The sequence below is a fragment of the Sciurus vulgaris genome, assembly GCF_902686455.1.
Source record: "Sciurus vulgaris genome assembly, chromosome: 15".
Lineage (NCBI taxonomy): Eukaryota > Metazoa > Chordata > Mammalia > Rodentia > Sciuridae > Sciurus > Sciurus vulgaris.
Window position 1 is genome coordinate 24,374,530 of NC_136476.1, and position 144,179 is coordinate 24,518,708.

At 37.4% G+C, this 144,179-nt stretch overlaps 3 pseudogenes across 3 annotated transcripts; 2 read left to right on the forward strand and 1 right to left on the reverse strand.

Annotated features, from left to right (window-relative positions):
- Window positions 1–51,429: 51,429 nt before the first annotated feature.
- On the reverse strand, window positions 51,430–52,050 carry LOC306644872 (transformer-2 protein homolog beta-like; annotated as a pseudogene). The gene has a single exon. The product of its transcript is annotated as a transformer-2 protein homolog beta-like (transcript).
- A 19,826-nt stretch (window positions 52,051–71,876) lies between these two features.
- LOC306644804 (stathmin-like) lies at window positions 71,877–72,402 on the forward strand (annotated as a pseudogene). The gene has a single exon. The product of its transcript is annotated as a stathmin-like (transcript).
- Window positions 72,403–83,131: 10,729 nt separating this feature from the next.
- On the forward strand, window positions 83,132–103,180 carry LOC306644873 (trafficking kinesin-binding protein 2-like; annotated as a pseudogene). Its single transcript has 3 exons — window positions 83,132–83,182; window positions 100,597–101,759; window positions 102,614–103,180. The product of its transcript is annotated as a trafficking kinesin-binding protein 2-like (transcript).
- The last annotated feature ends 40,999 nt before the right edge of the window (window positions 103,181–144,179 follow it).

Below are 144,179 nucleotides of genomic sequence, written 5' to 3' on the forward strand. Positions count from 1 at the left end.
ACTGACAGTGCTGGAACCTTCTAACTTCCACCACATTCTTTGTGGCCGGCAGTCACCCTCCACCCAGGGCAAAAGGGACTGGAATGCAAGGCAGAGGCCTGGTTTTCTTTGGCCTGGTTACAGCCCAGGCAGTTTTTCTGGGATTCCCCTGTCCCTCACCAGTTTAGGGCTAGTGTCCTTGATCACAGTGAGATGATCTGGGCCTCCTTGGGGCCAGGCTGAGAAACAGTGCTGGAAGTGTTATCATTGGGTTTAAAAGATTGAAATATATTTTTAACCCTTTCTGCTGGTGTCCTGCTGTCCTTGCACACCAGAGACAGTGCCTTTTGGCAACTTCAACTTAGTTCCTGACAGTTCAGTGTAGTTTTTTTAAGGAGGCTGTAAAGAGACTTAGTTAATTCCTTATACGCTGGGATCCAAGGCCTAAAGTATCCAGTTATCCTAGGAAGTCTCTGTAATAGCCTTGATATTTCTCCTCTGTGGTAGCACATAAAGGATGTCATCTATATATTGGGGAATGATTACAAATGTTTTATCTCTGAATTTTGTTAGGTCCTTCACTAGGGTTTGTCTGAACAGGTGAGGACTACCTTCAAATCCCTGAGGCAACACTGCCCAAGTTAGGTGTTACAAAGTCTGAAACATTTTTCTCTGACCCCTGCCAAGTTTGGCTGGGGTTTTGAGTTTTCTCTTCCTGGGTAGATAATTCTCTCCATGCTCTTTGTGGACATGCACTTATTTGAGCATAAGTTTGTAAATTGTAAGTCAATTGTTGTCTCAAATCAACAAATTGTCTTGATCCAGTAAGCATATCCAAGGTAATCTTAACTCCATTCAATCTATTAATTTCCACCTGATCTGAACAATGCTCTATCCAATTGGATTTCCATGTGAAATACTCGCCTTCAGAAAGGCAAGAGCTAGCTAACAGGAGCCAATCATTAGGTGGTAGGGCCTTATTTCATATTGATTGTAAGAGACTTAGTATGAATGGTGTGTTTGTTCCAAACATAGAGCTTGCAGATTTTAACTCCCTTAATGTTGTAAAAGGAATAGACACATGAGTTCCTTTTGGTCTCTCAGATCTTTGAGAATCATTTTGCTCAAAAATGGGTTATAACCCAAAATTTGCAATTCCTTCTCTGCTGTCCTAAAAGCAGTAGGAATTCTTGGTCTTATGACTCCCCTAGGGACAAGATGAGGCGCTGGAGCAGGACATTTCAAATGTAAATTACAGTTATCCCATGCTAGCTCATCCTCCTCTACATCTGAATAACTTCCAGTCCTCTGAATAGAAACATTGCCCCTACACTTCAGTATCTCTTTGTCCATTGGGAACTGTTCAAGGCTAACTACTAAAAACTTTTAAAATATGATCCCAGAAGACAAAGAGGTCTTGGGATGAATATTTCTGACTTTTAGATTTAAGGTTCTTAATAGCATTTCTAAGTCTGGTGATTAAATCTCCCAAAGCCCATAAATCAACATCTTGGTCCAAATAGAAGCAAATTTCTATTATAGTTCAAACTAAATTCCTATAGCCTGCCATTGGGCTTCCAAACCCCATGCTCTTTCTCCTCTCATCAAGAGGTTTGGTCCTGAGGGGCTCTGCCTGAGCAGGGAGTAGTCATGATCTGTAGGTTTCCATCCTTCCCTGCAGGGAGCAGAAACCATGCTCTTTCTGGAGGACTGGAAGTTATGACAGGAACACACATATTTAAACTAGGAAACTCACCAAGAAATTTCCCCTTCTTATTTTCTTTGAATTCCTGATTAAAATAATTTCTTCTCAGGATTCTAAACTTTTGCACCTATCTAAGCCAAGTTAGGTCTCAGTCTCATACAGTCACAGAGATGCAGGCAGACCTGCATGATCAAGTCTGCAGTATTTAAAGTGATCAGGTCTCCATTTACATTTCAAGGACTGTAAGAGTTGTGTTCTTTCCACTGAGTTTTCACTCTGGTTAAGTATTTAATATAACTGAATAGATTTATTTTTATTTCTTTCTCTGTAGAAAGCAAATTCCTCAGGCTTAATGTCACACAATTAAATTTTCTTTCCTTTCTTACTACTAAACTTATTCACCTTTGCAGGCTTCTGACTAGAAAGGGGTCAACACCTTTCTTCTTTCTTCTAAAATCCTCTCAAATAGTCGCTGTTCAGACACCGAGTGTGGGGGTCCTCTCTGCCACATACCACATGGATGAGAAAAGGGTTAACTGTTGGAGGATGATGTTGAATGTATATCACTCAATTACCCAAAAAACTTATCTACTTAATAAACACACAAGTCAATACTCTTTTTAAATGAGAGGGGAAATGATGGGTCTGGCCATACCAACTCTGACCTCTTACAACAACAACTCACCCAACACTCTTTTATTTATAATACATAGGTAAAGGGAGCAAGAGCTGGAGGAGCTTCTTTTGTGATGAACAGGATAGGGTGGAGTTAGGGGAGCCATTCTCTTAAGGGGGGAATTTCCAGAAGGAGACAGAAAACCACTCCCATGCAGCACCGCATGATTCCCAGCAGTTTCTAGAAGCAAGGCATCTGCGTCTCATGGTTTAACCTAGTCTGATTCTGCTAAATAAGGATGTCTTCCCATAGGGGTATAAGATTTCATCTATTTTAATGGAGAATCCATGTGCTGCTCAGAAGAAAGTGTATTCAGTCATTGATGTATGAAATATTCTATATATGACTGTTAAGTATAAATTATTAATTTTTCTTTTTAGTTCTATAGCTTATTTAGTTTTTGTTTGGAGAACCTATCCAGTGGTGAGAGAAGTATGTTAAAGTCAACCAATATTATTGTGTTATGATCTATTTGATTCTTGAAATCTAGAAGGTTTTGTTGGATGTATGTAGATGTTCCATTGTTTGGGGCATAAATATTTATGATTATTATATCTTGTTGATGTATAATTCCCTTAAACAGTAAAAAATATCATTCTTTATCCCTTCAGATCACCTTTAGCTTGAAGTGCACTTTGATAAAAGAATGAAAACCCCTGCTTGTATATAAGCTCCATGTGAAAGATAAGTTGTTTCCATCCTTTTACCTTCAGTCTATGGATGTCTTTGCCTATGAGGTGAGTCTCTTGGAGACAGCATACTGTTGGGTGTTGTTTTCTAATCTAATCTTCCAGTCTATGTTCTTCTGATTGATGATTTGGGACCATTCACATCTAATATTATTATTGAGAAATAATATTTTTCTCTGTAATTTTGATATATTTCTATTTTTTAATTTAAATTAGTTTCTCCTTTGATTGACTATTCTTGTATTTCTCTCTTGACTGGTTTTCACTTTTATTTTTTATTTCTTCTTCAGGATATATTTTATTGAGTATGTTTCGTAGAGTAGGATTTCTAGTTGTGAATTCTTTTAACTTTTGTTTATCATGGAAGGTTTTTTTTAACCCCGACTCAGATGCTTAATCTTGTGGGGTCTAGTATTCTTGGTTGTCATCCATTTTTTTTAGTCCTTCATATATATATAATTCCAAGTTCTCCTTGCTTTGGGGGTCTGGATTGAGAAATCATCTGTGGTTTCCCTCCAAATAAGACTAGTCATTTTTTCTCTGGCAGGTTTTAAAATTCTATCCTTATTCTGTATATTTTTATAATAATGTGTGTTGGTGTGAGTCTTTTGTAATTTTATATATTTGTGGTAGCTCAACCATCTCGTATTTGATTTTCCTTTTCATACTTCGGGTTTGTGAAATTTTCTGATATTATATCATTGAAAATATTGTGCATTCCTTTTGTTTGTGTCTTTGAGCTTTCATTTATCCTGATAAATCATTTTTCCTATTTTTTTTTTAATTATGATGTCTTAATTTTGTTCTTTTCATGTTTTTTTCTTGGAAATTTTGTTCATGGTGTCTTAACCTGTTTTCTTCATGGTCAACTTTATTTTCCAGAATATATGTTTTGTCTTCTTTGCCTGGAACTCTGTCTTCCACGTGGTCTAGTCTATTGTTGATGCTTTCCATTAAGTTTGAAATTTGGTCTATTGATTCCTTCATTTTCAGGATTTCTACTTTGTTTTCTTTCAGAATCTCTCTTTATTGAAATAATTATCTTTCACTTCCTATATTTTCTCTCTGATTACACTCCTTATATCATCATTTCCCTTGCAAATTAGTTTAACTATGTACATTCTACACTCCTTCTCTGACATTTCTTCCACTGTGGTGTCCATGGATTCTGATATTGAAGTATCTCGGTTTGTTTGGGGTGATTTTTTACCTTGCTTTTTCATGTTGTTTGTATGTCTACTCATCTAACAGTATGGGTCTAAGGTAGTAGAGTTTCTGCCCTGTGGACTTGCAGTATACCTTAAGGTTTTCAGTACCTCACCATTTAGTATGAGGAAAATAACAATGTATGCAAATAATATACAGCAATAAACCAAATAGTTCCTGCTACAATGTCTACAATGTTAATTGTAACAATAAACATAAATGGTATGATCAGTTATTGTCTACAACAATAATAGTAAGTTTGCAATTTCAAATGGTGGACAGGTAGAGAACAGATAGTATATAGGATGTAATGATTATGAAGGAGAAGGAGAGAAGATAGAAGTAAGAATTAAAGGAAGTATGAAAGGGAGAATGATAGAGATTTTCTGTAAGCAGAAAAAAGAAAGATAAATGTATAAAGTAAAAATTTTCAAAAATAAAGATAAAATAATAAAAAATAAAACTGAAATATATTAATCAAACATCTTATTCCTCAAAATACTGATGATGAAAAATACATGGTTTCAAAAATTCTAGAAATGAGACAAAACAAATATGAATGTGTATAAATGTCTGTGAACAATTAAGGTCACACTTAAACACAACAGAAAAAAGATATCAATAAAAAAGAATTTTTTTCAATGGAGTTCATAAGATTCTCAGCTTCCCATCTCAGAAGTGTTATATGGGGTCATCTGGAGTGTGATGCTTGCTCCACCCTCAGAGTGGGGTTGCTAGAGTGAGAGAGGTAATCCTGTAGGTGAAATTCCTAGAGGTGGGGTTTAGTCTTAGGTTGGCAGCAAGATGTTCACTGAATGCCAGTTGCTTTGAATATTTCAAATGGGCACACCTCCAGGGCCAAGCAATTACCAGTCCAGACTTCATCCCAGGGATCTACCCTGTGTTCTACTCATGTGGTGAGTCAATTCTTAGTCCACCAAGTCACCTGCAGATATCATTTATCCTGGTCTTGGGTTCAGTCTCCAAACTCAATCTCTCCCATCCCTGCCCTTTTGAATTTTAGGCCAGGGGGCATCTTTTGCAGCCCATCCTGCAAGGAGCCAGATTGGAGGGGTAACTTCAGAGCCTGGTGGATTTCCAGACAAGTAATCCCCTCTGTAAACCCTTCTCCACTGTTGTTTTTCTCCTGGTCACTTAGACACAGTGTGGACTTTTCAAGCCTGTATTTTGGGTCAAACTCATTCTTGCCAGGAATCAGCTGTCCAGCTGTTGGCCCTTGTGCAGTAGTTATAAATGGTTTCTTGTTCTATCCTCCACTCACAGCCAGGAGAGATGCAGCTGTTTTTTTTTTTTTTTTTTCTGCAAAAGAATGTAAAATGCCTTTCAGCTTATACAGGCATTGTCTTTGATCTCTAAATTCTCTATATCCAGACAAGCCTAAGGCCTCATAAAAATTCAGTTCCTTTAATTCATTTATCCCTCCACTTTTTTTTTTGTGGAGGAAGCTCTCTGGGTTGTGCCTCCAGTTGCAACTGCACTTGTGGTACTGGGGACTTCTTACTTATTTTATTATATCCAACCTATTGAGTCCTTGATCTGCTTTGATTATCTCATGTTAAATTCCAGTAAAATTTCCCCCTTTTTCTTGTTCACCCATCTTGCTGAGAAGCTGCCTATCTTCTTTTTGGTTTTATGCCTTGGAGAAACCAGAAAAGCAAAACTCTCTATCATATTGAAAACAGGGGTAGTTTTTAAAAGTAAGATATCAGAACCAAGAGTGTTCAATTTCAGACCAGTGCTTCAATATTTCCCAAGTCACAGGGTATTCATAAACCAGAGGCTACTGTAAAACTGTCAAGGACACTTTCCAGAGATACATGTTATTCTGTTTTGTCTAATATTTATGCTAAATTCTGAAAGCCAACATAAATTACTACTGTTTTTCACTAAATATAATTTGCATAGGTTTTTTTTCATAGAAAATCTGTCATGTACACAATAACATTTCATAAGATATCAGCATATCCTACATATAAGTGATCCCTATTATAGTCATGGTGAAGCCAGTATATTTACTTCCATCCTACAGGTCTAAAATCCTGATCTTTAAATAATTTTCTTATGTTGTTCATCAGTTTCAATTATTTTGGCAACAATTAGAACTGTGAGGGGACAGATAGATGAGAATGGTGGTAATATGAGATTAATAAAATAATTCTATAAAATGAGCACATTGTACTGACCTCCCCCATGATTTCTTTGCCAGAAAGTAACCAGCCTCCACTTCTTCCTATCAATGACTTGTTAAAATCTGTGATCATGTCTCTGGGTACTCTGGATTACTAACTATTTAACTTCATATCCCTGACCTTAGGAAAGTACATGGAGAAGAAAGAGAAGGCAAAATTTAAAAGAAGCATTTTGAAAAAGAATAGGATATGACCCCTCACATAGACACCCAGCTCTTTGGCCCCTACTCTTTGGAGAAATCTGTTGCTATAACTTTCTGAAATAAACATTACTTTATCCACTTGCCTCAGAATTTCTTGGGTTTTTAATTTTCAACACTGTAGAACAAGAATCCATTCCTGATCTCCAAGACCAGTCAGGTGGGGGCTCTCCTGGGAATATCACCAAGGTAAGTTCCCCTGCACCTTATGTCTTTCTGAGGTTCATCTTTTTCTTTAATTTTGAAGGATAATTTGGATACTCAGCAATCATTTGAACGCAATCAGTATAGACTGCCAAACTTAAAACTGGGTCAAAAAGTTTCATGGTTTTTATGGTTCCCAATAATTGACCCTGTGGGTTAGGCAAGAAGGGCTCTGCAAAGGTCATTTCCTGCTCTCCAATCCTGGGTCTGAGCTTGTATGGAGCTAGGAAATAGTTTGTGCCTTATTCTAGTCTGCCTTTGTATGTGAGGAGTTGAGCAAAGGAGGGAAGTAATTTCAGGATTCTGGTCAGAGCCCTCCCCAGTGAATCTCAATGGCTTCTCCCCCTACCTTCTTTCCTGACAGCACTCTGGGCATCCTATGGTGATTGGTGAATTAGGCAATGCTATGCAAATGCCCATTAACACATACACCAATCTATGAGTTGACCACATTTTCTTCCCTCTGTTTCTATCTCCTGAGCACACCCCTTCTCTCCTCAATCAGCTTCTAACCACTGAGAGAAAGACATATTACATGAAATGATTCTAAAGGAATGGCATGTTTCTTTTAATTGACCTCCTCCTTAAAATTCCTTCGGGAAAAGGACATTAAGCATTCAACAACCACTAGATGTCCTCTTTGCCCTCTGGAGATTCCTTTGGCCCACAGCATGTGTAAACTGTTTATTACAGCCTTTACCCCAAATAACTCTGGTCTTGTACATACTTCTCAGACCTTACTTAATAGAGGGAGATCTGGGGCATCATTTTTGGAAATTTGATAGTGGCAGAGGGAAATCAGTAATCATCACTGAGTCTGAATTCTTGGGTCTTTGGTGTGTGGCAAATAGAGACTTTGCATTCTTGCTGGTGATGCAGCAATAAATTCAGCAGAAAATGGGACGCGAGAGATGGGTTTGTTGACCACCAGAAGCTCAGAGAAGTCCCTAGCAAAATGGGGAGTTTCTCTAGTGTGGGTGCCTGAGTTCTATTTTCTCATATACAGATGACAGCTTTGATTAAAACAGTTATGCCAGGTTCACCACTAGACTGCATATTATAAAAGTGAAGCAAGATTAACCCACAGATGCTCAAGAAAAAGTGCTTCATTTTCTTCTTCTGCCAAGTATGGCCTCAATACAGTCTCCAAGAGAAAATCATAGCCCTCAGAGGGAAATATCAATTTTAATACTATTTTGCAGCTTAGCTTGTTTTGGTAAAGGAAGGAAAATATTCTGAGGTTCCCTGTCTATGGGCAGTACTAAGAGGAAAAAACACAAAATATAAATTAGATTCAACTACGATCCTTCATTTTGAGTGAGGCCTAGTACCTCCCTCCAAAAGAATTATTAACTAAAGTTAGGTTTGTATAGACAGGAAAAGAAGGCATATAGGGATCTCAAGCTCTTTCAGGGTAATAAATCACACAGGGTAGGTAATCCAGAGGCTTGCACTTTTTTCATGGCAACCCATGATGGAGGAGAAAAATTATGCCAATGCAGGTAAGGCAATAGTTAAATTCATAAGTCACGGCAGGAGGGGCAAAAACTGCTGACCACTAGAGGTTCCAGGCTCAAGCAAAGAGTTTCCTCTCCTCAGGAGCCCATGTTCTGTTGTCTTTCATTCATTTTAATTTTTGTTCAGAGGGGGGCCTCATCCTCAAAATCATAATGGGGAAGACCAAATGGAAGTTTTAAAAAATCACATATAATTTTCTGCGTCCAAACCTGGTCTGATTCCTGACTGTAATAAAGGAAAAATAGTCTCCAGAGGAAACATAAAGAAAAACCCCACACCTTACAAGACTGGTTTTACCAAAGCTAGGAAAAATAAGTGGTCAAACATTCCCTATTGTATAAGGTTTTACCTCTGAAGGTTAAAAACCCAAAATTTATTTCTCTTGGTGTTGAAAGCGCAAGGGTTTCTTAAAACTCTAGTTAACTCTTATCAATCAAGATAATTTCCTATGTGTATTAAGTTCTATTATTTAGGGGAACTGGTCTTAAAGAAATTAGGGTTTGTACAACTCTGGTTAAATAAACAACTATTATTGACTTCTTTGTATCTCAGATGTATTCATGTCACCCCAGTATACAAGTCTTTAGAATATAAATTTTTGGGTGTTTCAAGATGGCGGCCTAGAGGGTGGCTGCATTTCATGTTGCTCCAGGACTCAGGAGTCAAAAGAGGAGATATTGAGAGACTTGGGACCAACTCAAAGCAGCCGGGTGAGTCTCTCCCATTGGGGAGGCGTCCTGGATGCGGTGGTAGCCCCAGAACGCAGGGAACTTTGTGAAGTAGAGCTGCTCTGTGAGACGCCCCTCCCCACCCCCCGCTGGAGCAGTGAACTCAGACAACTGGGAGCATCGGAGAGGAGGCCGCTCAGCACAGCGCTGGGACTCGGAGCAATCACTGGGGCTCCGGCGGCTTCCCAGGGGAGGAGCGGTGAGGAGAGCTGCTTGGACTCAGAGCGACCACTTCTGAACACTCCTGCCCTGAGGAGGAGGAGGAGGAGTGTGGCCGCTTGGATTCGGAGTAACTACATCAGAGTTACATGCGGTTGCCAGAGGAGAAGTGGCGCGGCGAGCTGTTTGGACCCAGACCACTTCTGAACACCGGGGCCTGCCCAGAGGAGTAGGAGGAGGAGGAGCGCAGCCGCTTGGATTTGAAGTGACTGCACCAGAGCTACAGGTGGTTGCCAGAGGAGAAGCAGCGCAGCGAGCTGTTTGGACTCAGACCACTTCTGAACACCGGGGCCTGCCGTGAGGAGTAGGAGGAGGAGGAGGAGGAGCGCGGCGGGTCGTTAGGACTCGCAGTGACTGCATTAGAGCTCCAGGTGGCTGTTCAGAGGAGGAGGCGAGTGGTGAGTTGTTTGGACTTAAAGCGACCGCTCCTGAACACAGGGGGGCTGCCAGGAGGAGGAGCGTGATGGGTCGCTTGGTCTTGAGTGGCCACACCAGAGATCCGGGCGGCTGCCCAGAGGAGACATGCAGGGGATCACGTGGATTCAGAGCCACTCAGAGCAACTGCTCCTGAACACCCGGGGGGGTTACCTGGAGGAGGAGGAGGAACGGGGAGGGTCACTTCGACTCGGAGTGATTGCCCAGGGCTACGGGTGGTTGGTGGGAGGAGAAGGCACACAGTGAGTTGCTCGGACTCCTAGTGACTGCACTGGAACACTGGGCGGCTGTCTGGAGGAAGAGGCGTGCGGCGGGTCTCTGGGACGCAGAGCGATTGTACGGGGCCCCAGGTGGCTGCTCAGAGGAGGGGCCGCATAGCCAGGTGATTAGGTGCAGAACAGGGTCCCAGGATCTAGGAGGCTTCTTGGTGGAAGAGCCACACAGAGACACGCTTAGGCGGAGCGAAGGTTCGAGGCCTGCGGGCAGATTCTCTGAGGAGGGGCAGCCTAAGGAGAGTCATCTGTGAAGGGTGAGGCTCCCAGGCCCAGGAGGTAGGGCAGGGCCCCTGGGAACGTTACAGAGGAAGGCAGCGCAGCCCAGGCAGTAGCTGTAAATTGAGGGGAACCTCTAGGAGGGGAATACACCAGCGAGACCACCCCACCGGGTGAGTCTTCCCTGGCGGGTAAGGTTTTCCCACAAGGACGGTAAAACCAGAGACTCAGGCCCAAACAGGCCTTGCCTCAGCCCGCAGCCTAGTCCCACTTTAGATGACCATTGGTCAACAAGTGGAGGCACCTCTGCCCACTAGCAGGGATTATACCCCACCCGAAGGCCACCACTCCTAGAGAGGCAGCTTCTTTTTGGTGCACCACATTATCAACTTCCTCCAAGACTTCAGCCTACTGAAGGCTAAGAGGGGATATATACAGAAATCTTCAAGGACATTGTAAGTCAATAGAGGAAATCTGCAATATCTCAACGGTCCACTGATACCTGAACAATATGAGAAAACAAGGAAAGAAAATGCCGCAAACAAATCTAGATGTTACATCAATAAAACCCAATGACAGCATGGGAGAAGAAATGACAGAAAAGGAGTTCAGAATGTACATAATTAAAATGATCAGGGAAGCAAATGATGAGATGAAAGAGCAAATGCATGCACTGAATGATGAGATGAAAGTGCAAAGGCACGCACTGAATGATGAGATGAAAGAGCAAATGCAGGCATTGAATGATCGCACCAATCGACAGTTAAAAGAGCAAATACAGGAAGCAAAAGATCATTTCAATAAAGAGTTAGAGATATTGAAAAAAAAACCAAACAGAAATTCTTGACATGAAGGAAACAAAAACCATATTAAGAACTCCATAGAAAGCATATCCAGTAGGATAGAACACCTGGAAGACAGAACCTCAGACATTGAAGACAAAATATTTAACCTTGAAAACAAAGTTGAACAAACAGAGAAGATGGTAAGAAATCATGAACAGAATCTACAAGAACTATGGGATATCATGAAAAGACCAAATTTAAGAATTATTGGGATTGAGGAAGGCCAGAGAAACAAACCAAAGGAATGAACAATCTATTCAATGAAATAATATCAGAAAATTTCCCAAATCTGAAGAATGAAATGGAAAATCAAGTTCAAGAGGCTTATAGGACTCCAAATACACAAAATTACAACAGACCCACACCAAGGCACATTATAATGAAAATACCTAACGTACAAAATAAAGACAGAATTTTAAAGGCTGTGAGAGAAAAGAACCAAATTACATTCAGGGGGAAACCAATACAGATATTAGCAGATTTTTCAATCCAGACCCTAAAAGCTAGAAGGGCCTGGAACAACATTTTTCAAGTCCTGAAAGAAAATGGATGCCAACTGAGAATCTTATACCCAGCAAAACTTACCTTCAAATTTGATGATGAAATAAAATCCTTCCATGATAAACAAAAGCTAAAAGAATTTACAAAAAGAAAGCCAGCATTACAGAACATTCTCAGCAAAATATTCCATGAGGAAGAGATGAAAAACAAAGAAGCAAATCCGCAAAGGGAGAAATTATCCTAAAGGAATTGTCAAATAAAGGAGGAACCAAGTTGTGTCAAATAAATAAATAAATAAAATTTTAAAATGAACCATATGACTGGGAAACCAAATCATATCTCAATAATAACCCTGAATGTTAATGGCCTGAATTCATCAATCAAAAGACATAGACTGGTAGATTGGATTAAAAAGAAGGATCCAACAATATGTTGCCTACAAGAGACTCACCTCATAGAAAAAGATACCCATAGACTAAAGGTGAAAGGATGGGGAAAAAGATACCATGCACATGGACTCAGCAAAAAAGCTGGAGTATCCATCCTCATTTCAGATAATGTGGACTTCAAGCCAAAGTTAGTCAGAAGGGATAAAGAAGGTCATTTCATATTGCTTAAGGGAAGCATAAATCAGCAAGATATAACAATCATAAACATCTATGTCCCAAACAGTGGCTCATCCATGTACGTCAAACAAATCCTTCTCAATTTCAGAAACCAAATAGACTATAACACAATAATACTAGGTGATTTTAACACGCCTCTCTCACCACTGGACAGATCTTCCAGACAAAAATTGAACAAAGAAATCATAGATCTCAATAACACAATCAATAATTTAGAGTTAACGGACATTCATAGAATATACCATCCAACCAAGAGCGAATACACTTTCTTCTCAGCAGCACATGGATCCTTCTCTAAAATAGACCATATATTATGCCACAAAGCTAATGTTAGCAAATACAAGAAGATAGAGACACTACCATGTATTCTATCAGATCACAATGGATTGAAGTTAGAAATAAATAAAAGAGTAAAATACAGAAACTACTCCAACATCTGGAGATTAAACAATATGCTATTATATGATGAATGGATAACAGAAGATATTAGGAAGGAAATCAAAAAATTCTTAGAGGTAAATGAGAACAAAGAAACATCATAGCAAAATCTCTGGGACACTATGAAAGCAGTACTTAGAGGGAAATTTATTTCATGGAGCGCATTTAATAAAAGAAGTAAAACTCAACAAATAAATGACCTAACACTACAGCTCAAAGCCCTAGAAAAAGAAGAACAGACCAGCACCAAAAGTAGTAGAAGACAGGAAATAGTTAAACTCAGAGCTGAAATCAATGAAATTGAAACAAAAGAAACAATACAAAAAATTGACAAAATAAATAGCTGGTTCATCGGAAAAATAAACAAAATTGATAAACCTTTAGCCACACTGACAAAGAGAAGATGAGTGAAAACCCAAATCACTAAAATTAGGAATGAACAGGGAAATATCACAACAGACAGGATTGAAATACAAAACATAATTAGAAGCTATTTTGAAAATCTATACTCCAACAAAATAGAAAATTTCAAAGACATCAACAGGTTTCTAGAGACATACGAATTGCCTAAACTGAATGAGGAGGACATACACAATTTAAATAGACCAATTTCAAGTACTGAAATAGAAGATGTCATCAAAAGCCTACCAACAAAGAAAAGTCCGGGACCAGATGGGTTCGCAGCCGAGTTCTACAAAACCTTTAAAGAAGAACTCATTCCAATACTTCTCAAGGTATTCCATAAAATAGAAGAGGAGGGAACCCTCCCAAACTCATTCTATGAAGCCAATATCACACTGATAGCAAAACCAAACAGAGACTCATCAAGCAAAGAAAATTTCAGACCAATATCCTTAATGAACCTTGACGCAAAAATTCTCAACAAAATTTTAGCAAATCGCATACAAAAACATATTAAAAAGATAGTGCACCATGATCAAGTGGGTTTCATCCCAGGGATGCAAGGTTGGTTCAACATCTGGAAATCAATAAATGTAATTCACCATATCAATAGACTTAAAGTCAAGAATCACATGATTATTTCAATAGATGCAGAAAAAGCGTTTGATAAAATACAGCACCCCTTCATGATCGAAACACTAGAAAAAATAGGGATAGTGGGAACATTCCTTAACATTGTAAAGGCCATTTATGCTAAGCCCATGGCTAATATAATTCTAAATGGTGAAAAACTGAAAGCATTCTCCCTAAAAACTGGAACAAGGCAGGGATGCCCTCTTTCACCACTTCTATTCAACATCGTTCTTGAGACTCTAGCCAGAGCAATTAGACAAACCAAAGAAATTAAAGGGATATGAATTGGAAAGGAAGAACTCAAACTATCCCTGTTTGCTGATGACATGATTATATATTTAGAGGAACCTGGAAATTCCACCAGAAAACTCTTAGAACTCATAAGTGAATTCAGTAAAGTAGCAGGTTACAAGATCAATGCTCATAAATCCAACGCGTTTTTATACATAAGTGATGAATCTTCAGAAAGAGAAATTAGGAAAACTATCCCATTCACAATAGCCTCAAAAAAATAAAATACTTGGGAATCAATCTCACAAAAGAGGTGAAAGACCTCTACAATGAGAACTACAAAACACTAAAGAAAGAAATTAAAGAACACCTTAGAAGATGGAAAGATCTTCCATGTTCTTGGATAGGAAGAATTAATATTGTCAAAATGGCCATACTACCTAAAGTGCTATACAAATTCAATGCAATTCCAATTAAAATCCCAATGACATACCTTACAGAAATAGAGGAAGCAATTATGAAATTCATCTGGAAGAATAAGAAACCCAGAATAGCTAACGCAATCCTTAGCCGGAAGAGTGAAACAGGGGGCATTGCAATACCAGATCTTCAACTCTACTACAAAGCAATAGTAACAAAAACGGCATGGTATTGGTACCAAAATAGAAAGGTAGAACAATGGTACCGAATAGAGTACACAGACACAAACCCAAATAAATACAATTTTCTCATACTAGACAAAGGGGCCAAAAATATGCAATGGAGAAAAGATAGCCTCTTCAACAAATGGTGCTGGGAGAATTGGAAATCCATATGCAACAGAATGAAACTAAATCCATAAATCTCACCATGCACGAAACTAAACTCAAAATGGATTAAGGTCCTTGGAATCAGAGCAGAGACCCTGCAGATTGTAGAAGAAAAAGTAGGTCCAGATCTTCAACATGTCGGCCTAGGACCAGACTTCCTCAACAGGACTCCCATAGCACAAGAAATAAAAGCTAGAATCAACCACTGGGATAGATTCAAACTAAAAAGCTTTCTCTCGGCAAAGGAAACTATCAGTAATGCGAAGAAAGAGCCTACAGAGTGGGAGAATATCTTTACCAATCATACTTCAGATAGAGCACTAATCTCCAGAATCTATAAAGAACTCAAAAAACTTTACTCCAAGAATACAAATAATCCAGTCGACAAATGGGCTAAGGAAATGTATAGACACTTCACAGAAGAAGATCTAGAAGCAATCAACAAACATATGGAAAAATGTTCAACATCTCTAGTAATAAGAGAAATGCAAATCAAAACCACCCTCAGATTCCATCTCACCCCAATTAGAATGGCGATTATCAAGAATACAAGCAACAACAGGTGTTGGCGAGGATGTGGGGAGAAAGGTACACTCATACATTGCTGGTGGGACTGCAAATTAGTGCAGCCACTCTGGAAAGCAGTGTGGAGATTCCTTAGAAAACTTGGAATGGAACCACCACTTGACCCAGCTATCCCACTCCTTGGCCTATACCCAAAGGACTTAAAATCAGCATACTACAGAGATACAGCCACATCAATGTTCATAGCTGCTCAATTCACAATAGCCAGACTGTGGAACCAACCTAGATGTCCTTCAATTGATGAATGGATAAAGAAACTGTGGTATATATATACAATGGCATATTATTCAGCCATAAAGAATGATAAAATTATGGCATTTGCAGGCAAATGGATGAAATTGGAGAATATCATGCTAAGTGAGATAAGCCAATGTCAAAAAACTAAAGGACGAATGATCGCTGATAAGCGGATGATGACACACGATGGGGGGTGGGAGGGGTTAGGGTTAGAGTTAGGGTTAGCGAGGGGGGCAACAATGGAGGAAGGAAGGACTGTATGGAGGAAAAGAGGAGTGGGAGGGGTGGCTGGAGGGGAAAAATAACAGAATGAATCAAACAACATTGCCCTATGTAAATTTATGATTACACAAGTGGTACACCTTTACTCCGTGTACAAACAGAGAAACAACATGTATCCCATTTGTTTACAATAAAAAAAGAAAAAAATATAAAAAAATAAAAAAGAATGACTGCAACTGATTAAAATACATCAAGAGTTTACAGTCATAGTATACAAATAAAAATCATTTTGTTAAATATATAAATTGCTCTGGTATCAGTTCACTATTATGAAAATGGCTAAATTAACAGAATGAATCAAACAACATTACTGTATGTAAATTTATGATTACAGAAATGGTATGCCTTTACGCCATGCACAAACAGAGAATCAATATGTATCCCATTTGTTTACAATAAAAAATACATTATTGAAAAAAAAAGAATATAAATTTTTGGAGGGCATTTTACCAAGCTGGTATTCTTCAGACTAAAGTTTTCTGTAGCAGCAATCTCTTTCAGACTTATATAAAAATGACACATTTAGTTGGGAATTCATTTATATCATAATATTTTGTACTAGGGTAAAATTATCCTATCATCAATAAGTTGTGTGTAACATTTTGTGCTATTATTTATACTGAAATGTGAACATAAAAGTATTTTCGGAAAGTAATGAGCAAAGTCCAATATATTTAAAGGTTGATAATGTGGGACACGAATTCATTTTGCCACTTCCCCCTGCAGAAAATGAAAGCTACTCTTAAAAAGTTAAGATGTTTTAGCTTTTTTGATTCATGTTTCAGATGTAATGTTGTATTATGTTAACTGATTTCCATTAGGTTCAGAAAACAGTGTATTAAATTTTTATGAAATAATGTACAAGAAAAGGGCACAGTTTTATAAACAAAACAAAACAAAACATGTTACCTAAATTGTCAAAAGGCCCCTCACCTGGTTAAGATTCTGCTTCTCAACTTGTTCCATATTAGGATGAGTCCCAAGTAGACTAGAATTGAGTTAACTTAAAATTAGGTTCAAAAAACATATTTTTTTGTTATGCAGATTACTATGATCTTAATATAAACAGGGAATAATAATATATAATTAATAATTAATAAAAGTTGGGATTATAAAAATTTGTTTCCTAGTTCATAGGTATTATAATAAACCAAACAAATATGTCTTTTCTCTTGCTAATTTAATTTTGTATTTTCCTTAAAAAATTTATGTGTTGTCTGAGTGCTTCAGAGAAGTACAATTTCTACTAGAACAATCTTAGTTAATTTGAGATAACAGACAATCACCTATAGGATAGAGAGTTTATAAGGCTTACTTCCAGTACTAATGTTGGTGTCAATTAAATGGAAGGGGTAAGTCCATAAAATTATACACAGTGTTTTAGTCAGCTTTATCACCACAGTGATTAAGTACCTTACCAGAAAAAATGTAAAGGGGGAAAGGTTTATTTGGGGGATCATAGTTTCAGAAGTCTCAATCCATAGACATCAGGCTCCATTCCTCAAAGTTCAAGGTGAGTTGAACATCATGACAGAAGAGTGTGACAGAGGAAAGTGGCTTACATGGTGGTCAGGAAGCAGAGAAAGAGGTCTCTACTTGCCAGATACAAATATATAACCCTGGAGTCATGCCCCTCCAGCTACATCCTACCACTTCAGTTACCACTCAGGTAATCCATTTCAGGGGATTAATTCACTGATAAGGTTAGGATTCTAACCCAATCACTTCTCCTCCAAACCTTCTTGCATTGTCTCACATGTGAGCTTTTGGGGGACGTCACATCTAAAATGTAACAGACATTAAAATTAGAACTCAGTACTCCTATTTTAAGACTAGTGAAACTGGCCTGCTCAATGTTTAAAACCAAAAATTGGAGATGAAAGTTAAGAAAATAAAAGATCCAAGAAGAAAATAGTCAATATTTGTCTCTTGCCCTCTGAAGTCAACTTGAACCCAGGAAGCACAGGGAGTTCTCTAAGGGCTTTGCAACTTGAGCCACATGACCTTTAATCAGGGGGATCAATGGGACCCTAAAAACAGGAAGCCAACCAGTGCACATGCTGCAAAGAGGAGGGTTGTTGGAGAGGGATATATCCTTAATGCTTCCAAGGGAAGCCACAGGTTCTCACTAAGATCTTTATCTATCCTGGAAGATGGCACTAGGGAAGCTAAGAGGCTTCTGCAATATTCCCAAGAGTCACCCCCTGAGAAACCTAAGGTGACTTAATTTTGAATAGGAACAAGGTCAATTTGACCAACTTGGTCTTATGCACCTGACACCGGACTTATAACCAAAGCAGTGCCCTACCTGGACATTTAAATGGAAAGAAAATGGTTCTTAAGATGTAAACTCGTGTCATGCCCTTCAAAGTAAGTAAAGCTGGAGGATATAAAGGAAGGGTTCTTAGGAGTGCCTGATAACTATTAAAAGAGACTGTAAAAAAAAAAAAAAAAAAAAAAAACTTGCTTTTTATAGTCAATTTGAGACCTGAAAATCTTTCTAAAATCCTACATAGGCAGGCTTGATCTGTGTTTTCTAATACAATTATCTATCTCTAAGTGACATAAATAAAGGGATCTCTACTAACATAAAGGTAATGCAATAGAGAGGTATTTTATAAAAATCAGATGATATTATATATCTTAACTACAGCTCAAGGGGACATCTGTAACATGAAAACTAACTATGCATGTATTTCTAACAACTTTGCTAATGTTTCTAAAGACTTAACTGGCCTCCTTTCACAAATTAGGGGTATGTGGTTCCCACATAGAGCTTTAATGTGTTACCCACTTTCATGGTTTTTAGAGACTAGTCAACAATACTGATTTTTTACATACTAATTATTTACAAAATATAATGCTTTTCTGTCACATTTATTTTGTCTTGGCATGATCCCTGCCCTGTTTACACCATATTCAGTCACCCACCAACTGCCAACATAGACCACTGTATTCCCCTGATCTAAATATCCTTAACTCTCCTGGGTCCTTCTGATGGAGAACAAGGACTTTGGTTTCCTTCCCTTAAATGTCACCTTTTTTTCACTGAAAGTACCCAGAATGAGTTGACATCCCCTAAAATAATTTAAGGACCCAAAGTCCTTGATGGGGAATTATAAGGGGATAGATAGACAAGAATGGTGGGAACAAGTTTAAGAGAATGAATGATTCAAAAAATGAGCCCACTCTGCTAAACAACCCCTATGCATTCTTTGTCAGAAAGTCAACTGCCTACACCTCTGCCTGACCTGTGTGGACAAGATATGTCACATTTCTCAGAAAATTGAGGCAGGGGATGCTGGTCAGGCAGCCAGTGTTGGTAGTGAATGATGGGTGTCAAGAGAGGATGATGACTTATTATCACTGGTAATCAAACAGAGAGGAAAATGGGTAGTTAACCCCTTTGATTGTGCTCGTGGGCACTCTGGATTGCGAACAAAAGAGCAAGACACACTTTCTCCTGCAGGTACCCAGCTCTGAGTTTTGTTCTCTTTGAAGTCTGTCATTATCACTTTCTTAGATAAAACTTGATTTCTACCCTTGCCTTTGCATTTTTTGGGTGTTTAATCTTCAACACCTGGGAACAATGACCCATTCCTGTCCTCTATGTCTGATATCAGAATGATAATATGATGATGTATTTACTATATGAATAAAATCTAGTGTTGTAGCATGAGTTCATAATTAATACTTTTCTGATAAAGCAATATCCTTGTCCTATTATATTAATGGTATGATTATATCAATTGCTTTTCAGTTTTCTCAACTTAGTGATGCTTATAATATCTTAATCATATGAGCCAATATAAACACAGTATATACTTCCTAACATCAGATACTATTAAGTTGATAAAATAGTTTTAGTGACTTGCCAGTTAAGATCAGTTGAAAATGAAATAAAAAACCATGAATTGTTCACCTTAATCAAAGTTCTCTCTCTTTTTTTTTTCCTGGTGCTATTCATATTGCCTTTGCCCTGAACAAAAACAAAGAAAGAAAGAATACTAGACATGAAATTTATTTAATTTGAATATTTCTCTCCAAGGGAACTCAATTATTTTTAAGTATGTCTTTCATGCTGCTAAGAGACTCAACACACTGTTAAGCAACCTAAATGAATAATTCCCAGAGATAGTTTCTGTATGTACCAAGTATAAATTAACAAGTGCTGTCACTGGCATGCAAGAAATATACAACTCCTTCTCTTTAATAAATCAAACCACGTACTAACTTTATGCACTGCAAGAAAAATGTTTGTAAGGCATTTAGATGGAGTTCCAATTATTAGCTCTGCCTGAAATCTAATGCATAACACCATACTATCAAGCCAGCAGGTTTCAAACCTTTGTTGGTACAAACCATCATCCAGGATTGCCTGCTGGTGACAAAAATTCAAAGGTTGTCTTCCTCAAAGTGGACAGGAAAAAAAAAAAGTGTCCAAAATTGGTTCTTATTGCCTACGACACTATAATTGTTCCATTCTGAAGTCCCTCAAATGACAGACCACACTCACACTCTATCTCAAGATATGCATTATTGAAGGGAAACTGATGCCTGATAATGAATGACAAGACCCTTTTCCCCTTGCAAAAAATAAAATCCTACTTTTATTTGGAATTAAGGGTGTTTACTAGTGTCTTAGAGTACCTCAAATGACAACAAGTCCTCCAGTTTTCCGGAGGGAACAAAGATAATCTGCCTAGATTCTGAACACAAACAAAAGAGGCCTATAAATATGTGTGCCTATTTGCATTCCAAGGACACTCTATGATTTGTTTGTTATCTAGTGTGCCATGACCAAGAAAGTTGTGCGGTTTGAAAATGATAAAACATGTTTCCTCCCACACAAGATACATAGAATACAGGAAAATTATTGTAGAACATGCATGGACAACATACTCTCTCTGGATTATAGGCTTCTGCTTTTCTTCACTTCTGTGTTGTGTGTGGTTGTGTGCATGGGTTCTGCATCTCTAAAGATAAATAAAACAATCCCAATGTCAAACATTCCTGCAATAAGTAAGAAAAAAAATCAAACAATGGTCCGGAAAATCAATGGAAATAAAGAATAGAGGATGATTACAATCTCTTCTCTCAGTGTGAGGAGACTGGCATTCTGTGCTCCCCCAAGACTTTCCAAGCAGCACTAGGAATCCCTGCTTATTGTTCTCTTCAGGCTCTCTGGAGGGCAGATGTAATAATGACCTTTCAGTTTCCTCTCCGCTAATTTTTTATCTTCTGCAAGAATGAACAGGAAAGGGCACTGTTACATTTAGACATATTATGGAAACCTAAAGTGATGTTACAAGGAATTTTCTTTTCACAGTACTTGGTTTAATTGTCATTCCTTTTCTATTCTTCGTGAAAAAGCAGTCCATTCCCATATCACGATATTATGGATGGATATACCAGGAACAGTTACTACTCTTGTAATGCTTTACAGAAGAAATATACAGAACAGTGAGTTTGTGGGAAGCCAGTTTATGCAGCAAGAGTGAACTGAGATAAACTGCCAGTGAGTTGACAAGGCAGGTTTTCATGTGTTTTGTTCCACTCTGCTTCCTAAGATGAGACTTGCTTCTGTTTGAAATTAGAAAACAATCACCAAATAGGTCACAAATATTTCAGTAACCACTACAATACTTCTAGAGGAAGAAATGAATGAATAAGGAAGAAGGCACTTGAAGCTCTAAAACACAGAAAGAGCAAAAGATCAATGGTAGGATGCAGGGTTGTGAGGTGAGTGAGGAGAGGTGGTGAGAGAGAACAAAAGCTGAGGAAGTAATTTACCAGTGGAGGTGGGTGGGGAAGGGGTGGACCTGGGAACTTTGACTCATTTCCTGAGCCACAGCTCAAAGAATATAATAAACTGGTTGAGCCAGGGAGAGAAAGCAGCCTGAATCCCAGGAAGACACACAGGCTCTAGTCCATAGAGGACTCCCCTGCAGTCCCCACAGTAGGGCTGAAAAGCCAAGGAGTGGCAGCCAGGCCCAGGATGGCAAGCTTGTTCTTATCCTACATTCTAGGAGTCTGGTTGCTGCTGAACCAATTCCTCAGTGAGACCATTGCAGATCACTGAAATATCTGTCCAGAAGCATTTTTAAAAATGATATCATCAATCAAATTGAAGAGCAATGCAAGGCAATGGGGCAGAGAGACTCACATATGCATGCAAGAAGGACCACTGTCAGGTGAGAGTTCCCAGTCTTCCCTCTGTCTTTCCACACTGAGCATTAGAGTTTCTCCAGTTGCAGATGGACTGAACTTTTACCTAGGGGCACTGCTGGAATTCTCATTGACTGTGCTCAGCCCCACTAGCAAGGGCAGATTCCTCAAAGTGTGGACTTTTCTTCTTAGAGGGAGAGAAGGCTGAGAGAATGGCTTTTATATTCTTTGGCACACCAGAGGCACTGTGTGCATTTACACCTGGCAGCCAGGGTGACAGGGTGTGGAAAAAACAGTCCCCATAGGAGGAGAAGCTTCCCATAGACCAAAGGTAGGAGGGTCACACTCAGGTCTATTTTGATGTTCCAATATATAAAGGGAACCATGCTTTTGCTTCTTAATAGGAAAAACCTTGCCATTTGCCTGACTCTACTGGACATGAATAAATTTTCACATCACTCTTTCTCTGCTCTTTCAACCTCACAGAAATTCCTGTAATCTTTAGCCACAGAGATTTGTTATGTAATCATGATATGCAGTCTCAATTATAATGTCTTTGAAATCCAAGTCAATCACCAGTGATTATTAAAATCATGAGCAATAGTTCTTGGTGTGTTGCTCACATATTCACTTTTCTGAAAGAGGCAGTCTCTCAAGGATTATCACTTGGGTCAACATACAATACTTTTTGGGAAAGTCATCTTCATGTCTCTTCCTTTGGTAATGTTATAACAATATCGACTATATTTAATTCTACAGATTTCAAAATGATTAAAGTGTTTATGAGATAGGCAGTACTATGACTCACTCTGACACTGTCTAATTCCAGGAGGAAGAAGGCAATAAAATTGTTTTATGGACAATATCAACATAGACAATTTGAACATGAAACAACAGGCCTCCCAATTTTCTGCTTGTGTAAAAATGTACACAATTTGTCTTACCGACTTGTTCTTTGCCAACCATCAGAGTGTACACTAAATCTGACATTTGGATCTTTCCTTTTTTTTTTTTCTTTTTTCTTTTTGTAATTGTGATTTAACCCAGGGGTGCTTAACCACTATTCAACATTCCCATTATTTGGATTTTTATGCCCAAAGGTATTTGACTCTTTTCATAGTAGGATTCTTTCATTTTTGAAAGTAAGCCTACTATACTTTGAATTAATAAAGACTTGGTCCTGAGACATCTTTTCTGTGTGCAACAGGTATGACTTTATCATCACAGTCTCTCCCAGAAAAAAGAAAACAAAGAAATTCCACATTTAGCTCTGTCATAAACCCTGGACACTAGCACTAAAGTATCAAGAATCTCAGGGCCCTCAGTGTACAGTGGTTTGTGCTACAACACCCTTCGTGCTACTCTGCATGTCCCCTAACCTCAGTGCTTGGCTCTCTTCCTTGATACAGGAGAATTTTGCCAAAAGTGGATTTCTATTCTCTATGGTACCACCACTAGGCAGTGAATGGCAAAAGCCAGGAATAGAGCATTATACAAAGGTAGAGACACTGGTAGAGAGATAGAAGAAAAATCAATTTCTTTATTCTACTTTTATCTTTTTTCCTTTGTATTTTACCTTGTGATGGATATTTGTGTGAACTCTTGGCCAAATATGCATTTACAAATAAGGGGAAGAGCAGGTTGAATAAGACTCTCTTTGAGGCTTCTGACACTTGACACATTTAGGCTAATGATTGGCATATACATAAAAGACGCACAGGTGTCTATTGTGGAGGGATGTATGAAGAACAGAAGCAATTGAAATACTCTCCTGTCCCTCATACATTGATAGTGGAATAGGTTCTGTGAACAATGATTGGGCAGTATATTTTCAACAAGATAGCACACAATAGGGGATCTTTCAAAATATTGATGCTGGCTGGACTCCAGAGACACTCTGATTTAGTTGCTTCATTATGCAATTTAAGAATTGAAAATTTTCTTAAAACCTTTCAAAGGTATTCAAATGTGCTGTAGTGCTGGAGAATTACTGGCCAGAGATTGCTGCTTTAGTTGAGTGAGGGGAGTATGGATTGATCTGAAGTACAGGTCATAATATTGATTGAGGAATAAAGTCCAAATTATTAAAGAGAATCCCCTGGAAATTTATCTTTTCATCATATATAGTTGTAGACAAAAAATACAGTGAAGGGTCGAACAAACTGATACATTCATATCATGGAGTAAATTCAATCAAGTATTGGTACACACAGCAAATTGTGAAATCTCCAAAGTTTTAGACAGAATGAAAAAAGTCAATACTTAAAAGTTATGTTCTATAACCTTTATAAAGCTTTTTTGAAATGATAGAATTAGAGAAATGGGGAAGTGCTTTGTCAAGGGTTATGGGCAGGAGAAATCCTGAGGGAGCACAGAGGGTGGACCATGAAGATTCTTGTGCCATGGAAATGTTATTCTGTCTTGATTCTTATTTATATTATTGTCCATAACCTAGTTGTGGTATGTACCATTCTTTTCCAAGGTGTGACTATTGGGAGACCCTATTCAGGGAAGCCTATGATTTCTTGCATTTTTTCTCACTTCCTATTTGTGCATCTACAGTATCCCAAAAATTAAAAGTTATTTCAAATATTTTCTAAAAACTCTAAGACTTATAAGGAGTTTATGTGAACTGTTTACTACGGTTAGATATAAAGGGAAGAGTACATAAAAGATAGGAGTTGGAAAGATATCAGTTGTAAAATAAAAGTTTGTAAAATTTGCTCTTTCAAGTAACTAATTCATCTTACTGTATGCCTAAAACTCTTATGAGAAATTAATAAATGAAAGCTCCGTTTATTTTGTATATAAAATGGACTGATAATGTCACTTACAACAATGGAGGATTAGGAACAAACCAAAAGGGCCTACCTAAACACTTCTATTCAACCTCATAGGCTAAGTGCTAACTAGAGAAATAAAGAGATGGGGAAAATGTATGAAAATAGAAATTGAGGTCTAAAATATTCTCTGCCTGCAGATAATGTGATCTTACCTGTAGAAGAACCTAAAGATTGGAAATCAACTCTTGGTTCTCAGAAACAATTTCAATAAAGAGAATAAAAATACAAAAATTGATTGCAAGGAACATCAAGTCAAAATTGGAGTGACAGTATTGTATTTTCAATACTGTCTGAAATAATTTCAAAATTTGCAATATCCTTAAGGAGGTACATAGAAGATATTGTTGGAATATATTAAAAAGACTAATTAATGGAAACAACTGTCATTATATTCATTGGAGTTTCTTGGATTGTCAGAATAATTAATATTGTTATGTTGTCAAACTACTAAAAGGGGTATACAGAATCGATGCCGTTCCTATAAAAAAATCCTTATGTCTTTTTATGCAATGTGGTTTTGACAGAAAAATCCTTTCCAATGTTAGTACGGAAATTCAAGGGCCCCCAAACAGTCAAAAGACTCTTGAAAAGGAAGAACTAGGTGGGAGAACTGAACTTGCTGATTTCAAAACCTTCTACAAAGCTTCTGTAGACAAAAATGTCAGGTACAATATATCCTTGACAGAGTAGTGTCTCACCTTGTTTTCATTTTTATTTATTTATTTTAAAATTTTTATTTAGCTTTTAATTTTTTTACAGACTGCATTTTGATTCAGTGTACACAAATGGGGTACTTAATTTTGTTTCTATGGTTGTACACAATGTAGATTCATAGCATTCGTGTAATCATACATGTACATAGGGTAATGATGTCTGTCTCATTCCACCATTTTTCATACCCTCTCCCTCTCATTTTCTTCTACATATTCTAAAGTTCCCCCATTATTCTTTCATTCCCCACCCCCATCCCCATTATATATCATTCTCCACTTATCAGGAAAACATTCGGCCTTTGGTTTTTTGGGCTTATTTCACTTAGCATGATATTCTCCAATTCTATCCATTTATTTGCAAATGCCATAATATTATTCTTCTTTATGGCTGAATAGTATTCCTTTGTGTCACCTTGTTTTCTTATCTTTTATTTTGCTTTCTTTTCCCTTTCTTCATTTCTCACCTTGTCTTTTTTCTTTTCTTTCAGCACATAAAGGGTAGAAGAGATAATGAGTGTGTTCTTTTTACTCTCCTGGGCCATTTCTGTCTTGGTTTCTCCTCAACATCTCTTATGGGTAGAATTGTGTCCCTAAGTAGATAGAGTGAAATGGTAAACACCAGTACTGCACAGTGTAACATGTGTGGATCAGTGTCATTGTACATGGGCTTAGTTAAAATGATGTCACACTAGAGCTAAGTGCTTCCTACATTCAATAGATTGGGTGTTAGAAATCCAGCAGGACTCACAAAGATGGTGTGAGATGGAAGAGCAGAGAACACCATGTGTCAAGGGGCAGCACAAGAGCCACAGCCGCAACAAAAGAATCCTCAGACCGAACTGGAAGTTAAGAAGAAGGGAGAATACTTCCCCAAAGGATTCAACAAGATGGTGATGCTGACAACTCATATATTTCAATTTTAACATCCAGAGAGATGAAAGAACAGATTTCTCCTGCTTTAAGCAACCCTGCTTGGGTGCATGGATCCACAATCCCTTGAAAATGTAAATGAGGGCCTTAAAACTCCTTTAGGTGTTTATAGGGCTCTCATTTCAGTTGTCATAGTGATATATAAGGAATAACAGAGCAGAGAATAAAGATGATTTCCATCTCCTAATCACCTCCTGGAACCAAAGATAAGGGGAAAATTTAAGTGTAAAAGTTACCAAAGAGAGATGTAATAAATTTTAAAATCAGCAGATAGTAGATGAATGTTGAGAAGATGAATGGACATGGAATGGGGAGAAAATTTTTTTTTTTTTTTTTTTTTTTTTTTTTTTTTTTAGGGTTAGCAGCAACAGCCCAGAGTCCAGCTTATAGAGAAACTAGAATTTTGCATCTTATTAACACACCACAAGAAGGCCATGGCACAAAAAGCATTTGGTTGTGTGCTGTAAATGTCTTTTGGTTTTATAGAGCCAAAAAAACATTTTTGCAGAATAATGGCAAATGGGAAGCGGGCACCGTGCACCTGTTGCTCACCTCCATTAGACAGAACTGCTCTCCAGCATGCATTTGAAAAGCCTCGACCATGTCACAGCCACACGCCAGGCCACCCTGCATTGCAGACCCTCATCATAGACACACAGCAGTCAGGTCCTCTGAACAGATTTTTGGGGATTCCCCTCAAGGGCATCTTCTGACAGACATCTCCCCTTTTCCTTCAGATCAGTCATGAACATGGCTGTAAATGCAGATGCTTCCAAGATGAGTTCTTGGTTTCTTTTTCATTTCTATAAAGAATAGGGAGGAAAAATGAGAGAAGGTATTCTCAAATCCCTTTTTCACCAGTACCCATCTCCGGAGGACAGGGCCTGGCCCTGGGAGGGACTGAAGGTCAGCAAGGGTCCACTTTCCCACATTCTGTCATCTGCTGCCTCTTGTGCAGGTGTGTGTATTTTAGCTGGAGGTGTCCAGGCATGGAAATCGCTCTCCCTGTGCCCACATATTATCAGTATTTTTTAACATGTCACTATCCAAGCAGGTAATGCATTTGCAGAGACAGTGATCTTTCTTCGGGGGATTACGATGATTTGTGTTCTCTGTCTAAATTCCAGCATAAATTTCAGAGCCAGCGAGGCATTGGCTTGTGGCAAGGGCTGAGTTCTGAGATGTGGCAGCTATTTGCAAACCTCCAGCTCACAGACATTTGTCCTGATTAGGGAAAGAATTTGAAATTCTTCCTTGTGCCGCACCTTTATTTATTTATTTATTTATTTATTTTCAAATTGCACTTCCAGAGGGTCACCTTTATAGCTGGGTTCAGGTCTTGAGTTATGTTTACAGGGCTGGTCCCAAACGAAACCTTTAAGCAAGTCAATTGCCACAACTCCTGGCTCTGCTGAACTTAGCAGTGTGACCTGGGTCAAGTTGCTTCACTCCCTGGGCTTTTATTTCCTCATCAGCAAATTTAAAATTGCAATCCTTTCTTCATAGGGTTAATGTGAGGCTAAACTAAGAGAGAATAAATGAGAATTCCTCCCAAGGTAGCAGGAAAACTGGAGGTGAAATCCACACTACGGTCCCCAGGGTATTTCCAGAATTACATGCACACATCAGCCTCGGAGGGTGATCACGCCGTGGTTGGGCAGTCCTTCATTAAGCCCCCATTCTCTCAAGATTGCTCTAACATTCTCCACAGTGTCTCTAAACAAGATAAATAAGTCATCCTGCCATGTGTGTTAGCTTGCTAGGACAGCCATAATGAAGTACCACAGCCTGGTTGGCATAAACAACAGAAATCTTATTTTCTCACATTTCTGAAGGCTGGGGAATTCAAGATCAAGGTGCTGGCAGGGTTGGTTCTTCTGAGGCCTCTTTGCTCAGCTGGTAGATAACCACTCTCTTCCTGTGTCTTCACATAATCTTCTTCCTTCTGTACCCACCTGCATCCTAATCTATTCCTATAAGAAGAAATTAGACCATATTTTCCAATACCAGGAACCCCATAGTACCTGCTGAAAGCACCCAGAAACCACTCTGGATGCAGGAACTCATGCAAGAGATTTTATGAAGCAGACAGGTAGAGTGTCTCCCGGCAGGGTGTGTGTGTGTGTGTGTGTGTGTGTGTGTGTGAGAGAGAGAGAGAGAGAGGGAAACAAGAATGAGGAAGAGAGAGTGAAAGCGAGGAGGAGTGGGGAGAAAGATTTGAAGCAGGGTGTAAAGAGATTTGGAGCAAAATTACTTGTAGGAGACTGGAAACAAGGGACTAGAATTTCTTAAGATACAAGTAATACCAAGAGATATAAGAAGCTTGGTGGAACCAGGTGGGAAAAGCGGCATGAAATCAAGCATGGGCACATAGACACAGGTGGTGGATAAGCAAGGGCAGCAACAGTCCCAAGGAAAAGTGTGAAAGGCCCAGAGCAGGAGAGGTAAGATTCAGGATGACCAACCTGTTCCTGTCCCCCTGCAAGTCATCTGGTTGCTACTGAGTCAACTGTCCAGAGAAAACTTCACCAAATGAATAAATTCCAAGACACCATGGTGATCTTTGCATGCAGAGCCTGCAAACAGAATCTCCAAAGTCCAAGAGAGCCAGTCAAGAGCCTCTGGGACACTCAGAAAGGAGAGGTCCTGTTCACTCCCTTTCTGCACTTTTCATTGGCTGTCTTCAGAATACTGACCAATCAAAATGGACAGCGAGGCAAGTTCTTATTGGCTGCATGTGCTGAGACTACTCTGTTGTAGTCGATGTCTAACACCTGAGCTTTTGTGCTTCAGTTTGCTTGTATTCACATGGTTTCACTGGGAATCTCACCAGTAGGAGTGAAACGTATGGGAAGAAAAGTGCTGTTTCCTCACCTGGCACCCAGCATGATGGAGCGGGTAGAGGAGGAAGCCACCGAGGAGGTGAGGCAATGGGGGAAGTTTGGCAATAGGTGGAGCTCAATTCCACACCACGGAGGAAGACTGGGCAGGTCAAATACTACACCAGCTGGGAACTGGGTACCCGGAAGAACCATGTTCAATTGAGAGGAAAGGGATATTTAAATGATATTGTGAGCAGGTTATCAAACCTGTTTGTACCCAAATGTGCTCTGAGACCTCCTGTCAATCTTCTAGAATGAGTGACAGGAAAGCCTTTCCATTATTTGCATTTAATTTAACCTGGTCAAGAAACTGACTTGTAGCCTATCATATGCTGCTTGCCTCCAAAGTCTTCATATTTGGTTTTGTAGTTCCATTGAGAAAATGGATGAATGAGAAACAAGAGTGGTCAGTGGCTAAAGAGAGCATTGAAAGGAACCAGAGAGAACAAAGTTTGCCGTTGTCACCATCCTAGCTGAAGATTAAATAACACTTTCATGTTTTTGAATCTGAATTGGAGTAGTTTTAAAAGAAAGAGTTCAGAACTAAAGACAGTTCAATTCAAGAATAGTATTTTAATCTTTTTCAAGCGTATTCATAAGCCATAGTTTACCTTAAAACTGGCAAGGGCAGATTTTCAAGGAGATACATGCTATTCTGTTCAGCCTATGTTAAGTTCTGAAAAGCCAAAGTAAATTACCAACCATGCTTTACTTCTAGTATAGGTGATATAGGTCTTACACAGAAAATGTATGATAACATTTTAGAAGCTATCAGCGTGTCCTACATTTAATTGATCCCTATGTATAGTCATTGAGCACAGTCAGCACATTTCCTTCCATCCTACATGATTAAAAGCATAGTTACTTCCCTACCTTGTTCATCACAGTTTGATTTGTTTTGTGAACACTTCTTGGAAACATACTACAATGACATCTTCACTCTAAGAATAAAATCTTCCAGTGATTGTAGCATGAGTTGATAATTTGCTGTTTTCTGCCAGAGAAGTCTCCTGTCCTATTTTATGAATGGTTTGATTCCATCAATTTCCTTTTAATCTCCTCCACTTAGTGATGATTTTAAAGCCTTTACCACACTAAACCAAATAAACACTCTATACATTGCCCACCACCAGGTACTTATAAATGTGACAAAATATTTTTAGTGACCTTGTCAATTTAGACCATCGGAACATAATCACAATTCTTGCAGTGTTCTAGTCAAGTCAAAGTCCCTTTTCTGATACTATTCAAATGACCTTTTCTGCTTATGTGAATTGGATATAAAGTCTATTTGACTTTAATGTTCTGCCCCAAAGGAGCTCAGAAAAAGTTGTTTCTTTCATGCCTAGGAGTTTCAACTAACACTGTTAAGTGACCTAAATGAATAACTCTTAGTTATTTTTTTCCTCTGTATAACAAGTGTGATTTAGCAAGTACAGTTCCTGGTGTGCAATAAATATTCAACTCCTTTGCTTTAATAAAACAACTATATATCAACTTGTTGCACGCCAAGGAAAACTGTTCTAAAGACATTTATGGGGTTTCCATTTTTAGCTCTGCCTGAAACCTGAGGGACAGTATCTTAATATCAAACCAGTGTGGTGTCAGAATCCTTGCTGGTTCCCAATAACCAGTATGGCCTGCCATTGCCAGAAATCCAGGTAATGGGGAATGTTATCTACTCATTTTCTTTTTTGATAATTACCTACCTGTCCTTTTGCTTGATCTCATACCCACTTGTGAATAAGGGGACCCTTACTCCTATAAGATGGTATGGACCATGACAACTATGGCCTCTTCAGGCTGGGAGGAGGTGACGTGGGACAAAAAGTTTTGTTTCCCTTTCGGAATGTTTTGGTTCAGTCATGCAGTCCATTGTAAAAGTTTGGTTTGGAAAGAATAGGTTTAAAATCATCTGAGAGTTGGATGTTTCTATGGTAGAAACAGAAACATTAATCCTGGAATGAGATAAATTCAAAATAAATTTCATAGCACATGGAACATGTTAATGAATATGATGATGATGATAGAAACTAATAATATTTTAAGAAGAGGTGCAAGAGCCAAGAAGTTGTTCCCATGACAAGGTTGGTGAGGGTATGACCTCAATATGGGAATGCAAATCTTTAATGATATTAGTTACATTGCCAGGGCTTTCAGGAATTTTACAATGTCATGGATACTCCCATAAGTCATCTTATTTCTATAAAATATTTTTCTATTCATATATCGCCTATGTTTAGTAGAGATCCTTTTATTTACTGTGGTTTAGAACTAGATAATCATACTCTCAAACACAGATTAAGTCTGCCTATGTAGGAGGTTAGGAAGATTTGTAGACCTTAAATTGACTAAAAATCTTCTGTCTCTGATAGTGTCTTTTGGTAGTTATCAGGCACTCTTCTCTAGCATTCCCTCTTTTATAGCCTCTAGTCTCACTTACTCTTGATGGGGGGCTGACACAAGTGTATATCTTGAGTTACATTAGAAGAGCTGTTTTATTTTCTTTTAAATGCCTGGGTATGTCTATGCTTTGGTTATAAGTTGTTTTGCTAGGTGTTTAAGACCAAGCAAGTCAAAATTGACATTGTTCCTATCTGCTCTAAAGAGTAAGCTTGAGTTTGCTTACTATTTCTTATTGTCCCTTTTACTGCCTTAACTTTAGTCTCCAAGTTTTGGTCTTACACATTCAGCAAGTCAGTTTCACCAGTCTTAAACTAAGAGTATAGGATTTTACCTCTAAGATCTATAACTCTACAGTTATTTTACCCTGTCTATTTAATTGGGGTCAGAAATAGTACTAGAAGTCAGCTTTACATCTTCTCTGTCCTATATGAGATGGAATATTATCTGAATTTAACTCAGGTTGTTATATTCAGAGTTGTACTTTTGCAAGGCACTAACCAACAATAGTTATAAAGTTTACAAGAAAAATATAAAATGAAATTAACAGGAGTAAAAACATATTGAGTTTCTACAATAGCTATGAACCAGAGAATATACTTTTTGTAATTCTAGACTTTTAGTTTGAACTTTAGTTTAAAGAACACCAGCTTGGTAAAATGCTCTTCTATTAAAGACTTGCATAAATGGAAGATATGAATATACCTAGTATACAAAGAAGCCAGTAAAACCACCACAATTACAATGATATTCTTATATTAACCAAGTTTAGTTTTTAAAGAAAAATTCAGAATCTGTAGTATAGTGTAATATTCAAAAAGAACAGTTATCATTTAATCAGAGTTGTACAAACCTTGATTCTTTAAGACTGGTTTCTCTAAATAATAAAACTTAACATACACAAGAAATTATCTTGATAGATAAGAGTGCATTAAAATTTTAAGACATCTTTACTTCAACCTATAGAGGATTAAACTTTGGCTTATATCAGTACATTAATATTTGCCCTCAGAAAAAAGCCTTAAATAACTGATTGTGCCAATTATATATAACCAGGTTAGTTACACATAAACTTTTTGAAATATACCCTCCACAAATCTTATTCAACTTATTTTAGACATTCTACAACTTTTTACTTTACCACACAAAAGACTTTCTCATCTTTTTCTTTTCCCTTCTATTTTTCATATTAAGATATATTCCCATACCTAGAACCTTCTTACATTCTTTTCTAGCTGTGGACCCCTTTTAAAATTTACCTTCTGAAAGAATCCTTATGGAGTTTCTTAATTGAGACAAATTATTCTACTTTATTAAGATAAAATACATTACATTCGTGGTCTTTTAATTGAAACCCAACTGAAACCTCTTGTACTCTCTGTATGCAGAATTTCGCCTGATAGAATTTTAACTCTTGGCGACCTTGCTTTTAGTGAAAACACAGAAACAAAGCAATCTTAAATCTTTTTTCATTTACCAATTTATGAAAACACATTTCATGTTTATGTAATTTAAGAACTCAATAGTACTTGATTTTATATTTAGCAGTTGATATTTTAGTAACTGTGAATTATTCAGATATCTCCTCTACAAACACATTTATGATTAATCCCATTGATACTAAGTATAATTTACTCACTTTAAACTGTAAGAACCAAGATGAAGTTGGAGTTAACAGTGTTAGCTCTTCCATCTTGAAGGAAAATCCTAGAGATGATAGATAGTCCAGTCTAGATATATTATAGAAACCAATACTCTATTAATGTCTGAGCACCTTAAAAACCTTGCGAGTTAGTAATTTTAAAGACATCTTTAGTCTTATCTGGTTACCTAATTTAAATTTAATATTTTTTTAAGTCACATGAACTAAAAGGTATTTGGATATGTTTCTCCTTTCAATATTAATTTATGAGTGCTCATTTATCTTTATGCCAATTTGGATAACGTGCACATGATATAGTAGACCCAATAATACAATACACAGGTGTATACATATACATAAAACCAACAGGAAAAAAAGATCTTATTGGTTTTTTATAGGTAGATCTCCACAAGTAGAAGGAAATGATGAAGATGTTTATTAAAGCCTCTATTAGTTTTGACCTATTAGAAATTAAGAAAGCCTATCAGACTTGTACATTATCACTTAAATATGGGGCAGGCATGTTCAGTTGGAAATATTAAGTGTAAAGCCCAACAGCCATAGTGGACACTGAAATCAAAGGTTCATGTGGCCACTTGTCCTTGATGGCTATCAGATTTATTCCCAATGTCACCATGTTTATGGTGTCTTCCTAGGATTTCATGAAGGAAATTATTCCAATGTGTTTGAGAGCTAACCCTTGAAAATTGACCCCTGAACAAATAGTGTAAAAACTTCTATAGTTAGATAAATAAGACTGGTCAGAGAGGAATACTTATTTAGGAGTACAGGATCAAATGTGAATTCACCAAAAAATCATGAGCTCAAAAATATAGAAAGTAGAAAAGAGAGAGTTCTAAAAAATGATATGGCAATAATTACTCTAGTAAGGAAGCATACAGAACATCTTTATTAGATCTTAGTTCACTTTTGGGTCAGATTAGAGTCAGTAAGTATTCAAAGAAGCGAGAGTTCTAAAGTTCTCAGGTAAAGATTCTCAAGGTAAAGAAGAATTGTATATATGTGATCATTCCATTTTCCCTCCCATTTGTAGCATTTAGGGAGGAAATTGTAAAGAATATAGGTAGTAGAGTGTAAGAGCAGATAAGACAGACAGTCATTTAGGTCCTACCGTGGTTTGAATTTAAAGGTGATATTTTTCCCTCCCTTTGGTCTCAAACTAGTTTTAGATAATATTCTCTGTGAGCCTTGTAAGTCTTCTAAGCTCTGCAAGCTTTGTAAACCTCTGCAACTTACATTTCAGATGCAAGCCTTGGAGAGATAGAGATCTGGAAGAAGCTAAAAAGTAATTCATGAGAGGCAAAACCTCATACATAGGACATTTTAAACACTTGCTCTATTGTAAAATTAATCTTCCTCTGGAGACCTCTTTTCATTCCCCCAGTTTGTAATGAGGCCAGGTTTGAATACAGAAAAATATGAAACATCATCTTCCATTAATACTTTTGAGAACGAGGCTCCCCTCTGAACAATGATGTGACAACAAACAACATAAAGAGAACAGAAGCACTGAGGAATGGTCTTTTTGTCTGGGGGACATCTCCCTGATATTGGAGCCTGTAGTTCCTGGGTCCTTTAGTGGCCAGCAGATTCTGATCCTCTGTCCATGCATGACCTCTGGATTTAACTATTGCCCTGACTAGTGAGGTCATAACCTCTGCTTTTTCATGGAAGTTTGCAAGCTTTTTTCATGGAAACATGCAAGTTTCCAGATAATCCACACTTACTGTGTGACTCGTAATCCCTATGAGAACATAGAATCCCATTTTTGTAAGGAATCTTGATCTGTCTCTAGTAAATGAACTTTTGAGGCATTGTTCCTTACATAGAATGATCAGAGGTGAATCTAATTTACATTTTTGGCACAATTTGGGCTTTTTCGAAACAAGGTCTGAGAAGTCCTTAGGCATGCACATAGGAACCTTAGATTACTTCCTTCCTTTTTGCAGGACAGGCTAAGCTTTGGAATTGTATTAAAATTTATATTTTCTCTGATTACCATGATCTACCAGAGAGTTTATATTCAGACCATACTTGACAGCAGCAGAAAAATAGGTGTGAAGGCTGGAATAAAGAGTTTACACTTGCTGTCGTCCAAGGGAATCTTCAGAAAACTGGTTATAAATCTTCCTTTTTGTAGTCAAACAAGCTAGCAGAGCGCACAGGAGAACAGAACCAACAATAGGGAGAACACCTACAGATGTATAGTGGCTTAATATGTGAACAAAAGGAAATCAGGTATTTCCTTACCAACCAGTTCATGCAAAATGTCACTCTCTCAGTGGTTAGAATCTGATCTGCAGGGAGGGGAGTGCTCAGGAGGAGCAAACATGGGAAAGTGCAGTATGACTCATACCAAGGTGCATGTGTTTGGGGGCATTTGCTCAGTGCTGCCTAATCAACCATTCACCACAGAATATCCCATGAGGGCAATCAAGAGTGGAGGTTATGGAAGAAACATTTAAGATTCACCAAGGAATGGCCCCAGCCAGAGTCTCAGCAGTTGTTTCAACCTTTTGTCCATCTCCACACATGCAAAGGCAAATTAGGAGTAGGGACACTGTCTACCAAAATCAGATATGATCTGAGCCTCAATAGAAGAGTAAGAAATGACTTTGACAGAACCCGGCATGCCAGACCCACAGCACAGGTGATTAGGAGCCAGCTAGGTCATGAATCCTGTCACCACAGTCTTATAGAATTGCAGGTTGCACGAACTGCATTTAATTAGCTGATTGGTGCCCATTATTGTCCTCCAGAAAGAAAAAAAGAGACAAAAAGTTGCACCTCATAAATATGTGGGGTACAGAAGAGTCTACCTCAGTGATGATCCTGGCAGAGCCTTGGTCTGAAACTGGGCTTGAAAATCAGGATCAGGTCCCTCTTCTGCTGGTGATGAAGACTGAACACCCCAGAAATGTGAAGGCAAGCATGGACTATAAATTTTATTTAAAAGACAGGAGATAAATAGATATGCAGATCAGAAGGTAGGTAGGTAGATAGATAGACTCCTCCAGAGAGGAGGGATCCAGAACTGGTGTCCAAGGGAATGGACATGTCTTGACCCTTTATATATTTCAGGCTTGCTTTCTTCTAATGCCCCTCCTCCCACCTTGTATATGTGACCAAAACATCAAGAAGAGAGTCATCCAGGGTGTGATTTCTTGTGTTGGAAGATGTGATCCTTCCCATCCCTAGAGACTGTTAAGAACCAGGTGATGGAGTGGCCCATCTACCCATTTCCATTTTTTTTTTTTTGTTAATTAGCTACCTGTCCTTTTCCCTGATCTCAGTTGGAGAGGGAAATGTCCCTGATGCTTCCAAGGGAAGCCCCATATGGTTAGTAAGACACTGACCAAATCTGGCAGATGGCACTGGAGAAGGTTAGAGGTTTCTCCTGGTTCCCAAGAGTAACCCCATGAGGAATCTCAGCTGACTCTTAGTAACGGATAGGAAGGAACATTTTGACCAATTTGGTCTTAATCACCTGGCAGAATGGTGTAGCCAAATCATAGTCCTACGTGGGTATTTAAAAGAAAAGGCAATGGTTCTTCTAATGTAACTATAGATTTACATTTGTGTCAGTCCTCCCAAAAGTACATAAAACTGGGAAGTTATATAAAAAATGTTTTTTTTTTTTTTATACAGAAATGCCTAATGTACAAGTTTGCTCTGAGTTAATATCAGGCCTATCTGTACTTTTTTTTTCTGGTATGTTATTATAAACCCCTGCTCAGATTCTCCTTCTAGAATTTGCAATTCATCACTTCTAGCCTAATGATTTGATTTTAATCAGGACCTGGAGAAAAGATAATCTTCAGTCAAGCTGAAAAGTATCTTACCAAGAGCTCCTGAACCCTGGAATGGCTATCTGAAATGCTAAAAGGGGGAGAACAAATTACCATGGGTTATTTCCACCTAAAAATGTTACTATGTCTAGGATAAATGGTAGAATAAAAGGGTGCAAAGAAAATGAAACAAAAAGGTATACAAAGAAAAAAAGGGGGAATTATGAAAATAGAAATTCTGGTGGTCCATTTTCAGTCTTCATTGGATCCAAATGTTGTGATTTTAATTGTAGTCCTTCCTTTTTGCCTCAGTCATGTAGATTGTACCACTGAGTCATTCAATCAGGATGAAGAGTCATGCTGCATTAGGTGTATAAACCAGCCAACTACCAATTCACATATGCTTCCTAACAAGGTTCTGGTAGCACACGCTTTTGGCAAAAGTAAAGGTTTGCTTTGCCTGCCGTTTTAGTCAGTTTTTTCTGCTATGATTAGAATACACACCAGAAAAATTATAAAGGAGGAAAAGTTTATTTGAGCACTCAGTTTCAGAGGTCTCAATCCATACATGGCAGACTCCATTTCTTAGAATTCGAGGTGAGGCAGAACATCATGGCTGAAGAGCATGGCAGAGGGAAGCAGTTCACATGTTGATCAGGAAGCAGAGAGAGAGGTCTCCACTTGCCAGGTACAAATATGTATCTGAAAGTCACACCACAATTCCCACCTCCTCCAGCCACAGACTACACTTCAGTTACCAATTAATCCCAACCAGGGGACTAATTCACCAATTGGGTTAAGGTTATAACCCAATCATTTCTCCTCCAAACTTTCTTGCATTGTCTCACATGTGAGCTTTTGGGGGACACCTCAGATATAAACCATAATATTCCACCCCTGACCTCACAACCTTACAACTACCTCACAACACAAAATATATCTTGTCCATTTCCAAGAGTCCCCATAGTACCAACAGTTCCAAGATTGCTCAAAGTTCAAGTCCAAAGTGTTCTCTGAGGATCAAGGCAATCTTGCATTGCAAGCTCCTGTAAAATTAAAAAGCAATTCACAAGTATCCAATATATTATGGTACAGAATAAACATTTCCATCACAAAACAAGGAGCATAGAAAGAAGGAATAGGGCCAAAGCAAGACTGAAATCCAACTGGGCAATAAGTCCTGTAGCTCCATGTCTAGTGACTAGAACACATGGCTTGGTGATGCTCTCTCAAAGGCCTGTGTAGTGCCACCCCTGTGGCCTTGCTTGTTGCAGCCCAAGTGGCCTTTCTGTTGGCTTGTCTCAGCTCAATTCCTGCAGCTGTCTGAGGATGACGTCCCACATTATTGACATTTCTTAATCTCAGAGATTTCCCCTGAAGCTTTGGCTTCCTCCTCATGTCTCCACATTTTAACTTCTCAGGGAGTGCCCACAAAGACATGCCCCCACCCTGTGCTGCACTTTGCCTGGTCAAGTTCTTCCTTTGAAATCTTGATGGAAGCCTCCATGAATCCCTAACTCCAGCATCCTGCATTCCTGCAGAACCAGCACCATGTGGTTGACACCAAGTTCTGCTGCCATATTGAGCAGCAGCCAAACCTCTAGGGACCCTGGATGCAGCAGCCTCTGAGTGTCTGGGTGAAAAAGCATGTTGAAAAACTTCCTAGCCCCCCTTGTGCAAGAAGGGTGCCCACTGAAAATTCAAGAGAATTTTCACCTTTACTCCCTTGAACTTGAGATGGGTGGGTTATTGCCAGCTCCTGAGATGCCCTCAAATTATCTTTCTTATTGTCTCTGGCAAAGTCTTCAGCATTTCTTTAGTGGTGGTAATGTCTGTAACAACTTCAGTTTCCTTAGCTCCAGTTTAACTCCTGCCTTTCAAGTTCAAATTTTTCAAATATTTCTGCTCTTGATTATCACAATAAAATTGGATAAAAGTGGCCAGCAATATCCATGCCACCACCTGAAGGCCATGCTGCCTAGACATTTCTCCCACCAGATTAAGAAGTCCATTGTTTTAAAAATGAGCTTCACAGAAAGTCTCAGGACAGGGGCAAAATGCAGACAATTTCTCAGCCAAAGCATAGCATGAAAGGCCTCTACTCCAAATTTCAAAAGAGTCCTCCTTTTCTGAACCCTCCTGAGCCCCGTCTTCACTGTCCACAGTCCTATTGCCATTTTGGTCTTCTGAGCTCCCACCAGAATTGACATTAAGCTCCACTTGCAACAACCTAAAGCATTTCCAGCTTGCACTGCTACAAATGTCAAAATGTATCACAACAATTTCAAAAAACTCAAAAAGTTTCTGAACCACATGGTCAGGTTAGACTCAGTAAGGACCCCACTCCTTGGTACCAATTTCTGTTTTAGTCATTTTTTCCCTGCTGTGAGTAAGTGATCTGACCAGAACAATTTTAAAGGAAGAAAAGTTTAAAATTTTAAAGGAAGAAAAAGGGCTCTTGGTTTCAGAGGTCTTAGCCTATCAAAGATTGGCTCCATTCCTTGGGGCTTGAGGTGAGGTTGAGCATCATGGAGGAAGAGTGTGACAGATGGAATCAGCTTACATGAGATCAGGAAACAGAGAGATTCCACTAGTCAGATACAAATATACACCTCCAAGCCATACCCAAATTCCTACCTCCTCCAGACACATCCTGCCACTTCAGTTGCCACTCAATTAATCCCTATCAGAGGGTTAATATACTGATTGGGTTAAGACTCTTACAACCCAATCATTTCTCTTCTGAACCTTCTTGCATTTGTCACACACGTGAGATTTGGGGGGTACCTCACATCCAACCATAACACCCAGTCACTTTTGAGCATGTGCTTGTTTTCTTGTGGCACCTCATTTCTAATTTAGGAAACAGTAGCAATTGAAATACTATTTTTTTCTTTGTAAACTGAATTGTATTGGCAGTTTTTCTCATTTGCATTTATTTAACGCTATTCTCAAAACATTTCAGTAAAATTGGGCCTCCTTTGGGAAGCAAACAACCTGAACATGAAATTTTAAAATGGACAGGTTAAGTCTTTTGTTCATCCATGATGCAGGCATCTAGTCCCTCCTCTTATCCATCACTCTGAAGCACCCAATTTCTTCAGATAGTCTAAAAGTAAGAAGAATAAGAATGTATTTCTGGTGCAAAGTACTGTAACATCCTGATAACTAGTTGAAATGCAGTTATTCCTTTGTAAGATTTTAAGAAACAGCAGCCCTAAATCATACAATGTTTGACTCATATTTCCTGCTATAATAGATTACATAAAGACTGACAAACCCAAACCCACATTTATAAACATTGGGTATTTGCTATATTGAAAGAATTTTAGTTCTGCTATTAGCAGTACATGGTTATAGAACATATTTTCTAAAAAATATTTAAGTTTCATTTAGTAGCATTTATGTTATATTTGGTAAATTTCATGGACAGGAGGAAAAGAATATTATTAAATTTTTTATTTATTCTAATTAGAAATACATGAAGTAGAAAGCACTTTGATACATTGTACATAGAGGGAGTATAATTTCTCATTCTTCTGGTTGTAACATGATGTAAAATCATACTGGTCATGTAGTCATATAATCACATATGTATATAGGGCAATAATGCCTGATTCATTCTAATATTCTTTCTTCCCCCATACACACTCCCTCCCTTTACTCCCCTCTACCAAATCTGAACAACTCTATTCTTTCCCACTCCCCCATGGTTAATTAGCATCCACATATCAGAGAAATATTCTGCCTTTGGTTTGGGGCATTGACTTATTTTGCTTAGCATTATATTCTCCAGCTCCATTCATTTACCAGTAAATGCCATAATTTCATTCTTCTTTAAGGCTGAGTAATATTTTTTTGTGTGTGTGTGTGTGTGTGTGTGTGCGCGCGCGCGCGTGTATATATATGTATACCAATTTCCTTTACCCATTTATCTGCCAAAGGGCATCTATGTTGGTTCCTTAGTTTAGCTATTGTGAATTGAGCTTCTATAAACATTGATGTGGCTATATCATTGTAGTATGCTGATTTTAAGTCCTTTGGATATAAAATGAGGAGTGGTACAGCAGGGTCAAATGGTGATTCCATCCCAAGTTTTCTGAGGAATCTCCATTCTGCTTTCTAGAATGGTTGCACCAATTTGCACCAGCAATGTAGAAGTGTACCTTTTCCCTCACATCCTTGCCAACATTTATTGTTGCTTGTATTCTTGATAATTGCCATTCTGACTGGTGTGAGATGAAATCTTAGAGTAGTTTTGATTTGCATTCCTCTAATTTCTAGAGATGTTGAACATTATTTCATATATATGTTGATCAATTGTATTTCTTCTTCTGTGAATTGACTAGTTTCTTAGTTATTTATTGACTGGGTTACTTTTGGGGGGGGGTGTTAAATTTTTTTGAGTTATTTATCTATCCTGGAGATTAATGTTCTATCTGAGCTGCATATGGTAAAGATTTTCTCTTATTCTAAGTTCTCTCTTCATATTATTTTTTCCTTTGCTGGAAAGAAATTTTTAAATAGAATCTATCACATTTATTGATTCTTGATTTTATCTTGCACTTTAAAAGTCTTGATAAAGAAGTCAGATTCTGGACTGACATGGTGGAAGTTTGGGTCTACATTTCCTTCTATTAGGTGCAGGGTCTCTGTTCTAGTACCTAAGTCTTTGATCCACTTTGAGTTGAGTTTTGTACATGGTAAGAGATAGGGTCTTAATTTCACTTTGTTACATGTGGATTTCCAAATTTTCCAACACCATTTGTGAAAGTCTACCTTTTATCTAGTGAATGTTCTTTGATGCCTTTGTTTAATATGAGATAACTGTATTTATGTGGGTTTTTCTTTGTGTCTTCAATTATATGCCATGGGTCTACATGTCTGTTTTTGTGCCAATAACCATGCCATATTTGCCACTACAGTCTGTATTATAATTTAATGTCTGGTGTTGTGATGTCTCCTGCTTCATTCTTCTTGCTAAGAATTTCTTTGGCTATTCTAGGTCTCTTATTTTTCTAAATGGATTTCATGACAGCTTTTTATATTTGTATGAAGTACATCATGGGATTTTAAAATGAATTGCATTAAATCTTAACATTTTTGGTAGTATGGCCATTTTGACAATATTAATTCTGCCTGTCCAGGAGCATGGGAGGTCTTTCCATTTTCTAAGGTCTTATTTAGTTTCTATCTTTAGTGTGCTGCAGTTTTCATTGTAGAGGTGTTTCAACTCTTTTGTTAGGTTGATTTCCAAATACTTTTTTTGAGACTTTAGTGAATGGAGTAGTTTTCCTAATTTATTTTTAAGTAGATTCATCACTTATTGATGGATGAAATATTTTATATTTGTTAAGTCTTAATTATAATTGTATTATTTAGTTCTATAGTTTATTTGTTCTTTTGAAGATTCAAGATATTTTATTAACAGCTACTACAAACAGTAAGATAGCTCAATTAGATTACAAAGTACAAAATCAACATACAAATATTAGTAGTTTACATATATTCAAACAACCTTTTGGAAGATTTAATGGAAGAAAAAATTTCATATACAACAGTAACAAAAAATATATTACTATGTTTGTCAATAAAAATGTGAGACCTATTAAAAATAAAACTCAAAATACCACTGAAGGCAAAATATAGTCTTTCTATAAATAGAAGGACCATATTATTGTGCAAATTAATTTGTAAATTTAACAAAATCTCAATGAAAATGTAATGGTTTTAAGCTATATCACCTGATTCTAAATTTAGTGAAAAAAAAATGGATGTGGGACCAGTATTAAAACACTAAGGCATTTTTAAAAGCCTAAATAGTTTAAGAGTATCATACTGGTCTATTAGCACAACAGAATGCGCAGCACTAAACACACTCAGATACATATAGAAATTGAATGTATAAATATGACATCATCTCAAATCACTGGGAAAAAGAAGTAGTTAATAAATGTTATAGGAATAAGTAAAGTAATATCCCTGCCTTACCTCATATACCATGATAAATTTCATATGTACAGAAGATATTTTTAAATAACACAACCATTAAATAATAAGAAAACTTGAAAATTTTTTTCTTTACAAATCTATAGTTAGCAAGAACTGTCTAACTCTTCATGAGTCAAACTCCCCAAGTCATAAATTATTTCACTGGTACTTTTTGTTACATAAAAATCAATTTTTTATGGAAAGAAGCTTCATAAACAAACTTAAAAAAAATTGAGGGAGATATTTACAGCTCATATCACAAAAAGCTATCCTTCCTAACATGTAAATTGACAATATCATAATCCTTTCAAAACATAGAAAAAGAAAACAAAATTTGCTATTAATAAACAAGATAGTTCACTTCACTCATTAAAAAATAGAAATTTATAGAATTTGCTCTAAGACAAATAACTGCAAAACACCATTTTTTGTTGTTTTCCTATAACACACTAGTATAAATTCCACAGAGATGTATTTTAAAATAAAATGAAAATGTTGCTCTATCTAAAAAAAAATAGAAATTTAAATTAAAACTGTGGATAAAAGACCATTTTCTCTCTCTCCATTGGTAAAAATTCAAAATTAGCTAACCTACTCTATTGATAGGACTCTGGAGGGGAAAACATTTTCTTATGCATTCTTATATCAGTGTGTTAAATTCACCCAGAATTATGTTGTGGTCTATTTCATTTCTAGAATTGAGGATTTTTTTTGACGTACAAAGATGCACCATTTTGGGGGGCATAAATATTTATGATTGTTATGCTTCCTTATTTATGCTTTTATCATGGAAGGATTTTATTTTGTCTTCAAGTTTGAAGGTTAGTTTTGGTGGGTATAAGATTCTTGGTTGGTAACCATGTTCATTCAGAGCTTGAAATATGTTGTTCTAAGCCCCTCTAGCTTTTAGGGTCTGGGCTGAGAAATCTGCTGATATCCATATTGGTTTTCTCCTATATGTAATCTGATGCTTTTCTCTCATAGCCTTTAAAATTCTATCTTTATTTTGAATGTTAGGCATTTTCATTATAATGTGCCTTGGTGTGGATATGTTGTAATTTTGTATATTTGGTGTTCTGTAAGCCTCTTGTATTTGATTTTTCATTTCGTTCTTGAGACTTGGGGAATTTTCTGATATTATTTCATTAAGTGTGTGGTTCATTCTTTTGGTGTGTATTTCTGTGCCTTCCTCAATCCTAATAATTCTTAAATTTTATCTTTTCATGATATCCCACAGTTCTTGGAGGTTCCATTCATGATTTCTTACCATCTTCTCTGTGTGGTCAACTTTATTTCTGACATTAAATATTTTGTCTTCATTCTCTGAGTTTCTGTCTTCGAAGTGATCTATTTTGTTGGTGATGTTGGTGATGCTTTCCATTAAGCTTTTTTTTTTTTAATATTTTTTGGTTGTTGATAGACCTTTGTTTTACTCATTTATTTATATATGGTGCTGAGAATCGAACCCAGTGACTCTCACATGCAAGGCAAGCTCTCTACCACTAAGCCACAGCCTCAGCCCTCCATTAAGCTTTTTATTTGGCTTATTGTTTTCTTCATTTCAAGAATTTGTTTTTTTTTTTTCCAGAATCTCTATCTTTTGGTTGAAATGATCTTTTGCTTCCTGTAGTTGCTCTTTCAACTGTTTATTAGAGTGATCATTCATTGCCTGCATTTGTTCTCTTATCTCATCCTTTGCTTCGCAACAATTTAATTAAATATATTCTGAACTCCTTTCTGACATTTCTTCTCCCATGGTGTCATTGGATTCTATTAATATAGAATCTTGGTTTGTTTGGAACACTTTCTTCCCTTGTCTTTACATGTTATTCATGTAACTTCCCCTCTAGCAGTGCAAATCTGGGGTGTTGCATTTCCCCCTATAGACTTATAGTACCCTGCAGGTTTCCAAAACCTCTTCGACAATAAGCTTCCAGCCTCTAGCAAATATCTTAGGATGGGATTGACCCCACCTAAAAACGGCAGCTTCTGCTTCCAGAATAATCCAAGATGACTACACTGACTTCCAATTGTGTTGGCAAATGGAGAGCTTCAGTGTGGGGCATGGGTGCAGTGTGGGGCACAGTTGGTCAGGCCAGGGGTCCTGGTGGTGGGGTGTGGTCAGTTAGGCTGGGGGTCCTGCAGGTCCTAGCTATTGTCCCCAAATGGCAGCAGCCATGTGTAACCAAACCTGTGGGTACTGTGACAGTGGACTTCTAGTCAACAGCAGGCAGCTTGCAATCTCCTGGTGGTGTGCAGGTAGTCTGCAGGCTACTAGTGGATGATTGGCAGGTGGACCTTGGGTGGTGTGATGATGGGTCAGTGAAAGGCAGGTAATGGGCAGACAAGAGGAAAGCCAGCAGGCAAATGGCAAATGATAGGCAGCAGTCAGTGAGCAAACTGCCCTCAAAAAGCAATCAGTATGCTAGCAGACTGCAGGTGATCGAGGTGGACAAATGGGGTAAACAGCAGGGGACCCATGAGCAGTAAAGACTGCCTCACGGAAAAACAGATTCTCCTCTGCTTGAAACCCAAGTAATGGAGGGACAAGGAACATAGCCTCCCTCTAGTCCACCATCTTGGATCTCTTATAGTTTCTTTCTTTAGTTTTTCTTTGAAAGATCCATCCGGTAGTGAGAAAGGTGTTTTAAATTACCCATTATTATTTTATTGTAGTCTATTGTATTCTTGAAATTGAGAAGGGTTTGTTTGATGTACATAGCTGCTCCATTTTGGGGGGCATAAATATTTACAATTATTGTGTCTTGCTAATGTGTAATTCCCTCAACCAGTAAGAAATATCCTTCTTTCTCCCTTGTGATCAACATTGGCTTGAAGTTCACTTTATCTTTTATTAGGATGGAAACCCCTGCTTGTTTACATGATCCATTTGAGTGATATGGTTTTTTCCCACACTTTTACTTTCAGTCTGTGTATGTCTTTGCCTATGAGGTGGGACTCTTGGAGGCAGCATAATGTTGGGTCTTGTTTTTTAATCCAATCTTCTAGTTTATGACTTTTCATTGAGAATTTAAGCCATTAACTTTCAGGGTTATTATTGAAATGTGATTTGTATTTCCAGTCATTTTGGCTTATTTCTGGTCTTTGGTTTGACTTATTTCTCCATGATTGACTAGTCCTTTAGTGTATTTCTTCCCTTTGCTGGTTTTCACTTTTTAAAATTTCATCCTCATGGAATATTTTGTTGAAAATGTTCTGTAGTGCAGGCTTTCTAGTTGTGAATGCTTTTAAATTTGCCATGGAAGGCTTTTATTTCATCTTCAATCTGAAGCTTACTTTTGCTGGATATAAAATTCTTGATTGGCATTCATTTCTTTCAGATCTTGCAATATAGTATTCCAGGACCCCCTAGCTTTGATGGTCTGGCTTGAGAAATCAGTTGAGATCTGAATTGGTTTCCCCTATACATAATTTGATTTTTTTCTTGCACAGTTTTTAAGATTTCATCTTTATTCTATATGTTTGTCATTCTTGTTATAGCGTGCCTTGGTGTGGGTCTCCTGCAATTTTGTATATTTGGGATCCTGTAAACCTCTTGTATTTGATTTTCTATTTCATTCTTTATGTTTGGGAAATTTTGTGACACATGTCAGAAAAGATTGTATATTCCTTTGGTTTGTATCTCCACTCTTTCATCTAACTCTATACATTTTAACTTTGTTATTTTTATGTTATCCCATAATTCTTGGAAGTTCTGTTAATGGTTTCTTACCATCCTCTCTGCATAGTCAATTTTATTTTCAAGATTATATATTTTGTCTTCATTGTCTAAGGTTCTGTCTTCCTAGTGGTCTAGTCTGTTGGTGATGCTTTCTATTGAATTTTTAATTTGGTATATTGATTCATTCATTTAAAAAAATTTTTTTTAAGAATCACTCTGTCTTTATTGAAGTGGTCTTTCACTTTCTGTTTATTCTCTCTGACCATCCTTTACTTCACAGATCAGTTTAACTATGTATATTCTGAACTCCTTCTCTGACATTTCTTCTACTGTGTTGTCAATGGATTCTATTATTGAAGCATGTTGGTTTGGTGTGCTTTAGTCCCTTGTTTTACCATGTTGTTTGTGTGTGTTCCCATCTAGAGTATGCATCTGAGTCAGTACAGATTCTCCCTATAGATTTGTAGTGTCCCTGAGGGTTTCTAATACCTTACCTTTAAGGAGGAGACCAATATTAACAGCATTCAATGTAAACAATACACAGCCTTAAACCTAATAGCTCCTATTATGACATCTATAGTTTGATACAACAAACAGACATGTTGTGTTCAATTATTTTCTACAATATAAACAGAAAAATTGCTAAAAGGGTTCACAGTTTAAAATGGTGGTAAAGAGAATAGAAGTGGTATAGGATGTGATATTTGTGAGGGAGGAGGAGACAAGATAGAAGTAAAAATTTATAGGAAGAGTAGAAAAGGAATTGATACAAATTGACTATTAGCAGAAGAAAAGAGAGAAAGAGAATCCAGGGAAACAGAAAAGTGAGTGTATATATATATATATATATATATATATATATATGATTTAATCATATATATATATATGATTAAAACTATAGAACTACACAACAAAACTGTAAAATACTATTTATATATCACAGTCCTCTATAAACTGATTGATGAAAAATACTTGTTTTCAAATATGGTAGAGATGAAATATTGAACATTTGTTTCCATTGGCATTCAAAAGCTTCTCCACTTCCCTTCTCTGCTTATAGCTGGGGATGCCTGAAGTTTGATGGCAGCTCCAGTCTGGTGAGTGCTGGACTTGCTGACCAGGCAAGCAAGATGCTCTCATGCTTTCTTCCTACCTTCAGGTGTAGCCAGCCCTCACAGAGTTAGGGATACCCCAGTTGTCTCCAGCCTCTCCAACTTGTGCTCACCCTCAGGGAAAATGCCCCCAGTCTCTGACTTTTCATGGGATTTCCAGGCTGAGATTGGCCCACACAGACCCAGTCACTATCTGATGGATCCAGGTTTCAGATACCCCTGGTTTGGCCATGTTGCATTCCAAGATCTCAATGACATTCCAACTTGCATACAGAGAGGCAACTGTGCAAAAAGCAGTGATATGGTGGCCACTAGCACACCCAGCAGGAAGACCTCAGACACAGTCACACCTGCAGGTATCCCAACACTGAACCTCCAGGCCCTAGCCACTGTCCCCAGAGGAAACTGTGGCCCAAAATGGTAGTGGTGTCAAATCTGCAGGGAACCTATCTCCCAAGGTCCTGGTCAGTGTCCCAAGGTGGAGGCAGCAACATACAAGTACACCTGCAGACATGGGTGGTAATGGACCTCTGGGTGGTGGCAAGTCAGCAGTAGCAGCAGTGGATTGAAGGCAGCAGTGGAGGTGGCCAAAGGTATTTTTTTTTTTTTTTGTACTGGAGATGGAACATAGAGGGATTTTACCATTAAGCCACATCCCCCATCCTTTATGTAAAAAAAAATAGGTAATTACTTTATTTATTTATTTATTTATTTATTTATTTATTTATTTATATTTGTTGTTCTTAGTTAAACCCAACATTAGAATCCATTTTGATAAAATTATACAAGCATGGAATATATTGTATTCTAATTAGGACTTCATTCTTGTGGGTGGGCATGATGATAGATTTATTTAGGTGGTTTCATATGTGTATATAGGAATAGTGTGTTAGATTTATTATACTGTTTTTCCTATTCCTATCTCCCTCTATTCCCTTTGTTCCTCTTGTCTAATCTACTGAACTTCTCTTCTTACCCTCCTCCCCTTTATTGTGGTTTAGCTCTCACATATCAGCAAAAACATTCAATATTTGGTTTAGCATGATTAGATCCATGCATTTACTGGGAAATTTCTTAAACTAATTCTTCTTTATGGCTGAGTTATATTTCATTGTGTATATATGCCACAATTTCTTTATCCATTCATCTGTTGATTGGAACCTTGGTGGGTTCAATAACTTAGCTATTATGAATTGCACTGCTGCTGTGTCAATGTAGTATGCTGATTTTAAAATCTTTGGATGTATGCTGAGGAGTTGGATAACTGGGTCAATGATGGATTCCAGTTCTAGTTACAGACCTAGTTTTTTGAGAAGAAAAAGTCCATACTGATTTCCAGAGAAGTTGCACCAATTGGCAGTTCCACCAGAAATGAACAAGTGTTCCCTTCTCCCCACATACTTGGCAATATTTGTTGTTACTTCTATTCTTGATAATTGCCATTCTGATTGGTGTGAGATGAAATCTCAGTGTAGTTTTCATATGCATTTCTCTAATTGCTAGAGATACTGAAAATTTTTTTTGTATATGTGTTGATCATTCATATACCTTTTTTTCAGAAGGGTCTCTTCACTTCCTTTGCTTATTTATTGACTGGGGTTATATTTTTTCTTTTTCTTTCTTTCTTTTTTGTGGTACTAAGTTTTTTGAATTCTTTGTGTATCCTGGAAATTAATGTTCTATCTGAGGAGGAGGCAACAAATTTTTTCTCCCCTTCTGCAGCCTCTCTCTTCATGCTCTTGAGCTATAAAGAAGTTTTTAGTTTGATGCCATCCCATTTATTGATTTTTAAATTTTATTTCTTATGCTTTAGAAGTCTTGTTCAGAGAGTCAGTTCCTGTGCTAATATGTTAAATGGTTGGGCCTATATTTTCTTCTAGTATGTGTAGGGTTTTTGGTCTAATTCCTAGGTCTTTGATCCATTTAGAGTTGACTTTTGTGCAGGGTGAGAGATAAGGGTTAACTTCCATTCTCTTATTTATGGATTTCCTGTTTTCTCAGCAACATTTGTTGAAGAGGCTGTTTTTCTCCTGTGTGTGTGTGTGTGTGTGTGTGTGTGTGTGTGCACGCATGTGTATTTTGTGCCTTTGTCTACTATGAGGTAAATTTTTGTGTGGGTTTGTCTCTGTGTCTTCTATTCTATCCCATTGGTCTTCTTGCCAATTTGGTGCCAATATGATACTGTTTTTGTTACTACAGCTCTTAGTATAAGTTAAGTTCTGGTATTGTGATGCTTCCTGCTTCATATTTATTGCTAAGGTTTGCTTTGGTTCTTCTGGACCTCTTCCTTTTTTTTTCAAATGAATTTCATTACTGCTTTTTATATTTCTATGAAGAACTTCATTGGAATTTTGATGGGAATTGCACTGGATCTGTATAATGCTTTTGGTAGTATGACTACTTTGACATATTGATTCTTGTTCTCCAAGAACATGGGAGGTATTTCCATCTTCTAATGTCTTCTTCAATTTCTTTACTGCTCTTTAGTTTTCATTGTAGTGAACTTTCATCTCTTTTGTTAGACTGATTTCTCATCAATATTTACACTGACTACTAAATATTTTTGAGGCTATTTTGAATTGGATGGTTTTCCTAATTTCTCTTTCAGCTGATTCATCATTGGAATATAGGAATGCAATGGATTTATGGGTATTAATTTTGTATTCTGCTACTTTGATGAATTCATTAATACATGAGGCCCTGGGTTTAATCCCCTGTACTACAAAGACACACACAGAAAAATGAAATGGACTGGTGACAACTAAAATTTGAACAGTTATAAGCACCCATAAGTTAAAAAGAAAAGTAAAAATCAAATTGTTTATATTTGCTTTTTTCCTTTGGCAGCATTTTACACACAGGCTTCAGTCTTCAGAATTCAATGGATTCTGTAGAAAAAAACCTTTGAAGTGACATTTTGTGCGATAGAAACTTTCAACAGTCAAAATTTAGACTATAAAATAATACATGCAAAATATACTTTTCTGAAAATGCTTTGATGAACAAAGCACTAAACTACACAACTGCAGAAAGAAAACAGCATTTCAATTCCACCAAATTTAGTCCTCATAAAAGTTGTAAAAGCCACTTGCCTTCACTAGGCACTGTTCACCTTTTAAATAGGAGACAATAAAAAATGACCCCAAACAGTATCCCAACAGAACATCTTCAGCTTCATGCTTTAATAGCAAGGATGTGAGTAGGATCAAGATCTGGAATGTGACCTTTATGCTCCATGACTGTAGTCATGAAGGGTGGACCCCTTTATGAATCAGATCCCTTTCTAGAGCATGTTTCCTCCACCTCTTCTTCTGTCTGAATTACTATTGTTAAAATCATCACAGTCTCCATCATATCCTCTGTCATAGTAATTCCCATACTGTGAACTGCCAGAGGTTCGTCTCCTTATGTAATTCCTGTTGGTATGGTATGTGGTCTTTTTGTTATAGAGAAATCAATTCTGATTCTATGTCCATCAAGCTCCATTCCACTGGTATATACTTTAGCTTCCTTGACATCATCTACATTTTCAACGTATGCAAAGGCAAATCTTCTTGAACACCTAGACTTCTGGTCCTATACAATAGAAACATCAGCAATAGGTCCATATTTACAAAACACTTCTTTTAGATTTCTTTCTGTAATATACCAGCTCAACCCAAACACTCCAAGACAACTCTTGGGGTCGAATTTGGCCAACTGAGAACATGAGACTTTCCAGTGGACATGGGAGAATGACTGACTGTGCCATCTGTGATAATCTTGACTGTAACACCTGATAGAGGAGCATATTTGGGAATGAGATCAAGACCATGGCCTTGCATAATGCCTCTGAAAGCTTCTTCTGAATCTAGACCTAGATTGAGATCTGAACCTGAACTTTGATGTAGAACATCTGCAAACTGTCTTGGAGTGAGAGCTTGCAAGGGTATGCCTTACAGATTTCCCCAAATTGTGAGCACTTACACTTCTGGAAGCAGAATGGGATTCCTGCTGGCCACAGTTCTGCTCTCTGCTGTTGCTCATGACTCCTGACTGACAACACAGTTCACTGTACTTCAACAGTGCCAACCTCTTGCATCCTCTAAGGAGGTTCCACCTCAACCTCACAAGGTGCACTGATTTCCTAGCCACTCAAAGTATAAACACACTACGCCACCCTCACATGAGCTCTAATTCTACTGGAACCCAAATACTCTTCAGATATTGCAGCAGTCTGTGAGCAGCGTTTAGGCAGTACATTGTCAACTTTGCATACAATATTTATACCTGGATCAGACAGAAGAGGGACTCTGATTTAATTGTTTCAGCATGCAATTTAAGCATTAAGAAGCTTAAAATCTTTCTAAGGAAATCAAATGTGCCTTAATGTTGAAGAATCGCTGGTCATACTTATTGCCTCTGTTGGGTGTGGAGAACTTGGAATGATCTGAAACACAGATTATGTTATTGAGGAACAGAGTCCAGATTATTGAGTATGAATCCATTGGAAAGTTACCTTTTTGTAAAATATAGTTGTAGATATACAATACAGTGAGTGATTGAATAAACCGTGATACATTCGTATCATGGAATAAGAGTCACCCATAGAAAGCAACCTAGTGCTGGTGCATCCTTACTTCACCAAAGAATTAGGCTGGGTGAAAAAAGTCAATCATTTTTTTGGGCAGGGGTTACCGGTGATTGAACTCAGGGGCACTTAACCACTGAGTCACATCCCCAGCCCTATTTTGTATTTTATTGAGAGACAGGGTCTCACTGAGTTGCTTAGCACTTTGCTTTTGCTGAGCCTGGTTTTGTACTCCCAATCCTCTTGCCTCAATCTCCTGAGCTGCTGAAATTACAGGTGTGCACCACTCTGCCTAGTAAAAAGCCAATTCTTAAAGGTTACATATTGTAAACTTTACTAAACATTCTTGAAATTACAAGTTTATAGTAATGGGGAAGCATTTTGCCAAGGGTTAAGAACCCCAGAAGGAGTGAGGGAGCAAAGTGGGTGGGCCACAAGGATTCCTCTGCTATGGAAGTGGAATTGGGAATCTGTCTTGACTCTTCATTACCTCATTGTCCATATCCTAGTTGTGATATGTACTGTATTTTCCCAAGGTGTCACTATTGGGAGGCCCTATTCAGGGGAAACACAGAATTTCTCTGCATTGTTTCTGACTTCATATTTGTGCATCTACATTATCCCAAAATTTAAAAGTTAACACAGCAATTTTCTCAAAGGCCTAAGAGTCATAAGAATTGGACATGAGCTATTTGCTATTGTCAATCATGTACAAAATTAAGAATACATGGAAGAGAAGAGGTAGCTGGAAAGATATTGGATGTGACATAAAAGTTCATAAGATTTGCTCTTTAAAAAAATAGTTAATTCAGATGTTACTAAAATATTCCTAAAACTCCAAAGAAAAACTAATAAATGTGAGCTCAATTTATTTTGCATATAAGAACATACACAAAGTCATTCATGAATGGCAAAGAAATGAAAGCTTATCTCTTCAGACTGGGACAAATCAAAACTGCCTGCCTAATGGTTTCTGTTCATCAGATTATGGTAAACCCCAACCAGATCAATTAGTTAACAAATGACCTGGGGAAGAGGCTTGAAAATTGGAAGAAAAGGTGTAATATATTATTTGCCTGCAGATGATGTGATCTTATCTGCAGAAACCTAAAAATTAATAAACAACTCTTAGTACTTGTAAATAATTTTCATAAAGTGAATTAAAATACATACAAAAATTGGTTGCCAGTGAACATCCAGAAACAAAATGGCAGTAACAGTTGCATTTTAATTGTTTGCCTAAAGCAATTGCAAACTTTGGAATATACTTGAGAAATGTACAAAACATTTCTGAAAGATATTTAAAATGACAATGGAAGGAATAAACATCGTATTCATAGTTTCTTGAATTGGTAAAAGACTTAATATTGTCAGCACTATCCAAAGGAGTCTGTAAAATTAATGCCATCCTTATCAAAATCCCAGTGTTATTTTATGCAATGTCTTTTATGCAGAAATACCCTTTACAATGTTAATAGGGAATGTCAAGGGTTCCCGAGCAGTAAAAACATTCTTGTAGAAGAAGAAAGTTGGAGGACTCAACTTCCTAATTCCAATATTTTCTAGAAAGATACTATAGTCAAAATAGGCACAGTATGCCTTTGACACCCTTTTCTTTTCCTTCCTTTCAGCATATATAGAGAAGTAGAAGAGTTAATATAGTGAGTGTGTTCTTTTCAGTCTCCTGGGCCATTCTCTTTTGGTTTTTCATCAATGTCTGTTCTGGGTTGAACTGTGTTCCTAGATAGACACACTGAAATCATAAACACCAGTGCTGCACAGAGGCACATGTGTGGAGTGGAATCATCAAAGATAAGATTAGTTAAAGTGAGGTCACACTAGAGCCACATGGGTCCTACTGGATAGTGGAATCCTGCAGGACTGACAAAGACTGTGTGAAGATGGAAAAACAGAGAACACCATGTGTCAAGGGCAGCACTGAAGAGCCACAGCTGCATTCAAGGAATCCTAAAACTGCACTGGATGTGAGGAAGGAGAATCCTCCCCCAAATATTTCAGGAAGATGGTGGCACTGCCAACACTTGTATTTCAACTTTTAGCATCCAGAATGATGAAACCACTGACTTCTCTTGTTGTAAGCCATCCCACTGATGTTTGTGTGTCCATCAGCCTTCAGAAATGAACGCAAGAGCTTCAGACTACTCTAGGTGCTTATAGACCTCTCACTTCACACACACACACACACACACAGAAGGGGGTACAAAAAACAAAAAAATTAGAACCCCCATGTTGTAACACATGTTCATGCATAAAATTTTATATCTCTACAATTAATTTACCATACACTGCATCAGTTCTAATTTGTGAACATAAATTTTTATAAACATGTCAAACAAGTTTTAAGGCATGTCAACAGTTCAGAAGCAATGAACATATTAGATAACTCTTAAAGTATAGATAAATTTTAAGTCCAAATAGGACCACATGTTTATAAACCTGATTTGTTCAACTTGAAAATCTGGTCAGACCAGATGCCTTTCACTCAAGTAAGCCTGAAGGTTTGATGGAAGTTTTGGCACTTTTAAAATAAACTAATTAATTCTGTTTGTTCCCCATAAAAAATATGATGTAGTTTCCTCCTATTTAGAAGTGCCATTCATTTGTCAAATGTTAAGCATTGTGTAACACTTCAAATAATAATTGTCTAGGCTTACATCATGATCAGAGTCAGTCATTTTAGCTGTGTTCTCACTAAGGCAAGGTAGTTTCATGAGGCACCTCAAAATTAATGCTGCAGAGATGATTTTATGGGTCAGACTTTGGAGAGTAGTCCATATGCAATGCTCTTTGAAAAAGTAATTGATTATTTATAAATGAATTTCCAGATGTCCATTCTTATTGTGCAAGAGCTCTTTCTAAAAATTGTTCTGTTTTATAACATTTTGACATTAAACCCTTATCTGGTATACGATTTGCAATTGTTTTCTCATAGCATGTGAGCTTTTGTTTTATTATTTTGGTAATGTTCTTGATACACAAATGTTTTAAATTTTGATGAAGTCAAATATCACCATTAGGTTTTATTCTTTTTTTTCCTTTCCCTAGTCTCTTGTGTTTTTAGTGTCATATCCATGAAATCGTTGCCAAATTCAATGTTGCTATGGTTTAAATTTATCCCACAATGTACATATGTGGGAAATCTGATCCCCAATGCTACAGTGTTGAGATTTGGGACCTATAAGAGTGATATTATAATAAGGACTCTGTCTTCTTTTTTTTTAATTTTTAATTTTATTTGTTCTGATTAGTGGTACATGACAGTAGAATGAATGTACACATTTTGATAGATCATACATAAATAGAGTGTAATCTCTCATTTTTCTGATTATACAAATTGACTATCTTCTCAAATGTTTATGTTGTTATTGTGGGAATGGATTTATCATAAAAGTGAATTTTGTATTTTCATATTCTCTCTCTCTCTCTCTCCCTCCTACGTTCCATCATGTGATGACACAGCAAGAAGTCAAATGTAAGCATTGTGTAACTCTTCAAATAATATCTGTCTAGGCTTCCATAATGGTCAGAGTTAATCACTTTAGAAGTGTCTCACCAGATGTAGGCTCCTTGATCTTGCAGTTCCCAGTTTCAGAACTGTAAGAAATGATTTTCTATTTTGTATGAATTACCAGTCTCAAGTATTATGTTACCACAATACAACATGGACAAATGAAGATTTTTTTGCCCTGTTGTATTCTTTTAAGAATTTTGTTTTAAACTCTTACACTTGATCCTTGATATATTTTGAGACAAATTTTGTATATAATAAATAAATAATAAATTTGTTTATATACGATAAACACATAAATTTATTTTGAGATAAATTTTGTATTCTTCTTTTGACTGTGCAAAAGAAGTCTTTCTATCACCACTAGCTGAAGACTGTCCTATCCCATAATGGTCTTGGCAATCTTGTCAAAAATCATTTACTAATCATCAACAGTTTATCTCTGTGTTCTCCATTGTTTCATTGGTGTATATGACTTATGGCAATACCTCAATGTTTGTAGAAAGTTGTAATCAGAAAATTTGAGTCCTCCAACTTTATTCCTATTTTTGAGGACTTTTTTTTTTTTTTTTTTGGCTATTTGGGGTCTCCGTAGATTATATAATAATATTAGGAAGAATTTTTATGTTTCTGAAAAAAAAAACCTCACAATTGGAATTTTGATAGGGATTAATTCCATAGACTGCTTTGGGTCATGTTGACATCTTAACAATATTAAGTCTTCTGATCCAGGGAAATCCATCAACAGATTATGTGCTTCTATTTGTTTATAATTTTTCAGCAATATTTTTCAGATTTCTACTTAAGTGTGTTACAAGGCATTTTATTGCTTTGGTGTTGTTAAAAATGGAATGATCCTAATTTTGTTCTGGATGTTTTTGGTGACCAATTTTTGCATGTTACTTTTGTATCCTCTCTCTTAATGGAAATCATTTCCTAGTTCTAACAATTGTTTTCAAGTTTTCAGATTTTCTTCATCTAAGATCATATCATATGCAATTAGAGAATAGTTTACTTCTTCCTTTCCAATTTTTGTTCTCTATTGTTGCTGTTGTTGTTCCCTTCTATTTTTCTTGACTAAATACTCTGGCTAGGACTTTCAATACTAAATAGATGTTTCTAAAGTAGACAACCTTGCCTATTCCTGGTTAGAGGGAATGAGTTTTCTGTCCTTTCCTATTGAGAGTGATGTGGGCTTTATAGGCAAAGTAAGTTTTTACATTTGTCAGTTTTTCATTAGAGTTTTGGCATACCTCAGTAACACTTAAATTAGATATTCTAAGAAGTGAATCTGCTGCTTCTTTATATTTCACAACCAGTACACTTTCAACCACCTCAAGTCTTCTCCTATTTATTTGACTGCTCATAGAAACAACTTATACTCAACTCCTATGACTATTTGGTCTTTAGTAATTTTTGAAATTAATTTTTACATTTTGAGATAGTGTTGATTAACACACATGAAGATAAGAAATAATGCAGAAAACCTGCCTATGTTTACCGGAATGGTAACATTTGCGAAACTACGTTATAGTATCACACCTAGGATATTGGTCCTGATGTAACCAAAAGATAAAAACAATCTAATACCACGAGGGTCTTCATAATTATATCCCTGGCCTTAACCCTTGGTAAAATGATTCTTCATCTGTATGATTTTGTCATTTAGGAATGTTTTATAAATAAATTATACAATATGTAAATTTGTAGGATTGGCTCTTTTTACTCAGCTTAAATCTTTGGTGACTCTTCTAAATTAATCTGTGTAGCAATACATAGTTGCATTTTATTGCTGGTTACTATTCGATGATGTGGATATACCACATTTTGTTTAAGCACTCACTGAATTTTTAATCCACAACTAATTATTAGGAAAAAAGACTTTCAAATAATATCTATCCTATGCGATCTAGACTCTCTTCCCCAGTTTTATAACTGGTGCTTCCTATCAGCTCATGCTTCCCTTTCCCTGGTCATGCCCAATGATTAGTTGAAGTTACTGCACTTTAAATCCCTTTAAAAACATTTTAATAAAAAATCCCAAAGCTGGGCTGGGGAGATAGCTCAGCTAGTAGAGTGCTTGCCTCACAAGCACAAGGCCCTGAGTTGGATCCCCAGTACCACAAAAAAAAAAAAAAAAAAATTCCAAAGCTTATAATCATGAAAATTCAAGTGATATTCTTCACTGAACTTTTTAAAAAAGGCCCTAAAAAATCTCAAATGGCTAAAGAAAGCTTGAGCAAAAAGAACAAATTTGGAGGCATCAGTGTATCTGATTTTAACACATACTACAGAGCCCTAGTAATCAAAACAGCATAAACATAAACACAGAGACCAACTATCAGAATAGAGTTCCTAGAATTAAAAAAAAAAATCCATGCATCTAAAGTCAATTCTTGATAAAGGTGTCAAACAAACATATTAGAAGAGAACAACCTCTTCAATAAATGGTGCTGAGAAAATGGATAACCACATGCAGAATACAGAAATTTAACCCTTGCCTTTCACCCTGCAAAACAAAAACTCAAAATAGACCAAAGGCTTAAATGTAATACCTGAAAACGTAAGGGAAAAAACCCATCAAGACACTGAGACAAACAGTGAGTTTTCTGGATGGGACCTCAAAAGTGCAGGATAAAAAACCCAAATATTGGCAACTAGAATTTCATCAAGCAAAAGAGCTTCTGCACATAAAAGAAAACAAGAAACAGAATGGACAGAAACTACCGAATGTGTCTATACTTATATCTGACTTCCAGAGATCCTGATGAGGATGAGAAAGCATAAGGGACCATAAGGTTTCCTGGACAGTTTTAGGGAAACACTGATTGGAGAGTTTCCTACAGTGGTGGGAAATTACACACTATTACTCCCTACTAATTTATTACTTTCATTTCTCTGCTGCTGCCAGGTACTATCATTTGAACTTGATTGCAGTGGTCTTGGTGTACCTAAGTGGGCCTTGGTCTTAACCCAATGTTTCATTTGTCTTGGTGGGCTGTGGGCTTAGAGTGTGACACAGTTAGATGACTTTTGTGGTCACAGGTGTGACATAGGAGCCTGGAGCTGGTCCATCCACAGAGACTCTGCTTGAGGAAGAGCAGAATTATGCACCGTCTCACTACACACTGTTAACTGCAGAAAGGAACCTGGGCCTATCCTGGCCCCAGAGAGAGGACTGTAGGGACAAACTATTCTTTCTAGGTGCTCCCTTGTTTCTTTCTGAATAATGCACCAATGGTATATATGGGGCAGGCTTGAACTGTCCTCCAGTACTGAAACAATTACAACACATTAACAGCAGACTCCTGCCAAAGCTGGGCCTGGGTGCCACCCAGTGATGAAATAATGAAAGTGACTATAGCATCACAGACAATGAGCTGCCCACTTAGAATTTCTGAAAAATAAGCAAACAAAATTGAACTCACAAAATTAGGAAGATTGGAAATACTTGATCCTTAAATACCCAGATGATGTCTTATATCAGTAATCACCAAGTGCTTTCAGAAAGCCATAACCTCATCTAGTACTCAAAACAAGACACCAGAAACTTATCAAGCACTGATCAGTATGGGCAGGACTCTCAAAGAATTTACAATAGCTGTTTTAAAGAACCTTAATGAGCTTGAAGAAGATACAGAGAAACATTACAGTATTCTAATAGACAAACTGACACAGAGTTGGAAGGAATTTTAAAGAGAAAGAAAATACAAGAAAACTAGAGAACAAATTAGATAATGACTATATTAAGATGTTAGCTATAAACAATTACATTGAACTCAAATTAAATTCTCTAATTAAAAGGCACAAAGTGACTGGATCAAAAAAATAACAAGACCCAAGCCGATGTTGCTTACAACAAATACACTTCACTTCTAGGACACATAAAGACTGAAAATGAAGGGATGGAATGATATTCCATGCAAATGGACACCAAAAGAATTCAGGAATGACCATAATTATACCAGATAATATGGGCTTTTGAAAAACGTACTAAAAAGAGACATGGAAGGTCATTAATAAAAGGCAGAAAATCAATAAAGAAATAACAGAGTTTCACTGCACCCTAGAACAAATAGACATAACAGACATCTATAGAACATTTGACCCAATAGTTGCTGCATAAACAATTTTCTCATCACACAAGGAATATTCTCCAGGGTAGATCACATGATGGGCCACAAAACAAGTCTTAACAAATTTAAGAAAATTGAAATCATGTTTTCTGACCACAGTGCAAGAAAACCAGAAATCAATAACATGAACATTTTTGAAAAGTATACAAGCACATAATGACTTATTTTGGAACAGTGGATGGATAAGGAAGAAATCAAGAAGGAAATTTAAACATTTCTTTAAAAAAAATGAAAATAGAGACACAACATACCAAAACCTATTCAGCAAAAGAAGTACTAACAGGGAAGTTTATAGCTATCAAAGCCCACATCAAAAAAGAAAGATCTCAAACAAACAACCCACTACATCTCAAGAAACTAGAAAAACAAGGACAGACCAAAGTCAAAGTTAGCAGATAGAAAGAAATTATAAGTATCAGAGCAGAAATAAATAAAATGGAGTCTAAAAACATGTTACAAAAGATCAATGTAACAAAGAACTAGTTTTTCAAAAGGATAAACAAATTACACAATCACTTAGCTTGACTAAAAGTAAGAGAGAGAATACTTAGATAATAGTACTTTATTATTTAAGGAAAATGGAAAGTTCTCTTTTTGAATTTAGCACATTTAAAATTTTACATGTAATTAGTGTTTACATTGGATGAGTCAATTATTTTAGCATCAACATAGTTGCATACAAGAAACAATTGAATAAAGTACCAAGAATTATTTGTTCAGAGCTGGATGCAGTGGCACATGTCTGTAATCCCAGCAACTTGAGGGTGATGCAGGAGAATCTCAAGTTCAAAGCCACCATCAGCAATTCAGTGAGGCTCTAAGCAACTCAGCAAGACCCTGTCCCTAAATAAAATATAAAAAAGGAATGGGGATGCATCTCCGTGGATAAGCACCCCTGGATTCAATCCCCAGTACAAAAAGAAAGAAAGAAAGAAAGAAAGAAAGAAAGAAAGAAAGAAAGAAAGAAAGAAAGAAAGAAAGAAAGAAAGAAAGAAAGAAAGAAAGATTTGTTCTAGCAATAATTTCTGACATATCTTATATATGCTAGGATTCTCATAGAAGATAAAAGTTAGGTCTCAATTCAAGACCCATAGATTCTATTTAGACATACATCCTGTGCCTTGATTCTTGATGCATGAGAGCCAAATGGATCTTGAAGGACCTCTAAGCAAACCATAACATGGAGAGAAAGAAGGGAAAAGAGTGCACATTCCTTGAGAACTCATTTGCACCAGACTCTACATGTTCAGTCTTAAATGTGCCTTCACATTGTGTCAAGTGTTGATTTTTCCATTTCAGAGAAAGGATGCATGTTGAAAATGCTCATATGCTTTTTCAGTACAATAGTGGCTGGTTGGGCCTGGTATGGGCTCATCCTTCTGTGAAGACATGTAAGGAGCTTCCAAGTTGTCTTTTCCATTCTCACAACAAAATAAGAACTGAGGACCTCAAGAACCAACATCTCTTTAGATTCACCAGAGAACTGAAGTCCAAGAAAAGACAACTCCTTCTAGTTGGAGCGACAAGAGGATACAGTGGATCTCAGAACACTGGAACAAAAGTTCAGGAGCAAAAGCATTCTGTTAGAGCCAGCCTAGAGCAGGAAAACTTAAACTTTAGCTATTACTAAGTGTAATAGCTAAAACCATAAAACTTTAGAGGAACTTTAGAAAGAAACACAGAGAGAAAGCTTTCTGATGTTGAATTTGGTAATGACTTCTTGTATAAAGCACCAAAAATCCCAGGAGACAGAAAAATAGATAAATTTGACTACATCAACATGAAAACCATTTGAGCATCAAAAGACACACAATCAAGAGTGGGAAAATGCAAACCCATAAATGGAAGAAAGTAGCTGAAAATTATATACCAGACCAAGTACTAACATTAAGAATGCACTCAAAACTACTTATGGACAACATTAAAAAAAAAAAAAAAACACTCAAAAATAGGCAAGTGATTTGAACTAGAATTACTCCAAAGAATGTGACCAATAAGCACATGAAAACAGGATCAGTAGGGAAATGCAAAATAAATAAATAAATAAGTAAATAAGGCAGGAGAGTGATGTCATTAAGATGTTGAAATATTTCTCCAGTCTCACTAGCACTTCCCCAGAATCAAATTATAAAATGCCCACAGGCAATATTTTGTTAATATCCCAGAACTCAGAAGTGAAGCTAAGACATCTGTTTAGACAGCAGGATTGACAAAAAATAAAATCATGTTTGACTGATAAGAGGAATTGTTTCTTTTTAACTGTATGCTCCTCCCACAAGATGGCACAGTGCCACACTTGGCAGAGTCCAGTGGGTTCCATGGTTTCTACCTTTCAAAAAGAGAGTTAGATGATGACTTTCAGCTCCCCAACTGTTATGGTTTGGATGTGAGGTATCCCCCAAAAACTCACATGGGAGACAATGCAGGAAGGTTCAGAGGAAAAATGATTGGGTTTGTAAGTGTCTTACCCCAATCAGTGAATTAATCCCTGATGGGATTAGTTGAAGTGGTAGGGTGTGGTTGGAGGAGATTGAAATTGGGGCATGGCTTCAGGGTATATATTTTGTATCTGGAGAGAGACTCCAGTCTTTCTCTCTCTCTCTCTTCTTTCTGATCACTGTGATGTAAGCTGCTTCCCTCTACCACCCTCTCCTGCCATGATGTTCAGCCTCACTTGAGCCCTGAGGAATGGAGTCAGCCTTCTATGGAGTAAGACCTCTGAAACTGTGAGCCCTTAAATAAACCTTTCCTCCTTCACAGTTGGGTCATTTAGTCACAGCAGTAAAATAGCTGACTAAAACAGAAATTGCTACCAAGAAGTGGTGACATTGCTGTGACTAACCTGACCATGTGGTTCAGAAACTTTTGAAGCTTCCTGGAATTGGTGAGATGAATTGAGATGCTTAACAGTATAAGCTGGAAATGCTTTAGACTATTGTAAGTGGAGATTAATGACGGATTCTGGTGGAAGCTCAGAAGACCGGAATGGCAATAGAACTGTGATCAGTGAAGTCCTGGCCCGGGAGGGTTCAGAAAAGGAGGACTCCATTGGAATTTGGAGTAGAAGCCATTCATGTTATGTTCTGGTTGAGAAGTTGTCTGAATTTTGCCTATGTTCTGAGACTTTCTGTGAAGCTCATCTTAAAAGAGATGGACTTCTTCTTGTGGTGCTTGGAATTGAACCCAGAGCCTCGTGCACGCAAGGCAAGCACTCTACCAACTGAGTTATGTTCCCAGCCCAAGTGATGGATTTCTTAATCTGGTGGGAGAAATGTCTAGGCAGCATGGCATTCAGGTAATGGCATGGATTTTGCTGGCCACTTTTAGCCAAATTTATTGTGATAATCAGGAGCAGAAAGCAGAGCAGAAATATTTGAAAAACTTGAACTTGAAAGGCAGGAGTAAAACTGGGGCTAAGGAAATTGAAGTTGTTGAAGACATTTCCACCAAGAAGGAAATGCTAAAGACTTTGCCCAGAGACAATAAGAAAGATGACTTGAGAGCATCTCAACTGGCAAAAACATACCCATCTAAAGTTCAAGGGAGTAAGGTGAAAATTATCTTGAGAAGAGACCATAGGGAACTCTTCTTGCACTGGGGCCTAGGAAGTTTTTCCAACGGGCTCAGTCACCCAGACCCTCAGAGGCTGCTGCAGCAAGGGTCCCTGGAGGCTTGGTTACTGCTCAAGATGGTGGTAGACTTTGGCTTCAACCCCGTGGTGCTGGTTCTATAGGAATGCAGGATGCTGGAGTTAGGTGTTCATGTAAGCTACCATCAAGATTTCAAAGGAAGGCCTAGGAGACCAGGCAAAATGCAGCACGGGGTGGGGGCATGTCTTTGTGGGCACTCCCTGAGAAGTTAAAATGTGGAGACATGAGGAGGAAGCCAAAGTTCCAGTGGAGATCCCCGAGATTAAGAAATGTCTGTAATGTAGAACATCATTCTCAGAGAGCTACAGGAATTGAACCTAGACAAGCCAACAGAAAGGCCACTTGGGCTGCAACAAGCAAGGCTACGGGGTGGGGCTACACACACCTTTGAGAGAGCATGTGTCCTAGTTTCTAGACATGGAGCTATAGGACTTGTTTGCCCAGCTGGATTTCAGTCTTACTTTGGCCCTATCCCTTCTTTCTATACTCCTAAATTTGTGACGGAAATGTTTACCCTGTACCATAATATATTGGATACTTGTCAATTGCTTTTAATGTTACAGGAGCTCACAATGCAAGATTGCCTTGATCCTCAGAGAAGACTTTGGACTTGAACTTGAGCAATCTTGGAACTGTTGAGACTAGGGGACTCTTGGAAATGGACAAGATATATTTTGTGTTGTGAGGTAGTTGTAAGGTTGTGGGGCCAGGGGTAGAATGTTATGGTTTATATCTGAGATGTCCCCCAAAAGCTCATATGTGAAACAATGCAAGAGAGTTTGGAGGAGAAATGATTGGGTTATAACCTTAACCTAATTGGTGAATTAGTCCCCTGATGGGATTAATTGTTAACTGAAGTGTAGTCTGTGGCTGGAGGAGGTGGGAATTGAGGTGTGACTTTCAGATGTATGTTTATATCTGGTAAGTGGAGACCTCTCTCTCTGCTTCCTGATCAACATGTGAGCTGCTTCCCTCTGCCATGCTCTTCAGCCATGATGTTCTGCCTCATCTCAAGTCCTGAGGAATGAAGCTGGATTTGTATGTACTAAGACCTCTGAAATTGTGAGCCCTCAAATAAACTTTTCTTCTCTAAAATTGTTCTGGTCAGGTCCTTTATTCATAGCAGTGAAAAAACTGACAAAAAAATTCTGTACTTAGAAACCCCCAAAACTCACCAGAAAGCTTCTAGAATTCATAAACAAATTCAGCAAATAACATGGTATAAAATCAACTCCCATAAGTCAATTGCATTCCTATACACCAATGACAATTCAGCTAAAAGAGAAATTAGGAAAACTATTCCGTTCACAATGGCCTCAAAAAAATATACTTAAGAATCAATCTAACAAAAGAGGTGAAAGACCTCTACAATGAAAACTACAGAACACTAAAGAAAGAAATTGAAGTAGACCTTAGAAGATGGAAAGATGTCCCATGGTCTTGAATAGGCAGAATTTAAATTATCAAAATGGCCATACTATCAAAATGCTATACAAATTTAATGCAATTCCTATTAAAATTCCAATGACATTCTTCACAGGACTAGAATTAGCAATCATGGAATTCATTTGGAAAAATAAGAGGCTCAGGATAGACAAAGCAATTATTAACTAGTATCACAATACCAGAACTTAATTTATGCTACAGACCAATAGAAGCAAAAACAGATATGAAGATCAATTGAACAGAATGGAAGACACAGAGACAAGACCACAAAAATACAGTTATCTCACTCTAGACAAAGGTACTATAAACACATTGGAGAAAAGATTGCCTCTTCAAGAAATGATGCTAGGAAAACTGGAAATCCATATGTAATAGAATGAATCTGTATTTCCCTCCCTTCAAAAAACTCAACTCAAAGTGGATCAAGGGCCTAGACATTGGACTAGAGACTCTGCATCTACTAGAAGAAAAATTAGGTACAATACTCCTTCATGTTGACTTAGGAACCAACTTCCTCAGTAAGACTCCTGAAGCCCAAGCAGTAACATCGAGAATCAGTAAATGTGATGGTATCAAACTAAAAAGTTTTCTCACAGCAAAGGAAACAATCAAGAATATGAACAGAGAGTCTACAAAATGGGAGAAAGTCTTGACCAATTTCACCTCAGGTATGACATTAATCTCCAGGACATAGAGTGAACTAAAAAAACTTAACACCATGAAAACAAATAACCCAATCAATAAATGTGCAAAGGAACTTAACATGCACTTCACAGAAGAAGAAATACATATGGTCATCAAATATACAGAAAATGTTCAACATCTCTAACTTTAGAGAAATGCAAATCAAAACTACACTGATATTCCATTTCATTCCAGTCAGAATGGCAATTATGAAGAATACGAGTGGAAATAAATGTTGGTGACGATGTGGGGAAAAATGTTTACTCACACATTGTTGGTGGAACAAAATTGGTGCAACCTCTATGGAAAACAGTATGGAGATTTCTTAGAAAACTTGGAATGGAACCAACATTTTATCCAGTTATTCCACTCTTTGGTCTATAACAAAAGGCCTTAAAACCAGCCTCCTATAGTGACATATCCACTTCAATGTTTATAGCAGTTCAATTCACAATAGCTAGGAATCAACCTAGGTGTCCTTCAACAGATGAATGGATAAAGAAAATATGGTACATATACACAATGGAATATTACTCAGACATGAAGAATGAAATTATGGCATTCGCAAATAGTGGATGCAACTGGAAATTATTGTGCTAAGTGAAATAAGCCAATCCAAAAATATCAAAGACTGAATGTTCCCTCTGATATGTGGAAGTAACCCACAAGGAAGTGTGGAGTGGAGAATAGAAGTCCATTGGATTAGACAAAGGGGAATGAGGGAATGAAAGAGGGAAGGAGAATAGGAAGGACAGTAGAACGAATTGTACATAACTTTCCTATTCTTGTATTTGAATACACTGCAAGAGGAACTCCACATCATGTACAACCACAAGAATTGGATCCTAATTAGTATAAATTATACTCCATGTATGTATAATATGCCCAAATACACTATACTATCACATGTATCTAAATAGAATAAAAAATAAATAAGCCAATTCAATCACTGAAATCATTCTGAATTTTGAAATTTTGAAAGCTTCTCCTCTAAGATCAGGAGCAAAATGACAATGTCCACTCTCACCACTTCTATTCAAAATAGTATTGAACATCCTTGCCAGAACAATTATGAAAAAAGAATGTGGACCCTAATAAGAATTAAAAGGTGATAATGTTCCTATATGCAGATGATATGATGTGCCAGATATAGAAAATCCTGAAGAATACACCAAAAATAAAAAAGAAGAAAGACAACTGGGAGAATTGATATACCTATTCAGTAAAGTTGGAGGACAGAAACACAAAATACAAAAATCAATAGCATTTCTATATACTATTAATGAGCTACCTGGAAAGAAAAATCTGAAAAAGAATTCCATAGTAGCAACAAAAATAAAATAAAGTAAAATTCTTAAGTGTCAATAAACCAAGGAGAGCTTAAATAAAACACTGATGAAATCAAAGAGAACACAGATGAATGGAAAGATAAGCCACCTTTGCAGATTGGGGAAAATAATGTAGTCTAAGTGTCTGTTCTAGGAAAATCAAAACCATGCTAAGACTTATCTCACTCCAATTAGAATGACAGCCATCAAGAACACAAACAATAATAAATGCTGGAGTTTTATGAAGAAAAAGGAACACTTACAATGCTGTCCACTGTCCACCGTGGGACTGTAAATTACCACAAGCATTGTGGAAATCGGTATGAAGGTTGTTGAAAAGACCAGCTCTACCACTCCTCAGTATTTATCCTGAAGAATTGAAGTCAGTATACTAAAGTGATACATACACACCCACGTTGATAGCAGCACAATTAATAGGCAAACTGTGAAGCATCCCAGGTGTCCTCCTCCAACGGATGAATGGGTAAAGAAAATGTGGTGTCTATGCACAATGCATTTTTACTCAGCCATAAAAAAAGGAGTGAAATTTGTGATTGGCAGGATAATGGGTGGAACTTAAGAGCATTATGTTAAGTGAAAAAAGCCAAACTCAGAAAGTTAAGGGTCATGTTTTATCTTATGAGTGAAAACTAGAGTATAAAAAATAAAAGAAAGGTGAGGATAGGCCTCATGAAAAGTGAAGGAAGATCAGTAGAATGGAAGGGAGCAGAGAGGATGTAAAAGGAGAGAAAAAGAGGAAATTGGGGATGATAAAGGCCAAATTATATTGTTAAATTTACATGTTCAAATATGTAAAAATAAATCTCACCATTCTGTATAATTATATTGCAAAAACTAAAACTATGGAAAACAGAAATATAAAACCTTTTACAAACACCACAAAAAATGTCTATTTTATCCAAAGCGATCTATAGATCCAAAGGAATCTTGATCAAATATTTAATGTCATTTTTCAGAAATGTTGAAAAAGGTCATTGATTCTTATTTTAGATCACTGAATTTTTTTAATTGAGCCCCTAAAGACCCCAAATAGTCAAAACAATCCTGAGGAAGAAGGACAAATTTGTAGGCATCACACTTCGTGACATCAAAACACATTATAAAGCAATTGTAATCAATACAGTACTGTAAGAGCTGAAAACAGACACACTGACTCCTGGAAGAGGATTTAAAGCCCAGACAGAAGCATATTCATTTGTGGTCAATTGATTTTCAGCAAAGGTACTAGGAGCAAAATGGGAAGGGACAGTTTCTTCAACAAATGGTGCTGGGCAAGATGGCTGTCCACTGAGAAGGAATGAAATTAGACCCTATCTCATACCATATGCAGAAATTAAGAGAAAATGAATTAAAGAGCTTAGAATAAGAATTGAGGAAAGGCTCCACAAATTGGTTCAGTAACAATTTCTTTTGATTTGACCCCGAAAGCTTAGGCAAGAAAAGCAAAAACAGACAAACAGTTTACATCAAAGAAAACAGCTCTACCCAGCAGGAGGAACTATTAGTGAGGTGAAGAAGCAACTCACAGAGTGGGAGAAGATAGTTGCAGACCATCCATCCAATAAGGAGTCAACATCCAAAATACATAAGGAGTTGAACAATTCCACAGCAAGAAAATGAACAACCTTCTTTTAAAACCATCATAGAATCTGAATACATATTTCTCAAATAAGGCATACAGATGGTCAACAGGCACAGAAATAAACGTCATCCATCACCAGACAAAAAGGAAATGTAAGTTAAAGCCAGAATATCGCATCTCATACCTTAGAATGGCTTTTATCAAAAAGACAAAAAAGCATTGGGAAGGATGGGGAGAAAAACAGTAATCCAAAGGATATCTGCACTTTCATGTTGATTACAACATTGTTCACAAGAGCCAAGATGTGGAAACAACCTACCTTCCAATGGAGGGATTAGTAAAGAAAATGTGGTATATATATATATATATATATATATATATATATATATATATATACACCAGGGAATACTACTTAGTCTCACAAAAGAAGAAAACCTGTTATCTGATACAAAAGGAATGATCCTGGAGGACATAGTATTAAGTGAAATAAAATGGGCCCTAAAAGACAAATGCCATACAGTCTCACTTATATATGGAATCTGAGACTTGAGCTCCTAGAAGTACAGAGCAAAACGATAGGTACCAAGGTCAGGGGAGGGGCTTGAGAATAGAAAGAATGGAGAGCTGTTGGTCAGAGTATAAAACTTCTGGTAGGAGAAAGAAAGTTTTGAGATCTGTTCCATAGTAGGGTGACAGAAGCCAATAATAATAATAATGTGTTGGATATTTTCAAAATAAGTAAGAGAGTAAACTTCAAGGACCTTGTGAAAAAAGGACAGGTAATCAAGATGATGAGGACTTTAATTAATTTGTCTTAGCATTCTATATTACACACATGTATCAAAATATCTCATTGTACCCCCTAAATATCTATAATTGTGCTTTGTTAATTAAAATAACAAAAGATGAAGAAAGCATTCTGAGATAGCATTACACATTTATTAGGATGGCTGTCATTTCCAAAGAGAAATAGCAAACGTTGTCAAGAATGTGGAGAAACTGAGAGCTTTGTTTATTCCTGGTGGGAATGTAAGATTCTTGAACAAGTTGAGACTACAAGGGCTATGGCCACATGATACAGCAATTCTACTTCAAAACGTTCATCCAGATGAGTTGTGAGCAGGGAATCAAAACTCCAGACAGTCCAACACAAAGAGTGAACCTAGCATAAACTGTAGACTTTAATAAGAAAAATAGATCAATGTCAGTTCATAAACTGATGCAAATGTTCCACACTAATGCAAGAGGCTAATCATAGAGAAACTGCTTCTATGGTGAGCTCAGGGGGGAAATCAGGGAACTCTACTTTTCAGTATATTTTTCTGTAAACATGTAATGTAATTATTTCTGATTAATCATTTAAAAATAAAAAATGTCTTCCACAAAAACAAACGAAACAAGGCACTTTGAAATGGGAAAATATATTTGTCCATGCTTATAGTTGGTTAGTGTGTATGCTATGATTCCTACCCATATCTACTGGATTCCAGAGCCCCTTCCCTGCTGAGTATCACTTGGTCTATTACCACTTAAAGTTGATTTACTGACAAAGATTAATAAATGAACACTATCATCTTTCAAAGAGGTGTTATGGATACAAGAACAGAGAACATGTGTGACCCTACAGGTTAACTCCCAGTCTGCTTTCCTAGATATTGGCATCAATGGCCATCAGTCTGCCCCAGCCACACCATTTTACAACCCAGATGTCAGTCTGTAAACATCCTAGCCAGCCATTGGTCCACTCATCAGCCTGCTAACATTCTCAGCTGTCATTGGTCCAGATTTTAGCCTGCGAACTCCCTGGTCAGTAATTGGTCATTTTTCTTAGCCCACAAAACTCCACTACTTAAGAAAAGCTCCACCGCCAGGTTCGCTCTCTCTCTCTCTCTCGCTCTCTCTCTCTCTTCCCCTGTCTCTTTCCCTCTTTCCCTCTCTCTCTCTCTCTCTCTTTCTCTCTCTCCCTCCCTGTGAGTAGACATTCTGTCTCTTGCATGAGTTCCTGCATCCAGAGTGGTTTTTCTGGGCGCTTTTCACTTTTCACTAGAACCTTCTCCCTTGTCTTCAACTCTTGAGCTCACAAGTGTTGAACATGATTTTCCACTGTCTCTTGCAGGCAGCAGAACCCATGTGACACAGTTCTGCCTGATACAACATTAACACAACTGTGGAGTATTTTCATTTCCTTCTCAGCCATCACTAAGCTTTACTATTTTCTCTTCCTTACCTGCCTGAAACAGATCCTGAGAAAGGGAGATGAAACAGCTATCTTGGGACCAAGAGGTGTAGAGTATCAGGAAGGAGCCCTGTATGCTAAGAGTGGCTGACTTTTGTAAAGGTGGGAGGATCCTGCTGGCATCATTCAGAGGCTAACTAGTGTTGGATGCTTATGCCATAAGCGTTGTTTAAACCAATATTTTAGTTTTTTCTGTTTTTCACAGAGAACACCATATACAATATACATGTATATGAATAGTAATTTTTATATAAGAATTGCATTGAGCTACTATGATCAGTTTCTCATGACATTCAGGTAGACTTTAGCAGCACAAGCAATAGATATATTAAAGATGCTAACTGGTTGAGAATTGGTAGTAGATGGCTAACCACAGATTATCTTTTGTTATTTTACAGATTATCTTTTCTGCTTTTTGAGGGGTAAGACATCTCCAGTTCACTGCAGCCTCTGTCAACTTTTTATTGCCACCCTATTGCCATGGTCACATATTAGTTACCATTTATCATCTTATTTAAACTATTGTTATTCAAGTAGTGGAAAATAATTTTTATGCATTAGACCCCGATCAAAGATGAGAGAGTGTGGCCAGGCAGCTCAGACTGAGAAGGGCTTTCCTTACCAGTGGATTGTGTAGAATACAATGCTAGTCTCTTGTTTTCTATTCTCCATGGCTTCTTCTGAAATTTAGGTGAAAGAACTGGAGAAGCATGTCTCAGGCCAGGCTTTTGAGTTGATTCTCAGCCCTGGATCAAAAGAATTCATCCCAGATGTCCTCCTTTTCCCTGCAAAGAAGAAGAATCTTTCCCTGGAGAAAATTTAGAAGAAATTAGAAGCTGCAGAAGAAAGATGTAAGTCCCATGAAGCTGAAGTCTTGAAGCAGCTCTCCGAGAAAAAAGAGCATGAGAAAGAAGTGCTTCAGGAACCAATAGAAGAAACCAACAACTTCAGTAAAATGGTGGAAGAGAAACTGACCCACAAAATGGAAACTAGCAAAGAGAACTAAGAGGCACACATGGCTGCCAACTGAAGTGTGTACGAGAGAAGGATAAGCACATTGAAGAAGTGCGGAAGAACAAAGAATCCAAAGACCCTGCCGATGAGACTGCAGCTGACTAATTTTTTCTGAGAACTGACTTTCTCCCCTTCCCCTTCTTAAATATACAAAGACTGTACTGGCCAATTTAATTTTATTTTTTTCCCTCCTGACAAATATTCTAAAAGCTGATATAGGACTGTTAGGTAGATCCAGACTATAAGATGTTGTTTAGGATAAAGGGGAGAAACTGGACATGTTTTAACCTTATTTTGTTGGTCTTTTAAAATATAGCTATTTTCACTGTCACATGTTTTCTACTTCAGTGCACTTGGTGTGCTGGGTTAATGGTTAGGACTCTATTGGCTCTATGAAAACATGTTTGTGAAGAGTATGTAGTGAATTCTTTCAAATTGTTAGATGCTGAATATCTGTTCACTCTTCAATCCCAATTCTGTCCCAGTCTTATTAGATGCCACTGCACTCGAATGGTTGATAGACGTGCACAGTGCTGTTGGTGAAGAAAAAAAAAGGTGGAGCGAAAAGACAGACTGAAGGGACCACATTAAAAGAAAAATGGCCAGATCATCTGAAGCAGCAATTGCACACTGATTACTTTTATACAAAAATTATGTAATAAAGGTATTAAATCAATCTCTGACACACAATGTAGAAAAATACATAATTTTATAATCTTACTTGATATCCCATAAAGAGAAGTAAATGTATTTATTGTGCACAATGATTCTACATGAGGAGTGTACAACATATACAAGTAACCTATAAAACCTAGTAGTAGTCTGTCATAAATTTCATACACCATATGAAATGCAAAATGATTATTGCTAATTGAACTTTTCTGAATTTAGTAGAACCCATTACACTGATTATCCTATGTCTCTGTGAGTTTCCATGGCTCCTTTAACTTGGTTTCCAAACCATCTAAGTACCTTAGAACTAACAAATATATTTTAAAGAATTGTTCTGCATTTGCACCCACTTATGAGATCTTGCTTTAAAAATAGCTCCATTATAATTTCCAAAACTCAAAAGCATCAATAAAATATTCAGTTATCATGGTCTAAAAGGCAAGCTTCCCTTGTCCCTGGTACCCTTTATAGTTTTTTCTGAACTCATCCAGTCACTTTTTTTTCTCTTCCATCACCTCTCTTGCAGTTGAATTACAAGACCAAATTCCAAAAGATGGGGAGGACAGGCTCCTCCCAAAAGGGGTGGAGGTATTCTCCATGGCATAGGCCACTACCAGTTCTTTGATAGGGATAATAGTCACTAAATCTAAGACATTTTCTGTCTCACTTTTCAGGACCCCGACAGAGGTCTCAAGATGCTGCCATGTGCCATTTGGTACAAAAACAAGCTTGACAATGAACTCACTAGCTCACTTTTTGCCCCCTTTCCGTTCAATCAGAGATGTTCCACCTAGGGGCCAGGTTACCATCATGCCTGCCATCTGGCCTGCCCAGTTTTTCCTCTGGGGTCCAGGTGTGTACATATCTCCTGCTGAAATTTGGGCAGCATTACCTCTTCTGTGGCATCCCCACGTCCCACACCTGGCTGCCAGGTGAGAAGAACACCAAGTATCTTTTGGGTGAGGTTTTTGCAATCCCTACATTTCCCCTCCCACTGGCAAGATTCCCAGTGAGGTTCTTTCAATAAAAGCAAGTTATAAAGGAAAGTTTCAAGTTTTGGGCAACAGACACCTTGAGTCAAGGTTGATCTCTGGTAGTCAGTGGGATATCAAGCTGTGCAGATTCAGATTCCAGTAGGTTGGAAGCCTCAGAGCAACTAATGGGAAGTGTTGAAAGTCACTGGGAAAATAAGTTCTCCCCTGCAGACCTCAGACTCTGGTCCCAGAGACATTTCCAGAACGACTCTGTAGCAAACATGCAGCTTTTTGTGGAATAATCAGTGATCACAAAATTTAATAAATGTACCCCACCAATCTGATGTGACCTTTTTGGAAGATTGGTTCAGCAGCAGCCAGACTCCTAGGAGGTGAATCAAGAACAGGTGAGACATCTGGGCCTCTCTCTCCTGCACTGCCAGCCTTTCTCTGGGGACTGCAGCAGATCTCCCTGACACACCTGAGCTGGTGTGGTTTCTCTGGCTCCAAGCTGTTTTCCTACCTGGCTCCACCAGGTTGTTATATTCTCTGGGCTCTTGAGCAAATGGTCCCGCTCCACACTTTCCCCACCCACCTCCGTGGAATTTTCTCAACTCTTGTTCATCCTTCCCATCTTTCCTCCATTATCCCATCCTTTTGCCTGTGAACTTTGTCCTTTTTTCATGGTTGATTTTCTCTCTTCTCTTACCCTCAAACCATTTTGTGTACTAACCTTATTCTATATTCACAGACTTTCCTTTATTTTGGAACAAGGAATGGCCATTACACTGAATTACACTGCCAAAAATAACATTGAAATTACCTATCTTCTTACAACCCAAAGTTTTCCAATGTGAACATTTATCACATTACCTTCTAGCCTAAATAAGATTATAGTTAGATTTACTAGAGTAGTGTCTGGCATATCAGTTCATAAAACCTTGATGCATAAATGGATAAATTGTTGACAGGAGAGAAAAACTGAAGACAGTTACTGTGAATCCTGGTTAAAACACTATACCATAGGGTTGTACATTAATGTCTTAAACTTATAATACAGGTTCTGTAGCGTCCTTGACTTCTCCTCTGGGAGAGAGCTTGATTGTAACCAGCTACCTAAATATTGTAATGTGGTAATGTGATATTATATTTTGTATCTTAAAAGACTGGAAAACGAGAGAGAGAGAGAGAGAGAGAGAGAGAGAGAGAGAGAGAGAGAGAGAGAGAGAGAGAAACAAAAAGGGAAGGATAATATGTTACAGCACCAAACTTATATATATACACATTTTTTAATTGTAGACTATGTTTGCTGTATTTATAAGAGGTGATTTTGAAACCTCTTACTCTCTCTTTTCAACAGAGTTTCAGGTAATATGCTCATTAAACAACCCTTTTAAGTATACGTAGAATTTTTAAGTGCAATTAGATTCATTTTTCCAATAATTTATTTGCTCACATTCATACTCAAACTAACTCAATTAGAGCTATGGACTAAAATAATTCTAATTTCTAGTGTTTCAATAGGGCCCAGTCAACATTGTTGAAATGCCAAACATCATATAATTACTTAAAACATATCTGATGAAAATGTGGAACAGGTAGAGGCTTTGCTTTTAAGAAATAGTGTTGCACTAAGACAAGCCGTTTAGGAGAGGCTTCTCAAAGTTGAGGTTTAAAAGTATTTTGCGGGGAAAGGGGCTTAAGAGTCCTTGCAAAAACAATCCATTTGTAAAGCCATTTTCCAAAGGAATTGCTCATTGCAAAATGTAAATTTCCAGGAATGTTTTAATTTTTACTTGGCTTGGATGCTTTTATAGAGTCCCCACAACTGTCCAATGAAGTGGCCACCTTCCCATTTTACAAAGAGAGGAATAAATTGAGAGTGGTCACATACTTGGGGCAGCACATGTGGGATGTGGGTTTACTACTGCTACAGTAACAGAAAAATGCAGGATTCACAACCTTTATAGGCACAAATAAAAGACATTTCTTGTCTTTGTATAGAAAAACAAATACACAAACAGAAAACCCTTTTTAAGAAGAAAAGGTAAACAATCATGCATACAACTGGCAAGTGGTAGAGCAGGGTTCCAACCCATGTCTACAAGGTTTGAAAGCTCCTGTTCCTTGGTGATGCTGTATCTCTTGAGTCCAGTTCCAGGTGGAGTTAAACATGAGTAGTGAAGGCTAATAGACACAGATCAATGTCTTTGAAAGAATCACTGAAGGTGAAAACCCTTTGACTCTTGGGGCTGTGAAGTGCTGGTCATGATTTCTCAAGATCTCTTGTAGTCATCAGTGTTCATTTGGCACTGTTCTGTCCAATAGAGTGTAAGCACACATGTGGAGGTTTCTGGTAAAGCCAGAAACTAAGTCTTCTTGTTTCCACTTTTTCTTGCCTGAAAAGATGCTGAGAAAGGGAACTGAAGCAGCCATCTTGAGACCATGAGTTGGGGAGAATCAGGAGAAAATTTTACATGCTGAGTGTTGTGGGGCTCAACTTAAGAACAGACCCATCGGCACTGAGAAGTTCGAATTTGAGACTCCTTATTAGTCAGTCTCACTCAACACCCAAAATGGGCAGCCCTGAGGATAGGGCTGCAGGGGTTTTTATGCCATAAGTAAAGTGTATCGGTACACCAACCATAAGTGTCTGTTGCTATGATTCAAAACTATAAACTAACATCATGAGATCTAAAATCATAAGCAAAAGGGGAAGTGGGTCAAAACAACCATAGTTGGGTTCAAGTTAAAGAATGGTTACTAACATCCAGACAATCGTTCCCTGATAGGGTGTGTTGTCCAAGAAAAATAGGAACCAAAAAGAGAACATTTTTACATTATATAAGAATTGTCATTTTGAGTTGCCAAACATGCTATGCTAAGCAACTGTTGATGGGTACAGAGGCAGGGTGTTTCCACCGGAGAAGCATTTCCCATGTGAAATGGAGTCTCAGGGAAAAATGGAGTCTGTTTGGTCTTACCCACGTAGCCTGGTCCCTAACACCGATCAGAGCTGGCTGCAAAAGAGGGAGGATTCTGCAGGCATCATTCAGAAGCTGAACAGAGTTGGATGTTTATCCTATCGGCACCTATGAGACATTGCTTTAGTGGTTTCTGCTATTTACAGAGAACATCATCTATTCAAGGGGGTGAGGAGAGAGAGAGATTTAAGATTTTTATTAACATATTAATGGGGTACAGTGTAATTTGTCAACACATGTGTTTAGAGTACACTGATCAAATCAGGGTAATAGGCATTTCCCTCTCCATGACATTTCTTTATGTTTGGAGCCTTAGAACTCCTCTCCTCTAGATCCTCATAATGTATGTGACATATAGTCACCCCAGTGTGCAAGAGAACAGAATTTATTCCTTCTATCTAAATGTGTTTTGCTCCTAATTATCCAACTTTTTTTTATCCTTCCCCACCATCTTACAAGACTCTACTAGTCAGTATTCTGCATTTAGATAGACATATTTATTTTTAGCTTTCATATATGGGAGAGAACATGTGGTACTTGTCTTGCTATGACTGACTTATTTCACTTAACATATTGTCCTCCAGTCCCATCCGGTTTCCTACAAATTATAGGATTTCATTCATCATTATGGTGGAAAAACATTCCACTGTGTGTCGGTTCATCAATCAGTGGCCACATAGGTTAGTTTCTTCTCTTGGCTATTATAAATTGGGTCTCAGTAAACATTGGATTGGAAGCCTTTCCTTGGTGTGTTGATCTTACTTCCTTTGGATTCTATTCTTTTGGGATAGCTGGATTATGTGGTAGATCCACTTCTAGTTTTTTCAGGACCCTCTGTACTTTTCTGGATACAATTTACATTCCCAACAACAATGTATAAGAGTTATTTTTCTCTACATTCTTGCCAGCATTTACTTTTTTGTCTTTTTGATCATTGCCGTTCTGATGGGGGTAAGATGATATCTCATTGTAGTTCTTGTTTCCGTTTCCCTGATGGCTAATGATTTTGGCCATTTTCATATATTTGTTGGTTATTTGCATTACTTCTTTTGAGAAATACTTTTCCAGATCACATGCCCATTTTTAACTGGATTACAGTTTAAGTATCCAAGTCTACTCCTTCCTTACACACTGTACTATCACACTAGCTCCCTCCCTCCACTCCCATATTCATGAAAAAAAAAAAAAAAAAAACACTTATTTTCATCTAAGAAAAATTGAGCTATTTGGTCCTGTCAAGCTTTTAAAAACACCAAGAAAGTAACTTCCTTTGGGCAATGGACTTTTCCAGGGCAGGTCATCCTGCTCTCGAATAACAGGAACTTTGTACACTTCCTGATTACCCTGGTGGAATACCAAGCATAGCATCTCTCTGAAGCATGGCCAGAGAGTGCCTCAGTTTCCCAAAGTGCTACTGCAATCAGCCTTACCCCAGGCTTTTAAATGCTAAATAATAAGCCTAGGGTAGGTGTTCCAGGATCAGGCATCATCACAATAAGTAGCAAAAAGCAGGAGCAGTGAGAACATGAAGTTAAGAGTGAATTCTATATACTGAACCTACTGTTCTGCTTTCTTTCTTTCCTTCTTCCTTCTTTCTTTCTCTCTTTCTCTTTCTTTCCTTCTCTCCTTCCTGCCTTCTCTTTCTTTCTTTCTTTCTTTCTTTCTTTCTTTCTTTCTTTCTTTCTTTCTTTCTTTCTTTCTTTCTTTCTTTCTTTCTTTCTTTCTTCTTTCTTCCTTTCTTCTTTCTCTTTCTTCCTTTCTTTCTTTTAGGCTGTCAGCATACATTTCAAAATATTTTGAATTTTATCTTTTATGTGTTCTAATTAGTTGTACATGACTGTAGAATGCATTTATTATACAGTTTGATAGATCATACATAAATATAGAGTCCTTTAAAAAAGCAATTTACCTGCCACCCTGCTTGGTTTCAGTCAGTAGAATTTGTTACATTCCTCGGCAACACATCTGTTATCTGAAGACCTGAAAGTCTCTTTCTGCTGATGTAAACTGCTTTCATTAAGTTCTTTAGAAGGGTTGAACATGGGCAGGGTAATTCTTCATACCATCCTTCTTCCTCCCTCAGCCACTATCTCACCTCACCACTTGGGAACACAAACAACCAAGGTTGGGAGGTAAAAATCTTCAAAACTTCAGCCATGCTCAACCATGTATTGTCCAGGTGCCACTATACTTCTCTGAATGCCCAGCGTTTTCCAAAATAATATACAATATAGTGCATTTCATGTCATACCATTGCTTTAATGAAAATGGGTACTAAGGAATAAAGGATCCCAAATTAGTTAACAAAATTGTAAACCAAAACTAAGTACACTCACATTATAAACACATACACCTGCATTCAGCCTGCTGAGTGTTTTACAGACACCCCAAATAACCACCTAAGGAATTTGACCTGGAGACTTTCAAAAATATCTCCCTCCTTTTCTCAGAATATTCTCTTCAATTAACTGTAACACAAGTATTTATCTCCTTATGTAAACTTTGTTCTTTCTTCTATCCCACTAGGCAAAAATATATAGAAAATCTGCTAGAAAATATGTATCAGCAGACTATTCTACAAGAAATAAACTGAAAAGGGCTTCCAGGTGGGCAAAAATCTTATCCCATGTATGAAGATGAGCTAAGACTTCTGAAGGGTGTTAGAAATGTGTTCTCCACAATGGAAGTTACGGACTCCTGATTGTAGTAGAGTTAGAGAACATTAAGTCTGGAAAAGGGAACTCAACATAAAAGACTTTTCTTGAAATTTCATACAGACTGACTTACAATGTCTTTTTGACAAGCAGAGACTCCTCACTTTTCCTTTCTTAACTTGACACCTGGATTCCTGTAGGCCCTATTTTAGTTGCCAGAAGGACAATAAGTTAATGCTGAGAAGAATAGAGTAACAGAAGTACAGCTCAACAGGCATTAAGATTTTCAGAGATATACTGAGCATTCTACTAAAACAAAACTGGAGCTAATGAACCCAAAGACACTGGGTCAGTCATTTTATCATTTGCAAATATAAAGGTTTATAGTACTACATGGAGGGTCTCAGGGTCTACAAGAGTTTAGGGGGCTCATACCCTCTAATATATCATAATCAGAGCCCAGGGTCACTAGTTAAAACTGAACTTTTTAAAAAGTCATGTTAAAATTTATTATAGACTCCATCCTTAGTCTACTAATATATAGGAGATGGACATTCAGTTACAAACAATCCTAAAATGCCATCAGCTAATGGAACATTCATCTTAAACATTACCTGGGACCTGATTCACACATGTAGGAGCTGGAAACAAGGCCAGGCCTGTTCTTGCAAATTAACAGATATACAGAGGCTATTCACTGCCACTCTCTGTTCCTTCATCCACCTGTGTTTCTAAATCTAATGGGGCATTTTGATGGAGGAATTTGTGAAGTTGAGAAGCATCAGTGTTAAACTATTTCTTCTCCTCTGACTAGAAGCAGAATATCTCTCCTTGTGCATATGTCACAAGAAAGTCTCCAAATACTACCTCCCCACTTCCCACCCTAAAGGGAGGGTTACTTCCAGCCACTAGCAAACAGAGGACTGCCATCTTTTATCTGGTTCTTTATTTCTTCTTGTGAATTATTTTCAGTTATTTTTGCTTTTTTAGATACACAGGGCAGTAGAATGTATTTGACATACATACATGGAGTATAACTTATTCTAATTAGGATTCCATTCTTGTGGTTGTTCATGGTGTGGAGTTTCACTGGTGGTGTATTCATATATGAATTTATGAAGGTTATGTCTGATTCATTCTACTGTCTTTTCTATTCCTATGTCTCTGCCCTTCCCTTCATTCCCCTTTGTCTAATCTAATGAACCTACATTCTTCCCCAACATTTATTGTGTTAGAATTTGCATATCAAAGAGAACATCTGTCCTTTGGTTTTGGGGATTGGCTTATATTACTTAGCATGATAATCTTCAGTTCCATCTATTTCCTGGAAAACGCCATCATTTCATTCACTTTTAGAGCTGAATAGTATTTCAGTGTGTGTGTGTGTGTGTGTGTGTGTGTGTGTGTGTGTGTTTGTGTGTGTGTGTGTGTGTGTGTATATATATATATATATATATCACATTTTCTTTATTCATTCATCAATTGAAGGGCACCTAGGTTGGTTCCATGATGTGGCTATTGTGAATTGAGCTGCTAAAAATATTGATGTGGCTGCATAACTACAGTAGGTTGATTGAAATTCCTTTGGGTATAGACCAAAGAGTGGGATAACTGGATCAAATGGTGGTTCCATTTTAAGTTTTCTATGCAGTCTCCATGCTGCTTTCCATAGTGGCTGCACCAATTTGCTTTCCAACCAGCAATGTATAAGTGAACCTTTTCCCCCATATCCATATCCTTGCCAACATTTATTTCCACTTGTATTCTTCACAATTGCCATTCTGACTGGAATAAAATGGAATATCAGTGTAGTTTTAATTTGCATTTCTGTAAAAGGTAGAGATGTTGAACTTTTTTTGTATATTTGATGACCATATGCATTTCTTCTTCTGTGAAGTGCCTGTTCAGTTCCTTTGTATATTTATTGACTGGGTTGTTTTTGTGGTGTTTTTTGAGTTCATTGTATATCTGGAGATTAATTCTGTACCTGAGGTGCAAGTGGTCAATATTTTCTCCCATTCTGTAGACTCTCTGTTCACATTCTTGATTATTTCCTTTGCTGTGAAGAAGCTTTTTAGTTTGACACTATCCCATTTACTGATTCTTGATTTTACTTCTTGGGTTGAGGAAGTTGATTCCTAAGCCAATATGATGAAGAGTTGTGCCTAAATTTTCTTCCAGTAGGTGCAGAGTCTCTGGTATAATGTATAGGACCTGATCCACTTTGAGTTGAGTTTTGTGCAGGGTGAGAGATGCAATGTTATGTTATTTATTTAGTGACGTTCTAGTCTTTTGATAAGTGAACTCACTGCAATAAACTTTCCTCTTAAAACTGCCTTCATAGTTTCTCAGAGATTTTGATATATTGTGTCACTACTCTTATTTACTCCTCAATATTTTTTATTTCATTCCTGATTTCTCTAGCTAGCAATTTGTCATTCTATAGGGTATTATTTAGTCTTCAGGTGTTAGAATAGCTTCTATTTTTTTATTATAGTGTTGATTTCTAATTTTATTCCATTATGACCTAATAGAATGCAAGGTATTTTCTCTATTTTTTCATATATGCTGCTGAGAAGAAAGTATATTCACTCAGTGATAGATGAAATATTCTACATGACTGGTAAGTTTAAATTATTAATTGTATAATTTAGTTCTATAGCTTCTTTTAGTTTTTGTTTGGAGGATCTATCCAGTGATGAGAAAGGCATGTTAATGTCACCCAATATTATTGTGTTATAGTCTATTTTGATTCTTGAAATTGAAAGGTGTTTGTTTTATGTACATAGATGCTTCATTGTTTGGGGCATAAATATTTAAGATCGTTGAGTCTTCTTGATGTATAATTCCCTTACGTAGTATTTGTCTCTGCTAATTAACTTTGGCCTGAAGTCCACTTTATCTGATAGGAGGATTGAAATCCATGCTTATTTATGGGATCCTTGTGAATGACATGTTCGTCCCATTCTTTTGCCTTCTGGGGATGTCTTTGCCTATGAGTTGAGTCTCTTTGAGACAGCATTTTGTTGGGTCTTTTTTTAAAATAATGGATTATTTTTAAAATAAGGTAAGGAAGGAACATAGAAATTCTTGACTTTTATCCTTTGGTGAAATATTAAAAGCATTAGTGTGAGCAATTCAAAAATAAAAAGAAAAGTTTATAAATTTTTAGAGCAAGCTGGTAAGCTTCTGTTGCAGGATACCTTTCAAGAGAGGACACCAGGGTCTCCAGAATGAAGCAATATTTATTAGTGCTGGAATTGGCTCAGTAAATTAATATCCAAAGGCTGAGGACCCAATGCAGGAGGAGTTGCCATATATATATATATATATATATATATATATATATATATATATATATCTTAATAGTTCCTCTTTTTGTGCTAGCTCTTTGTCTTCCTTATAAGGTAATTCACACTCTGACTGGGCACTCTATTTAAATCATAGTATTGCAACAGTGTTACAACAAAGTTGTGGAATATACACTGATGCTGATGGTGCCATGTTCTCTTTCTGAGAAAGTCCCTACCACACTCCCCTCTTTAATGCTTATGTCTCTTCAGGGTCAAAGAGCATCATCCTGATATTTCCACAAAATCATGACGTGTGACCATTTTCCTTTTAACCATGTCATCTGGGAGATTGGAGACAGATCTCATAACCAGGGTGACGGTCAAGGTACGAGTAGGCAGGCCCCCAGGATTAAAACCACAACACTTATGAGAGTTTTGAATCTCCCAAATGTTGAAAATGGTAAAAACTAAGACTAAAACTTTGGTCACAGATAGGGGTAAGGGATTACAGTGCCAAGGCATTACAGTAAGGAAGCCAATATAGGAAACAACAATAATAGTTCATTTATCTCATCAGGAAGTAGATTCTTCATATATTAATCATCTTCCAGAGTGACTAAAGAAGGGATGTTGTCTTTGGCATTTTCTCAGGGTGCAGCTTATTTGTTTTGGATGGTCAACTTGCATGGTGTAGCTGGATTGGGAAGGCACTTCCAGTCAAGAGAAGCTTGTTTCACCTTGCTGTGGTGAATCCAAGGGATCATCTCCACCAACTGTACTGCATTAGGGGTAAACAAAATGACAGTGAATAGAACCCTCCAAAGAGACTTTAGGGATTGGACGTTTTATTCTTTTATTTTATATAGCTTATCCTGTGTAAAGGGGTGAGCATCTGTGGTCAGACTCACAGGAAGCCATTCCTTAACCCAATGGTGTAGTGGTCAAGGTTGAACCAAGAGCCTGCATCTGTTGCCTAGGAGTAATGTTGCCCAATACTTTTATTTTTTCATTTTTTTTTTCAGTATTTCTAGGAGTGTTTTATTTAGTGCTAAATAAATGCAGATTTATAAAGTTTTTTTTTAATTTTTTTAATTTTTTTTCTATTTTTTTTTATTGTAAACAAATGGGATACATGTTGTTTCTCTGTTTGTACATGGCGTAAAGGCATACCATTTGTGTAATCATAAATTTACATAGAGTAATGTTGTTTGATTCATTCTGTTATTTTTTCCCTTCCCCCCACCCCTCCCACCCCTCTTTACCCTCTATACAGTACTTCCTTCCTCCATACTTGTACCCCTCCCTAACCCTAACTCTAACCCTAACACTAACCCTTCCCTCCCCCCCATTATGTGTCATCCTCCACTTATTAACGATATCATTCGTCCTTTGGCTTTTTGAGATTGGCTTATCTCACTTAGCATGATATTCTCCAATTTCATCCATTTGCCTGCAAAAGCCATAATTTTATCATTCTTTATGGCTGAGTAATATTCCACTGTATATATATACCACAGTTTCTTTATTCACTCATCAATTGAAGGGCATCTAGGTTGGTTCCACAGTGTGGCTATTGTGAATTGAGCAGCTATGAACATTGATGTGGCTGTATCTCTGTAGTATGCTGATTTTAAGTCCTTTGGGTATAGGCCAAGGAGTGGAATAGCTGGGTCAAATGGAGGGTCCATTCCAAGTTTTCTAAGGAATCTCCACACTGCTTTCCAGAGTGGCTGCACTAATTTGCAGCCCCACCAGCAATGTTTGAGTGTACCTTTCTCCCCACATCCTCGCCAACACCTGTTGTTGCTCGTATTCTTGATAATCGCCATTCTAATTGGGGTGAGATGGAATCTTAGGGTGGTTTTGATTTGCATTTCTCTTATTACTAGAGATGTTGAACATTTTTCCATATGTTTGTTGATTGCTTGTAGATCTTCTTCTGTGAAGTGTCTATTCATTTCCTTAGCCCATTTGTCGACTGGATTATTTGAATTCTTGGAGTAAAGTTTTTTGAGTTCTTTATAGATTCTGGAGATTAGTGCTCTATCTGAAGTATGATTGACAAAGATATTCTCCCATTCTGTAGGCTCTTTCTTCGCATTGCTGATAGTTTCCTTTGCTGAGAGAAAGCTTTTGAGTTTGAATCTATCCCAGTGGTTGATTCTAGCTTTTATTTCTTGTGCTATGGGAGTCCTGTTAAGGAAGTCTGGTCCTAAGCCAACATGTTGAAGATCTGGACCTACTTTTTCTTCTATAATCTGCAGGGTCTCTGGTCTGATTCCGAGGTCCTTAATCCATTTTGAGTTTAGTTTTGTGCATGGTGAGAGATATGGGTTTAGTTTCATTCTGTTGCATATGGATTTCCAATTCTCCCAGCACCATTTGTTGAAGAGGCTATCTTTTCTCCATTGCATATTTTTGGCCCCTTTGTCTAGTATGAGAAAATTGTATTTATTTGGGTTTGTGTCTGTGTCCTCTATTCTGTACCATTGATCTACCTGTCTATTTTGGTACCAATACCATGCCGTTTTTGTTACTATTGCTTTGTAGTAGAGTTGAAGATCTGATATTGCAATACCCCCTGTTTCACTCTTCCTGCGAAGGATTGCTTTAGCTATTCTGGGTTTCTTATTCTTCCAGATGAATTTCATAATTGCTTGCTCTATTTCTGTAAGGTATGTCATTGGGTTTTAATTGGAATTGCATTGAATCTGTATAGCACTTTAGGTAGTATGGCCATTTTGACAATATTAATTCGGCCTATCCAAGAACATGGAAGATCTTTCCATCTTCTAAGGTGTTCTTTAATTTCTTTCTTTAGTGTTCTGTAGTTCTCATTGTAGAGGTCTTTCACCTCTTTTGTGAGATTGATTCCCAAGTATTTTATTTTTTTCGAGGCTATTGTGAATGGGGTAGTTTTCCTAATTTCTCTTTCTGAAGATTCATCACTTATGTATAAACATGCGTTGGATTTATGGGCATTGATCTTGTAACCTGCTACTTTACTGAATTCACTTATGAGTTCTAAGAGTTTTCTGGTGGAATTTCCAGGTTCCTCTAAATATGTAATCATGTCATCAGCGAACAGGGATAGTTTGAGTTCTTCTTTCCCAATTCGTATCCCTTTAATTTCTTTGGTTTGTCTAATTGCTCTGGCTAGAGTCTCAAGAACGATGTTGAATAGAAGTGGTGAAAGAGGGCATCCCTGCCTTGTTCCAGTTTTTAGGGGGAATGCTTTCAGTTTTTCACCATTTAGAATGATATCAGCCATGGGTTTAGCATAAATGACCTTTACAATGTTAAGGAATGTTCCCACTATCCCTATTTTTTCTAGTGTTTTGAGCATGAAGGGGTGCTGTATTTTATCAAATGCTTTTTCTGCATCTATTGAAATAATCATGTGATTCTTGACTTTAAGTCTATTAATATGGTGAATTACGTTTATTGATTTCCTGATGTTGAACCAACCTTGCATCCCTGGGATGAAACCAACTTGATCATGGTGCACTATCTTTTTAATATGTTTTTGTATGCGATTTGCTAAAATTTTGTTGAGAATTTTTGCATCGATGTTCATTAAGGATATTGGTCTGAAATTTTCTTTCCTTGATGAGTCTCTGTCTGGTTTAGGTATCAGTGTGATATTGGCTTCATAGAATGAGTTTGGGAGGGTTCCCTCCTCTTCTATTTTATGGAATACTTTGAGAAGTATTGGAATGAGCTCTTCTTTAAAGGTTTTGTAGAACTCGGCTGAGAACCCATCTGGTCCCGGACTTTTCTTTGTTGGTAGGCTTTTGATGACTTCTTCTGTTTCAGTACTTGAAATTGGTCTATTTAAATTGTTTATGTCCTTCTTGTTCAGTTTAGGTAATTCATATGTCTCCAGAAACCTGTTGATGTCTTTGAAATTTTCTATTTTGTTGGAGTATAGATTTTCAAAATAGCTTCTAATTATGTTTTGTATTTCAGTCCTGTCTGATGTGATATTTGCTTGTTCATTCCGAATTTTAGTGATTTGGGTTTTCTCTCGTCTTCTCTTTGTTAGTGTGGCTAAAGGTTTATCAATTTTGTTTATTTTTTCGAAGAACCAACTATTTATTTTGTCAATTTTTTGTATTGTTTCTTTTGTTTCAATTTCATTGATTTCAGCTCTGAGTTTCACTATTTCCTGCCTTCTACTACTTTTGGTGCTGTTCTGTTCTTCTTTTTCTAGGGCTTTGAACTGTAGTGTTAGGTCGTTTATTTGTTGAGTTTTACTTCTTTCATTAAATGCGCTCCATGAAATAAATTTCCCTCTAAGTGCTGCTTTCATAGTGTTCCAGAGATTTTGATATGATGTTTCTTTGTTCTCATTTACCTCTAGGAATTTTTTAATTTCCTTCCTAATATCTTCTGTTATCCATTCATCATAAAATAGCATATTGTTTAATCTCCAGATGTTGGAATAGTTTCTGTGTTTTACTCTTTCATTTATTTCTAACTTCAATCCATTATGATCTGATAGAATACAAGGTAGTGTCTCTATCCTCTTGTATTTGCTAACATTACCTTTGTGGCATAATATATGGTCTATTTTAGAGAAGGATCCATGTGCTGCTGAGAAGAAAGTGTATTCGCTCTTGGTTGGATGGTATATTCTATAAATGTCCGTTAAGTCTAAATTATTGATTGTGTTATTGAGATCTATGGTTTCTTTGTTCAATTTTTGTCTGGAATATTTGTCCAGTGGTGAGAGAGGCATGTTAAAATCACCTAGTATTATTGTGTTATGGTCTATTTGGTTTCTGAAATTGAGAAGGATTTGTTTGACATACATGGATGAGCCACTGTTTGGGGCATAGATGTTTATGATTGTTATATCTTGCTGATTTATGCTTCCCTTAAGCAGTATGAAATGACCTTCTTTATCCCTTCTGACTAACTTTGGCTTGAAGTCCACATTATCGGAAATGAGGATGGATACTCCAGCTTTTTTGCTGAGTCCATGCGCATGGTATGTTTTTCCCCATCCTTTCACCTTTAGTCTATGGGTATCTTTTTCTATGAGGTGAGTCTTTTGCAGGCAACATATTGTTGGATTTTTCTTTTTAATCCAATCTGCCAGTCTATGTCTTTTGATTGATGAATTCAGGCCATTAACATTCAGGGTTATTATAGAGATATGATTTGGTTTCCCGGTCATTTGGTTCATTTTTTAAATTTTATTTATTTATTTGTTTGACACAACTTGTTTCCTCCTTTATTTGACAATTCCTTTAGGATAATTCCTCCCTTTGCTGATTTGCTTCTTTGTTTTTCATCTCTTCCTCATGGAATATTTTGCTGAGAATGTTCTGTAATGCTGGCTTTCTTTTTGTAAATTCTTTTAGCTTTTGTTTATCATGGAAGGATTTAATTTCATCGTCAAATTTGAAGGTAAGTTTTGCTGGGTATAAGATTCTTGGTTGGCATCCATTTTCTTTCAGGACTTGAAAAATGTTGTTCCAGGCCCTTCTAGCTTTTAGGGTCTGGATTGAAAAATCTGCTGATATCCGTGTTGGTTTCCCCCTGAATGTAATTTGGTTCTTTTCTCTCACAGCCTTTAAAATTCTGTCTTTATTTTGTATGTTAGGTATTTTCATTATAATGTGCCTTGGTGTGGGTCTGTTGTAATTTTGTGTATTTGGAGTCCTATAGCCTCTTGAAATTGATTTTCCATTTCATTCTTGAGATTTGGGAAATTTTCTGATATTATTTCATTGAATAAATTGTTCATTCCTTTGGCTTGTTTCTCTAGGCCTTCCTCAATCCCAATAATTCTTAAATTTGGCCTTTTCATGATATCCCATAGTTCTTGTAGATTCTGTTCTTGATTTCTTACCATCTTCTCTGTTTGTTCAACTTTGTTTTCAAGGTTAAATATTTTGTCTTCAATGTCTGAGGTTCTGTCTTCCAGGTGTTCTATCCTATTGGATATGCTTTCTATGGAGTTCTTAATTTGGTTTATTGTTTCCTTCATGTCAAGGATTTCTGTTTGGTTTTTTTTCAATATCTCTAACTCTTTATTGAAATGATCTTTTGCTTCCTGTATTTGCTCTTTTAACTGTCGATTGGTGCGATCAATCAATGCTTGCATTTGCTCTTTCATCTCATCATTCAGTGCGTGCATTTGCTCTTTCATCTCATCGTTTGCTTCTCTGATCATTTTAATTATGTACATTCTGAACTCCTTTTCTGTCATTTCTTCTGCCATGCTGTCATTGGGTTTTATTGATGTAACATCTAGATTTGTTTGCAGCATTTTCTTTCCTTGTTTTCTCATATTGTTCAGGTATCAGAGGACCGCTGAGATATTGCAGATTTCCTCTATTGACTTACAATGTCCCTGAAGATTTCTATATATATCCCCCCTTAGCCTTCAGTAGGCTGAAGTCTTGGAGGAAGTTGATAATGCGGTGCTCCACAAGGAAGCTGCCTCTCTAGGAGTGGTGGCCTTCAGGTGGGGTATAATCCCTGCTAGTGGGCAGAGGTGCCTCCACTTGTTGACCAATGGTCATCCAAAGGGGACCTAGGCTGCGGGCTGAGGCAAGGCCTGTTTGGGCCTGAGTCTCTGGTTTTACCATCCTTGTGGGGAAACCTCACCCAGCAGGGAAGACTCACCCGGTGGGGAGGTCTCGCTGGTCAGTTCCCTCCTAGAGGTTCCCCTCAATTTACAGCTACCGCCTGGGCTGGGCTGCCTTCCTCTCAACGTTCCCAGGGGCCCGGCCCTACCTCCTGGGCCTGGGAGCCTCACCCTTTGCAGATGACTCTCCTTAGGCTGCTCTTCCTCAGAGAATCTGCCCACAGGCCTGGAACCTTCGCTCCGCCCTAAGCCTGTCTCTGTGCGGCTCTTCCACCAAGAAGCCTCCTAGATCCTGGGACCCTGCTCTGCACCTAATCACCTGGCTATGCGGCCCCTCCTCTGAGCAGCCACCTGGGGCCCTGTACAATCGCTCTGAATCCCAGAGACCCGCCACACGCCTCTTCCTCCAGACAGCCGCCCAGTATTCCGGTGCGGTCACTAGGAGTCCAAGAAACTCACTGCGTGCCTCCACCTCCACCAACCACCCGTAGCCCTGGGCAATCAATCACTCCGAGTCGAAGTGACCCTCCCCGTTCCTCCTCCTTCTCCAGATAACCCCCCGGGTGTTCAGGAGCGGTCGCTCTGAGTGGCTCTGAATCCACGTGACCCGCTGCACGGGTCCTCTGGGCAACCGCCCGGAGCTCTGGTGCGGCCACTCAAGACCAAGTGTCCCACCAGCTTCTCCTCCAGGCAGCCCCCCTGTGTTCAGGAGCTGTCACTTTAAGTCCAAACAACTCACCACTTGCCTTCTCCTCTGAGCAGCCACCTGGAGCACTAATGCAGTCACTGCGAGTCCAAACGACCCGCCGCGCTCCTCCTCCTCCTCCTCCTCCTCCTCCTCCTCCTCCGGGCAGGCCCCGGGGTTCAGAAGTGGTCTGAGTCCAAACAGCTCGCCACGCAGTCCCTTCTCTGGCAACCGCCTGTAGCTCTGGTGTAGTCACCCCGAATCCAAGCGGCCGCACTCCTCTTCCTCCTCCTCGTCCTCAGGGCAGGCCCCGGTGTTCAGAAGCAGTCGTTGTGAGTCCAAACAGCTCGCCGCGCGGCTTCTCCTCTGGCAACCGCCTGTAGCTCTGGTGCAGTCACTCCAAATCCAAGTGGCCATGCTCCTCCTCCTCCTCCTCAGGGCAGGCCCCGGTGTCCTGAGTCCACACAGCTCTCCTCGCCACTCTTCCCCTGGGCAGCCGCCGGAGCCCCAGTGGTTGCTCCGAGTCCCAGCGCTGTGCCGAGCGGCCTCCTTTACGGAGCTCCCAGTTGTCCGCGTTCACTGCCCCAGCAGGGGTAGGGGCGTCTCGCCGGCAGCTCTACTTCACAAAGTTCCCTGCGTTCCGGGACCACCGTCCCATCCGGGATGCCTCCCCAGGGGGTGAGAGTCACCTGACTGCTTTGAGTTGGTCCCAAGCGTCTCAATATCTCCTCTTTTGAATCCTGAGTCCTGGAGCAACATGAAATGCAGCCACCCTCTAGGCCGCCATCTTGAAACTCTGCCCAATACTTTTAGATCTCCTCATAAACCCTATATAATTGGAGGTAGGTGTCCATAAAGAATCTCATAAGGGGAGAACCCTACCTGTCAAGTAGGGCTAGACCTAATCCTTAACAAAGCAATTGGCAACATCTAGTCCCAGTATAGTTGAGTTTCCTAACTAGTTTGCTTAGTTGTAATTTCTAGGTCATCTTCAACCCCTTTATCACCAATGTACCACCTCAGCTATGAATGCTGGCCCATGTACAGCTGTGCTTTGGTTATAACTCTCCTGCAAGGCTCTTAAGACTGAGTTGACCAAAATTGAACTTGCTCCACTCTACTGTTAAGAGTCAACTGAGATTCCTCAGGGGGTTAGAGTTATTCTTGGAGACTAATGAGAAACTTCTTAGCTCCTCTAGCTTCCTCCATCAGTTGTGCCATCTGCAAGAATGGGTCAGAATTCTGACCACATGTGGCTTCCGTTGGATGTACTAGGGACATTCCTCTCTCCAGTGAACCTCCTCTTTGCACAATGTGCACTGTTTAGCTTCCTGTTCTCCAGGGTCCCTTTTATTCCCCTGATTGGGAGGTTACATGACCCAGAGTTGTAAAACCCTTAGAGAAATAAGTTCCATCATTCCCTGGGTTTGAGCAGACTTCAGAAGGCAAGAGGCAAAACAGTGATTTTTTTAAAAATTTTTTTAGCTCTTTAACTTCCTTGATTTGATTTGGTTTTAAACATCCAGCATACCAGTTTCATCAAGTATGAGTACTGAGTTGTAGTTTAATGTCTATAACTTTACAGTTATTTATCCCTTCCATTTAATTGGGTTCTGTATTAGTACTAGAAATTAGCCTTATATCCTGTATGTTCTATAGGTGACAGCTTATTATCTCCAATTAACTCAGCTTGTTATATTAGAAGTTGTACCTCTAGATTAGGTAGAGAGAAGTGAAGGGAGAGGAAGTGGTATGGGGGTATGAAAGATAGTAGAGTGAAACAGGCATTATTATCTCATGTACATACATGACTGATGCAATCCTACAATGTATAATCAGAAAAAATGAGGAATTATACTCCATTTATGTATGATTTATCAAAATGCATAAATGCAGTCTACTGTCCTGTAAAACTAATTAGAACAAATTTAAAAATTAAAATGTATATAAAAAGAAGTACTTCTGTAAAGCACTAAAAGCAGTTACAAAGTTCACAAGGAAAATGCAAAATGGAATTAACAAGAGCAAACACAATTTTTGGTAAGACACTTTTTATTTGTTCTAATTAGTTATGAATGTCGGTAGAATGCATTTTGACACATCATACATAAATGAAGTATAAATTCTCATTCTTCTTGTTGTGTATGATGTAGTTACACTGGTCGTGTAAACAGATATGCACATAGGATATTAATGTCCAATTCATTCTACTATCCTTCCTACCCCCACACTCCCTCCCCTCCATTCACTCCCCTCTGTCTGATCCAAATTACCTCTATTCTTCCATAGCCCCCTGCTCATTGTGAATCAGCATTCACATATTACAGAAAATATTTGGTCTCTTTTTTTTGGCATTGGCTTATTTCACTTAGCATATTATTCTCTAGTTCCATCCATATTTGCCATAATTTCATTCTTCTTTAGGGCTGAGTAATATCCATTGTGTATATGTATCACATACTCTATCCATTCATGTGTTGAAGGGCATCTAGGTTGGTTCCATAGTTAACCAATTGTGAGCTAAGTTGCTATAAACATTGATGTGGCTGCCTCACTGTAGTATGCTGATTTTAAGTCCTTTGGGTATAAACTAAGGAGTTGAATAGCTGGGTCAAATGGTGGTTCCATGCCACATATTCTAAGGAATTTCTGTACTGCTTTCCATAGTGGTTGCACCAATTTGCAGCCCCACCAGCAATGTATGAGTGTACCTTTTCCCCCTCATTCTCACCAATATTTATTGTCGCTTGTATTCTTGATAATTGCCATTCTGACTGGAATGAGATAAAATCTCAGTGTAGTTTTAATTTGCATTTCTCTAATTGCTAGAGATTTTTGAACACTTTTTCATATATTTTTTGATCCATTATATTTCTTCTGTGAAGTATCTGTTCAGTTCCTTAGTCCATTTACTGATTGGATTATATGGGTTGTTTTGGTGTTAAGTTTTCTGAGTTTTTTATATATCCTAGAGATTAGTGCTCTGAGGTGCACGTGGTAAAGTTTTCTCCCATTATGTAGGCTCTCTGTTCATGTTCTTTATTTTTTCCTTTGCTATGAAGTGCTTTTTAGTTTGAATCCATACCATTCATTAATGGATTTCACTTTTGTGCTTTAGGAATCCTACTAAGGAAGTCAGTTCTTAAGCTGACATGATAAGCCATGGTGAAGATTTGGGCTTACTCTTTTTTCTACTAGGTGCAGGGTCTCTGTTCTAGTATCTAAGTCCTTGATGTACTTTGAGTTGAGTTTTGTGCAGGGTGAAAGAAACAGGTTTAATTTCATTCTGCTACAAAGATTTTCAGTTTTCCAGCACCATTATGGAAGACGCTATCTTTTCTACAATACATGTTTATGGTGCCTTTGTCTAGGATGAGATAACTGTATTTATATGGGTTTATCTCTGTGTCTTCTATTCTGTACCATTGGTCTACATATCTGTTTTGGTGCCAATACTATGACATTTTTGTTACTATGTTATAATTTAAAATCTGATATTGTGATGCCTCCTGCTTCATCCTTCTTGCTAAGGATTGCTTGGTCTGTTATGGGTCTCTTAATTTTCCAAATGAATTTCATGATTGCTTTTCCTAGTTCTATGAAGAATGTCATTGGGATTTTAACAGGAATTGCATTAAATCTGTGTAACACTTTTGGTAGCATGGCCATTTTGACCAAGAGCATGGGAGATCTTTCCATCTTCTAAGGTCTTCTATTATTTTTTCCTTAGTGTTCTGTAGTTTTCATTGGAGAGGTCTTTCACTTCTTTTGTTACATTGATTTCCAAATATTTTAATTTTTTAGAGGCTATTTGCATTGGGTAGTTTTTCTAATTTCTCTTCCAGTGGATTCGTCACTGATATATAGGAACACATTTGATTTATGGGTGTTAATTTTATATCCTGCTAGTTTGCTAAATTTATTTTGAGTTTGTACAATAGTTATAAATCAAAAAACATAATTTTATAGTATCTTTAATATGTCTTTCATATTTATTTTGCCTTCATAAAGATGAAAATACTATTCATTGAATCTTATGAGATCCTTCACAAATTTTACTTTTTAAAAAACTCTTACAAATATACATACCTTCTATAATTTACCCAAAACTTTACTTAGTTTTGTATTATATTTCTTGGTTATTTTGAGATCATAGTAATTTTTATAACAAAAATTTACCTTTTGAACTTAACTTTAAATAAACCTAAGTCTAGCCTACTTTAGAGTCATAATAAAATGGAATAAGGTGAGAGGCAGAGTTTTAATTCAGGTAAGGAGGCCTCTTGACAAGTCTTACATGAAGTATTTTATTTCTGAAGCTGATCTTTGCCTCTTCAACATCATTTTACAATGTTCTCATATATTGTTTCCTGAGCCTATATGAATATCAATTAACACAATACAACATTTCATCTGAAGCATGAATCAAACCAAAGTTAAGAGAGTTTCCAACCTTCCTTTTGCAAGAAAGAGGCAAACTTTTTTTATGTTACACATTGTAAACCTCTAAACAAACCAAGATATACTTTCTACGTTCCGAAAGTACATTTAAATTCCCATCCCAGTGTAAAGAGTAACACAAAACTTTACATATAACACTTATTGCTGACAAATTTATTAATCCAATTTAAAAACATGATATAAATAATTTCCTAACTAAATTTGCTATTTGTATACAAGTCTGAAGGAGAGTGCAGACAACTTTAGTTTGAAGAACACCAGCTTTGTAAAGTGCTCTGTAACCACTTGTATACTTGGAGGACATGAATACATCTAATATACAAAGAAGCCAATAACAGCATCCCAAGCAATTACATCGTCTTTATATTAACCAAGTTTAGCTTTTAAAGAAAATTTAGCAAAACTAAAATAACAGTCGTTTGTTTAACCAGATTGTACAAATCTTAATTCCTTTAAGATGAGTTCCCCTAAAGAATGAAACCCAACAGACACAAAAAATTATCTTGTTAAATAAGAGAAGATCAGTATTTTAAGAAACCCTTGTTACTTCAACACACAGAGAATTAAATTTTGGTTTATATCAGTACATTAATATTTGAACTTAGGAAAAACACTTTAATAACTTCAACTAATGATGCTAATTATAGCCAACTTAATCACTCACAAACTTTTTTGAGATTTATTCTGCAAAAACCTTGTGCAACTTACTAGACATTCTATAACCTGTTTACTTTACCATACAAAATACTTTCTCATCCACAAATATTATTTCCTCCTAATTTTTTATACTAAAATATATTTTCATACCTATAACCTTTTATATCTCTTTTGTGGTGTCCCAAGGGCCCACTGCCAGGTGACAAGGGAGGTGAAATCACCATTTCTGCATCCCAGGTGATCCCCCAAGAAATGCTGCAGGATTCTTGCATAGAGAGGCAGGACATCAAGGCCTTTAGCAGGAAGCAGTTTTTACAGGGCTGGCACTGACTCAACAGATTATTATCAAATGAAGGAGGCATTACCTTATATGGTCTCACACACATTACATATAGGGTCAGTTCTGCTCAGACACTCAATCTGAAGTGCCATGTTGTCTGGAGTTTCCCACATTGAGAATGAAAGAGAGAGGGAGGGTAGGATGATGAGCCAAGGGTACAACATAATCTGTTCGGGAGTTATCAGTAACTCAAAATCAAATAGCACATATGCATGCACACACGTGTACACAATAAAGCACATGCACACACATAAGCTTTGTGCTTAACCTCTTGGTGATAGTACACTGAAACCTTCTTTCAGGAATCAGTGATGTGTGGCCCTATAACTATAAACACACTGGCACTGTGAGGAACAGGGGTATTTGTTTCCAGCTTCCTTGCTGGGGCTTCTGACCACTATAACCTGGTTACCAATAGCAGGAACCAGGCAAACATAAATTATTCCTTTCTTTCTATTTTGGTCCCAAGGTCACACAACCCTGACTTAAACTTAAGGGGTCCTTACCATTGGGTAGAACAAACCTATTACTAGCTAGAGTCAAAATAATTAAAATGACACATTTTAATACTATTTAATGTCGCTGTAGTATCTCACTTAGAATCTTGAAACATAACATAGGAAGATAATGGTAGCATTGCCTTTCTCCAATTCTGAGAACAGAACTTCACATTATTTAACTTTTACACATCTTAGTCAATCTTTTCCACATGAATCGCAGAGAGCAACAATGACCTTCTCAGAATGCTCAAAAAGCCATCCACCTCTTCATTGTTGAAAGCCATCACTGTCTATGGGATCTAAGTACTAAGTCCCTTGGAAGCTCTAAGTAATGAATAAATGTCAAATTCTCCCCATGATCAAAAGGCAAATGAATGGAAGGAAACGGAGAGTAAAAGAGAAAGGTCTTTGCTTTTAGGTGGTATCATCTAGTCCTCTGTTTTTCAGCTCAGCATTTGACTTGCATGTCTAGCTCATGGTGTCCCAGAACAGGGGTTGGACAACAGCCATGGGCACCTCACCTTATATAGGAATCACCATCCTAAAAGTCTTCCATTAATTACCAACTATCTCTTGTCAAACAAAGGGAGATGTTCTGGAAGTTCTGGGTGGGTCCATCTCTGAACATCGCTCTGGCATTGGTCTTTTCTAGCATACTTCTCAAATGCTTCAGAGTTCCTGACAGAGCCTTAGCAGATATGCCAAAAGAAAATACCAAAAGCACAGGCATCCACAGACTCATCATACTTCCCTTTCCACCTTCCCTAACAAAGTACACCATTTCCTATGTACTCAAGTTTGAAACTTCAGAGCCATCTTTCTTCCTCTGAATTGATCTCAAATCTGTCACATTTTGTTGAGTTGTTCCATTCATGCCAACCTAAATCTGGAGATAACCATAAGTTTCTTATGTTGTTTTTCTCCAACCTAAATCTTCTCTATCTACTGCTGCTGATCTAACAGTCCAAAAACATTTTCTTTGCATCTGTCCCCTGCTGAAAAGTTTCTTACTTTTTGCACAATAAGCCTAACTCCTCTGTAAGAATTTCCAAATCAATGTATTTATCACCAAACTAGTTTTCCACTACTCCCAAAAACGATTTCTTTCCTGTCATTATTATTTCTATTTTGCAGTTTTCCTCAGTATTTTCCCTTCTCCAGTTCCCAGGAGTTTCTTTCATAACACATTGGTTGGACTCTGGAGACAGAGACCTGAATTCAAATTCCTTTCCAGCACAATGTTTTTTTGGTGGGTTACTTTATCAATCTGCTCTTAACTTTATCCATGATAAGCATAAAAAAGCATCAATATCATCATAGAATTGAATGAAATAAAGTATATAAAAATATGACCACTTACATACATACTTAGTAAATATGAATTTTCTTTCCACCTACACGATTTACAGATCCAATTCAAATTCCACCTAAAATCTCACCTCTCACACAGAATCATCAAACATTTCAGTCTTCCTTCATCCCCTCACTGAACATCGACAGTACATTATACAGCCCTTGACTTAGCATTAAATTACATGCTGCCCTACATTCCTTCCAAAACAGTTTACCCTCTCAGTGTATCTCTTGGTCAATTATAAGTTCTTTAATGATAGAGGACAACTTCTATAATCAATGCTTTGTGATCAAATAATTGTATGATTATGTCATTTATGACATAATAACCCAAAGAGATATCCAAAAGAATACCTGGTGACTTCTCACTGCTCTTTTCTTTCTCACTTCTTTATCCCCTCACTTTCCTTGTGCCTGACTTAGGTTTCCCTGTTCTGGTTTCTCTCTCTAATCAGGACCTTCTAACCCATCTCCAGACATTGCATGGCAACAAGGCTGGATATATTTTGTTTTGGTTTTGTTGCTGGGATCAAACTCTGAACCTTGTCCAAGCATGCTAGATATATGCTCTACCACTGAACTATATCCCAAGACCATGTGTGACTGTTTTTTAAATCACTTTTAATTTAGACTTTGCCACTATCCACTCAGAGTCAGGCAACATGTTGCTTTGAAAAGAATCCTGCCCATCATACCAAACACCAAGACTTTAGGACAAATTACTCTTTCCTGATATAGAAATTTGAGTGAATCATAGAGGGTCTCCATTTCCTCATAAAATGGAAGGTTGGACTACAATGCATCTAAGTGTTTTTTTTTTCCTTTGATCTTCAAGATTCTTGACTATAATACTTCAGTAATGGTAAACTAAAACTGTTTTGAGTTACTTATGGGCCCTACCATGGTTTTTATAAAATGCCATGAGCACCACACCTAAAGGAAACTTCAACATTAACCCCAAATACAAACTGGGATTGGAAACTACCATATAAACTTGATTTCTTTGTAATTTTAAACTAGTTGTATTGGTTTTGTTTTAACATGGGGCAGAGTTCTCTCGCTTGAATGAAGATTTTAAATATTCAAAACAGGTACTATAACATCATGAACTGCATTTTTACTGTTATAAAATGTTTGGCTGAGAAAGATCTTCCTGTTGCAAAACATGTCTGGACCCATATTTATACCCTTCAACCATAATTGAGATGACTTCTATATGTAGGGGAGTCTCTGTATAGCTTTGTCTGGGCCAACACTGTCTTGGGAAGGAGACAGTCACAGGTGGTGGGAGTAAGATTTTTCTACAAATTACACACAAGGACATTGATAGAGGCTATTTTTAGTTTAAGTTCTAAATATTTGCTCATAATCAGACTTTAGTTTCATATTCTTCTCCTAACATAATTTTTTTTATATTTATTTCCTCATTCTTCTTGGAACAACACAAAAATTTGTGATGATTATAAGATAGTTGAGTGAAGACTAAGTAAGTTTCAGTATTGGAAAGATGGTAGGTTTAGTAGGTAATTAGGGCTTATGAATAATAAATACTAAAAAGTGTATAGAAGTATTTAATTAATATAAATGACCTAGAAGTATCTTGAATGTCATAACTGGTATGTTTCTCCTTTAACAATATAAAGCCAGTGTATAATAAGAGAGGAAATGCTTTGGAATGTCAGCAATACCACAGACAATTGACTGTGTTTTAGTATCCTTGCATCATTAGATTAATGACTCTACTTTGGTTTTGCCTCCCTATATAAATTGAAAGCAAATAAAAGCATAAGTACATGTGTGAGTATGCTTATCAGCAGTGTCTTTCTTGAGATAAAATTATGAATAAACTCAATTTCAATGCCAAGATAAAAAGTCAATACAAGTGAATGGCCTGGTAGTCCCAAGGGGACTCAGGGTCTGGTAATGTTGCACAGCAGCACAAATCTGTAATGTCCTTAGCCAGGTCAAAATTTATAGGGTGCCACAAAATTGCACTCAGCCCTGGCTACAATATATCAGGAAAGTTTGGATAGCATGATTGAATTCAAGAGAGAAAAAAAATACAATTCCAGATTTTGACATGGTCTACAAACCAATTTAGGCATCCATTATCCACCAGTATACCTCCCAATCACTTCTTTATTCCCATGTTCTCCAGAGGGCCAGTTAACCCATGAAGATTAAATGAAAGAAAATAATTTTCTCCTCCCTTTATGACGTCAGACTCATTTCCCAGTCCTGCTAGTCTCTCTTTTGGCATTCCTAAAAGCACCCTCAAAGTCATAGCTTTAACTCAGGCCCTGTTCATGTCTCAGGGGGACCACTCCATCATGCCATCTTACCTCATTACTTGAGCTCTAGGATCATTTCCCTATAACCAACTAAGCCTGATAAAATCTTAAATTGGATTATTTCACTCACATCACTCTCAAGAGAGTCTGGGAGTCCTTGGTGTTACATCCTATGTCCTCCAGGAGTTGAATTGTGCCACTGGGCTAATTTCTTAAAAAGTCCTTTAGATACCAGGCATAGTATCATTTGCCTGTACTGCCCACTATGTGGGAGACAGAGGCAAGGATCACAAGTTTGAGGCCAGTTTGGACAACTCAGCAAGATGCTACCTTAAAATAAAAGATAAAAAGGACTGGGGATATAGTCAGGAGTAAAGTATCCTGGGTTCAAACCCTAGTGCCCACCCCTGTGCGTGTGCACGCACACACACACACACACACACACACACACACACACACACAGTCCCTCTAGGTGAGGAATCCCTTGCTCCATCAATAGAATGAGCAATGACAACTTCTTGGGTTTGGCACACATGGTCCTGTCTTTGTTCAAACTACTTTTTCTTTTTTTCCAACATTTTTAATAGTTGCATTGTAGTTGTACATAATGTTCAAATTTGTTGTTACTTATTCATACATGCAACACAATTTAAGTATAATTTGGCTGATATCACTCCCTAGCACTTCCCCACTCCTTCACAACTTCCCTGCTTGGTCCCTTTGCTCTACTGCTCTCCCTTTAATTTTCATGAGATTCACCCCATCTTTCTTTTCCTTTTTTCTCTAGCTTTCACATATGAGAGAAAACTTACCGTCCTTGATCTTCTGAGGTTAAGCTCCTTTTTCTAAGCTACCATTCCTCCTACTCTCTTTTTCTTTGTGGAGAACTTCTATGAATAAGTCCATCCCAGAATGCCTTTTTTATATTACCAACAGGTGAAGAAAACCTCATGAGCAACAATCACAGACACTTGGAGAGCATCCCTGAGGCCTGCTCCAATGAGCCTCTCCCTGAAGTTGAACTGGTGAATCTGCTAGAAGAACAGCTACAACAGTATAAGCTAAGAGTAGACTCTCTTTCTACGTGAAAATCAAGTCTGGGCACAGTCACCACACCAGCAGCAGCATGCTTCTGATGCCTCTCTTCAGTCGTTACTGAACAGACTTGCTTTTACATGATTCTACACCGACAGGGTGGAGCAGATGACCAAAACACACAATGATATCAACATGGTTGATTATGATCTCCCGGCAGAGAGGGATCATAATCTCGAGGTAACTGCTTGAATTGGACAAACTCTCTTAATGTGAAACCATGTTTTATCTGAGCAGTATGAAGCCTTGGAGACAAGGCTTTGATCAATTTAATCAGTTTCAAAATGAGCTACCCAAGAAAGATGAGGGACTTCACATAGTCTCCATTGCTTCCAAAAAGAGTGAGACTAATTCCAGCTGTTCTAAACTTCTTAGATTCAATGAGCCCTTTAGTTTATCTCAAGGTTTGCTTCAGATGAACATGCTGCAAGAAAAGCTCAAGGATCTGGAAGAAGAGAATATGATCCTTCTATCCAAGGCTTATCACATAAAGACAGAAACTTTTATTTACAAAGAGAAGAAACAACAGCTTGTCAATGACAATGTTAAAGAACGTCATGAAACAAAGTCTCAGATGTCCAAATGATCGAAGAATTGTCAGAGAAGAGTGATGAACTGCTTCAATACCAAGAAGAGATCTTCCTTCTCTGATCTCAGATTGTAGAACTGAAGCACAAACTTAATGAAGATGTGACTGAGAAGGAAAATCTAAGACTTTACCAACAAGCTTCCAAAGTTGCACAGGGACAACTGATAATGGAGCTATGCAATTTAAGAGACAGGAATATGGAATGTCTGGGAATGTTACATGAATCACAAGATTAAATAAAGGAACTTTTTAGCAGGTCTGGCACTGAGGTTCATCTCTACTTCTCTCAGTCTTATGGTGATTTTACTGGGGAATCTTTGGCAGCTGACATTGAAGGGGCCATGTGTAAAAAGTTAAGTTTGGATGAGGAATCGTCTCTTCAGACAAAAAAAAAAAAAAAAAAAAAAAAAATATATATATATATATATATATATATATAATATATATATGAGTATTTGCTACTGTCAAGACTGCCAATAACACATGAGGCTGCTCTGTCCCATTTCCAGCTGGGTTACCCATTCCAGGCACCATTCAAGGATCATCATGATAGCAAAACATTTTGAGTCTGATATACAGCAAACAGAGAACAAAATACTCCTTAACCTAGGAAGCAACATGGAGGAGATTACAGAGAGCTCTGTCAGTGACCCAACCAGAATACTCCAAAGATAGTGATTTGGTTACAACACTGTTTTACCTTGGTCTGCATTGAAAGAGCTACTTCAGTGAAAAGCAAGATTTTGCTGAACAGTGATAACAGAAGATTCAAGTTCTGGCTGAACAAAGAGGGGTTGTTAGTAACTATGACACCTGCAGAGAGCCTTGCCTCTGTTTGCACTTGATCAGTCAGAGATCACAGATCTCAGAAGTGCCAGTTGTCCTTGAGACTTTATGCCAGAAAAATTACAAATAGTCAAGGCCCTTGAAATATCAGACTCTATATCACTGGCAACAACTAGCTGAACAAATCTTGGGAACCATACTGGTGTCATTACTAAAGGTTTAATCCAGTTTAGAGGAGAAAGAGAGGAAAGTATTACTTTTCAGGTTCTCTTCATGTGGAGCAGAAGCATACAGCATCTTCCAATCACCTAGTAACAGGGATCTTCCAAACACCCATTATTTCAACAGGTGGATCAATTATACCTTCAACCTCAAGCCCAGGAATGTGTCTGTCATGCATGTAATTGACATCTACCTTCACCAACCGGTATGATATCACACCTCTGATTTCATCTCAGGTTACCCCTATCTCTGAGTTCACTTTACTTTCCTGTGGAAGTGATGGGATCATTTCATCAACCATGGCTGTGAATTCTCCTGCCATGTCCTATAGACTAAGCATTGGTGGATCCATCACAAACTGACAAGAATCTGTTACTTCAGTAGCATGATGAGTTTGGCCAAACTTCTATAAGAGTGAGTGTGGCATCTCTGCTAAAGTGTACCACAGCCCAATTTCAGAAAACCCACTTCTTTGGCCTTTCCTTAAAGTCCTGGCTATCCCTTCCACACCACCAAATTTCCTATGTTACTCACTGTGCCCTTCTCCCTTGTCCTTTGAGCCCCAAGTGCATCTCTAAAATTGTTAAGCCTCCCAAGTAGTTGAAACATTCCTCCAGGAGATATATGCCTTGAGACCTTCCTGGAACCCTCTTGTTGGCCAGCTGAAGATGAACTCAGTAGACAGGTTGAAGCAACTGGGGATAGTCAGAGCAGTCAAGATCCCTGACACCAAGGAGAATGGAAAGAGTCAAGAGGCAGAAATCAGTCTGCACAAACAGACTCTGCTATTTAAGTCCAGGTAGCCATTCATTGGGTAAATGAAGAGGAATCAGAGACTTCCAATCATGATGGGCAGCTTTAGTGACACAGTTGGTTATTCTCACCCAAAATGAGTATCCTGAAGGAGGACTGAAGCTCAGCATTATTTGGTCTTTTGTACAAACTAGCAAATGAAGAATAGGTATGCACTGTTTTAGTCAGCTTTTTTGCCACTGTTACCAAAGGACCTGACAAGAAAATTTTAGAAGAGGAAAAGTTTATTTGGTGCTCATGGTTTCAGCGGTCTCAGTCCATGAGTTAAGGCAGAATACCATGGCAGAAGAATGTGGAGGAGAAAAGCAGCTCGGGACACGGCAACAAGAAGATAGAGAGACTAAGTTCAGTTCACTAGGGAAAAAATATTTACCCAATGTCACACTACTAGAGACCTACCTGTTTCCACCCATAACCTACCTATCTACAGTTACCACCCAGTTAATCCACTTAAGTGGATTAATGCAACAAGTAGGTTAAGGCTCTCATAACCCAATCATTCCCTTCTAAACTTCTTGCATTGTCTTACCCAAGAATCTGAGGGATCTTCATATCTAAAACATAACATGTACTCATATAAATTTCCTGGTCTGACCAGGAATGCTTCAGCAGGGTTGTGAATATGGAAAGGAGAAAGTGGAGGGATGCAAATAAAATTGGGATGAATTCCTTATGGATGAAGTCCTCATGACTGAAGTCTGGTAACTGAAAAGAGAAATGAGTGGGCCATGAGTGTTTGGAGTCAGAAAAGGAAAAGAGGTTTAACACACTCCTTCAGTTGAGTTTTCTTGCAGTGAAAATAAAATAAAAAATAAATTTAGTAATATTAAAACACACCAGAAAACAGAATTCACTGGCAACTTTTACTTCTGGAGGGCTTAAGCAGGAAGAACCTGGTTAGGAGGATGGGAAGAGAAAAGAAGCAATTTTGTTGCTCTGACAAACTTGTTGCAAAAGTGTTGGTATAGTGAGCTCAGTCTGTTATTCAGACAAGAATGAGAGGCTTAAATGTTTGCCTGCAAATGTCTGGTTAAATTATGTGTCCACCTAATGGTGTGCTCACAGCATTGGCAAAACAAGGAATTTTAGCTTTTTCCTCATATCATAAGGTTAGACTCCCTTCTTCCTTTCTTTTTTCAGGCCTTTGACCCACTGTGAACTGAAATATCATTCAAATTCCTTTGTATTTATGATTACTAAGAGTTCATTTTAAAATTTGTATCTGTAGGTAACATTCAAAAACAAATCAAAATAAAAAACAAAATGTAGTTTGGGGTGGGAAAAATTTAAGAATGAAATTATGGGTAAATTGGAATCAAGGAAACTAGTTTTTAGAATATATTTTCTAGATAACACAGTGGCCAAGGAAGATAATGTTGATTGCATGTCTTTCAAATTTCCTTGGAGGCTGGAAGGGATTAATCAAAAAGTGCAATCAATAGAAATTAAGTTATGCTGCGTACTTATAGATGTAAAAATTTTCTTGTAAGGAAAGTTGGTCACAACTAACTTTTTCCAGAGTGTGCTATGTGTATTTATAATGAAAGATGACATGTACTTTCACAAAAATTCTCAGGCACATTAAATTATCATAAACTGAAGTAACACCCCCCCCCCCCCCCAATCAACTCAAAGTGGATCAAAGGCCTAAATGTAAGACCTGGAACTATTAGAAGAAAACATAAAGGATAAACTTCAAGACACTGGGAGAGGCATGATTTTTCTGTATGGGACCCAAAAGTACAGGGAACAAAAACAAATACTGCAGATGGGATTATGTCTAACTTAAAAAGCTTCTGCATAGTAAAGAACACAAGAAACATAATGAAGGGAAACTACAGAATGGGCCTATACTTATATCTATCTGACTTCCAGAGCTCCTGATAGGATGAGAAAACCCAAGGGACCTGATGGTCTGGGACAGTCTTAGGGAAACACTGATTGGAGGTCCTTCTACAGTGGTAAGAAATTTCATACAATTACTTCCTACCAATTTCTCACTTTCCTTTCATTCCTCTGCCAATTCCAGGTAGCATCACCTATGCCTGGTGGCAGTGGTCTTGGAAAGGACCAGTGGTCTGCCTAAGTGGGCCTTGGTCCTACCCCAGTGTTTTGTTGGTCTCTGTGGGCTACGGGCTCAGAGTTTGACGCAGCTTGGTGACTTTGATGTAGGAGGCTGGAACTGGTCCATCCACAGTGACTCTGATTAAGGAAGGGCAGAATTTTGCACCATCTGACCACATGCTGGTAACTGTGGTGGAAAGGCATCTGGGCCTACCTTGGCCCCCATGAAAGGATTTGTAGGGACAGACTACTTTTCTATGTGCTCCCTTGTTTCTTTCTGAATAATACACCAAAGTTGTATTTGGAACAAACCCAGGCTTGTATTGTCCTCCAGTATTGAAACAATGACAACATTTTAACAGCAGACTCCAGGCCAAGCTGAACCTGGGTACCATCAAGTACTGAAATAGTGGAAGTGACTATAGCGTCACAGAAAATAAGCAGAGTGCTTAGCATGAATGGAATGATAGGGGAAAACAAACTGATTAGGAAAATTGGAATAAATGTCTGGCCCTTAGAAGCCCAGATGATATCTTATGTCAATAATAATCAAGACCTTTCAGGAAGCCATAACCTCAACTACTATTCAAAATAAGCTACCAAAACTGATCAAGCAGCGATCACTATGGGAAAACTCTGAGTTTACAGTTGCTGTTCTAAAGAAACTCAATAAACTTGAAGAAAATACAGAGAAACATTTCAATATTCTTTTTTATCCCAATTAAAAAAATTTGCTCTAAATAGTTATACATGACAGTAGAATGCATTTTGACATATTATAATTAAATGGAGTATAAATTCTCATTCTTCTGGTTGTGTGTGATGTAGAGTTACACCAGTCATGTAATCATGTATGCACATAGGATTATAATGTCCAATTCATTCCTCTATCCTTCCTAACTCCATACCCCTTACCTCCTTTCACTCCCCTCTGACTAATCCAAAGTACCTCTATTCTTCCTACCCACCCTCATTGGGAATTAGCATCTGCATACCAGAAAAAACACTTGACCTTTTGTTCTTTGGGATTGGCTTCTTTCACTTAGCATGATATTCTCCATCTCTATTAATTTACCAGCAAATGCCAAAATTTCATTTTCCTTAATTCTGAGTAATATTCCATTATGTATTTATACCACATTTTCTTTATCCATTCATCTTGTGAAGGGCACCTAGGTTGGTTCCATAGTTTAGCTATTGTGAATTGAGCTGCTATAAACATTGATGTGGCTGTGTTACTGTAGTATGCTAATTTTAAGTCCTTTGAGTATAAACTGAGGAGTGGGATAACTGGGTCAAATGGTGGTTCCATTCCAGGTTTTCTGAGGAATTGCCATACGGCTTGCCAGAGTGGTTACACCAATTTACAGTCCCACCAGCAATGAATGAGTGTACCTTTTACCCCACATTCTCACCAACATTTATTGTTGCTTGTATTCTTGAAAATTGCCATTCTGACTGGAATGAGATGAAATCTCATTTCTCTAATTGTTAGAGATGTTGAATATTTTTTTCATGTATGTGTTGATCAATTGTATTTCTTCTTTTGCAAAGTGTCTGTTCAATTCCTTCGCCCATTTACTGATTGGGTTATTTGTTTTTGTGGTGTTAAGTTTTTCGAGTCCTTATATATCTTTAATTAAATTAAGGGTTAATGTTCTATCTGAGGTGCATGCGGTAAAGATTTTCTCCCATTATGTAGGCTCTCTGTTCCTATTCTTGATTGTTTCCTTTGCTGAGAAGAAACTTTTCAGTTTGATACCATTCCATTTATATTTTCCTGATTTTACTTCTTGGGCTTTACGAGTCCTACTGAGGAATTGGTTCCTAAGTCAACATGATAAAGAGTTGTGACTAAATTTTCTTCCAGTAGGTGCAGAGTCTCTGGTCTAGTGTGTAGGTCCTTGATCCACTTTGAGTTGAGTTTTGTGCAGGGTGAGAGATATGGTTCAATTTCATTCCACTACATATAGATTTCCAGTTTTCCCAGCACCATTTGTTGAAGAGGCTATCTTTTCTACAATGTATGTTTATGGTGCCTTTGTCTAGAATGAGATAACTGTATTTTATACAGGTTTGTCTCTGTGTCTTCTATTCTGTACATTGGTCTACATATCTGTTTTGGTGCCAATACCATGCCATATTTGTTTCTCTGGCTCTGTAGTATAATTTAAGTTCTGGTATTGTGATGCCTCTTGCTTCATTTTTCTTGCTAAGAATTGCTTTGGCTATTCTGGGTCTCTTATTTTTCCAGATGAATTTCATGATCGCTTTCTTTAGTTCTATGAAGAATGTCATTGGGGGTTTTAATAGGAATTGCATTAAATCTGCATAACACTTTTGGTAATATAGCCATTTCGACAATTTTAATTCTGCCTATCTGAAAACATGGAAAATCTTTCCATCTTCTAAAGAGTTCTTCAATTTCTTTCTTTAGTGTTCTGTAGCTATCATGGTAGAGGTCTTTCACTTCTTTGTTAGATCGATTCCCAAGTTTGTTTTGTTTTGTTTTGTTTGAGGCTATTATGAATGGGGTAGTTTTCCTAATTTCTCTGTCAGTTGATTCATCACTGAACCAGAGGAGGATAATTGATTTATAGGTGTTGATTTTATATCCTGATAGAATGAATTCATTTATGATTTCTGAAAGTTTTTTGGTGAAGTTTGTTACATCTTCTAAGTATAAAATAATGTCATTGGTAAATAGTGATTGAGTTCTTCTTTTACTATTCATATCCCTTTAAATTCTTTCTTCTGTCTAGTTACTCTGGCTAGAGTTTCAAGGATGATGTTGAATAAAAGTGGTGAAAGAGGGCATCTTTTTCTTATTCTAGTTCTCAGAGGAAATGCTTTTAATTTTTCTCCATTTAGAATGATGTTGGCCTTGAGTCTAGCATATGTAGTTTTTACAATGTTGATGTATGTTCCTACTATCTCTAGTTTTTCTGGTGTTTTGCACATGAATAGGTGCTATATTTTGTCAAAAACTTTTTCTGCATCTATTCAGGTGATTATATGTTTCTTGTCTTTAAGCCTATTGATGTGATGAATTACATTTATTGATATCCATATGTTCAACCAACCTTGCATCCCTGGGATGAACCCCACTTGATCATGATGCACTATCTTTTTAATATGTTTTTGTATGCAATTTTCCAAAATTTTATTGAGAATTTTTCATCTGTGCTTATCTGGGATATTGGCCTAAAGTTTTCTTTCTTGACATGTCTTTGGTTTTGGAATCAGAGTGATACTAGTTTCATAGAATGAGTTTGGAAGTGTTCCCTTCTTTTCTTTTTCTTTTTTAAATTTTCTTTTTATTTTTACAGACTGCTTTTTGATTCATTGGTTCTTTCCTTTTTTATTTCATGGAAATATTGAGGACTATTGGTGTAAATATTTCCCAGAAGTTCTTCTAGAATTTGGCTGAGACTCCATCTAGTACTGGGCTTTCCTTAATTGGTAAGCTTTTGATGGTGGTGTGTATTTCATTGCTTGAAATTGCTGTGTTTAAATTGTGTATATCCTCCTGATTCAGTTTGAGTAGGTCATATGCCTCTTGAAATTTGTCAATGTCTTCAAGATTTTCTATTTCATTATAACATACATTTTCACAATAGCCTCTGATTATCATCTGTATTTCAGTATTGTCCATTGTGATATTTTCTTTTTCATCATGAAATTTAGTAATTTGAGTTTTCTCTCTCTTTCTCTTCCTTAGTGTGTCTACTGGTATATCAATTTTATTTATTTTTTCCAAGAGCCAACTTTTTATTCTGTTAATTTTTTGAATTGTTTCTTTTGTTTCTATTTCATTGACTTCAGTTCTGATTTTAATTATTTCCTATCTTCTACTGCTTTTGGTATTGATTTGTTTTATCCCTAGGGCTACGAGATGTAATTTTAGGTCATTTATTAATTGACTTTGTACTATTTCAATAAATGATCCAATACAATGAACTTTCCTCTTATCACTGCCTTCGTAGTGTCCCAGAGATTTTGATACATTGTATTGCTATTCTCATTTACCTGCTTTTTAAATTTCATCCCTGCTATTTTTTCTGCTATCCATTTGTCACTCAAAAGCATATTATTTAGTCCCCAGGTTATAGAGTAGCTTCTATTTTTTATTCTGTCATTGATTTCTCATTTCATTCCATTACGATCTGATACTATGCAGGGTATTATCTCTGTTCTTTTGTTGCTAAGAGTTGCTTTGTCTATTTTAGAGAAGGATGTGTGCTGCTGGGGAAAAAGTGTATTTGCTCACTGATGGATGAGTAAGGAAATGTCTGTTAAGTCTAAATTATTGATTGTATTATTTAGTTCTGTAGTTAGTTTGTTTAGTTTTTGTTTGGAGGATCTATCCAGTAGTGAGAGAGGTGTGTTAAAGTCATCCAGTATTATCCTGTATGGTCTATCTGATTCTTGAAACTGAGAAGGGTTTGTTTGATGTACATGGATGCTCCATTGTTTGGAGTATAAATATTTATGATTGTTATGCCTTTTTGGTGAATAATTCCCTTAAGCAATATGAAATGTCCTTCTTTGTCCATTATTATTAACTTCAACTTGAAGTCCAATTTGTCTGATTTGAAGATAGAAACGCCTGCTTGCTTAAGAGATCCATGTGAGTGATACGTTTTTCCCACTTTTTCACAGTCTGTGGATGTCTTTGCCTATGAGGTGAGTCTCTTGGAAACAGCATAGTGTTGGGTCTTGTCTTTTAATTGATCTGTTTTAATTGATCTGCCACTCTATGTCTTTTTTTTTTTTACATATAGAAGACATTTATTAAAGGGTATCAAAGAGTCTTTACAAGGTCTGAAGAAGCAAATACAAAGTATTTAAACACAGTGGATATGTCAGATATTTTTTAGATGTTTCTATACATCCCCAAGTTTCTAAGCTCTCCAGTTGGCTTAAGAATATATTAAACTTCATTAAAATATGTTTGTATATATATAACTCTTATCCTAAGACACTGTACCATTTTGTATCTTTCAGTAACACATAAAGATTCCAGTTACCTCACATCCTCAACAATTAATATTGTTTCCAGTTTTCTCATCTCTTCCTACTTTTTTTCTTTATGTTCACTCAGCTTTTATTAATCTACCTTCATTGATCACTTATTCTTTCTACTGTGTCCAGTTTGTGGATAAAGGTCAAAGAAATCTTTCATCTCCAACATCATTTTCTAGCATTTTCTTCAGAATGCTTTAGGTAATTCCCATCTCTCTGCTAAAATTTCCCATTTGACCATACACTAGTCACCTTTAGTACTATATTGTTAACATATCATGATTATTTTTTTATTAAAAATAATAAATTTGCATAGGGCAATGTTGTTTGATTCATTCTGTTATTTTCTCCCTTCCCCTCCACCCCTCCCACCCCTCTTTACCTCTATGCAGTCCTTCCTTCCTCCATTCTTACCACCCTCCTTATCCCTAACCCTAAACCTAACCCTAGCCCTAATGCTAACCCCTCCTACCCCTCATTATATGTTCTCATCCACTTATCAGCGAGATCATTCGTCCTTTAGTTTTTTGAGATTGGCTTATCTCACTTAGCATGATATACTCCAATTTCATCCATTTGCCTGCAAATGCCATAATTTTATCATTCTTCATGGTGGAGTAATATTCCATTGTATATATATGCCACAGTTTCTTTATCCATTCATCAACTGAAGGGCATCTAGGTTGGTTCCACAATCTGGCTATAGTGAATTGAGCAGCTATGAACATTGATGTGGCTGTATCTCTGTAGTATGCTGATTTTAAGTCCTTTGGGTATAGGCCAAGGAGTGGGATAGCTGGGTCAAATGGTGGTTCCATTCCAAGCTTTCTGAGGAATCTCCATACTGTTTTCCAGAGTGGCTGCAGTAATTCGCAACCCCACTGGCAATGTATGAGTGTACTTTTTTCCCCACATCCTCGCCAACACCTATTGTTGCTTGTATTCTTGATAATCGCCATTCTAATTGGGATGAGATGAAATCTTAGGGTAGTTTTGATTTGCATTTCTCTTATTACTAGAGATGTTGAACATTTTTTCATATATCTGTTGATTGCTTGTACATCTTCTTCTGTGAAGTGTCTGCTCATTTCCTTAGACCATTTGTTGATTGGATTATTTGTATTCTTGGTGTAGAGTTTTTTGAGTTCTTTATAGATTCGGGATATTAGTGCTCTATCTGAAGTATGAGTGGCAAAGATATTCTCCCACTCTGTAGGCTCTCTCTTCACATTACTGATAGTTTCATTTGCTGAGAGAAAGCTTTTTAGTTTGAATCTATCCCAGTTGTTGATTCTTGCTTTTATTTCTTGTGCTTTTATTTCTTGCTTTTATTTCTTGATAATAGAAGAGGGTTCCCTCCTCTTCTATTTTATGGAATACTTTAAGAAGTATTGGAATGAGCTCTTCTTTAAAAGTTTTATAGAACTCGGCTGAGAACCCATCTGGTCCCGGACTTTTCTTTGTTGGTAGGCTTTTGATGACCTCTTCTATTTCATTGCTTGAAATTGATTTATTTAAGTTGTGTATGTCTTCCTCGTTCAGTTTAGGTAATTCATATGTCTCTAGAAACTTGTTGATGTCTTCGAGGTTTTCTGTTTTGTTGGAGTATAGATTTTCAAAATAGCTTCTTATTATGTTTTGTATTTCACTCGTGTCTGTTGTGATATTTCCTTGTTCATTCCGAATTTTAGTAATTTGGGTTTTCTCCCTCTTTCTCTTTGTTAGTGTGGCTAAGGGTTTATCAATTTTGTTTATTTTTTTGAAGAACCAACTATTTATTTTGTTAATTTTTCCGATTGTTTCTTTTGTTTCAATTTCATTGATTTCGGCTCTGATTTTAACTATTTCCTGTCATCTACTACTTTTGGTGTTGGTCTGCTCTTCTTTTTCTAGGGCTTTGAGCTGTAATGTTAAGTCGTTTATTTGTTGATATCTACTTCTTTTGTTGAATGCACCCCATGAAATAAATCTTCCTCTAAGTACTGCTTTCATAGTGTCCCAGAGATTTTGATATGATGTGTCTTTGTTCTCATTTACTTCTAAGAATTTTTAAATTTCCCTCCTGATGTCTTCTGTTACCTATTCATCGTATAGTAGTGTATTATTTAATCTCTAGGTATTGGAGAAGTTTCTGTTTTTTATTCTGTCATTTATTTCTAATTTCAATCCATTATGATCTGATAGAGTACAAGGTAGTATCTCTATCTTCTTGTATTTGCTAACAGTAGCTTTGTGGCATAAAACATGGTCTATTTTAGAGAAGGATCCATGTGTTGCTGAGAAGAAAGTGTATTCCTTCTTTGTTGGATGGTATATTCTATATATGTTGGTTAAGTCTAAATTGTTGATTGTGTTATTGAGATCTATGGTTTCTTTATTCAATTTTCCAGTGGTGAGAGAGGTGTGTTAAAATCACCTAGTATTATTGTGTTGTGGTCTATTTGATTTCTGGAATTGACAAGGATTTGTTTGACGTACATGGATGAGCCAATGTTCGGGGCATAGATATTTATGATTGTTATGTCTTGCTGATTTATGCTTCCCTTAAGCAGTATGTAATGTCCTTCTTTATCCCTTCTGACTAGTTTTGGCTTGAAGTCCACATTATCTGAAATGAGGATGGATACTCCAGCTTTTTTGCTGTGTCCATGTGCATGGTATGTTTTTTCCCATCCTTTCACCTTTAGTCTCTGGGTATCTCTTTCTATGAGATGAGTCTCTTGCAGGCAGCATATTGTTGGATTTTTCTTTTTAATCCAATCTGCCAGTCTGTCTTTTGATTGATGAGTTCAGGCCATTAACATTCACGGTTATTATTGTGATATGATTTGTATTCCTAGTCATTGGACTCATTTTTGTTTTTTGACATGATTTGGTTTCTCCTTTATTTGGCTATCCTTTAGGCTACTTCCTCCTGTTGCTGATTTACATCGTTGTTTTTCATCTCTTCCTCATGGAATATTTTGCTGAGAATGTTCTGTAATGCTGGCTTTCTTTTTGTAAATTCCTTTAGCTTTTGTTTATCATGGAAGGATCTTATCTCATCATCATTTCTGAAAGTAAGTTTTGCTGGGTATAAGATTCTTGGTTGGCATCCATTTTCTTTCAGGGCTTGGTATATGTTGTTCCAGGCCCTTCTAGCTTTTAGGGTCTGGATTGAAAAATCTGCTGATATTCTTATTGGTTTCCCCTTGAATGTAATCTGATTCTTTTCTCTCATGGCCTTTAAAATTTTGTCTTTATTTTGAATGTTAGGTATTTTCATAATAATGTGCCTTTGTGTGGGTCTGTTGTAATTTTGTATATTTGGAGTCCTATAAGCCTCTTGTACTTGGATTTCCATTTCATTCTTCAGATTTGGGAAATTTTCTGATATTATTTCATTGAATAGATTGTTCATTCCTTTGGTCTGTTTCTCTAAGCCTTCCTCAATCCCAATAATTCTTAAATTTGGCCTCTTCATGATATCCCATAATTCTTATAGATTCTGTTCATGATTTCTTACCATCTTTTCTGTTTGGTCAACCTTGTTTTCAAGATTAAATATTTTGTTTTCAATATCTGAGGTTCTGTCTTCCAGGTGTTCTATCCTATTGGTTATGCTTTCTATGGAGTTTTTAACTTGGTTTATTGTTTCCTTCATTTCAAGGATTTCTGTTTGTTTTTTTTTTCAGTATCTCTAACTCTTTATTGAAATGCTCTTTTGCTTCCCGTATTTGCTCTTTTAACTGTTGATTGGTGCGTTCATTTAATGCCTGCATTTGTTCTTTCATCTTCTCATTTGCTTCCCTGATTGTTTTAATTATGTACATTCTGAACTCCCTTTCTGACATTTCTTCTGCTGTGCTGTCATTGGGTTTTATTGATATAGTATCTAGGTTTGTTTCGGACATTTTCTTCCCTTGTTTTCTCATATTGGTCAGATGTCAGTGGGACTCTGTGATATTGTAGATTTCCTCTATTGGCTTATAGTGACCCTGTAGATTACCAGTGTATCACCTACCAGCCTTCAGTAGCCTGAAGTCTTGGATTAACTTGATAATGTAGTGCTTCCGAAGAACGCTGCCCCTAGCCCACTACTGGTTCCAGGGAGAGACCTGAAGAGGTCTCTTGCTGCCCAGCCCTGGTCCCAGAGGCTGCTTATAGGTCGGAGCTCTCCACTGGCTTGGGGACTTGTAGCTGGCTCTGTGTAGACAGGCTCTCACTGGGCGGTCTGCCCCGAGAAGCTAGCCTAGAAAGGTGCTTCCCGCCGGAGGGGGCTGGGCTGCTTGGGGAAGTCCCTGGTGCCCTGTGCTGGTCTCTGAAGCAACCTGCTGGCAGGCTGGAGCTGGCAGCGGGGCGGGCCAGAGCTGGCCGCACTGCTTCTGTGCAGAAAAGCTCTCACTGGGGGGCCTGCTTGTGAGGCTGGAGAATCTGGCCCTGTGGGAGGAGCCCACCGCCAGAGTGCTCAGAGCTGCCTGGGGGAGACTCTATCTGCCCTGTCCTACTCTAATAAGCCACTTGAATCCGGGCCTGCCGCCCACTGAGCTTCACTGGGTGGGGGAGACTCACCCCGTGGTTCTATTTTAGTCTGAGTCTCTTAATGCCTCCCCTTCTTGAATCCTGGGTTCTGGAGTGACTGGAGATGCAGTCACCCTCTAGTCCGCCATCTTGGATCGCCCCATGGAAAAAGCCTGCAGCTGGAGGGGAAAAAGCCTACTGGAGAGGTCACTGGCTGCTCAGCCCTGGTCCCAGAAGCTGCTTGCGAGTCGGAGGTCTCCGCTGGCTTGGGGACTTGTGGCTGGCTCTGCATCTAAAGGCTGTCACTCCAGTCTATGTCTTTTGATTGATGAGTTTAGGCCATTATATTCAACATATTGTTGAGATATGATTTGTATTCCTGGTCATTTTGGTTTATTTCTAGTTTTTAACTTGAATTAGTTTCTCCTTTGATTAGCTATTCCTTTAGTGTAGTTCCTCTCTTTGCTGGTTTTCACTTTTTTTTCATTTTATCTTCATGGAATATTTTGTTGAGAATGTTCTATACTGCAGGTTTTCTAATTATGAATGCTTTAACTTTTTTTTTTTAATCATGGAATGTTTTTCTTTAATCTTCAAATATAAATTTTAATTTTGCTGGATATAGAATTCTTATTTGGCATCCATTTTCTTTCAGACCTTGGTATATGTTATTCCAAACCTCCTAGCTCTGAGGGTCTCAATCGATAGAAATCAGCTGAGATCTGATGGGTGAAATATTCTACCTATGTCTGTTAAGTCTAAATTATTGATTGAATTACATATAAAAATACTAATTGTATTATATATGTTATATATATAATATATATATGTTATATATATATGTATAAAATCTGATATTTTTCTCTCAGAGCCTTTAAAATTCTATCCTTATTCTGTATGTTAGGCACCTTCATAATAATGTATCTTGGTGTGTGTCTGTTGTAATTTTGTATATTTTGGGTCCTGTAAGCCTGTTGTATTTTATTTTCCATTTCATTTTTTAAGTTTGGGAAATTTTCTGATGTCATTTCACTGTAAAGATTGTGTGTTCCTTTGTTTTTTTCTTCACTTCATCATCTCCAATAGGTCTTAAATTTGTTCTTTTCATATTATCCCATAATTCTTGGAAGTTCTGGTCATGGTTTCTTAACATCTTTTCTCTGTAATCAACTCTATTTGCAAGATTATATATTTTGTCTTCATTGCCTGAGATTTTGTCTTCCAAGTGGTGTGGTCTGTTGCTAATGCTTTCCACTGTGTTTTTAATTTGGTTTATTGTTTCCTTCATTTGAGGATTTCTGCTTAGTTTTTTTGTTTATTTGTTTTACAGAACCTCCATCTCTTTATTGAAGTGATCTTTCACTTCCTGTATTTTCTCTCTCATTTCATTCCTTATACTGTCCTTTGCTTCACAGATCAGTTTAACTATGTAAATTCTAAACTCTTTCTCTGACATTTCTTCCAATGTGGTGTCGATGAATTCTGTTATTGGAGTATCTTTGTTTGTTTGGGGCAATTTGTTCTCTGTGTGTCTTACCATCTAACAGTATGGATATTATGGATCTGAGGTGGTAGAATTTCTATCTGGTGGACTTATAGTGTCCCTGAAGGTTTCTAGTACCTCACTGTTTAGAGAGAGACAAATAATAGCAACCAATGCAAACAATATACAGTATTAAACCAAATAGTTCCTACTATGATATCTACAACTTTAATTGTGATGGGCTGACAGAACTGGCTCCATGAGAACATTACAGGCCAGACTATAAGGGAAATGACTAAACAGACTTCATTTTGCTCTGAGACTCCATGTTCTGTAAGAAATAAACTTCTCCCATGGGAACACCCCACCTCTGTACCCATCATCAGTTACTTAGTGTGACATGTTTAACAATTACAGAATGATAATTCCTATGTAAAGAAGAATTGCTCTCTTTTGATTCCTATTGCTCCTAAACAATGTACCATGTGAACAGTGATTGTGTGGATGTTAGTAACCATTCTTTAGTTTGTACCTAGGTAAGGGTCATTTTGACCCACTTCCCCCTCTGTCGATGATCGCATGATGTTAATGTGTAATTTCAAATCATAGCCACAGACACTTATGATCAATGTAATTTTTGGTATAAGAACCCCTACAACCCTGTGGTCGGGGCTGTTCTCCCAATAGCTAGTTTTTGAGGCATTGTGTGAGACAGTCAGTCAGCTGGCTTAATAAAGACTCTCAAATTTGGATTTCTCAGTGGTGATTGGTCTGTTCTTAAGTTGCGCCCCATAACATTAATTATCACAATAAACAGAAGTGTTATGATCAGTTATTGCCTACAATAAAATCAGCAAGTTTACAAAAGTGTTTACAATTCCAAATGGTAGACAGGGAGAGAAAAGAAATGGTATAGCATGTGACAATTATGAGAGAGAAAGAGAGAAGATAGAACTAAAGAATAGAATTAAATGAAGAGTGAAAGAGAACAATAGAGATTGGTTGTTAATGGAAGAAAAGAGAGAATCAAGGGAAACAAGTAGGAGAAAAAAAATGTATATTAAATAAAATATTTTTAAAAATTAAAAATAAAAATAAAAGAATAAAAAACGAACTAAAATATACTAATCAAACACCCTGCTTCACAAAACAACTAATTCATGTAAAATAACTGGCTTCAAAAATTCTAGAAATTAGAAAAAAGAAATATGAACATGTATAAATGTCCATGTACCATTAAGGTCACAATAAAATAGAGAAAAGAAATAAGAAAAATGTCTTGATGAAAAGTTAAAGAATTCTTTCCATTGGAGTTCAGAAGATTCTCAACCTCTATTCCCAGCAGTTTTAGGTTGGGTCATCTAGAGCATGATGCTCCACCCACTGGATTGCCGGAGTGAGAGAGGTAATCCCATAGGCAGAATTCCTGGAGGCAAGGTTTAGGCTTAAGTGGGCTCCAGGCTTTTGGGTGAAAGCCAGTTGGTCCAGAGATTTTAAATCAGCTCACCTCCAGCACCCAGTACTGTTAATGGGGCGAAACTTAAGAACAGACCAATCACCACTGAGAAGTCCAAATTTGAGAGTCTTTATTAAGCCAGCTGACTGACTGTCTCACACAATGCCCCAAAAACTAGCTATTGGGAGAACAGCCCCTACCACAGGGTTGTAGGGGTTCTTATACCAAAAATTACATTGATCATAAGTGTCTGTGGCTATGATTTGAAATTACACATTAACATCATGCGATCATCGACAGAGGGGGAAGTGGGTCAAAATGACCCTTACCTAGGTACAAACTAAAGAATGGTTACTAACATCCACACAATCACTGTTCACATGGTACATTGTTTAGGAGCAATAGGAATCAAAAGAGAGCAATTCTTCTTTACATAGGAATTATCATTCTGTAATTGTTAAACATGTCACACTAAGTAACTGATGATGGGTACAGAGGTGGGGTGTTCCCATGGGAGAACTTATTTCCTACATAACATGGAGTCTCAGAGTAAAATGGAGTCTGTTTAGTCATTTCCCTTAGAGTCTGTCCAAAACATTCTCATGGAGCCAGTTCTGTCAGCCCATCACAGTACTTGCTGGTCCAGGCTGGAACACTGTGTCCCCGTGATCTCGCCTGGGTTCCACTTGTGTGGTGGAGGAGCCAATACTTAGTCCCCTACATCACCTTTAGAAACTCGTTTCCTGGTTTCAGTTTCAGTCTCCAAACAATCTCTCCCACTTCAACCCTTTGAAGTTCCTGGCCAGATATATCTCTGCCAGCTGGTCCTGTAAGCAGCTGGATTGCAGAAGGAGGGGTAGAGCGGCTGGGTTTCCATGACCAGTTGTCCCCTGTGTAAACCTCTCTCCATGTTTGATTCTCTCCTGGTCACTTAAGCAAACTCTATGCCATGCAGTGTGTGTTTACTGGGCCAAACTCAGGTTCGCCAGAAACTGACTCCCTCACCAGCTGGCCCCCTTGCTGTGGCTGCAGAATTGTTACTTCCTTTGTTCTAGGCATGCTGCCTTGGAGAGATGGCAGCTTCTTTCCCCACACAAAGATATTGTGCAGTGCACCTTTCAGGTTTGTAGGGCAATGTCCTTGATATCTAAATGTTCTGTACCCAGACATACCTTGGCCTCCCAAAAATGTGGGTTCCTGTAATTCCCTGTCTCTTCTCTATGCTCAGGGAGGGACCTCTCTGGTTGGTGCTTCTGGCCCAGCCACAGCAATAGTTGTGCCACTGGAGATTTTTTCCCTTATTTTATTATATCCAACCTCCTGTGTCCCCAGTCTGCTTTGAGTGTCTGCTATTAAATTACAGTAGAGTCCCCCCTACACTTTTTATTTTTACTCACCCATTTCATGGAGAAGCTGCCTGTCTGCTTTCTTAAGGGTTTCACACCATGCAGCAGCCAGAAAAGCGACCTCCTCTATTCTGCCATCTTGTCAATCTGAAAAACACTTCAATATTCTAATAGAGAAACTAACAAAGAAATGGAAGAAATTTTATAAATCCTACAGAAATTATTGAGATGGAAAATATAGTTAATGAAATAAAAATATGATAGAAGGCATCAATAGTGGGATGATAAAATAGAAGAAATAGAGATTTCAAATGCAAGCTATTTGAAAATACACAGAGGAAAGCATAGAAAATGAAGAGGGATAAAAGTAAAGCTCATGGGACTTTGTGGTAGTATTAAAAGATCAAATATTTTAGTTTGGGTGGTTCAAGAAGAACTTGAAAATGTCAAAGGTATAGAGAGTTAATTCAAAGGTATAATGAGAGAAAACTTTGCAAACTTAGAGAGAGATGTACATATCCAGGGATAGAAAGATCAAAGTTCATTGGTCAAATTTTACTCAGCCAAGTCGATCCCAAGACATCTTATCCTCAAACTCCCACAGGTAAAAGAAAAATGAAAAGTTTTTCAAGACTGCAACACAAAAGAAAAAACTAATAATAGGGGTGTCTCAGTTCACTTGACAGTAGACTTCTCAGCAGAAATCTTATAGGCCAGGGAAGAGTGATTTGTGATTTTCTCCTTTATTTTTCTTTCATACTGGCTCATTATAGGCGTACATAATGGTAGAATTTGCTTTTACATGTTAGCACCTTTGTACAATATAACAAAGTAATTCAGGCAATATCCTTTCCCAGTGCTTTTACCCTCCCTCTCATCCTTCCAACCCCTGGTCCCTTTCCTCTATTCTATTGATATCCCTTGGTTTTTTATGCAAAAACCACCACCCCCAACACACACACAAACATTTCTTTTTTCCATTCTGGCTTCCACATATAAAAGAAAATGTATGATCCTTGAACAAATTCTGGCATTGATTTATTTTGCTTAACATAATCTTTTCAAGTTCCAATCATTTTCCTGAAAATGATATGAACTTATTTTTCTTTATGATTGAATAAAACTTCATTGTGTATGTATTCTGCCTTTTTTTTTTTTTTTTTATCCATTCATCTGTTGATGGACACTGAGACTGTTTCCACAGTTTGGCTATTGTGAATTTTATTGTTGTAAACATGGGTATGCATGTATCACTATAGTATTACAAATTTAATTCTTTAAGATAAATATTGAGGGGTGATATGGCTGAGTCACATGGTGGTTCCATGCCTAGACTTTTGATCAACCTGCATACTGATTTTCATAGGGGTTGCATTAATTTACAATCTCACCAACAGTGAAAAAGTGTTCCTTTTCTCCACAACCTCCACAGCATTTATTTTTGTTTCCATTATTGTTGGCTGCCATTCTGACTGGTTTGAGATGAAATCTCAGTCTTATTTTTTTTAATTTATTTATATATTTTAATTAAAAATCATAAATTTACATAGGGCAATGTTGTTTGATTCATTCTGTTATTTTTTTCCCTTTCCCTCCACCCCTCCCACCCCTCTTTTCCCTCTATACAGTCCTTCCTTCCTCCGTTCTTAACACCCTCCTTATCAATAACCCTAAACCTAACCCTAACCCTAACGCTAACCCCTATTTCATTGACTTCAGCTCTGATTTTAATTATTTCCTATCTTCTACTGCTTTTGGTATTGATTTGTTTTATCCCTAGGGCTACGAGACGTAATTTTAGGTCATTTATTAATTGACTTTGTACTATTTCAATAAATGATCCAATACAATGAACTTTCCTCTTATCACTGCCTTTGTAGTGTCCCAGAGATTTTGATACATTGTATTGCTATTCTCATTTACCTGCTTTTTAAATTTCATCCCTGCTATTTTTCTGCTATCCATTTGTCACTCAAAAGCATATTATTTAGTCCCCAGATTATAGAGTAGCTTCTATTTTTTATTCTGTCATTGATTTCTCATTCATTCCATTACGATCTGATACTATGCAGGGTATTATCTCTGTTCTTTTGTGGCTAAGAGTTGCTTTGTCTATTTTAGAGAAGGATCTGTGCTGCTGGGGAAAAAGTGTATTTGCTCACTGATGGATGAGTAAGGAAATGTCTGTTAAGTCTAAATTATTGATTGTATTATTTAGTTCTGTAGTTAGTTTGTTTAGTTTTTGTTTGGAGGATCTATCCAGTAGTGAGAGAGGTGTGTTAAATCATCCAGTATTATCCTGTATGGTCTATCTGATTCTTGAAACTGAGAAGGGTTTGTTTGATGTACATGGATGCTCCATTGTTTGGAGTATAAATATTTATGATTGTTATGCCTTTTTGGTGAATAATTCCCTTAAGCAATATGAAATGTACTTCTTTGTCCATTATTATTAACTTCAACTTGAAGTCCAATTTGTCTGATTTGAAGATAGAAACACCTGCTTGCTTAAGAGATCCATGTGAGTGATACGTTTTTCCCACTTTTTCACAGTCTGTGGATGTCTTTGCCTACGAGGTGAGTCTCTTGGAAACAGCATAGTGTTGGGTCTTGTCTTTTAATTGATCTGTTTTAATTGATCTGCCACTCTATGTCTTTTTTTTTTACATATAGAAGACATTTATTAAAGGGTATCAAAGAGTCTTTACAAGGTCTGAAGAAGCAAATACAAAGTATTTAAACACAGTGGATATGTCAGATATTTTTTAGATGTTTCTATACATCCCCAAGTTTCTAAGCTCTCCAGTTGGCTTAAGAATATATTAAACTTCATTAAAATATGTTTGTATATATATAACTCTTATCCTAAGACACTGTACCATTTTGTATCTTTCAGTAACACATAAAGATTCCAGTTACCTCACATCCTCAACAATTAATATTGTTTCCAGTTTTCTCATCTCTTCCTACTTTTTTTCTTTATGTTCACGCAGCTTTTATTAATCTACCTTCATTGATCACTTATTCTTTCTACTGTGTCCAGTTTGTGGATAAAGGTCAAAGAAATCTTTCATCTCCAACATCATTTTCTAGCATTTTCTTCAGAATGCTTTAGGTAATTCCCATCTCTCTGCTAAAATTTCCCATTTGACCATACACTAGTCACCTTTACTACTATATTGTTAACATATCATGATTATTTTTTTATTAAAAATAATAAATTTACATAGGGCAATGTTGTTTGATTCATTCTGTTATTTTCTCCCTTCCCCTCCACCCCTCCCACCCCTCTTTACCTCTATGCAGTCCTTCCTTCCTCCATTCTTACCACCCTCCTTATCCCTAACCCTAAACCTAACCCTAGCCCTAATGCTAACCCCTCCTACCCCTCATTATATGTTCTCATCCACTTACCAGCGAGATCATTCGTCCTTTAGTTTTTTGAGATTGTCTTATCTCACTTAGCATGATATACTCCAATTTCATCCATTTGCCTGCAAATGCCATGATTTTATCATTCTTCATGGTGGAGTAATATTCCATTGTATATATATGCCACAGTTTCTTTATCCATTCATCAACTGAAGGGCATCTAGGTTGGTTCCACAATCTGGCTATAGTGAATTGAGCAGCTATGAACATTGATGTGGCTGTATCTCTGTAGTATGCTGATTTTAAGTCCTTTGGGTATAGGCCAAGGAGTGGGATAGCTGGGTCAAGTGGTGGTTCCATTCCAAGCTTTCTGAGGAATCTCCATACTGCTTTCCAGAGTGGCTGCAGTAATTCGCAACCCCACCGGCAATGTATGAGTGTACTTTTTTCCCCACATCCTCGCCAACACCTATTGTTGCTTGTATTCTTGATAATCGCCATTCTAATTGGGATGAGATGAAATCTTAGGGTAGTTTTGATTTGCATTTCTCTTATTACTAGAGATGTTGAACATTTTTTCATATATCTGTTGATTGCTTGTATATCTTCTTCTGTGAAGTGTCTGCTCAATTCTTTAGCCCATTTGTTGATTGGATTATTTGTATTCTTGGAGTAGAGTTTTTTGAGTTCTTTATAGATTCTGGAAATTAGCGCTCTATCTGAAGTATGAGTGGCAAAGATATTCTCCCACTCTGTAGGCTCTCTCTTCACATTACTGATAGTTTCCTTTGCTGAGAAAAAGCTTTTTAGTTTGAATCTATCCCAGTTGTTGTTTCTTGCTTTTATTTCTTGTGCTATGGGAGTCCTGTTAAGTAAGTCTGCTCCTAAGCCAACAAGTTGAAGGTTTGGACCTACTTTTTCTTCTATAAGATGCAGGGTCTCTGGTCTGATTCCAAGGTCCTTGATCCATTTTGAGTTGAGTTTTGTGCAGGGTGAGAGATAGGGGTTTAGTTTCATTCTGTTGCATATGGATTTCCAGTTTTCCCAGCACCATTTGTTGAAGAGGCTATCTTTTCTCCATTGCATGTTTTTTGCACCTTTGTCTAGTATGAGAAAATTATATTTATTTGGGTTTGTGTCCATGTCCTCTATTCTGTACCATTGATCTACCTGTCTATTTTGGTACTGATACCATGCCATTTTTGTTACTATTGCTTTGTAATAGAGTTGAAGATCTGGTATTGCAATACCCCCTGCTTCGCTCTTTCTACTGAGGATTGCTTTAGCTATTCTGGGTTTCTTATTCTTCCAGATGAATTTCATAATTGCTTGCTCTATTTCTGTAAGGTACACCATTAGGATTTTAGTTGGAATTGCATTGAATCTGTATAGCACTTTTGGTAGTATGGCCATTTTGACAATATTAATTCTGCCTATCCAAGAACATTGGAGATCTTTCCATCTTCTAAGATTTTCTTTAATTTCCTTCTTTAGTGTTCTGTAGTTCTCCTTGTAGAGGTCTTTCACCTCTTTTGTGAGATTGATTCCCAAGTATTTTGTTTTTTTCAAGGCTATAGTGAATGGAATAGTTTTCCTAATTTCTCTTTCTGAAGATTCATCACTTATGTATAAAAACGCATTGGATTTATGAGCATTGATCTTGTAACCTGCTACTTTATTGAATTCACTTATGAGTTCTAAGAGTTTTCTGGTGGAATTTCCAGGTTCCTCTAAATATATAATCATGTCATCAGCGAACAGGGATAGTTTGAGTTCCTCTTTTCCAATTTGTATCCCTTTAATTTCTTTGGTTTGTCTAATTGCTCTGGCTAGAGTCTCAAGTATGATATTGAAAAGAAGTGGTGAAAGAGGGCATCCCTGCCTTGTTCCAGTTTTTAGGGGGAATGCTTTCAGTTTTTCACCATTTAGAATAATATTGGGGGAGATTCAAGATGGCGGACTAGAGGGTGGCTGCGTTTCGTGTTGCTCCAGGACTCAGGACTCAAGAAGAGGAGATATAGAGAGCCTTGGGACCAACTCAAAGCAGCCGGGCGAGAGTCCCCCACTGGGCAGGCGTCCCGGACGGGGCAGGAGTCCTGGACAGGGCGGTAGCCCCAAAAGCAGGGATCTTTGCAAAGTAGAACGGCCAGCGAGAGGCGCCCCTCCCCACGCCGGAGCAGTGATCGCAGACAGCTGGGAGCATTGAAGAGGGGGCTGCCCAGAGGAGAAGGAGAAATATGGGCTCGGCACGTCGCTTGGAATTGGATCAGCTGCGCCAGGGCTTCGGGCGGCTATCCGGAGGAGCAGCGTGGACTCAGGACTCAAGAAAAGGAGATATTGAGAGACTTGGGACCAACTCAAAGCAGCCGGGTGAGTGTTTCCCACTGGGCAGGCATCCCGGACGGGGCGGTAGCCCCCGGACAGGGCGGTAGCCCCGAAAGCAGGGATCTTTGCAAAGTAGAACTGCCGGTGAGGCGCCCCTCCCCCCGCCGGAGCAGTGATCGCACACAGCTGGGAGCATTGGAGAGGTGGCTGTTCACCACAGTGCTTGGACTCGGCGCAACCCACCCGCGCTCTGGGAGGGTGCCCAAAGGAGAAGGTGCTTGGTGAGCTGTTTGGACTGAACGCGACCACCCCTGAACACAGGGGGCTGCCCAGAGGAGAAGGAGAAATACGGGCTCGGCACGTCGCTTGGAATTGGAGGAGCTGCACCAGGGCTCTGGGCGGCTATCCGGTGGAACAGCGTGGTGAGTGGTTTGGTCCCAGAGCATCCGCTCCTGAACATAGGGGGGTTGTCTGGAGAAGGAGGAGGAGCGCGGCGGGGTCCTTGGGCTCGAAGTGACTGCACCAGGGCTACGGGAGGCAGTCGGGACAAGAAGGTGCACAGTGAGTTCTTGGGACTCGTGACGCACCAGATCTCTGGGTGACTGCCTGGTGGAGAAAGTGGTGCGTGGTGGGTCACTTGGTCTTAGAGCGACCGCACGGAACAACAGGTGGCTGCCAGAGGAAAAGGCGTGTGGCGGGTCACTGGGACTCGGAGCGATTGTAAGGGGCTCCAGGTGGCTGCTCAGAGGAGGGGCCGCATAGCCAGGCGAAAAGTGCAGAGCAGGGTCCTAGACGGCTTCTTGGTGGAAGGGCCCCACAGACAAACTGAGGGGCAGAGCGAAGGCTCCAGGACTGCAGGCAGCTTCTCTGAGGAGAGGCAGCCGAAGGAGATTCGTTTGCGAAGGGTGAGGCTTCCGGGCCCAGGAGGTAGGTCCGGGTCCCTGGGAACATTGCAGAAGAAGGCTGCCCAGCCCAGGCGGTAGTTGTGAATTGAACGGAACCTCTGGGAGGAAAACTGACCAGCGAGACCTCCCCACTGGGTGACTCCTCCCTGTTGGGTGAGGTTCTCCCAAAAGGACCGTAAAATCAGAGACACAGGCCCAAACTGGTCTTGCATCAGCCCATAACCTACTTCCCTTCTGGATGACCATTCATCAGCAAGTGAAGGTACCTCTGCCCACTAGCAGGGAATATACCCCACCAGAAGGCCACCACCCCTAGGGAGTCAGCTCCCTTGTGGAGCACTGCATTATCAACTTCCTCCAAGATGTCAGGCTACTGAAGACTAAGAGGGGATATAATAGAAATCTTCAGGGATATTATAAGACAATAGAGAAATCTGCAATATCACAGCGGTCAACTGATACCTGAACAATATGAGAAAACAAGGAAAGAAAATGCTGCAAACAAATCTAGATGTTACATCAATGAAACCCAACGACAGCATGGCAGAAGAAATGACAGAAAGGGAGTTCAGAATGTACATAATTAAAATGCTCAGGGAAGCAAATGACGAGATGCAAGAGCAAATGCAGGCACTGAATGATCGCACCAAACGACAGTTAAAAGAGCAAATACACGAAGCAAAAGATCACTTCAATAAAGAGTTAGAGATATCGAAAAAAAAACAAACAGAAATCCTTGAAATGAAGGAAACAATAAACCAAATTAAGAACTCCATAGAAAGCATAACCAATAGGATAGAACACCTGGAAGACAGAACACCAGACATTGAAGATAAAATATTTAACCTTGAAAACAAAGTTGAACAAACAGAGAAGATGGTAAGAAATCATGAACAGAATCTCCAAGAACTATGGGATATCATGAAGAGGCCAAATTTGAGAATTATTGGAATTGAGGAAGGCTTAGAGAAACAGACCAAAGGAATGAACAATCTATTCAATGAAATACTATCAGAAAATTTCCCAAATCTGAAGAATGAAATGGAAGATCAAGTACAAGAGGCTTATAGGACTCCAAATATACAAAATTACAACAGACCCACACCAAGGCACATTATAATGAAAATGCCCAACATACAAAATAAAGACAGAATTTTAAAGGCCGCGAGAGAGAGGAATCAAATTACATTCAGGGGGAAACCAATACGGATATCAGCAGATTTTTCAATCCAGACCCTAAAAGCTAGAAGGGCCTGGAACAACATTTTTCAAGCCCTGAAAGAAAATGGATGCCAACCAAGAATCTTATACCCAGCAAAACTTACCTTCAAATTTGATGATGAAATAAAATCCTTCCATGATAAACAAAAGCTAAAAGAATTTACAAAAAGAAAGCCAGCATTACAGAACATTCTCAGCAAAATATTCCATGAGGAAGAGATGAAAAACAAAGAAACAAATCAGCAATGGGAGGAACCATCCTAAAGGAATTGTCAAATAAAGGAAGAACCAAGTCGTCTCAAAATAAATAAATAAATAAATAAAATGAACCAAATGACCGGGAATACTAATCATATCTCAATAATAACCCTGAATATTAATGGCCTGAACTCATCAATCAAAAGACATAGACTGGCAGATTGGATCAAAAAGAAAGATCCAACAATATGTTGCCTGCAAGAGACTCACCTCGTAGAAAGAGATACACATAGACTAAAGGTGAAAGGATGGGGGAAAACATATCATGCACATGGACTCAGCAAAAAAGCTGGGGTATCCATCCTCATTTCAGATAAGGTGGACTTCAAGTCAAAACTAGTCAAAAGGGATAAAGAAGGACATTACATACTACTTAAGGGAACCATAAAACAGCAAGACATAACAATCATAAACATCTATGCCCCAAACAGTGGCTCATCCATGTATGTCAAACAAATCCTTCTCAATTTCAGAAACCAAATAGACCATAACACAATAATACTAGGTGATTTTAACACGCCTCTCTCACCACTGGACAGATCTTCCAAACAAAAATTGAACAAAGAAACCATAGATCGCAACAACACAATCAATAATTTAGACTTAACGGACATTTATAGAATATACCATCCAACCAAGAGCGAATACACTTTCTTCTCAGCAGCACATGGATCCTTCTCTAAAATAGACCATATATTATGCCACAAAGCTAATGTAAGCAAATACAAGAAGATAGAGACACTACCTTGTATTCTATCAGATCATAATGGTTTGAAGTTAGAAATAAATGAAAGAGTAAAAAACAGAAGCTACTCCAACACCTGGAGATTAAACAATATGCTATTACATGATGAATGGATAACAGAAGATATTAGGAAGGAAATTAAAAAATTTTTAGAGGTAAATGAGAACAAAGAAACATCATATCAAAATCTTTGGGACACTATGAAAGCAGTACTTAGAGGAAAATTTATTTCATGGAGCGCATTCAATAAAAGAAGTAAAAATCAACAAATAAACAACCTAACACTTCAGCTCAAAGCCCTAGAAAAAGAAGAACAGACCAACACCAAAAGTAGTAGAAGACAGGAAATAGTTAAACTCAGAGCTGAAATCAACGAAATTGAAACAAAAGAAACAATACAAAAAATTGACAAAATAAATAGTTGGTTCTTTGAAAAAATAAACAAATTGGTAAACCCTTAGCCACTCTAACAAAGAGAAGACGAGAGAAACCCAAATCACCAAAATTCGGAATGAACAAGGAAATATCACAACAGACAGGATTGAAATACAAAACATAATTAGAAGCTATTTTGAAAATCTATATTCTAACCAAATAGAAAATTTCGAAGACATCAACAGGTTTCTAGAGACATATGAATTGCCTAAATTGAACGAGGAGGACATACAAAATTTAAATAGATCAATTTCAAGTAATGAAGTAGAAGAGGTCATCAAAAGCCTACCAACAAAGAAAAGTCCGGGACCAGATGGGTTCTCAGCCGAGTTCTGCAAAATCTTTAAAGAAGAGCTCATTCCAATACTTCTCAAAGTATTCCATGAAATAGAAGAGGAGGGTACCCTCCCAAACTCATTCTATGAAACCAATATTACCCTAATACCCAAGCCAGACAGAGATAAATCGAGGAAAGAAAATTTCAGACCGATATCATTAATGAACATTGACGCAAAAATTCTCAATAAAATTTTAGCAAATCGAATACAAAAATATATTAAAAAGTTAGTGCACCACGATCAAGTGGGTTTTATCCCAGGGATGCAAGGTTGGTTCAACATCCGGAAATCAATAAATGTAATTCACCATATCAATAGACTTAAAGTCAAGAACCACATGATTATTTCAATAGATGCAGAAAAAGCATTTGATAAAATACAACACCACTTCATGCTCAAAACACTAGAAAAAATAGGGATAGTGGGAACATTCCTTAACATTGTAAAGGCCATCTATGCTAAGCCCATGGCTAATATCATTCTAAACGGTGAAAAACTGAAAGCATTCCCCCTAAAAACTGGAACAAGACAGGGATGCCCTCTTTCACCACTCCTATTCAATATCGTTCTTGAGACTCTAGCCAGAGCAATTAGACAGACCAAGGAAATTAAAGGAATACGAATAGGAAAAGAAGAACTCAAACTATCCCTATTTGCGGATGATATGATTATATACTTAGAGGAACCAGGAAATTCCACCAGAAAACTGTTAGAACTCATAAGTGAATTCAGTAAAGTGGCAGGTTACAAGATCAATGCTCATAAATCCAATGCATTTTTATACATAAGTGAGGAATCCTCAGAAAGAGAAATTATGAAAACTACCCCATTCATCATAGCATCGAAAAAAATAAAATACTTGGGAATCAATCTCACAAAAGAGGTAAAAGACCTCTACAATGAGAACTACAGAACACTAAAGAAAGAAATCGAAGAAAACCTTAGAAGATGGAAAGATCTCCCATGTTCTTGGATAGGCCGAATTAATATTGTCAAAATGGCCATACTACCAAAAGTGCTATACAGATTCAATGCAATCCCAATTAAAATCCCAATGACGTACCTTACAGAAATAGAGCAAGCAATCATGAAATTCATCTGGAAGAATAAGAAACCCAGAATAGCTAAAGCAATCCTTCGCAGGAAAAATGAAGCAGGGGGTATCGCAATACCCGAACTTCAACTTTATTACAAAGCAATAGTAACAAAGACGGCATGGTACTGGTACCAAAATAGACAGGTAGATCAATGGTACAGAATAGAGGAAACGGACACAAACCCAAATAAACACAACTTTCTAATACTAGACAAAGGCGCCAAAAATATGCAATGGAGAAAAGATAGCCTCTTCAACAAATGGTGCTGGGAGAATTGGAAATCCATATGCAACAGAATGAAACTAAACCCATATCTCTCACCCTGCACAAAACTCTACTCAAAATGGATTAAGGACCTTGGAATCAGACCAGAGACTCTGCAGATTATAGAAGAAAAAGTAGGTCCCGATCTTCAACATGTCGGCCTAGGACCAGACTTCCTCAACAGGTCTCCCATAGCACAAGAAATAAAAGCAAGAATCAATAACTGGGATAGATTCAAACTAAAAAGCTTTCTCTCAGCAAAGGAAACTATCAGTAATGTGAAGAGAGAGCCTACAGAGTGGGAGAATATCTTTGCCAATCATACTTCAGATAGAGCACTAATCTCCAGAATCTATAAAGAACTCAAAAAACTCTACACCAAGAATAAAAATAATCCAATCAACAAATGGGCTAAGGAAATGAACAGACACTTCACAGAAGAAGATGTACAAGCAATCAATAAACATATGAAAAAATGTTCAACATCTCTAGTAATAAGAGAAATGCAAATCAAAACCACCCTAAGATTCCATCTCACCCCAATTAGAATGGCGATTATCAAAAATACAAGCAACAGGTGTTGGCGAGGATGTGGGGAGAAAGGTACACTCATACATTGCTGGTGGGGCTGCAAATTAGTGCAGCCACTCTGGAAAGCAGTGTGGAGATTCCTTAGAAACCTTGGAATGGACCCTCCATTTGACCCAGCTATCCCACTCCTTGGCCTATACCCAAAGGATCTAAAATCAGCATACTACAGAGATACAGCCACATCAATGTTCATAGCTGCTCAATTCACAATAGCCAGACTATGGAACCAACCTAGATGCCCTTCAATTGACGAGTGGATAAAGAAACTGTGGTATATATACACAATGGAATATTACTCAGCCATAAAGAATGACAAAATCATGGCATTTGCAGGCAAATGGATGAAATTGGAGAATATCATGCTAAGTGAGATAAGCCAATCTGAAAAAGACAAGGGACGAATGATATCGCTAATAAGTGGAGGATGACACATAATGGGGGGGAGGGAAGGGTTAGTGTTAGGGTTAGAGTTAGGGTTAGGGAGGGGGGCAAGTATGGAGGAAGAAAGTACTGTATAGAGGGTAAAGAGGGGTGGGAGGGGTGGGAGGAAGGGGAAAAAAAATAACAGAATGAATCAAACAACATTACTGTATGTGGATTTATGATTACACAAATGGTATGCCTTTGCACCATGTACAAACAGAGAGGCAACATGTATCCCATTTGTTTACAATAAAATAAAAAAAAATAGAATGATATTGGACATGGGCTTAGCGTAGATGGCCTTTACAATGTTAAGGAATGTTTCTACTATCCCAATTTTCTCTAGTGTTTTGAGCATGAAGGGATGCTGTATTTTATCAAATGCTTTTTCTGCATCTATTGAAATAATCATGTGATTCTTAACTTTTAGTCTGTTGATATGGTGAATGACATTTATTGATTTCCAGATGTTGAAACAACCTTGCATCCCTGGGATAAAACCCACTTGATCATGGTGCACTAACTTTTTAATATATTTTTGTATGCGATTTGCTAAAATTTTGTTGAGAATTTTTGCGTCAATGTTCATTAAGGATATTCGTCTGAAATTTTCTTTCCTCAATGTGTCTCTGTCTGGTTTAGGTATCAGGGTGATATTGGCTTATAGAATGAGTTTGGAAGGTTTCCCTCCTCTTCTATTTTATGTAATACTTTGAGAAGTATTGGAATGAGCTCTTCTTTAAAGATTTTGTAGAACTCAGCTGAGAATCCATCTGGTCCCGGACTTTTCTTTGTTGGTAGGCTTTTGATGACCTCTTCTATTTCATTGCTTGAAATTGATTTATTTAAGTTGTGTATGTCCTCCTCATTCAGTTTAGGCAATTCATATGTCTCTAGAAACTTGTTGATGTCTTCGAGGTTTTCTGTTATGTTGGAGTATAGATTTTCAAAATAGCTTCTAATTATGTTTTGTATTTCACTCGTGTCTGCTGTGATATTTCCTTGTTCATTCCGAATTTTAGTAATTTGAGTTTTCTCCCTCTTCTCTTTGTTAGTGTGGCTAAGGGTTTATCAATTTTGTTTATTTTTTTGAAGAACCAACTATTTATTTTGTTAATTTTTCCGATTGTTTCTTTTGTTTCAATTTCATTGATTTCGGCTCTGATTTTAACTATTTCCTGTCATCTACTACTTTTGGTGTTGGTCTGCTCTTCTTTTTCTAGGGCTTTGAGCTGTAATGTTAAGTCATTTATTTGTTGATTTCTACTTCTTTTGCTGAATGCACCCCATGAAATAAATCTTCCTCTAAGTACTGCTTTCATAGTGTCCCAGAGATTTTGATATGATGTGTCTTTGTTCTCATTTACTTCTAAAAATGTTTTTATTTCCCTCCTGATGTCTTCTGTTATCCATTCATCGTATAATAGTGTATTATTTAATCTCCAGTTATTGGAGAAGTTTCTGTTTTTTATTCTGTCATTTATTTCTAATTTCAATCCATTATGATCTGATAGAGTACAGGATACTATCTCTATCTTCTTGTATTTGCTAACAGTAGCTTTGTGGCATAAGACATGGTCTATTTTAAAGAAGGATCCATGTGCTGCTGAGAAGAAAGTGTATTCGTTCTTTGTTGGAGGGTTCAGTGTTATTTTGATTTGCATTTACCTAATTGCTAATAATATTCAACATTTTAAAAATATATTTGTCATCCAATTGTATTTCTTTTCTTGAGAAATGTAGGTTTACCTCATTTGCTTATATTTTAATTGTGTATTTGGTTTTTGCTTTTAAGTGCTTTGAGTTTTTTATATATTCTAGGTATTAATGCTTTGTGAAATATTAGCTAGCAAAGATTTTCTCCCATTCTGTAGGTTCTTTCTTGACATTCCTAATTGTTTCCTTTGCTGTGCAGAAGCTTTTTAACTTGATGCCATTCCATGTATTATCTCTTGGCATTATTTTCTGAGCTTTAGAGGTCCTATTGAGAAAGGTTTTGCCTATGCCTATATGCTGGAGTGTTGACCCTGCATTTCATCTAACGGGTGCATAGTTTCTGGTCTTTTTTCTAGGTCTTTGATCCATTCTGAGTTATTTTTGTGTGTTTTGAGAGATAAGGATCTAGCTTCATTCTTCTACATGTATTGTGTGAAGACATCCATGAACCATGTATGAGAACTCAGTGACATTCAAGCCATTAGACAGGGAAGCCTGATTTTATGAACTCCCAGTTGGAACCCACTGGTTCAAGAACACCTGATTCACTTGGCACCCTGTTCTAGCTCATCACTCAGAGTTCAAGCACAAGCACTTGAGATGGGAGTAATCCGCTAGAGTCAAACAGCCTGCCTACCTCTACCCCTATCCTGTTTTCAGTGAAGAAGCTCCTACCGAATTTTTTTTTTTTTTTTTAATCTGTACTGCTATAAATGAAGCAAGCAAAGCTCCTTCTTTTGTTAGAAACTGTACCTCGGTAGTTGGCCTAACCCATCATTGCCCCCACTCTTGAAATTTCTGGTCTTTGTGTTGATCTCATAATACCATTTTCTTAGCTTTTACTTCACAGTCAGCCCATCACTCCTTCTGGAACCCTTTCCCTCAACCACGTGGGATATGAGTGAGAACATATCATTAGTTTTCCCCCAACCACTTGTTAAAAAGGCTGACTTTTTTCCCAACATATGTTTCTGTCATCCTTGCCAAGGACCACATGAGTGTAGATGTGTGGGTTTATCTGTGTGTCTTCTATTCTGTACTATTGGTCTGTTATTGTGTCTGTTTTTATGCCAGTACCATAGATTTTGGAACAATAGCGCTGTAGTATAATTTGAAATCAGGAATTGTGATGCCTCCAACATTACTTATTTGACTTACATTTGCTTTGGCTATTCTGGTCTTTTATTTTTCCAAATGCATTTTAGGACTGCTCTTTCTACTTCTGTGATGAATGTCATTGGTATTTTTATGAGGATTGCATTGAATCTGTATAGTGCTTTTAGTAGTATGGTCATTTTAACAAAGTTTGTTATGGCTATCCACGAGCATGGGAAATCTTTTCATCCTCTATGGTCTTAAATTTCTTTCTTCAATGTTATATAGGTTTTATTGTAGAGATCTTTCACCTACCTTGTTCAATTTATGCCTAGGTTTTGTTTGTCTGTTTTTGTTTTTTGAGACTAAGGTAAATGAGATTGTTTTCTTGAATCTTCTCAGAAGATTCATTGTTGATATATAGGAAACCTATTGATTTTTGTATGTTGATTTGTAATCTGATACTTTGCTGAATTTGTTTATTAGCTCTAGCAATCTTTTTGTGGAACTGTTTGGATCTTAAAATCCAATAATCATATCATCTACAGTGATGTTTTGGATTATTCTTCTATTTTTATCCCTTTTATTTCCTTTTCTTCCATAATTGCTCTTCTAGAATGTCTAGCACTATATTAAATAAGAGTGGTGAGAGTGGATATCCTTATCTTATTCTAGATTTTAAGGAAATACCTTCAGTTTTCCCCCACTTACTATAAGTTTGGTTTTGGGTTTTTCATATATAGCCTTTGTAATGTTGAGGTAGGTTCCTTCTATCCCTAGTTTCTCTAGTTCTGTTATCATGAATGGGTTCTGAATTTTGTGAAAGACTTTCTCTACATCTATTGAAATGACTAAATGATTTTTGTCCTTAATTCTATTTATGCAATGACTTACAGTCATTGACTTGTGTGTGTTAAACCATCCTTGCTTCTTTGGGATAACACCAACTTGGTCATGATTAACATCTTCTTAATACGTTGTTGAATGCAATTTGCTAATATTGCATTAATGATTTTAGCATCTAAGTTCATTGGGGCTATTAGTCTGTAGTTTTCATTATGTGTCCTTATGTTATTTTGGTATGTGTATGATACTGGATTTATAGAATAAATTTGGAAATGTTCCATCCCTTTCTGTGTCATGTCATAATTAGAAAGACATTGGCATAAATACTTAGTTTTAGGCCTGGAAAAATTCAGTTGAGAATCCATCTGGTCCTGGCCTTTTCCTTGTTGTCAGAATTTTAATTAATTCTTCTTCTCATTACTAGCAATTGGTCATTTTAAAATTTCCCTTCCCTCAATTTTTGCAGCTTGTATGTGAATAGAAATGCACCCATTTCTTATAGGTTTCCCAATATTGCTGTATAAGTTTTCAAAATAGTTCCTAATAACCCAATGGATTTCTGTGATGTCTTTGGTGATTTTCCTTTTTCATCTGTAATATTATTAATTTATATTAATTTAATACATATACAATATAATTTAATATTATTGACTTAATATGATATATATTAGTTTATATTTTAATTTTTCTTTCTGTTTTTTTGTATTTTGGTGTTTTTTTTTTTTTTTTTTTTTTTTTTTTGGTTAGTTTGACTAAGGGCACATAAATCTTCTTTCTCTTTGCAAAGAACTGATTCTTTGTTACATTGATCCTTTGCATTTTTGATTGACAATTTCATTGATTTGGGCTCTGATCTTAATTACTTCCTTTCTTCTGGTTTTGGAATTGGTTTGTTTTTCTTTTTTAAGGGACTTGAGATGCATCATTAGCTTGTTTATTTGGGTTCATCAGATTTACTTATCTACTCATAGCTATGTTCCTACAGTTCCAGAAATTCTGGTATGTTGTATCACTCTTCTCATTTGAATCAAAGAATTGTTAAATTCCTCCCCTGATTTCTTCTATAACCCATTAATCATTCAGAAGTTTTTTTATCCTGTATTCATGTGTTTATATATTTTCTGTAGAATTTTGACATGTTGATTTCTAATTTAATTCCATTATGATCTAATAATGTGCAAGAATTATATCAGTATGTTTTGTAATTGCTAAAAGTTGTTTTATCGCTTACCATATGATCTATTTCAGAGAAGTTTCCCAAAAAATGCATTTAGTTATTGCTAGATGAAATAGTCTATAGATGTCTGTTAAGTTCTTTTGATTTATAGTATTTTTCAGATTCGAAGAGTCTTTACTGAGTTAATTTCTTGATGATCTAACTAATGGTGAGAGAGGTGTGTTGAAATCATTTGGTATTATTGTACTTGGGTCTATCTCAGTCTTTAATTTGAATAGTGTCACTTAAGTAATTGTTTGCATCTATGTTAGTGTAATAATATTTACAGTTATATCTTCCTCCTGGATTTTTCCCTAGGCCAGTATTAACTGATCTTGTTTGTCCTTCTGATTATTTTTGCTTTGAAGTCTGCATTGTCAGCTATGAGAGTATCTATTCCTTCTTACTTTTAGGCTCCTTTTGTATGGGATATCAATTTCCATCCTTTCGTTTCAGCCTGTGGTTGTCTTTGCCTGTAAAATGAGTCTTTTATAATCAATATAAAGTTGGGCCTTCATTTTTAATCCATTCTGCCAACCTATGTCTTTTAATTGGGGAGTTGAGAACCATTTACATTCAATGTTATTATAGGAAGAGGTTTATTAATTCCTGCTTTTTAAAATTTCTTATGTTTAATTTATTCCAGTTTCTGATTTACTTAGCTACTCTTCAAATGAGATTTATCCAGTTGTGAGATCTGGGGTGTGTTTATAATTTCTTATCTATAATATATTTCTTTAAGTTCTGTAGTGCCCACATAGTAGTAATAAATTCTTTGAGTTTCTGCTTACTTTTGAAGGTTTTTATTTTCAATTCAATTTTGAAGGAGAGTTTTGCTGGATCCAGCAAACTTGGTTCACAGTTATTTTCTTTCAGGACTCCTGGCTTGTAGCATTTATGCTCAGAAATCAGAAGTGATTCTGAAGGGCTTGGTTCTAAATGTGACCTGGCTTTTCCTCTTGAGGCTTTTGAAATCCTATCTTTGTGCATTACCTATTCAATTAGTCTCCACCTCACAACTATCCTCAAATTCCGTGATTCTCAAATTTGGTCGTAATGTTATCCAGTGTTCGTGTATGATCATATCACAGTTATATGTGTTCTTTTATTTAATACTGTCTGAATATTCAAGCCTGAAAACTTTGTCTTCCAGTTCTGAGCTTCTGTTTTCAACATGGACTACTCTGAGGCTTTTAACTGAACATTTTATTTGATTTATGGTGCCTTTCTATTCCAAAATTTCTGTTTGATTCTTTTTCTAAATCTCTACCTGCTTATAGAAATTCTCATTTATATCTTGTACTGACCTCCTTAATTCATTCAGTTGTTTTTTCTGTGCTCTCTTGGAATTCATCGATCCTTACTACAATTATTTTTTGAATTCTTTATCTGGTGTTTCATTCATGTTAATATCTTCGGAGTCAGTTGTTGGTGAATTACGAATTTTAGAAAGTGTCATGTTACCTTATTTTTTAAATGTTTTTGTCTTCCTGAGTTGGGATTTATGCATCTTCTGGGATGGATATTTCTTCTACTCTTATGTGTGGGTCTATTGGAGCATAGCTTTCAATTGTACTAAAAAGTGTCCTTCAATGATTTAGATTAATATCCACTCATAGTTGTTTTATCCATAGTCTTTATGTTTATTCTGTATTTGCTGTAGCAGTGGATATCCATGGATGGGACCTGAGGGCCCAATCCTAGCCATTTTACTGGGGACCTGGTCATTATTTTGATTTTTTTTTTCTCTTCTATTCTTTTTTCCTCCTACATGTGGAATTGATTTATTTATCTTTTAATTTTTTTACAGACTGGGTTTTGATTCATTGTACACAAATGGGTTACATCATTTCATTTCTATGGTTGTACACGATGTAAATTCATACCAATCATGTAATCATACATGTACATCAGGTAATGATGTCTGTCTCATTCCACCATTTTTATACCCTCCTCCCTCTCAATTCCTTCTACATAATCTAAAGTTTCCCCATTCTTCTCTCACTCCCCCCCCCCCCACCCCATTATATATCATTCTCCACTTATCAGGGAAAACATTTGGCCTTTGGTTTTTTTGGGATTAGTTTATTTTGATTAGCATGATATTTTCCAATTTCATCCATTTATTGCAAATGCCATATTATTCTTCTTCTTTATGGCAGAATAATATTCCATTGTATATTTATACCCCAGTTTCTTTATCCATTCATCTGTTGAAGGGCATCTAGGTTGGTTCCACAATCTAGCTATTGTGAATTGAGCTTCTATAAACATTGATGTGGCTGTGTTACTGTAGTATGCTGATTTTAAGTCCTTTGAGTATAAATCGAGGAATGGGATAACTGGGTCAAAAGGTGGGTCCATTCCAAGTTTTCTTAGGATTCTCCACACTGCTTTCGAGAGTGGCTGCACCAATTTGCAACTCCGTCAGCAATGTAAAAGTGTGCCTTTTCCCCCACATCCACACCAACATCTATTAGTGTCTGTGTTCTTGATAATAGCCACTCTAATTGGAGTAAGATGAAATCTTAGAGTTGTTTTAATTTTCATTTCTCTAATTACTAGAGATTGTTGAACACTTTTCAAATATGTATTAATTGCCTGGTGTCTTCTTCTGTAAAGTGTCTGTCCAGTTCCTGGCCCATTTATTGATTGGTTTCTTTGTATTTTTGGTGCAAAGTTTTGTAAGTTCTTTATAAATTTTGGAGATAAGTGCTCTATCTGAAGTGCATGTGGAAAAGATTTTCTCCCACTCTATAGGCTCTCTCTTCACATTCTTGATTGTATCCATTGCTGAGAAAAAGCTTTTTAGTTTGAGTCTATCCCATTTATTGATTCTTGCTTTTATTTCTTGTGCTTTGGGAGTCTTATTGAGGAAGTCTGATCCTAAGCCAACATGATGAAGATTCTAGATCTATTCTATTAGATTCTAGATTCTATTAGGTGTAGGGTCCCTGGTCTAATTCCTATGTCCTTGATCCATTTTGAGTTGAGTTTTGTGCAGGGTGAGAGATAGAGGTTTAATTTCATTTTACTGCATATGGATTTCCAGTTTTTCACAGTACCGCTTGTTGAATGGGCTTTTATCCATCATATGTTTTGGGCTATCTTGTCTAGTATGAGGTGATTGTATTTATTTGGTTTTTGTCTCTGTGTCTTCTATTCTGTACCTTTGGTCTACCTGTCTATTTTGGTGCCAATACCATGCTGTTTTGTTACTGTTCTCTGTGGTATAGTTTAATGTCTGGTATTGTGATATCTCCTGTTTCACTTTTTCTACTTAGGATTGTTTTAGCTATTCAAGGTCTCTTGTTCTTCCAGATGAGTTCATGATTGCTTTCCTCTATTTCTATGAGGAATATCATTGGATTTTAATTGGAATTGCATTGAATCTGTATAGCACCCTTTGGTAAGAAGGGTTGTTTTGACAATGTTAATTCTGCCTATTCAAGAACATGGGAGATCTTTCTATCTTTGAAGGTTTCTTCAATTTCTTTCTTTAATTTTCTGTAGTTTTTCAATTGTAGAGGTCTTTTCAACCCTTTTGTTAGATTAATTCCCAATTTTTTTTTTTGAGGCTACTGTGAATGGAGTAGTTTTCCTAATTTCTCTTTCAGAGGAATTCATCACTTATGGAATAGAAATGCATTAGATTAATGCTTATTGATTTATATCCTGCTACTTTGCTGAATTCATTATTATTTCTAGAAGTTTTATAGTGAAGTATTTTGGATCTTATCAATATAGGATCATGTCATCAGCAAATAGTTACAGCTTTAGTTCTTCTTTTCCTATTTGTACCCCTTTAATTTCTTTGGTCTGTCTAATTGCTCTGGCAATTGTTTCAAGGACAATGTTGAATAGAAGTGGTGAAAAGGGCATCCCTGTCTTGTTCCAGTTTTTAGAGGGAATGCTTTCAGTTTTTCTCCATTAAGAATGATGTTGGCCGTGGGCTTAGCATAGATAGCCTTTACAATGTCGAGGTATGTTTCTACTAGTCCTATTTTTTCTAGTGTTTTAAACTTGAAGGGGTGCTGTATTTTATCAATCGCTTTCTCGCATCTACTGAAATAATCATGTGATTGTTAACTTTAAGCCTATTTATGTGATGAATTACATTTATTAATTTCTGGATGTTGAACCAACCTTGCATCCCTGGGATAAATCCCACTTGATCATGGTGCACTATATTTTAATATATTTTTGTATGCAATTTGCCAGTATTTTGTTAAGGATTTTTTCATCTATGTTTATCAGGGATATTGGTCTAAAGTTTTCTTTCCTTGATGTGTCTTTGTCTGGTTTTGGTATCAGAGTGATACTAGCCTCATAGAATGAATTTGGAATGGTTCCCTCCTTTTTTATATCCTGGAATACTTTGAGGAGTATTGGTATCAGTTCTTCTTTAAAGGTCTTGTAGAATTTGGCTGAGAATCCATCTGGTCCTGGCCTTTTCTTGTTAGGCTTTTGATGGCTTCTTCTATTTTGGTGCTTGAAATTGATCTGCTTCTACTGTGTACATCTTCCCGATTCAGTTTGGGAGAATCATATGTCTCTAAAAATTTGTCAGTGTCTTTGATAATTTCTATTTTGTTGGAGTACAAATTTTCATAGTAGCTTCTAATTATGTCATGTAGTTCAATGGTGCCTGTTGCGATCTTCCCTTTTTCATCCCAAATTCTAGTAATTTGAGTTTTCTCTCTCCTTTTTGTTAGTGTGGCTAAGGGTTTATCAATTTTGTTTACTTTTTCAAAGAATCAACTTTAAGTTTTGTCAATTTTTTGAATTGTTTCTCTTGTTTCAGTTTTATTAATTTCAACTCTGATTTAAATTATTTCCTGTCCTCTACTGTTTTTGGTGTTATCTGTTCTTCTTTTTATAGGACTTTGAAATGTAATGTTAGGTCATTTAGTTGTTGACTTTTTTTTTTTTAATGTATGAGCTCAATGCAATGAACTTTCCTCTTAGTACTGCTTTCAGAGTGTCCCAGAGATTTTGACATGTTGTGTCATTGTTCTCATTTACCTCTAAGAATTTTTTTGTTTCTTCCCTGATGTCTTCTGCTATCATTGCATCATGCAATAGCATATTATTTAGTCTCCAGGTGTATGAGTAGTTTTTGTTTGTTATTTTACTGTTCATTTCTAACTGCATTCCATTATGGTCTGAGAGTATACAGGGTAGGATCTCTTTTTTTTTTTTGCGTGTGTGTACTAATGGCTTCTTTATGGGATAGCATATGGTCTATTTTGGAGAAGGATCTACGAGCTGCTGGGAAGAAAGTATATTCGCTCAATGATGAATGAAATACTCTGTAAATATTCATTAAGTCTATATCATAGATTGTATTATTTAGTTCTATAGTTTCTTTGTTCAGTTTTTGTTTGGAGGATCTATCCAGTAGTGAGAGCAGTGTGTTGTCCCCCACTGTTCATGCATTAGATCTATTTGATTCTTAAAATTGAGGAAGGTTTGTTTGATATATATAGATGCTCCATTGTTTGGGGCATAAATATTTAAAATTGTTATATCTTGCTGTTTTATGCTTCCCTTAAGCAATATGAAATGTCCTTCTTTATCCCTTCTGACTAACTTAGGTTTGAAGTCCACTTTATCTGATATGAAGATGGAGACCCCTGCTTTTTTACTGGGTCCATGTGCATGGTATGTTTTTCCCCATCCTTCACCTTTCATCTGTGGATGTCTTTTTCTATGAGATGAGTCTCTTGAAGGCAGCATATTGTTGGGTACTTCTTTTTAATCCAATCTGCCAGTCTATTTCTTTTGATTATTCAGTTTAGGCCATTGATTGGCTTTTCCTTTAGGGTAGTTCCTCCCTTTTCTGACTTGTATTGTTGTTGTTCACTTCCTCCTCACAAAATATTTCACTGAGAATGTTCTGTAGTTCAGGCTTTCTATTTGTAAATTCTTTTAACTTTGTTTATCATGGAAAGATTTTATTTCATCATCAAATCTGAAGTTTAGTTTTGCTGTGTATAGGATTCTTGGTTGGCATCTGTTTTCTTTCAGAGCTTGAAATATATTGTTTTAGGACCTTCTTGATTTTAGGGACTGGGCTGAGAAATCTGCTGATATCTGTATTAGTTTTCCATTATATGTAACCTGATGCTTTTCTTATGCAGCCTTTAAAATCCTATCTTTATTTTGTATGTGAGGTATTTTCATTATAATTTGACTTGTTTTGGATCTGTTGTAATTTTCTGTACCTGGTGTTCTGTAGGCATCTTATATTTGATTTTCCATTTCATTTTTCAGATTTGGGAAATTTTCTGATATTATTTCATTGAACAGGTTGCACATTCCTTTGGTTTGTATCTCTGTGCCTTCCTCAATCCCAATAATTCTTAAATTTGGTCTTTTCATGATATCCCATAATTCTTGGAGGTTCCATTCATGACTTCTTACCATCTTCTCAGTTTGTTCAACTTTATTTTCAACATTAAATATTTTGTCTTCATTGTCTGATATTCTGTCTTCCACGAGATCTATTCTGTTGGTGATGCTTTCTATTGAGTTTTTAATTTGGTTTATCATTTCTTTCATTTCAAGTATTTCTGTTTTTTTTTTTTTTTTTTTTTAGAATCTCTATCTCTTTATTGAAGTGTTCTTTTGCTTCCTGCATTTGCTCTTTTAACTGTCTACTAAGTGGTCATGCATTGCCTGCATTTGCTCTGTTATCTCATCTTTTGCTTCATGGATCATGTTAAGTATGCAGATTCTAAACTCTTTTTCTATCATTTCTAGTGCCATGCTGTCATTGAATTCTATCACAATAGCATCTTAGTTTGTTAGAGACACTTTCTTCCCCTGTTTTGTCATGTTGTTTCTATATAGTCCCTTCTAGCAGTGAAGATAAGAGATACTGAAGGTTCCCCCCTTGTAGGTTTACTATGACCCTGCAGTTTTCCACTATCTCTCTTTTGAAGGGGAGATCAATACCAGTAGCACCCAATACAGAGAAAATGCAACCCTGAACCAGATAGCCGCTATAAAGATTTTAACATTATTGTAATGAACAGGATCAGTTTGATTACTATTACAGTATATCTAGTTGTGAACAAGAGGATGGAGAAAGGGTGTAGGATGTAAGTGAGTAAATAGAGATACCTGTCAAATGGCCTCCAGTCTCCTGTAGGTGTTTCAGAAAGAGAACTGCCCTCTCAGTGATGATGGCCACACCCTCAGGAATCATTCAGAATGCCTGCACCATCCTTCAAAGAAGCTGAGGAGCCCCAGGGAGGGTGTGCTGAGTCAGCATGGAGGCAGGCACAGTGTCCCTCAGCAGTAGGGGGGCAGGCAGGCAGGCTCAGCCAACCAGCCTCTGTCCTTGGTGTGGGGGCAGGCTGGGGGGCTCAGGACCGGTTTCTGATCTCAGGGTGTGGGGGTGCAGGTTTGGCAAAGGTGTCTGTGGTGGGGGGTGAGAAGGGAGGGTGGGAAGGCTCAGTGCCAGCATCCGACCACAGTGTGGGGGTGCGGGCTTAGCGCTGGCATCTTTATCTTCTATTCTTTGTATCAAAGTATAGCTGAAGATTGTTGGTAATTTGTGTTTGGAGCAAGGTGTGTTGTCTTTGGCTGAGTTTTCTTCAGCAACAGAGTCTCTACCCTGCAAACTTATAGTGTCCCTGTAACTTCCCAAAACTTCACAGAATAAGGGAAAATAAACAATAGCAACAACAACAACCAATTGCAAACTATATATAGCATTAAAATGAGTACCCATTGCTGCTATGACACCTACAACATTAATCAGCACAAAATCAGGAATATCAAGGCCAGCATGTGGCAACAGCAAAACAATAAATAAGCATGTACTAGATCTAGTTTTAAAGCAAACAGCAGGTTACTCCTATGTCATCACCAGCAGTAATAATTGTGATGAGATGAGTGGTGGGGTTAGAGTTATATAAACCAGAGTTCTAAGATGGTATAAACACAGTGAGAGAAATTAAAATGTGATACAAATATGAGCAGAGAGAACACAGAAGACAGGTAGCAGATGATCTACAAGGAAAGAAGAGAAAAAAATAGAAAAGAACAAGTAAAAGAGAGTGAAAGAGAGAACAAGAGAAGCATAAAAAAGCACACCAAAATACCCCAACAAAATAAAGAAATCAAAAATGAAAAACTCAAAAAAGAAAGAAAAATAACTATATTTTAAAAATGCTAAAAATGAGAAAATATAAACAAAGATATATATGTATGCATATCCATGAACAAATCAGCACAGCAAGAACACCAAAACACAAA